The sequence below is a fragment of the Solanum lycopersicum genome, chromosome 2 (genome assembly GCF_036512215.1).
Source record: "Solanum lycopersicum chromosome 2, SLM_r2.1".
NCBI classification, from domain to species: Eukaryota; Viridiplantae; Streptophyta; class Magnoliopsida; order Solanales; family Solanaceae; genus Solanum; species Solanum lycopersicum.
The window spans coordinates 54,814,300-54,954,819 of NC_090801.1; the positions used below are offsets into that span (position 1 = coordinate 54,814,300).

The following is a 140,520-nucleotide window of genomic DNA, read 5'->3' on the forward strand; positions in this document are numbered from 1 at the left end:
AGATAGGGCGTTTTATTTACCGACAAACATAGAAAAATCTCATAAGATAATGCATACTGCCATCCTAAATCAGCAGTCATAGTATTAATGTACAATTCCTTATTATTTGAGAAATTTGAAATTTAATTTAAGGTTTTTAGCATTAAACTCATTTATATTAAAATTATAGATTCAATTCTAATATTTATTGAGATTTTTATAACCTTTTACATTTACATTTATATTTTGGATATAAAATCATAGCTAAAGGCTACATAAGTGTATTGCTATAATGAATGTCATTGTTGTTATAGATAGAATGTTACTGTAGAGAAGTAAAATATAAAAGTAAAATATAAAATGAGAAATTGATTCCAAAGAAAATTAGACATTACTAGTAAATATCATTACAATAAATGAGGTTTATGTATTTATTTTCAGTCACCGGAAGTAGTTGAACCCAAAATTTCTCTTTTTTATTGAGAGAACTAAAGAAGATAAATATTTTCTGAAATATTTGGGGTAGGGTATTTGAAAGTAAGCAGAAAATATTGTTCTAAAAATATTTAAATATAATTTAAACAAACACTATAGAGTGGACTCGAGAGTCAAATTTAGGGTGGATCAACATGGAATGCCAGTTATCATGCACTTCTTAAAACACTTATTTTGCTATAAGGAAAAAAATTCCGAACACATTTTGATCAACCAAACATGAAAAAAGTCCAAATGTTAAAATATTTTTAGACATCTTAATTTTACTAAACAGCCTTTATAGTTACTGTTACACCATGAAGAAACATGCAAAATCAAACTGAAAAACAAAAATGATAAAGAAGGGGAGGGTGTTTGGGGTGTAAAAAACTAAAAAGTTGAAATTTTGCTATAAGGAAAAAAATTCCGAACACATTTTGATCAACCAAACATGAAAAAAGTCCAAATGTTAAAATATTTTTAGACATCTTAATTTTACTAAACAGCCTTTATAGTTACTGTTACACCATGAAGAAACATGCAAAATCAAACTGAAAAACAAAAATGATAAAGAAGGGGAGGGTGTTTGGGGTGTAAAAAACTAAAAAGTTGAAATTTTGATATTAGCCCTATTCATGATATGGGATTCTAATTTCATATCCTTTCATATCAAACATACAACAACATGCAGCAGTTTAGTACTAATAGAAACTATTCATCTTTGCTTCAAGACATTTGGTATAATCGTATCTCACTGATCAAAATACTAATAGAAACCTGAAAATGACAATCCTCCGCCTGCAGGAACAAGTACTACTGAAACAAGATGACTGTGCTATTGGGATCAAAACAGTTCCTGTATGCTTGAGGATTAACTATATTTTCCTACCAAGAGTCGAGGCTAGAAAATGCTCGTGTCTGGAAGCAATTTTATCTGCAATGAGACAATCTCTAGTTTCAGCTGGACACAAGATTTTCAACTCTTCTAAATATCTCATCCAAGTCAAAGTGGCAAACCAGAACTTCCCTTGTAAGACAACATCATGAATTGAAACTTCCTTGTCTAGTGCTTCGACCAAGGTTTATCCTTCGAACTTTTAAGGAGTTATACCAGGAACATAAGGAACAAGGGGTTTGGGCTCCTTGGTTTTCTCTACCATTATTGCTTGAGTAGTTAGGACTATACCGGCAACGGAGACAGCATTCTGAAGGGCACATCGTGAAACACGGCAAGGATCAATAATACCAGAAGCAAGAAGGTCTTCATATCTTCCAGTCATGGCGTTATACCCCATTTTCCAGTCACAACCTCTAACTTTTTCCACAACTGTATCCCCATCCACTCCTGCATTTGCAGCTATTAACTTTGCTGGTGCAAGAAGTGCCTGAAAAGAATTGTAGACCATTGAATTCTGGAAGCTAGAAAAGTTGTTCATGAGTCCAGAAAGAGTCTTCAAAATTCACTTGTCTACACTGACTTAAGTTAGGTTCTTTTTTAAAGGGAAAACATATAGGAGAGAAAAGAAGCAAAATCTAGTAGTGGAGAGCAAATAAACCTGTACACAACAATAAACAAATGCATATGTTTCTTTTTCCAACTTGTCAAACGAGAAGCTACCAATATTCGATCCTTCCTTACCCTCTTCTCAATCAGAGAACTAGCCAACTAAATGTGCAAGTATGTTCAAATTGAGGAATGCAGTATGTCGTACCGTTCCTATTATGTCAGCACCGATCTGCTCATCTGGATCCTGAAAAGATTCTTTTATCAAGGGTATTTGTTCAGAAAGATGAATAAAAGTGGCACCACCACCAGGCACTATTCCTTCATCCATGGCAGCAAATGTGGCACTTTTTGCATCCTCAATTCTCAGCTTTCGGTCTTCCAGTTCTGTTTCAGTATGTGCTCCTACCTGAACTCATACAGGACCTTATCAGAGCAGATATTTTTCAAGAGATAAACAAATATATAAGTGCAAGGATACATACTTTTCATTCCTAGCAATTTGAACCATTTTAACAGCTTTAGAAGTCAATTATACATTTACAATTTATTCACTTTTGAAATTACAGCAATCTGGAAGTGAACTTGAATATAACAAATACAACCAGCAGGATAAGGTTTAAATATAGTATCAATGGTTGTATAGGGATGTTTGATCCAAAACACTACACCTTAATTAATACAGACCTTCAATATAGCCACACCACCAGAGAGTTTTGCTATTCTTTGTGAAAGCTTCTCTGATATAGATTTATTATCTGTTTCTGCAAGATCCTTCTTTATCTGCATTATTCTGGCTTGTATTTCAGCTTTTGTCGAGGGGTGAGCCACGATGGTTGTAGAGTTACTTGTTATTGTTATTTTCCGAGCAATACCAAGCTGATCGGAGGTTGCACTTTCAAGAGTCAGGCCTAAGTCTCCAGAAAGAAAATCAGCACCTAATTGCATTATAATGCCAGTTAGATGTCATGGTAAAGGAGATCTTCGCAGATAATTTTCGCTTGGGGCAACACTAGGTCTTGAGAATCCAATACAGCATACAAAAGTATTAGTAGTTAAGGGCAAACCCCTTTTGTGAGCATTGCTCGAGCAACGTACATTACAGAAATAACTGATTTGGCGAACTTAAAATCAATGTATTTGTACGTAAGCATTCCAGAAAACTGTGTACACATGCACTGTGGATATCACCTAGTTTCTAATCTATCCTCAAGATGAGTTTAAAGTTAAAACTACTGTTCACTCTCTCCATTTCGACACCCTTTTTTTGGGTTTGGGCACATGTATTAACCTCTTCAATAATTCAGAATAAAGTATTTGGCTCACCTGTCAACATGGCAATGTCTTGTAATACACCTTTCTTTCCATCTCGAAATCCTGGACATTGCACAACAGCAACATTGAGCATTCCTTGCATCTTGTTAATGACAAGTGTTTCTAGCACTTGGTTTGTAATGTCCTCAGCAAAAATCAGCAGTGGCACACTCAGTTGAGTGGCCTTCTCTAGCAAAGGAACAATTTCTTTGACACTACATATCTTTTGATCGGTTACCAGAACTTTGGCATTTTCAAACTCTACTATAGATTTTTCGGGATTGTTGATGAAATGAGGTGACATGTACCCCTTGTCAATCTGTAGGAAAAGAACGCCTGAATACAAATCAAGAAAATAATGAAAACAAATGGAAGAAAAAGAATTTTACATATGAAGTGGCGAAATTAGCTTTAAAATATAAATGGATAACTAGAGGTTAATTTTTTTAGTAGGCACTTTGTTTGAGCTTTCAGATTTGCTTCAAACCTGAAAGTCTTGGAAAAGTTCAGGTGGGATCATGTTTTACCAGATAGCTTATTTATCAGTACAGAAATTGAAGTCAAACACTAACACTTTGAAGAGCATATATTACCTTCATTCCTTCTTCAACCATGATCGAGGTTTCAGCTGATGAGGAAGACTCAATACATATCACTCCATCAGGACCAATCTTGTTAATTGCCTCAGCAATCAAACTGCCAATGAACTCGTCATTTCCAGCTGATATTGAAGCTACGGCTGCACATAGTAAGAAGAGAAAGAGATCAAATCATTAATTTTTTTCTTGAAGTGAATGAGAAATTTTCTGACTTCAATATAAAGATAAAGCAAGTTACCTTTTATATCATCATTTCCTCTAACAGGATGACTTTTCTTCTTCAAAGTATTGACCAGCTCTCTTACTGTCTGATCCATACCTTTCTTCATAGATACAGGGTTAGCGCCAAAATCAACAGCTAATAACCCAGCTTTGATCATCTCACGGGCCAAAACAATTGCAGTAGTTGTACCGTCACCAGCTAACCTGTTGGTCTTAGTTGCAACCTGCAATAGATAAAAAATATTTACAAGATTAAGAGTTTTTCAAACACTATTCAAAGACCCAAATCATGCTCAGTGTAGGCTCAACTAATAACCTCCTGGATAAGTGTCGCTCCAGCATTTTCAATTGTATCTGGAAGTTCTATGGCTTGAGCTATGGTAACACCATCATTAATTATTTTCAGCCCCCCAGCTTCAGAGAGAACTACGTTCCGGCCTGCATAATTTGTCACACAATCATCTAAATCTAAAACAAGCAGGCAGACAGCATATACACTATGTCTAAAAATAAGCTCCTCATACATATTTGATTGATAAGCAAAAGTTCAAGTGCATACCAACTAATTTCTTCCAATCATGTTTTATTTTATTTGGAGAAAGGTAACATATCAGTTGCACAAAGGATGTACACATGATAAAAGAGAACTCATGTCATAATCTAAGTAAATAATTTTCAAAAATCCATATACAGAATACAACTTTTTGAGGAAATCACTAAAAAGTTTTTTCCCCCACAATTTCATGGGGTAATCCAAACAAGCACTCCAATACAAGTATTAGAAAATCATGCCTTGCTGTAGACATAAGATTGAACAAATATAGTGTGCCTTAACCTGAAGAAAACCACCAACAAAATGTTGCAAATCCTACTCTTTGAAAGGTTTTGTTTCACAAATTAAATGTCCCACGATAAACTGTATTCTAGGAGGAAGTAATATGTTTCTGTGCTTATAACATTGAAAAGAATTCTTCTTTTCAGAAGATAAGAGAAGAAGTAATTCTTTAATTTCTGTTAACCATCACAACAAAATTAGTGGATCTTCTAATCTCTTTCTTATAGCTTGTTTGGCCAATTTTAGGAGGGCTATAAGTGCTTATTTTTACCAAAAATGTGTGCTCTTTAAAAAGTGAGGTGTTTGATCAAACTTTTGGGAGAAAATAAGTTCTTTTCAAAAACACTTAGAAACACTTTTAGGAAGCTTGGCCAAACGACAAAAGTGTTTTTAGATTTATGGCCAAACACAATCTATTTCTTAACAAAAGTACTTTTGTGATAAGCACATTCGAGCCGAGGAACTTCCAAAACCAGCTTCTCTATATCCACAAGGCAGGGCTAAGGTCTGTGTATGCTCTACACACTCCAGAGCACTTTGTGGGATTTCATGGGGGCATGTTGTTGTTGTACTTTTCTGAAAAACACTTTCGCAATTAAGCTGATTTTAGAAATCTGTCAGAACAAACTATTAACCTCTCCTAACTAGGTCGCCTAGAGCTCACTCGAGCACACAATTTTGACTCAGGATCAAAAATAAACCAACAACTTTGTTCCCATCATCTTCATTTTCCATTTCCTCTAATGTCTATATAACAAGTCTAATTTTTTTTCCAAAGAAGGAGGAAAACCCATTATACCTCTAGGTCCTAAAGTGACAGAAACAGCATCAGCAAGCTTATTGATACCAGAAAGTAAAGCTCTTCTGCATTCTTTATCAAAAGCTATTCTCTTTGGGCCAGCTCTCACCACCATCAATTTCTTCTTCCCTAAACTTTGCCTCAATCCCCAAGAATTACCCTTTCCTTTATCTTCCTGAAAAAACAAGTCAAGAACAAAATATATACAAAAAAAACAGCCAAAAACAACAACTTTAAACATTTTTACAAAGAATTGACTGTATTATGAGAGAGTTACCTTGAAAGAAAGCTTTAATGGAGAGTATAAAGGTGAACACATTGAGAGGGACATCTTGTAAGCAGAAGGGGTTGGGGTGGGGTGGGGTGGCGTGGGGGTGAGATGAGGTTTTGCAGGCTGTGGAGGTTTTAGGGGTGAAGAGGAAGAGGGGGGAGATGAAGAAGCTAAAACCTTCAACTCTGGCCAGGTTTGTGAAATGATGAAAATGGTACCTTATGTCTGGATAAATATAAAATGATCCTCTAAAGTATACTTCTTAATTAGTTTACATCCTTCAGATTTTTCCAAACATGATTCTTTTTTTTTAATTTCTTTTTAAAGAAATGATTCTTTAGTAGTTAGGTTTAACGAGGATTGTAGAAAAAAGTTGACTAAAAATATTAATACATTATACAAATACGAAGCATTGCTAGCGAATTATACAATTTGATGCTTTATAAGTCATAGCAAATATAACATTTATTATAGAGCAATTAAACAAACTATGATTATAACATATAAATATAATTTTTATATTTGCTATATGTGAAAATTGCTCAAAAGTTATATATTGTAATTTGTATAATATGTGCTTGTACAAAGCAAAAAAAAGAGAACCGGGCAGGAAAAAATCTATATTTTTACAAATATAAGTGTATAAGACGAAAATATATGTATTCCTATCTGTATATACAATTTTCTTTCGCTTTAAACAAACACATTTTATATATTTATGTTTGTACAAAAGCGAGAGAGGTGAACAAAAAACCTTGGGAGAGGCAAATGACAATAGTTTGTTACGAATTACAATTAAATCAAACTATGATTATAGCATTCAATTTAAATTAATAATTTATTATCGTATACAATTTTTCCTATTTTTTTATTTTTATACCAAATAAAAAATAGAATAAATAATACATAAATAACTAGAGTTCGCATAACTCTATCCAGCAGCCAAACAACGACTTGCTTAAAGGTTGACATTGTCAAAAGCACAAATCAACATTAATGCCATAATGAGGATTGAGCAATATTATTTTACCACATCAACTATGCCTTGTAAAAAAAATATTCTGAAGGGTGTTTAGGAATTTATAAATGCAATGCCAGAAGAGATGAAAAACTTGAATTTAACCTAGATGAAGTTCAACATCCAAAAACACTGAATTATTTGCAAAGAAAGAGAAGAACTGCAGGGGGTAAACAGTTGTTGTATCAAAGACCAAATAGCACTACTTAGTATCCAGCTTCCGGGGCTTAGGAATAAAGCCTCTTTATGCATTGTGAAAAAATCCTGCAGGGAATTGTGTTCTTGCTCAACTTTGGTGAGGTTTCAAATCAGTGCTTCGCGTCTTCCTCGTCACAAAACTTGGTATACTGGTCAGGGTCCATCAATGCTTTGACCTCGTCGGGTTTGTTCATCTCAACTTTCAAAATCCATCCTTGTTCATAGCAGTTTGCATTGATCTAAATTAAACAAATTGAACATTTGATCACATACCATACATGAACAAGTAAAGATGAAACGTGAAACAATATCATATAGCTGAACTAAAATAAAGAATGCTTGATGATTGAATTCAGCAAAAGGTCCAGATACTACTCTTGCGGATCTGTAGAGTAGCTTAATAATAGATTGTAAAGCTTAGACCTATTAGTAGACTCTGCAGGCTAGTAAATCTGCCCTTGAACTTTTATGGCAGTAGTACAAGTGTACAACAACTATCTACACCTCAATCTCAGATCAATTTGAGCGAGGTGAATCCTCGTTATCCTTATCAGTCATCTGGACCTTATACATTCCCAACTTACAACCAACAGAAAAATTTCTTGGAAAAGAACCAGAGGGGAAAAGGGGAAGATCATTTCGACCCAATATCAGTTTATAGGGCTAAGAAAGCTTGTGATGCACTATTGATGTACACACAAGTGCATCTTCTTCTCATACTAGACCAGCACTACATATATGAGGAGGAATGCATGATAGAGATGATCACACCAATGTAGACAACAAAAACATATACACATGTTTGCGATGGTTAGAGTCCCACCCAACCATTGTGGAATCGATGGGTAGTTTTACTTATATGTACTTGGGCGATTCTCCGTGAGCTAAATTTTGACTGAAGATAAAACCTACTTGGGCTCAGGTATAGAATAATGGAAAATATTCTACTTACTCTGACCTGAAGCAAGTACCACAGAACTAACACTAAAGATTCATTTAAATGTGACATTGCAATAACATCTACCAGAACGCTAGCTTCATCATTTTATTCTAACCTATATGGCTATACAATTGGATCACAGATCTATGATACTCACCAGAGCAGGACCGTTGTTCAGTTCCTCATTAAATTCCACTACCTTCCCTGAAACAGGAGAATTGATATCGCTGGAAGCCTTGACACTTTCAACAGCACCAAAACTGCCAAATTGTTCCACAGAAGACCCAACTTCAGGAAATTCAACGTAAACAACATCACCTAAATGTTTCTGAGCATGATCAGTGATGCCAATTGTTGCAGAATTACCGTCAACTTTAACCCATTCATGAGATTCTGTGTACTTCAAATCCTTGGGCACTGCAAAAATTTTTTAACACAAAACCATTGTCACATCAGGTCATATTCAGACAATGCTTCAAATTTTGTTAGTTACATTCCTTCTTTTAAAAAATAAATACATTGCTTTTGGGCCAAAATTACTTTTGTTTGTTGGTTTACTTCTTTTTACCTCAGAAAGGAGAGAGGGTGTTATTCATAATCATACGTAACTGAACATCCCCGTCATCCATAGGTTGTTGGCTACATTATGCAAGGGGAACTTTCGAGTTAAGTCTTTCTATGGTTTTGTCAAAACTTTACTCTTTATAATCAGTGGATTCAGACAAAACATAGAAAGTCAAACAAATCAATAGCAACACCATATGAAGCAAAAGCACTCTAAAATTTGCATATGCATAATTCAGGATATTGACAACATCTATGAACATAATTTGCACAAAGAAATAAACCTTTATAATTATTTAGATTGTATAAATATTTCGAGCACATGTTATCACAAAAAAATTATATCAACATTTTGTGTCCAACTTAATTGGAAAATGTCAACACGTAGCAATCGGAATAGGCTATCATTAAATTCATTTTCCTTGACGCCTTCTTATTTTTAAGGTTCAAGGTCTGAAGGATACTGTAGATTTTAAGCTAGGCTCCCCACAACTCATATCTGGAAGGATCAAACATGTCCGAATCAATATATATGAATCAAACTCAACACTTAACTTATAACAACAGAATTAGCTTGCCAACTCTATCCAGATCGTCCGCTAAGCTAACACACCTGAATAGGTATTTAGCATGTTCTCTACATATATTATGAACAAAACTCACACATACTACAAGATGCCTTAGTTTTGCAATGTAACTATAGAGGACAGAGAAATATACAAGGCGTGTGACTGGAGAATCTCACATGGTTACAGTCCACAAAAAATTGTTCAGCTATTCCTGTAAACCATGGAGAATCTGCAGTTCACAACCAGCTACTAGAGAGGTCGGCACTTGAAGGAACAGAATAACAATTATGATGGGACATGATTCAAATTATCTTCATAGATACCTGCTTTAGAACTTCTTTTATTCGAAATACATTAATGCAAACAAAACAAGTAGAAACATGGATGCAGTATACAGTGATGGAAGTGAAAACAATTACTCTGAATTTGTTGATGCAGTGTGACAATTTACTACCATTATCCAAAGTTAGTCAAATTATAAAACGTCCAAAAATTTAGTCATTAAAATTAAAAAGAGCTCTAGTCCTCATTGCGTTATCATCTTCAATCCTACATGACTGATGATATATCAGAAATAAGCATAAGCTCCGATTTGATTTAGCGGAGAGTCACTCAACCAATAGTTACTATCTTTGACTTTCTTTGTTGAAGAAAGTTGGAAACAAGGAGGAGATAATAACTATTCGTTGAGCACCGCCTAAGAAATTAACCCCCCAAGTCCACATCATAAAAAATACATATACATCTAAGAAGACAGATTCACAGAGCAAAAACAAAAAAAATCAGTCCTCAATCAACATCTGCAAAAAGATTGAAGAACACACAATACCCTACAGATTTCTCTAAACACACACACAAAAAAAAATACCCTACAACAACCTTGAAACACTTCAGACTACCAAAGGTGACATATTGCATAACCAAGAATAAAGAAGAAACCTCCAACACAATAACCCTTCCACTGATTATATAAAAGAAAAACAATGCACAAAGCAAGGGACAGCAATATATCCCAATCATCATCTCCATACAAAACAAACACCTTGCTAAAATCCTGGATACATCCCATAATATTAATAAAATAAAAAGGTGACAAGAGTACAAAATCAAAAACATGAAATACAAATCTATCAAAAACCCAACAAATCCTTCTGCTGATCCAAGAAATCACACAAACTCCACACCCCACTTCCAAAAATCGGATCTTTAATCAAGAAAATAACAGATCAAGCAAAATCTTGAACAAAAAAATTACTGACATAACCAAGATCCACATAACTCAAAGCATTCGAACAAAAGGGTAAGAGGGTAATTCCAGAAACAATAATACAACTCCATTACCAGTGGCAAAAGCCCTGTGAAATGCTGAGATCCTGAGATATGAAGCAGCCCTTGAAGCCCACAACTTTGTAGCCATTTTTTTCTTTTAGGAATCTGCTTTGGATGTAGAGCTGTGCCAACACTTGTATTGTATGTATTAGGGGAAAATGGAAAATAAAAAGTACAGTAGAGTTATAGAAGAAAGTGGAAGCAATAAAAATAGGGAAGACAATGGTGGCTGGTGGGTTGAGGTGTCAACAAAGTTGTTTAGCAAAGTTGGTGAGTGTCACTTGGAATTTTTTGTTGGTAGGTCATTCCATGAGGTGGGTCTCATGGAAGATATCCTGTTCCCTACCTTTTGTTTATACATTTTTTCTTTTGAGAAATATTAATTGGGAGTTCTTTTTTCTTTTTTTTCCCCCCTTTTAATAAGATATATAGAAAATGATTACAAATTATTTACTATTTAGTAAGATATACTTACTAATAATTGTAATTACTATAGTCATTTCATAAGATATATTCACTAATAATTGTAATTAGTTTAGTTACTTTTTAATGCAAATTCGAATTTAGTTAGGCTCTAATATATATATCGAATATTGAATTGGATGAAAAATAAAAAAGAAACTTTAGTGCACTTTAAATATATAACTTATTTGTAATATTTAGTTTATGAGAACTTGTCTTTTTTATTTGAGTTTTTTAATATATACTTTTCTTTTAAATTATTTAAATATATTTAGGTTGATGAAATTTCATTTAAGTATTTAACCTTTTTTTTCTTAGAAAATATATAATTTTTGAGAGATAATGTATCATTAGGTTGTAGTAGTGAAGTCGAGGAGTAAAGAGATAGGTGACATGTCAAAGAAGTATTAGAAAGAGGTGATTAGGCAAATATGACATATTTTCAACTTATGAATAATATGACCTTAAGATAATATGGTATGAAAGTCGCGTACGATGATAGAAGATTAGTAGATAGTGAAGAATAATTTTTTCTATTTGAGGGGTTAGACTTTTGATATATATCATTATTTGTTGTATAGTGTGTTGCTTATCGCACTATTTTTATTTTTATTTTGTTTTTTTAACATAGGTTTTGCATTGCTTCCTTTATTAGTTGCTACATTTTCTACTTTGTTTTATGTACTTAGATTTGTTGCTGTTGAGCTAAGAGCTTTTCTCAAAACAACCTTTTAATCTTAACGTGGTGGTGATAAAATTTGCACACAATCTACTATTTTTGCACCTTAAAATTGAGCATAAAATATCAAAAATTAAACTATTGAATCGAACCAAATTTTTTGGTGATTTGATATTCGATAACTCGAAATTTAATATGCTATCCGAGAGTAAAATTTTAGAATTATGATATTTGGGTTTGAATTTGGTATTAGACATTAAAATCATTTGATATTTGATATTTTCTTGATTATTTACTTAATGAAGTCACTATCAACATGTTTATTATTCATTAGGTAATTTGCCACGCTTTTGCACCGTCATAAATAATAATTGCATTGAACTTGCAAATAATTTTTAACTAATATCATAATTAAAAATAATGGAAAATAGGTTATTAAAAAAATATTAGCAATATTCCAACATGAATTTGATTATTTGTCATTATCACATAACTCAAGAACCTCTAATGAATACATTATTTACGAAATAATAAATCATTGGCTCTTTAATCAACATTTAAAAGAAAAATAAAGAAGAAAATAAGAATATATATACAAAGATGTTTCGTAGAAAAGGAAACAATTAAGTTGCATAGATTATACAATTGTGATATATGTCTGAGGAGAAAATTCAAAAAATTGTTAACATATTCAAAAAAAAAAATTAAGTTTGAACATGAAAACAATTATAACTTTTGAACTTGCATAATGAATTTCTTCAATTGATAAATCAGAAATTTCATATCCATGTAAAAATAAATAATATGTAAGCTTACATATAGCACTTTAAGTTATAGAATTTAATATAGAATATCAAAATATGAATTATTGGAACTGAGTACAATAATTATTTTCTACACAATGAATATATGTACTAAATGTGTATATGCTCAATATAATCGGATACAATAACTTTGCAGAAACATAAATAATAGAGTTTAAAACATGTATTAAAAACAACAATCTATATCATATGCATAAATTAATGAGTATAAAAAACATACCAGTATATGTAAAAATAGAATGAAATAAAAAGAAAAAAATCGAGTCCACTGAATGCATAATGTTCACTTATTCCCCTCCAATACCACAAGTTTAAAGAATTACATTATCTAAGAATGGAACGTTTTTTATTCACTAACTTATTGATACAAAATAATGGTGTTAGTAAGTCACTCAACAGGAGCAAAACACAATAATATTTAACTTTGCGGAAGTAGAAAAAGAAGATCAAATCTTTTGTTGTTTTAAAATGAGAGGAAATTCCTCCATTTATAGACAAAAAAGTGTAGTGTGAACCAATGTTTATTGTGTCTTATCGAAAATGTTACAATTATCTGAAAAAATTGCAACCCTTGAGAAAAATCAACCTTTCATAAAAGTCGCAGCTTTTCATAAAGTTGCAATTCTTCATTAAAGTCACAATTTTTGAAAGAAGTCGCAACTCTTCATTAAAGTCAGACTTTTCATAAAAGTCGCAACTCTTCAGTTAAGTTGCTACTTTTCATAAAAGTCAAATTCTTTTTTATAAAAGAGGAAGGCTAGTTTTGGAAATAAATAATTTTGAAAGGAAATTCTTACTTGTGGTGGCGCCACGTAGGCGGGCCTAGAGTTCTCTTTTATATAAATATATGATTAGTACAAGTTCAATGAGAAAGTAAAAGAATAAACATACAAGTCAAATACATATGTCTTTTAATTGAATCAAATTGCTTTTTTTGATGTCTTCTTGCTTGTTGATTTTCTATTATATCATGTCTCCAAATTAAAAAGAAAATTAATTGAAAAAATAGTATTAACTTCATAATACAATCAGCTACAACTTCAATACAGTATAACCGAGTATCGCACAAAATTAAAACTTAATTTGCCGATTATCAAATTACCAAATTGAATTTTAAAAATTTGAAATTTTGATATCTACTTTCAACTACCAATGATATTAACAAACTCAAAATTTGAAACCGAATATCGAATGCCAACCCCTATCAGAGACTCCACTAGTCGAAATTCACCACATATGTTGTTTTGTTGATTATAAAATATAAAATGTGGATTTGTAATTAAGCTATAGTATAGAGGTGTTTAAGTGTAATATAGGAAAAGTATTAGGCCTCGTCCCCTAAACAAGTCCAATTTTCTGGGAGAAGAGAGACCAAACCCTTATCGTCACTGCTCATTTGACTGCTAAACCCTAATCCTCCGACGGCGGCGGCAATGAAGGATAAGAAATTGATAGCCCTAGGGTTCGAGGGTTCCGCCAACAAAATTGGCGTCGGCGTAGTAGCAATCGACGGCACAATTCTTTCTAATCCACGACACACCTACATAACGCCACCAGGCCAAGGTTTTCTCCCCCGTGAAACCGCCCAGCATCACCACCAACACATCTTACCGTTAGTAAAATCCGCTCTAGAAACCGCCGGAGTAACTCCCGATGAAATTGACTGTATCTGCTACACAAAAGGCCCTGGGATGGGTGCTCCACTGCAGGTTTCGGCAGTGGTTGTACGTGTTCTATCTCAGCTATGGAAGAAACCTATTGTTGGGGTGAACCACTGTGTTGCGCACATTGAAATGGGTCGAATCGTAACCGGGGCGGTTGATCCGGTTGTGCTATACGTGAGTGGTGGAAATACTCAGGTTATTGCGTATAGTGAAGGACGGTATAGGATTTTTGGGGAGACGATTGATATTGCAGTGGGTAATTGTTTGGATAGGTTTGCTAGGGTTCTTACATTGTCTAATGATCCTAGCCCTGGGTACAACATTGAACAGCTTGCGAAAAAAGGTGAGAAGTTCATTGAACTTCCATATGTTGTGAAGGGAATGGACATTTCCTTCAGTGGAATACTGAGCTTCATTGAAGCCACAGCTGAGGAGAAGCTGAAAAATAACGAGTGCAGTCCGGCTGACCTTTGTTTCTCTTTACAGGAAACTCTGTTTGCAATGCTTGTAGAGATTACAGAACGAGCCATGGCGCATTGCGATAAGAAAGACGTGTTGATTGTTGGTGGTGTAGGATGTAATGAGCGCTTGCAAAAGATGATGCAAATTATGTGCTCTGAGAGGGGCGGAAAGTTGTTTGCAACTGACGATAGATACTGCGTTGACAATGGAGCAATGATTGCTTATACCGGTCTCCTAGAGTATGCGAATGGTGCATCAACTCCAATGGAGGAATCAACGTTTACTCAACGGTTTAGAACTGATGAGGTCCTCGCAACTTGGAGGGAGAAGGAAACAGCAATAGCATGAATAATCCCAGGGTGTTTTGTTAACACTGATGTATTGTACTATATTTATCTGCCCATAGTTGCTTATATTGAGTCGATTGTAAGGCGTAGGCGCACATGAACAGTTTCGTGTACTAATTATGCATTTCGAGAAGATTATTGTTACATGATTGGGAGATGTGGTTGAACAGTACATGGGGTTGTCTCGTTTCCAAGCGTTTAAGCTTGGTGATAGGTTGGTGCATTGCACTTGTTTTTCTGTTCAGTAGCATTTTTCCTGTAGTTGTCTGTCTTGTGATTTTTCTCACTTGTAATTTACTGTGCTTTTGAATGCTATATTATGGGTTCCCTTTTATTTGCCATGGCCATATTACTTATGTATTGCGTATTTGACGTGAGAGTCTTTCAGAAACAACCTCTGTACCTCTTTGCATGGAGGGTAGGAGTATGGTTTGCGTAGACTCTGTCCTTTCTACATCTTTGCTGGCAGGAGTGTTTGAGTACACTCTACCCTCGCTAGGTAGGAGTTAGGTTTGCGTATACTCTATTCTTTTTAGACCTCGCTTGTCGGACTATACTGGGTTTTTGGTTGTTGATTGTTGCATACGTTCTTAATACTGGAGCTGCCTTTAGGAAAAAAAACAGGAGGGAGGGGAGACACTCTTCTCTTTCTAACTTTGAAAGCGTTGTTTGATTCGATTTTTACCTAAGATTGAACATGGTGTTCAAGAGTACCGTTTGGGTCAATGTTCACCTAATATTGAACCAAATCAATCATCATGGCTTGCAAAATGTAAAAAACGAATCAAGCCAAGTACAGTTGGATTTTAAGTTGAAATTTTTACTTTCGATTTTGCCGGTATGTCCATGTTCTAACTTTCACATCAAATATGGGAATGTCATGAAAGCTGTACAAGCCATGTCAAACTAACTCTACTGTCTTCACATTCTTGTGCATTGATCTAATGACTGTTGTAACTTGTTCAATCTGATCTTCACTTGAACAAGACGAAAGGAGCACTTTGGCTGTTCCGCCATCTGGATAGCAACCTTCATCGATCATTTCCTCGAAGATTTCTAAGCATCTTTGGTACTGTTTCTTTTTGGAGTATGCTCCAAGACGGGAAGTCCATGTAACCACATCTGGCTGCAGGTTCTTAGAAGGAAGTGATTGGAAAACTTCTTCCATTTTTACGATAAATCCTGAACGTCCATATGCATTGATCAAGATATTGTAGGTGCTGATATCGGCTACGTATGGTCCAGCTTCTATGACAGTCAAGAGTTCTTCCATTTTAGCAAACTGGCCAAGACGACCATACAAGTTGAGCATGCTGTTAAGAAGAAAGGTATCTAGTTTCACTCCTGATTTCTGCATCTGATTCACGATTTCTTCACATTTTGACACGTTACTGTTTCTAGAGTAGGCTGATATGAGTAACATGTAGGATTTCATCGTAGGAGCTATCCCCAGCCGCGTCATCTCATCAAACACAGTTTGTGCATCTAGTATATATTGTTTAGATAAATGAAAAGATACAGTCAGAAAACTTTCATAAATGCATATGGATTGAACAAGACCGTGGACACTAAACTTGTTGTCGACAGAAATAGATCGCTTGAGACCGTTGAGAGCACTTTGTTTCTTGAACTTTTCATTTTCACTTGTCATCAGTTTCATATTGAAAACTTCCCTTATTTAGGTTGTTATATGAATATGCATTCAGAAGTTGCAATTATCATGCTGTCCAGATGAGCTTAAACTATTCTGTTCACTAAATGCAAGAGAAACACCTTTTTAACATTGAGAAAAAAAATACCTTCATGAAGACCAGCTCTTCCATAGGCATCCACCATGATATTGTATGAAGCTGTGTCTGGTTCACAGCCCATATGCTGCATGAGAGAAAAGATCTCTGCAGCACCCTGAGGGTAGCCTGCACGACTGTTAGACGATAACATCAATTCAGATCCTTTAGATAAGAAAATTTGTCAGAGAAAGAACTAGAGGAAGAGAAGCATAACCCTACAAAGACCTACAGAAGAATGTAAATGTTAAAGAGGGCTTGATGTACAGCTTATATAATGATCTAAAGCTTATACTGGAATGGAAGATGAGTTTGATGTGATTATCTTGACAATTATTATGGTTAAAGAGGAGTCCAACAGTGAAACATTAGTGGTGTTCACCTGTAAGCTTCCATCAAGGCATTATAGGTGTAAACATCAGGCTCAAACCCAGCTTCTTGTAGCTCTTCAAAGACTTCTTCAGCCTTTTCACATAGGCCACTTCTCGCAAATGCATTTACAAGAGCTGTGTAGGTACAGATATTAGGTTTACATTTCTGAGCTTTCATCTCATTGAACATCTTTAGCGCCATGTAGGACTTATTTTCCTGCATAATGAATAAGTTGTTCAATCAACTGAGACACAAGGACAGATAGATGGAGCAACATCATCATAGAAATCTTGAGTTAGCACATGAACTGTCTATAAATCAAATTTATCAGCTTGATTCCACCAGGAATTATTTTGAAGTACTAGCATATAAAGAGTCAAATTAACTACTTGTATTACCTTCCCATATAAGTTGATCAGCATTGTATAAGTATCAGTAGATGGTTGGCAGCTTTCACGCTTCATCCTATCAAAGATTGCCAATGCTTTTTGCGAATTTCTTCCCTTCATTAACCCATCAATATAAGCATTATATACAAGAGCACCTGCAGATGGCTGAAAGATCATATTCTGCTGAGTCTTGAAAAGTATATGGACTGCATAAAAGGTTGATCCAACTAACTTCTATTTATCATCTGTTTCCATCTGTGTGGGCAGAATAGTGAACCTTTCTTCAGTCACCTATGAGAACTGTTAAGGCAGCTAACAAGTCTAGCAAAACAGAATACCTACAGTCACCACTAAGTGATTGGGCAATATAAGTTTTCATATCGTTTAGCTTTTGGTGAAACTTTAAGAAATATAGTTTACGCATGGTTTAGACCCAATAGGTGCTGAGATTGAGCTTACATAGGCCCAAGAGAAAGTAGTTATAAGTTTCCACTAACATAGCATTGCGATTATTATGCCATTTGATTCTATAGTATGTATAACAGGAAATAGAAAACAAGAAAACATACTTGAAGGAAGGCCATTCTTCCGCATCTCAGAGAAGACAGCTTCAGCCTTTTCTATCATCCTACATTTCGAATAAGATTTCAGGAGAAGTGCATAAGTATCTTCAGTCGGGACACATCGAGCATCAACAAGTGCCAGGTAAGTAGATTCTGCCTTCTTAACAAGTGAACTCTGCCCATAAGCTTCTATGAGCAAATTGTAGCAAATCACATCTGCCTGAAAGGAACTCCTGCACAGTATCCATTCACACATCTGCAAAGAAGTATTACTTATTTAAGCGAGGCTTCATCTTGTACGCTGGAATGATTGGATAGTTAGTGACATAGCACACTTATCCTATTGACAATTGAGTAGTCATACAACCTTATCCTAAGACAATCTGAGAGATAAATATGTGGACACACAGACAATTGAACAATGACAGAATATGAATCAATGGCGCGATAGACACAAGATCTTTACCAGTATGATCAGATCCCATTGCTTGTTGAGTCGAAGTTGAACTGCTACATTGATTAGATCATCCCAAGTGTTATTGGTGGGACGTAGAGTATCCAAGGAAGACCAAATCCTCTCTGGATCTTTTTCCGTCTTTATAAAAGTTAGAATTTGCTGAGCAATTGGGCTTAGAACTGGGAATATACCATCAACAAAACCAGATCCATATTTCCATCCTCTGCCCCTTAAAGAACCACCTGCACAATAGTCATGAATTTGACATCAGGATGTAGAAACACATATATGTAACTATTGCCATTATACATCAACCTACATCTTTTCCGTGAAACTTTTTTGTGATCAAATTGTCTAAATCTGCCGCGTCTATCAATGAAAATGCTATCTTGCTTCCACTTCTCAACAGGAACTTCATTGGAGGCACTTGCTTTCCATCTGAATCCGCCTCTACTGATTCTTGGTTCAAAAAGGATATGATTCAGCGGACATTTAGAGACCAACCTACAATAGCAGCTCCGAAGATGAAAAATTGTTTAGTCCTATGCTCCAAAATGCGTCACAGGACGCATGAACAGACCTTAGAGACTGTTACAATTTGTCAGCCCAAGGTAACACATGCTTGATATCAGAAACAAGACAGCACATGACTGATTTTGTTGCTACATGATGCAATGTAATGGCTACACATCAAACATAAACTAATTCCTAGCAAGTTCCTATAAGGTTGTCAAAAATATTAAAAATTTGATAGCCTAAAGTGTTTATCACCTACCACCACCAACAGGTACCAAGTACCTCACCAGTATTCTTAGGCTGTGGAGAAGATACTCACATAAAGAAGGGGCTGTGATTCAGTAATCAGTCTAATTAACATTTCATGGTGTATTTCTGAGAAAATTGTTACTTAGTTGATGGAAATGTTGAAACTCAGGCAGTACATGAGGGTGAATGACAAAAGTGGTAACTACTATATAAGAGACAAACCATTCCAATTTTAATTTCAGTGACAACTACTCCATCTAAGTTCTCAGTCCAGCTAACAGAGTCCAAACACATAAAAAAATGTAAACTTTTTTCTGCTGCAGAGCTCAAGAAACTATGAATGAATGAAAAACAAAGAAAGTAGAGTTCAAAATTCAAGAAAACAGTAACTTGGGGTTTTGGTAAGTGCAAGATTGAACGAAATGCATCAAAAGAAAAGAGAAGAGAAGTTACATGAAGATAAGGCCAGGACCTCAACTTTGTGTTCTTCACTTCTTTTTTTTTTGGTGTACAAACATAAATGCGTACCTAGTAAAATATCTATTCTACTAACGCATGCAGACAAAACACACATCATCTTAAAATTCCTCATTCTCCTTCTTCCCTCTCACTCCCCCACACAGTCGGATTTAAAATTTATGAATTCTGAATTCTAACTTTGTTATATTTATTGTTACGCTAAAATTAGTAAATTATGTTTTATTAAATAGTTTTTTTGATTTTAAAAATAATTTTTTAATCATAAGTATCTTCTAGTCTTGCACTCCTAAAGAATACACATAGATAAGATACTCTTTAAGGAGATAATGGTTTTTTTTTTGTTCAAAATTCAAAATAAATTAATGATCATGCAGGATGTTGTTAAGAAAAAGGCGGTGTTACGTTGAATTTGAATGGATTAGTGTATATATTGAGACAATCAATAACAAATCTTATTTTATTATATCATGAGTGAGAAGCTTCGGGATATAAAGTTAAATTAATATTTTATCTTTATATCAAATAAAAATATTATATTCATATTTGATTATTTTATTTTTGAAAAATATTGAACAGTAAACTTTTTTTACTATTAATGAATTTGAGAATATTTGAACAGTTATGAAAATTAAATAATCTGAATGTTAAAGAAAATGAAGAGACAAATGTTAGTTAATGAGAGCAAATAAGTAGAGATTTAAATTGTACATTAACTAAAATATAGAAACAGTTATCTTTACATTGCTAGAATTTTAAATGTTGTACATTTCACTACAATGAATCCCATAGTTAATATATTAATATATGTTATTTTCGATGATAAATACATGAAAAGAAGCTAAATAGACTAATTAATCATTTAAAGTGAAAGTATTATATAAAGCCAAGAATAATTTTCATTTTCCTCAAGTCCCCTCTCCATTTTTATGGGCTCTAAAAAAGAGTATATCATTTCTCAAACAGTTTTCTCAATCAATGTCAAAGTTAAAGGCTATTAAAATATGCTATGAACGTTGTTAGATTTGTCCAAGAATTTCAGCTATGGATGTTATTGAGTTCGTCAAAAAAAATTCTTAATGAAGAATATACTCATGACATTTATTATTTAATTTCCTTTCTAGGACTTAATATGTGCAACACACAACATTAATTTATGGTAAAAGATTTCTGTATGTTATTGATTTTACACATATTTCATTAACGTAGCACATAACATTTCACTTATTCATTTAAATATTTAGTTGTATAATTTTTTGGATTTTGAATCTTAGAAACAAAAACACCATATAGGATACTTATCAATTTTAAAAGCATGTAATTTATATTTTCTATTTTATAACACATAATATAACTTAAAAATATTGTTAATATAAATCTTCACAAAAATATTTTTATTTATATGATCACACGGACGCGACACGTACGTGGAAAGAACCACTTTTGATGGGCTAAGTTAATTACTCATACAATTAAGTATTCGTGTCTAAAGTTTATTAAGTTTTTTCTTTTTTTCATCTCACATTAAAAAGTGTATGATATTAATAAAAAGAGTTGATTATGTAACAAAATAAACATTTTTGATTCCTTTTGTTTTAAACTACTAAAAATAATGAACTTCTTTCTTTTGTTTATTTTAAAAAAAGATTCTTTTTCTTTTTTGGGCAATATTCTTATTTTAATTTTTTACATGACATGTGTAAGATTACACGATTAAAGAATATTTTGATATAATTTTAATCTAGGGCCACATAATTAAATCATCTTATTTTTCTTAAAGTTTATGTCAATTCAAACTAGATCATTATTTTTGAGAGTATTAATTATGATAACTTATAGAAATCCCACTACATACTACATTGCAATACTACAAATCTTATCATGTTGTGGTAGGTTCAGATATATCCCGATTCATGTATCTCGAAATACATAAGACTTAAATTTAGGTGTAATTTTTTTTAGATACACGGTATCCAATTGAACTACCATATAATTGTGATAAATAAACAAATTTTGCTCGCCTCCGTCGCATATCTGGTATTTCAAATACATGTGTGATTTACATGTTTCTAGGATACATAGACAAACCTCGCTCGTCTCCTTCCTGTTATCGCTCGCCTCCCTCCTAATTTTTGTGTATCTGGTAGCAAAAAAACATGTATCGAGATGCATATACTGAAATTTGATATGAAATTGTTAACTAGTGAGATGAAATTATAATTATTTCAAATTATAAGAAAAATTAATCAAAAATATGATTAAAATGTTATAAGTAATTAGATAGTTCTTCCATTTATTAAACAACTTAATTAATATGCTAAATCTCCCTAATTAGATGGCAAGAGTTTTGGGTGAGCCAAATTAGGTCAAGATTTCTAACTTAGCCCAAATTCCAAAAAGTTTAACAACAAAATTGAAGTAACCCACCAATATTTTGCAGCCCAATTGGGCAAAACTCCTTAAACCTCAGGGCATTTGCTGGAAAAAAAACCCAGAGGAGCAGACTTCTCACTTCAGAGAGCAATTCGCCAAGTAAGTTCACAATTTTCGTTCATTTTTTCTGTTTAGTACTGCGAATCGATTCTTTTTTGTTTAATTTTTCATTTTGGAACATTTTCATAGCTCAATTGCATCTAGGGGATTATCTTGGACTGTGTGTATGCTTATGGTGAATAAACCTTATGTTTATGATTTTGGGTGTCTATAAAAATGGCTTTTTTAGGGTGTAATGGAATTGAAACCTCTGATTCGTTGATGGGTTCTTTGCTGAATCTGATTTTCAAGATTTTAGGTAGACAGATGAATAGATTTACAATAATAGAAGAAAAAGGATCAGTTTTTGGTTGATAAAAGTTGGGGAAGTGAGATAAAAGTTGAAAGAACCTAAGGTGCTGAGATAAGGAGATCAATACATTTGTAAGGTGTGGATGTTATTATTGGGGTATGTACTAGTGTGGTGACATTATGCTGTGAGCTTGATCCGCAATTCAGTCTCAGTGAACTAGAATGAATAAGAAGTGTGTGAGGTGGACGGAGAGGACTCCTAGATTGAGTGGCAGTGTTGGTTGAAAGTGAATCTCATTCAAACGAGCACTTAGCAGAGCTTGACGTTGTGCTAATGAGTATAGCAAACTGTTTCGCCAGGATTATGTTTACATCTCCGTTGAATAATATCAGTTATTTTATGCGGTAATAGAGGAATGGACATCTTTATATTTGTCTTCACTGTTTGAGGATGCAAGAAACTCGTATCTAGTGATAAGTGGCTAGACAAACTATTTGATCTTGAGAGAAATTTCTCCACACTTTCAAGAGGACCTTTAATTTCGTTTTCTCCCTTCTTTATTTTGGTGTATAAATGTGCCCCTGCCTGGGGTGGAGTTGGAGGATGAGTGACTGAAGCTTTTAAGGTAAAACTTCCTCAATCAGAAGTTTCATACATTTATTTTCTCGAAAGACCCTAATTCTTGTTGATTCTCAAGCTCTTTAATATTTTAATTCACTCAGCTTCAATAGAATGATTACGTATATGCTCATGTAGAGTAAAATGCGTAACTCTCTTACTGTTGACTATTCTCTTTGATTTACTGAGATACTTAGCATTTTTAACGTCACAGAAATGTCCCTGTAACTAATCTTGTCAAAGTAATACAAAGAGACCAGTGTAAAAGAATTTTGGGAAATATGAGAAATCACCAGTGATATTTCATGAAAAGCTAAAATTGGTATGTATAGCAGTGGCTGAGAGGGAAACTAATAGGAGAAATTTGTGTCTATAGTTGAGAAAATGATGTTTTCAATGACTTGTTCTTGAACATTTTTTCAGTTGTGTTCAAAACTGACTAAATTGACAGAGCTTTTATTATGTCTAAATAATTTTAAAAAAAAAACTTAAACAATTGCAGTGATATAATAAGTAAAATCTTAACGGTTTAAACTTGATGGTCCCCGTCATTGGTTCATATCACTGAAGGACTTAGTGGTGGTGCATTATGTTATGTTTTCATATACTGGTTATTATTGTAAAATGTGGGTTTCAAAGTCTAATATTCTAATTCAAGGGTCTCAGGGGTGCCTGTATAAAATCCAGTTTTACTTCTCTTAATGCAGGACTTGCAACATCTTTTTACAAAGTTGTCTAAGTTATTTGACTATTTTAGTTTAGTCTACAGGAAAGTCTTGATTTTGCTTGACTGCTACATGTTTAAGATCTACAACAGCTCTTTAAAACCATGAATGCACATTTCTTCTCATCTATTGCTGTAAGCATACCTCCTACTTCTATCCAGAGCACACAAAAACATTGGGTTCTCTTGTTTCTGTAGCTCTATTCTTTATTTGTTGTTCATTGTTCGGGAATGAGTAGTGTTTTGAGTTGTTCCAGTCTTTTCATAACAAGTGTGTTGAATCATTTTTATCAGCTATTGAAGAATGGATACTTTTTCTTTATCAAAATAATGGATACTCTATTGATTTGAATATGTCTGCAATATGTTCCCTTGCGTATGAACTTGACTTTTTTGTTGGGTGAAGTACGTTAAATAATTTTCGGTAGTGGTGAGACTTGATTCCAACATTTCTCTTGCCTGATGACATGTTGAATTGTATGAATTGACCCATCTTAAGGTTTAAGTTAGGGGACTCATCATTAGAATTTGTTTTCAGTCGTTGGGTGACCTCTTTGGGCTACTACTATATGGAAGTTCTTCTCAGAGGGCAGAATTTCAACTATGCAAATTGCATAATTCAATCTCAAACTTATGAAGTTATCCTGTGTTAATTGTGATGCAGTTTTCTCCCAGTACGGATAATTTTATTACTCTTGAGTGCCTCACTTTTTCTATTGTTGATTTTAAATTATGTACCTGTTTCTTTACTTGTTTAAATTTCATCCCTGCAAATGTAATTCATTCCAATTTCCAGATACCCTACTCTTTCTACTAAGATGCTTGTCACTTTTTCTTAGGAACTATCCTTGCAAATCTTACTCTTTTCGATTGAAATGCTTATTTTGAAGTAAAATTTTCTTTTCTTTTCTGCTTCAGAAAAGCAGAAGCGGTAAAGCAGGAAGATATGAGTGCTTACAACGCTTTTAAATCTTGTGCTCCAGTTGCATGGAGCCCTAATCTATACATAACCCTTGTAAGGGGTATACCAGGCACTAGGAGGCTCCATAGGCGTACCCTTGAGGCATTGCGTCTTGGCAAATGCAACCGGACTGTAATGCGATGGAACACACCTACTGTTAGGGGAATGATTCAGCAGGTTTTAATAGTGCTATGCTATCAATATGGACTAATTTAATGCGTTCTTGCCTTCATCTAGTCTGGTTTATACAACTCTTTTCGTTACCATGTGAAGATTAATATATTTTGTCACTCATTTTGATCTTAGGTGAAAAGATTGGTTGTCGTTGAGACAGAAGAGATGTACAATGCACGTAAGGAGAAATTAGCTAATCAGAAAGCTCTACGTCCTCCTTTGGTTGTAAATCATCACGCAGCCCCTGCAGGTGATCCAGTTCAGTAACTGTTGAAAACTCTTTTCTGGTCAGTTTTGTAATGGTCCAACAATGTAGTAGCCTATTCAGACCTTTTGCTTTAAGCATGTGGTATGAAATTGCATTGAACCTTTGTATTAAGGTGGTTGTTGTTATTGTTTTGGCTATAAACGATGCCTCTGGAACAATCTAGAGAGTTGATTAGGTCCTTACTGGAATAAGGAACTTGAAGAAAGCTGATATAAGCTCGTAAACTAAAAACTGGTTCTAGCCCGTTGATACGAGGCTACCAGGAATGATTCTGTGGTCATGCTTAAAGAAGTGCAATGAAGGATTGCTTTATGTTTATGTCATGTTAGGAACAACCTTTGATTTTTCGGGTTTTCTCTGTGAACTTTGGCTCGATTTTTACTGCTTTCTGTTTCCTTTCCTTAGCTTCTATCTTCTTACTTGTCTTCTCTATTCAACCTCGAGTCTGTACTGGTCTTTCTGTTAAAAAAAATATGTACTAATATCACAATAATCTTTGAATAAAAGGAAGAAATCAATGTTAGTTATTTTGTCTTAAAATATCTTTCTTTAGTCTGAAATGATGGTTGGCCTTGGTGCTTTGAGAAAGAAAAATGTGGTGAGTAGCTGATGGCTGAAGTTTTTAAATGATTTCATTTTAGTTGTTTATCTTTGATCTGCTACATAAAATAAAGTTATGATAATAGCAAATCAATTTTTTTTATTTTGGAGCGAGTTTGACCATGTTTTATTGTGAAATTTGCAAAAAAATGTTCATTATTTTCAAAGCAAAAAATGATACTTCTTCCGTATCAAATAGAATATCCCTATTTTCTTTTTAGTTTGTTTAAAAAAGAATGACCCTTTTCTTTTTTTGGCAACAATTTAAATTTAACTTTACACGTGGCATGTTTAAGACCACAAGATTAAAGGACACTTTGATACATTTAACATAACTTTAATTTAAAATCACAAGATTAAAAAGTTCTTTTTTTCTTTTCTTAAATTCCTTTGCAAGTCAAACTAGGTTATGCTTTTTTTTAAAAATTGGAATTGTGTTTGGTCATAAATACACATCATAAAATTTTAAAGTTTGACCAAATGCCTATTTGAGGAGGTTAAAAAATCACATCTTTACCAAATGTAATTCAAATAGTCAAGCTTCAATTAAAGTTTTTTTCACCCTTCCCTCGTATGGGTAATTCAAGAGCATTTAGCCTTGCAAACTGATCGTTGGATAATCAAGTGCAACTCGTGTTAGAGTGATAAAAGAAAGTTTTTTTTTTTTTTTAAAATGGACTAAAAATAAATTATTACAAAAAGAATAATATTTTAGAATAATTACAGAAATTCATCTTTTAATTTATTTATTATCATTATTCCTTATAATTTATAAATTTTACTTCTTCCATTTTAAAAAGAGTGTTCATATTTCCTTTTTAGTTTGTTTAAACAAGAATGATCTCTTTTCTTTTTTGGCAACAATTTAACTTATTTCCACGTGACATGTTTAAGACCACAAGATTAAAGGGTATTATGGTACATTTGACATAACTTTAATTTAGAACCACAAGATTAAAAAGTCTTATTCTTTTCTTAAACTCCGTTTCAAGTCAAAGTAGGTCATCTTTTTTTAAACGGAGGGAGTGCAAATCTTCAAAATCTCTCATTTTTCTCTTAAGGCAAAAATGTCATTAATTATCCGACCCTCTTTTTAATGTATCAACGCATGTACCCGATCCTCCATTTAATATATCAACACTTTGATTTTTTGGTCACTATTGTATCCGGACCCTCCATTAATTTATCCGACCCTTTTTTTAATGTATCAACACACCCATTTTTTAATGTATCATCTCTTTGATATTTTGGCCATTAATGTATCCGACATTCTTTTTAATGTATCAGTACTTATATTATTGTATCTGTTTGAGAGATTTCTGTAATTATAAACTTTTAAGGGATAAATTATAATTTTGCTTTAAAAGTATGTGATTTCTGTAATTTGCCCTAATATTTTTAATATCATATTGTACATATAAGGGACCTGATCCGGTTACTCGACATGACACGATAACAGTGAAGGGTTTGCATGAGTGACTTTGTCAAGGGCTTGGGTGCGAATTGAGTCAATCATGTATAATGTGGGCAAAATGTTATCATAGCTTAGTAATGCCAAATAATGTTGGTAAGGCAGTGTCATGACATGATATGGGCTTTGGCAAGGCAACATGCCATGACATGACATGGGCGTTGGCCGTCATCGATCGTGGGCAGGTTTGGCATGAGGAAAACACATGATCACTTAAGTGCAGGAAAATCAACCTGAGCTAAATTAAAGCATAGTCAAATATGAATAAAACACAACAAGAAAATAATGAATGACACGAGTGGATTAAAGTTAGCATGACCAAGGAAAAAACAGGCAAGGCAACGATAGGGCATTGACAAGTGCACAGGCATGAAAAATGGCAACTGGATTCGGGTGGACTTTCATGAAGCAATAACTGTACAATGTTTAGACATTGCATTTACGCCAAAAATATGGAGGGAAATGGCAGCAAAGGGTCGAAATCTAGTCAGCCAAAGTCACATGCCAAACAATGCGACAATTACCTTTTTGTAACTAACTTTGTCCACATTCATTGTAACTTGTATATGTTTTTGAATTCAAAATTTGAAATGCCTTATCAGTTGGAGATGTCAACTGAAGTTTAATTTAGTGGGATGAGATCTTGACAAGTGTAGGACATGTGTTACAACCCTATGCAATGTAAAACACAAGGCTGCCACAGGGTTTATACATGTGTAGCCTAGGTGTTGGACGAAATCAGTGGGAAAGAATAAACATTTATGTCTTGAATTTCACTAAGACACTTAAAAAAAACGTGAGGGTTTCAAAAGGGTGTCAATGGCATCGACTTATGATTGTGCCTTAAGTCGAAGTCGAAGTTGGGTTTGTTCGTATTTTATGTGTGTATTTCACTGTTAAGCATACAAAATTATTCTAAGGCAAAATAGAAAACTTTGTTGAACGTTAGACAAAATAGATTGCGAACAGGTTGAGTGAATTATTAAATTCGACTGTTGCATAATAAGCTAACTTCTTACACTGAATTTAGATGAAGTACTTTGCCTTTGTGACATTATCATCAGGGGTGGACTCACATGGTGTCTGCCGGGTGCTCGAGCACCCATTAACTTCGTTACGAAATATATATATCTATGTAGAAATCGATAGGTATTTGTATAAAATTAACATAGAGCACCCAATGAATAAATCATATAGTTGGCCCAATAGTTTTAGGATGGATATTTAAGACTCTTTTAGTGTTGTTGTACCAAGGTTCGAATCTCATTGTTAATACATATTTTTTACAATTTCACTTCAGAGCACCCACAACTTTAAAATTCTAGATTCACCACTGATTATCATACTAAGAAAAAAAAGAAATTTCACGAAATGAAAAACATAGAGCAAACGAATTAAAGATGACAAATGGGTTTTGTGGTTTGCACAAAGAAAAGAATCTTTCCTTGTGCTTGTGTGCCCATGAAGGCTTGATTTAAATTCATAATTTTAAAATTCAAAAAATTATAATTATTGTTCGACTAATTTTCTCTTATTATTGAAAGAAAGATTTTATGGAGAAGAATGATATTTTTTAATATTTAAAAATAATTAAAACTTTTAAACTTTTCATATTGTTTTATATATGACCATTTACTTATCCAATACGCCACTTCTCAATCTTCCATATAACTGCTTACCCCCGTGTTGTATTAATATAATATTAAAATATATAATTATATATAAAATTCTAGTGTATTATTATAATACTTATAAATATATTAGACACATGCGTCCGTGTTAGCATGAGTTTAATATTTGTTATTTTTTATTTCACGTTATGTGATACAGATGAAATTAAGAGTCAATTACATTTTAATATGGTTGTTAATTGCTCGTAGTATCTTTATAGCGTGGAAGCAGACATGTTGACGGCCTGTTTTGTCCTTAAGATGAATTAACTAAAATATGAATAAGAAATATATTTACGTATACGAAATTCAAATTAATAAGAAAGTTGAAATTAATTAAAGACCTCTACTCATTAAAACAAAAATTTTCAAGGTGAAAATCTCATAAATCAATTAGTAGATGTAGAGGTCTTTAATTATCAAAAATAATACTTCCTCCGTCATATTGATGTACAAAAAATTATAATATAGTTTTTGAGTATCTAAATTTTTTTAAGATATCAAACTAATGTAATTTACATGACAAATAAAAGAAAGAAAACAAAGAGAGTTATAATTTACGGGGAAAAAAGAAGCTGAAATTAAAACAGAAATAAAAAATAATTTTTGCAAGGTTTGAACCCCAACAAATGTGAAGCTTTAATCCAATAGGCCAAACAATTAGTTATTCGAATAAGCACATAGCTGAAGCATACATGTTAATCTTCAGCTTGGTGCTTATTGCGACCTATATTAAATAGTAAAAACAACAACATACTTTTCTCATAAAAATAATAAATATAACATCAAAATTAGAACAACTCTATATTAATTAAAATATTCTTGTATTAATGATAGACAAAGGAAATAGCTTATTTTTCCTTTAAATAATTTTACATATGATATTTTGGTATATACTATGATTAAAATATTTCTAAAAAAGTTATAAAATATCAAAATCAAATTTTAAAATAATTTAAATCATAAATTTGAAATTTGCCAAGTCCTATATATTAGTTTCTTTATATATTTCCCTAGTTGTACTCCTAGGCAGCAACCCCTCGGCTTTTTCCTGCCATTGGTAAATTTTCTGCTTCTCTCTAAAAATAAAATCTTCTAATTCTCTGTTTCTCTCTCTAGAATCTATCGATTCTGTTACTGATTTGTGGTTTTACGGTAAGGGGTTTGGAAAATCTCCAGTTTTTTTTTTTTTTTGATCAAGTATTTTTGTTATCTGATGATCTTGTTGAGTTTTGTTTAGTGTAATTGTTCTGTGTTAGAATCGACGGTATCTGTTGCAGTAATCAGTTGTGCCGACGGAGAATAGTTGGGGAGAACACCAGCAGTATATACAGGTTGATTGAGATTTCAAGTATTTCTGTTTAATGTTATGTATTTGAGTATCTGATTGAGAATTACTCAGTTTATTGATTTGAAGTGAGTGTTAAGTTGAACTTTATTGAAAATGCTCAATGTGTTTGTAGGAGGAATATCATTTTGAATTTGAATTTTGCATATTTGTTGAGAAAAATTGGGGGTTTCTCCCTTAACTTCTTTTTGGGTGTAATCCTAAACTTTGTTAGTTATTTTTAAAGTTAATAGAACATAAACTGAATGAAACAAAAAACACCAAGTGATTTTTTCATGTATCTTAGCCTTGTTGGATAGAGTGGAGAGAGGTATCTCAGTATAGGTATTATGTGGTATTAGTCTAGGATGAAACAATTTTTTGGTAGCTTCTTTTCTCTCTGCCTCTTGAAAATACATTTTTCTTTATAATTACACGTGTTTGCCGTGTGAAATATTGTGTTTTTGCATTATATGGTATTAGCTCTTTTATCTTTATGGCTGTGTGAGTTATTGTGCTTTTGTATTATATGGTAGTAGATATTTTATCTTTATGGTTGATTAGGGGTGTTTGTATTTGCCTTCTTTTTTGGATGTATTATGTGTTTAGGGTTGTGAAATACAAGGAACAATACATTGCATCTCTTACTCTGTTCAATTTGTTTGATCACGGATAGAATTTGTGTCGCTAGCAAATGTTCTTTTTCGTGCCCCTTCTTGTTTTTGAGTAGTCTGAAATGGACATAACTTCGTTGCAGATGTGCAGTAGCCAGTTTATTGAATGCTTTTTGTTAACCAGGGTCTCGTCTATAAGTTTTGTAATGTTAAGTCCAAATTTAGTATATTCTCACTACTCTCAAGCAGTGTTCAGGAAAGCAAAGCAATGCGAGCCTTCTACGCTTCAATGAGTATGTGAGCGCTTCATCGCATGCTTCATCGCTTAAAGCGTGAAGCAGGGCCTAATCGCTTTTTTCCGCTTCACGCTTCCCTGAACACTGCTCTCAAGTATCTAATGTATCTGATCTTCATGTTGTTCACTATAAAAAAATCCGTATCACAAGCATCAATAGGTTCTCCATAAAGATGGTTCTAATTTTGGTATGTATTTTATTTTGCCTATGTCTGATTTCTCCAAAGAATTTTTGATTAGATGAAAAGTAGTCTTAGACATCATGTTCATTTTGATCAATAATAATAGTCAATACATAACAGCTTTGAATGCTATTGTAATTTAATTCAATCTTAACATGCTTCTCCTGCTTGTTTTTTTCCTTATCTAGCCTCTTTAATTGCATGTTCACTTATTTGGGAAGTTGAAAATATATTTGGGCTCCATACTGGTTGATATATCACCAATTGTTGTTTTTACTATTATGTGCCTTTGAATGAAGTGACAGGATATAGTTTGTCAATGGAGTATGACAATGAAGAACATGGTTTTATTAGTGTTCCGGCTCCTGAGTTTGGTGCAATTTTTATGTCAAACATTGCAACAAAGAGAGAGTGCTTTAAGCATAGTGTCTTTGGCCTTCCATTGTCCATGGGTAATTTTGTGAAGGAGGTCAAAAAAGGAATGATCCTGTTCCTATTTGAATATGAAAGGAGACAGCTTTTTGGAGTGTATCGGGCTATCTCAGACGGCGGAATGAACATTGTACCCCATGCATTTAGTTCTTCTGGGAAGCAGTTCTCTGCACAGGTATCATATTGTCAAATAATGATTTCTTATAATTCAACAATTATTATCATTATCATTAGGTTGAATAATGCAAGGATATTTTTGGTTTCCTTTTCTTCTTTTTGCTTTCATGTTCTTTTCCCCAGGTCCAATTTGAGCTGATTTGGCGTTGTAGTCCACTATCTGAAGATGAGTTCTGTGATGCCATTAGGGAGAACTACTTTTCAGCAAGGAAGTTCCACTTTGGTCTGTCTGATGAGCAGGTGTGATGATTATACTCTATATTTGGGTTTTTAGTGATCATATGTTGTAGCTAGCTGCTTATTTCTGTTACTAATTGTTCCTTCTCAATATGCAGGTTCATAGGCTTCTTAGATTGTTTAGTTCAAGAAAGTTAAAGAATAAGTTACCCCCGAGAAAGCTCACAACTGGAGTGAGCAATGGAATTGATAAAGACCTTATAATGGTCAGTAACAAATCCTATACATTAAGCGGTGGCTCTAATATCAAACGTTCTAATGCTGATTTAAGGCCTTCACTGTCAAGAGGACATCCAAGGTCATTCCATGGAGTAAAAAGAGTCCCCGATGATATGTTTTCAATTGATCACAGAGAGAAGAATGAAGATATAGTTGATTCTGCTGAATATCTCTACTATAATGATAAGAAGAGAAGGATAGGTTATGATGAAGCATTTTCGAGGGATAATGCTGCAGAAGATAAGCTTCATGTTCACTCGCCCACTGAAGAATTAGGATTTCCTGGAGATGACGAGTGGTCTTTGAATGACAGGGTAAAGAGGAAGCATAAAATAAACACAAATTGTACTCCTGCCCCCTCCAACTACATGGAAGATTCTGACCTCAGAAGAACAGTTCATGATGCAAATTTAGTGGTAAGAGATCAGATAGTAAAGGAAAATAACATGGATAGTAATTTTGGTCCGGGCAGATCAAATGAGTCAGACAATGCTAGAACTAGACTTGGTGCTCATTATGCTGGTTTTTCAAGGAACAATCATGTGGATAGAGCACATAGCATGGATATTTCTCATGAGCCTTCCCTTTCTAGGAATAATAGAAGTGATCCCTTTTGGAATGTTGGAACTGCAAGTGATAATTGGCCGAAGACCTTGGATGATAGAGTAGGGGGGAAAAAGAGCCATTTGGACCCTGATATTAATTCTACAATTGTGTCTGAGCGCTTTGTGAACTCACCCTACAAGAAAAAAGGAATGCGTAAAGATGGTAGATTATTCAGAAGAGAGATAAGCGAAAATGAATCTAAGTTTCGTACAGGAATCATAAGAGAGTTTGATCATCAAGAGTCCACTGATGATGATGATGTATGCTTCCTTTCTATGCGTAAAGGAGCAAATGAAAAATGTGCTGACAGATTTCTTATCCCAACTGCTTCAAATGGGAACTCCGCCTATGCCGGAGATGTAGGTAGACAAATGGCTGAAGTTGGTAGTTATCCAATGAATGATTTTGATGGGTTGGTCCCTGGTACAGAGAACTTCAAGAGGCCTCTCTCCGGGGCTGATTGCACTGTGTACTCTCCAATGAAGAAAAGAACCCCAGGGTACTCCACCAAATTTCTTGCTGGAACAGAATTTCCTCAGTCAACAGAGGGACAAAATCTTGGTCAGTCTTGCTCTAAATTCCATGATGCAACAATTACAAGAGTCATGCCATATAAGGATGAGCTACCAAATTCTTGTTATGGACATACCGAGACATACGAAGTTGAACAGGGTTCAATCTTTGTGCGAGGGCCACCTTCTTCCAATGTGTATAGAGAGAATAACTTTGCATCTTCTAAAGGTATATCTTCTCCATATTCCCATCCTGAATTTACAAAGAGGGGCCTGGAATCAGCTTCTGAAGGTGGAAAAATGGTTCTGCTTTCGCAAGATGGGTTCAGCAATCCTCTTATAAATGTTGGAATTTCTGAGTCGGTGGAACCATATAGGTCTGGTTCTTTTGGTTATAGAACTGCTTTCATTTCAAGGGCATCTATTGTTCCACAGTTAACTAGGGATGATATTAATGAGGGTGAAACTTGGAGATTTTCATCTCAAGCTGCCCTTGGTTCAATTGCTAGAAATTCCTTTTCTGGTAATTATCAATGTGCTGATGAGCAGATAGCTGATGGGCATGTTATATGGCAAGGGAGTGATGCAACTCATGTTGGAAGAAGATGTCGCTCTCCTAACACTAGTTGGTTGCTCCAAGGAAATGTTTTGACAAATCTTGACTATGCCAACAGACCTGGAGCTGATGTCGTTAATGATGAATACGAGAACAACAGATTGACGAAAGTTCTTCATTCTGATACCAGAAATTCCAGAAGAAGTGTTTTTAGTCGCTTATCTTTGGCTCCTAAAGTACATAAGCCAAGAGAACAAGAATTTGATTATAGTATGAGCTTCGATGAACATTATTATATGGATACAACAGTTGATGAAATCATGGACTCGTTATACGAGGATCAGAAAATTGTACCAAAAAAGCCATTGAACCGTAAACCATTTATCCGAAAAGTTGGTTCTGGTGAAACTAATAGGTCAGGAAAACATGCTTCAGTTGTCAAGAATGATGCAGAGCAGACTGCTGATTCAATGATGAGAGTTCTCAAAGGAAGTGCAAATGAAGTTCTTGAAGAAACCATGAACCATATTCTGGCAGAGACCAGAATGGTGGATTTCAAGCGCAGGAGGGAGACGAATCGAACTTCAGAACAGAGTACTGTTAAATTAAACAAAGAAGAAGAGACAAATGCTAATGAACACACAGTCCTTCAGAATGCACAAGGAAACAGTTCTCAAACTGCAGTGGCTAAGGATTCAGCTGATAAGCCATTCAAGCGTAGGAAGCTTGTGCGTCCAGTATTTGATGAGAACAATTGTAGGAGTGATTTGAATCACCAACTTCCTTGTCAGACACTTGACACGGCTAAAACAGGTAACTCAGATTTGATCGAGGTTCAGCCCGCTCTCTAATAATTAAACTATCTAGGTGAACAACAAACTCGACAGTCATCAAGTTCTCCAACATGCTTACTCAAGAGGCGGTTTGCATACACCAAAGCTTTGTATATGATGATGACGAGGCTAAACATAGGCAGCGCCCATGATTGTATACTAAAATCATGTAATATACGACTGTTTTCAGATCTTATGTCGATCTGCAACTCAAGTTTTGTGGAAGTTGGATTTTGTTATGCAAATGAACAAATTCACCCCTTGTGTAAATTTGATATTTGCTTACTTCATTTTGCTCCGCATTATAACATTTTCTTATTTTCGATGATCTTGTCTTTTATCATATTAAATCCATTTTCGTCCAAAGGTGTTCACTCCTATATTTTAAGTTATACTGTTAATTTTTTTTCATTCATTCTTAATCATATATTATATTTTGGATGTGAGCTTTGAGTTTGCTTTTATTAAGAAAAAGTTTGGTTCAAAGGAGGTACCTTCCAGCTATCTTGTTGCTCTGCCTTGTGCCCTCCTATGCAGATAAGGTGATAACTTTGGGCATGTTGTGCTCTCACAGAGTGACGGGCGATCCCAGTGACCCATTGGATTGGATTTCTCCCTTGGGCGGACTCCATATGGGGATAACTTGTTACTTGTAAAGTCCATATGATATTCACCTTCATATCGATAAGTTGTAGCCTGGAATTCAAATGGAGCAGAGGTTAGCTCACCCTCGCGGAATCACAACTCAGTTGAGTTAAGGTGATGACTTGAGGCATGATGAGTTCTCATTGCGTGTATGAGGCAATTTAGTTGAGTTAAGGTGATGACTTGGGGCATGATGACATTGCGTGTATAAGGGTTGAGAATTAATTTTTTTATCATATGACTTGTCGATAATTATTATTTATTTCGTTTTTTCATACCATATATCATAGGTAATTAAGAATAGTTCACCCTCGTGGAATTAAAACTTAATTGGGTATTATTGGTCCTAATCAAATTTAACATGAATAAAGATTCGATTTTTTTTTGATTGTATGACTTTGTCAACAAATTACTATCTATTTCGACTTCATATTAGACAGAAATTAGTTGGGTACATGCCAATTTTATTTTTGATACTAAAATCACATCTTTTGTTTTTTACATAGTTCAAAATTTATTTTTTATATGTCATTTGAAATTCTAAATTAAACATATTTTCATATCTTATTTTATTTTATGACTTACTAGATATGAAAATTCAATTAAAAAAATGAATTGAAATTATAAAAAAGATGTTATTACCTTATTCATCTTTTGGTATCATAATTTTATTTTTTAGAATCAAATTATAAACACTTTGACTAACATTATCTAAAACATATTTTTATCAAAAAAAAATTAATATCATTTTAAAAAGTAATCAATTAACTTTCGAAATTAGAAAATACACAATAAAATATGGAAGAAGGTAACACACAAATTGATTTGTCATTTTACAGTTATAACCTTTCTAACAGAATCTCAGTCACCCCAACACCCTCCTCCGTCCCAAACCTTCGGTGACATCTGAAGTCGCCACCGCCTACCGCCCGCCGTACCACATGCTTCGGAACCTCCGAACGCGGCGGCGTCCGCTTTACGGCGCGCACATTTGCGCCTTAGCGGCAGCGATTCTCCTCCTCCTCTCTGTTTCACTCCTCTACAGTCGCCTCAACTTCTTCCTCCAACCTAACAATCCCCATCCGCATCCCCTCCAATACGACACCATTTCACTGAACAACCCTCTCGTCGACGATTTAGCTGACGCTGATTACCGCTCCTCAGATGACCGCATTGACGAGCTCGACGTTGCTGACAGTAACAACAATAACGATGATGAGTTCCTCTTATCCAATGAATCCGAAGAGGACGATGAAGAAATCATCAATCAATACCCTAGGGTTTCGTCGACATATTTCTACGATCAGAGGCACGGAGTTGTACGGAGAGCGTTTAACAAACGATCAATTGAGGAATGGGAAGATTACGTTAATTTTGAATCGAGGATGAAGTTAGGATTAGGGTTTAAGAGTGATGAATCTAAGGCCGCGTTTGGATCGGATGATCTTCCAGTGGATGTGCAAATGAGGATGAAGTTGAGCGAAATTGAGAGTGTTGAAGATGCTTTGTTACTAAAAGGATCACCTTTGAGGGAAGGGTGGGGTGAGTGGTTTGAAAAGAAGAGTGATTTTTTGAGGCGTGACAGAATGTTCAAGTCAAATCTGGAGGCGTTAAATCCAAATAATAATCCCATGTTGCAGGATCCTGATGGAGCAGGGACTACTGGATTGACTAAAGGGGATAAGATTGTGTTAAAAGGGTTGATGAATGAGTTTAAGAAAGTTCCATTTCTGGTGAAAAAACCACTTTCAGTGTCTGAATTGACAAAATCTGAGTTGGTTAATGATGCTTTGGAGTTACAGAAGATGGCGGGATTGGCCAAAAATGATGTTTTCGAGTCAAAGGAGTTGAAATTCAATAGTGATTTGGTGAAAACTAATGATGAGGATGTGAATAGAGGGAAGAGAGTGAAGCGTAGAACTTTAAACGATGATGCTAGAATTGGAAAAAGAGTTGTTCATGATAGTGGTGGAGATTCAGCTCCTAGGAGTAAGGAAGATATAAGGAATGGTAATATGAAAGTTGTGGAAGATGATTCCCGAGGTGAAGTTTCTGGGCTAGTCTTTGCTGATGGGAAGAGATGGGGTTACTTTCCGGGCTTGCACCCCCGGTTGTCTTTCACTAACTTTATGGACTCATTTTTCAGGAAAGCAAAATGTACTATGAGAGTTTTCATGGTCTGGAATTCTCCAGCATGGATGTTTACGGCTCGGTATCAGAGGGGACTTGAGAGTGTACTTAACCGTCACCGGGATGCTTGTGTGGTGGTTTTCTCTGAGACAATCGAACTTAATTTCTTTAGTGGTTTTGTGAAGGATGGGTAAATTACAGAATTTCTTTCTTCCATTAGTTTAGATTTGTTATCTTGTTGGCAGAGGCAGATGTAGAGTACAGGTACCCGGTGCCAAGCATATATTTATGAGTTAAAATCCACAAATATTGCAACAAACAGTAGATATGAACCGATAACTTTAAAAATACAATGAGTTCATTTGCTAAAAGTACCTGGATCTGCCTCTGCTTCTTGTTTGTTTGACTAATATTTTCATCTGAAGTTATCCATATTTGCCTCATGAAAATCATAATCAAAGTGCTTCCAACAAGTCTTAAGTTCTTACTTAAAACAACAGTTTTTTTTTTTGTAAAAGAAGATAATCTCAAGTTCTCTTTGTGTATATACGCATAAATGCATGTCTATGGTGTTTTATTTTTCCAGTTGCACTTTATTAGAGATGGATTTGATGATAGATTATTTTCCGCAGCTTCAAAGTGGCTGTTGTGATGCCTAATCTTGATGAGCTCCTACTAGGCACACCAACACATGTATTTGCTTCTTTCTGGTATGAATGGAAGCAGACAAGACATTATCCTTTCCATTACAGTGAACTAGTCAGGCTGGCAGCTCTATACAAGTAAGCAATTTGGAAAATATACACTTCCCAATGTATTTAAATTGTTATGTACTCTGAAGCTAATCGAGGTGTTATCTCTACGATGATGCATTGTAGTTTTAATTTTAAATGTATTACCTTCCACCTAGTTTGGCATAACAGAGTTAAAAAAATCTAGTGTTTCCTGTATATAACATTTGACTTGAGGTAAGGCAAATTAGATAAGGAGCCCACACTTAAGATCTCGACTATTTATTTCAATAGGTATTATTTGTATAATAGAAAAATGATTCCAATAATTTTTTCGAGATTAATCAGTTGACGGCAGAAACAGTTACCTTCTTTGATGCAATAGATTAACTTCAATTTGCTGAGTTTTTTTTTGTTTTGAGAATTCAATTTGCTGAAGTTTATCTCAATGTGATTGTAATATTTCTCTTTCGGTTTTTGTTTCCCATAGCTGATATTCTTAAACTTGGTCTAGTAAACCACAAGACAGGTTGTTCATGAAGTTAAGAAGTGGAATTGATGATGGTTAGAAACACTTTATAAAAAATAACGGTGAGAGGACTAGTGAAGAAGGATCTAAGTTTTTTCTGAGTCATACAAAAGATTTTGCTGTTACTATATGTCAGTGAATAACTCATTGTTGTGTCTGTGGCACATGGAAAGCTTCTTTTTAAGATCACATAATTCCAGAAATTTGCTGCCTCTAGTGAGTTTTTTTTTATAGCAGAATTACATGAGTTATCCTTAGAGAAAGTAGATTGTGGTGAGGCTGCACCAACATCTCTTGGCAAAGAACCTTATGAAACTAGGATCATGAAATGTGTTACATCTCAATCTTTTCCTTGATTCTCATTAAAGAATTTATTTACCTTATAAAAAAGATTGATTAAAGGAGCATATGAAAGCTGTGGTCTAATGTTCGTGATGAACTTTTGTCCTTTCTATTTCTGCAGGATTATTCTAACTTCAGTAATATGACGACTTAATTTCTTTTGGTGAAGTTTATAGTTGTTGCGTTGTTATAAATAAACTTTCATGTTCTCCTTTTCCTTTAATTGCAGATATGGTGGAATCTATCTTGACTCAGACATCATAGTGTTGAATTCATTGTCTTCACTTAGTAATACTGTTGCTTTTGAGGATGACCGACGTGGAAAAACTTTGAATGGTGCTGTAATGGCTTTTAGAAAGCACAGGTACTTGCAAAACAATCTTTGCCTCTTGAATAGTTCTGAAGTGCTCTGTTCTGGTTCTGGTGTGCTTGGACCTTGCAATAACCACCCTTTCTGTGGCATTTTAGTATGTCCCATGCCTAATATTTTGAGGCCCACTGAGGAAGAGACATGAATAAGGAAAATAGAGGGAATTAGGGAAGGGCTGCTTTATGTGGATAAAATTACACATTCATAAAATAAAGATTGATCGAGGTGCACACAAGCTGAGCAAGATACCACTGTTTCCAAAAATATGTTTGGGTTGTCCTTAGCAGCCTGAAAACGCTATCGAATGCAAGTTTTGAACAATAACCTCGTATTGCACCTGTTAATCTGTCAGAAATATTTGCTACAGTTTATTGCGGGAGAAGGATAGGAAAACAAGTATTCCTAGCAAAAACATATAAATGTAAATTATTTTTCTCTTCTATCTGCCCTATAACCAAGATTCACTTTCTTGTATGTCTTTTGCAGTCCTTTTGTAATGGAGTGTTTGAAGGAGTTTTATGCATCTTATGACGACACACAATTGAGATGGAATGGAGCTGATCTTTTGACAAGAGTTGCTAGTAACTTTTCCGTCAATGGTAATCTTTCCAGTAGAAAGAGGGAGATCAAATTTCAACCCTCGTTTGTTTTCTTCCCCATCGGTCATAACAATATTACCAGGTACCAAACTTAACATCCTTCTTAATCTTGAGGTCAAAAGTATTAAAAGGTGGTACTTAGAATTGTGAGTGCTTAAATTTTTTAGTGAAAGATTTATTATTTATTATTTTGAACGCTTGATTATTGTTCATACCGTTGAATGGGGAAGTGTGTAGGCGGGTTAAGAACTCACACGTCTAGAAGATGAAAGTAGCAGAAGTGTTGAGATGGATGTGTGGGATACTAGGAGAGATATGATCAACAATGAAGACATTTGGGACAAGGCGGGTGTGGCCTCCATGGTGGACCAGATGAGGGAAGTGAGGAAGTGAGGAAGTGATGGTTCGAGCATATGAAGAGGAGATGCACAAATGTCACGCAGAGGAGGTGTGAGAGGTTGACAATTGTGGTTTGAGGAGAGGTAGCGCTAGGCCGAAAAAGTATTAACGAGATGTGATTAGATAAAGCATGACACATTTGCAGCTTATTGAGGACATGTCCCTAGATAAAAAGGTCCAAGATTAAGGTAGAATGCTAGTAGGTAGTCGAGTATTATTAGTAATTTAGTACTACTCTCTTATTATTCTTCAATTTTATTATTGCATGTTGTTTTCTTTGCTTCAGTTATCGTATTTGTGTTGTTGAGATTATTTTCAGCATGGCTTCTTTACTATTGTATCCTCTTTTCAACCTTCTTGAAATGCTTTACTTGAGCTGAGAATCTTCCGTAAACAATCTCTCAACCTACCAAGGTAGGGGTAAAGTTTGCTTACACACCACCCTCCTCAAACCTCACTTGTGGGATTACAGTAGGTATGTTATTGTAGTTGTTGATTATAGCACACATGGCTTTTAGTTCAGAATATGGCTTTAAGAATCTTATCTCTATTTGAAAACTACAGTTGTATGGTTAACAGAACTTAAATATTGCAAATTTTGTCCCAGAACAGGTCACTTGTTCAAAACTTTGAAAACTCAGTCTAGTTAGAGCTTCCTGATTTTAGCAGAACCTTCAAAAAAAAAAAAATGAAATTAAGGAGTGAAATTCTATCTATCCCCCCTGTAAATAGAATTATCCCTCTTAGAGCCCAGCAATTTATCCCTGGATTTCATTAGCTCCCACAATATGGCTTAGAGACCATACATTTGCTTGTGGTTAACCCCCTGACTAAATTGGAGTTTCTGCAACATCTTACTTCATCAAAAATAATAAATTCATCTATCCAAGGACTTGTATTCTCTGAACTGTAAAGCCGGTTGGGAAACTAACCTTGAGTTTCAATGAAAACTGATTCTCGGTTTTTCCAACTTGAATACCTGGTATTATAATGGTCAGCTAATAATTCAACTTGATAATGCTTGAATCAACAAGAGATCTCCTTCTAGTAGAAAAGATGTTGGAAAAGATAAAGGTAAAAATTTGGAAACCCTTACCCCTAACAATCTGATGAATCTGGAGAGAAACACGATTTTTCTGAAAGCAAAAAAGAATATGCAATTAGTGTTATGTACGGATGCATTTCTTCATTGCTTTTTTGGTGTAACATGGCTGATGCAACAGATTTCAGAGCCACAGATAGATTTTTTGAGCTCATTACACAACTTATATATTGATGTTGTTCTTGTAAATATTTTAAACACACCCCATGTGACTAGCTGTGAGAGTAAAATATCTTTTTGAGACAAAAAACAGAATGGTCAGCTAATTCCCATCCAATCTTATTTGAAATCTTTGAACTCTCAAAAGGCGACCTTCTATATTTTGGGCTTCATTAGAGGTCATCTTTTTCACATGGTATTTAAGTGGACCACTGGCTCTTTTAAATGTCCTCTTTTAAAAAGTTTTTGAGTCCTTGATCCGTCTAAATATCTCATTCAGGGAGCTTTGGCAGAATCTGAACATGTCATGGTTTCTGTGATCTGTCATCATCATATCTGCTGGTTAAAGTTACATAATTTGCTTATCTCTTTCTTTTGACAGATACTTCTCGGCACCAGCAATGGAAACTGAGAAAACTAAACAAGATACGCTGTTCAAAACTATCCTCAAAGAAGCTGTCACATTTCACTTTTGGAATGGCTTAACTTCAGCTATGGTTCCAGAGGCTGGCAGCCTTGCACACCGGCTCATTAATTACAATTGCCTACGTTGCTCTGACACATTGTGAAACACCATTAAAGCAGATGGATGACCTTTTAAAGCATTTTTGTTTTCATGCCATTAGATATACCTCACAGCTTTTAAAGATATTCCGGTGGTGCTTCATCCATGAATAATATATAAATTTTTGTTGTACAAAATATGAATCTCCAGTTGGTTGGCTTTCTGGACCTTGTCTATATTAGTTGTTGTAGATTCCCTCGAGGGACGAATTAAGAGGTCCTGCTTTTTGTAGCTGAGTTCTTACTGTATATTTCCCCTTGTGAGTTTTGTAGAACTATTTGTAGTCATTGGCAACAGGACAATGATATATTTAAATGATGTTCTTGTATGATTGTTTTTATGTAACCCACGATGGTGTTTGCTGCGTCCAGTGATGATTAAAGTGGCCTTGAACGTCGATTGAGCGCTAACTTCAAATGAGTCAGACAATGCTAGAACTAGACTTGGTGCTCATTATGCTGTTTTTTCAAGGAACAATCATGTGGATAGAGCACATAGCATGGATAATTCTCATGAGCCTTCCCTTTCTAGGAAGAATAGAAGTGATCCCTTTCGGAATGTTGGAACTGCAAGGGGGGAAAAAGAGCCATTTGGACCCTGATATTAATCCTACAATTGTGTCTGAGCGCTTTGTGAACTCACCGTACAAGAAAAAAGGAATGCGTAAAGATGGTAGATTATTCAGAAGAGAGATAAGAGGAAATGAATCTAAGGAATCATAAGAGAGTTTGATCATCAAGAGTCCACTGATGATGATGATGTATGCTTCCTTTCTAGGCGTAAAGGAGCAAATGAAAAATGTGCTGACAGATTTCTTATCCCAACTGCTTCAAATGGGAACTCCGCCTATGCCGGAGATGTAGGTAGACAAATGGCTGAAGTTGGTAGTTATCCAATGAATGATTTTGATGGGTTGGTCCCTGGTACGAGAACAACAGATTGACGAAACTTGTTCATTCTGATTCCAGAAATTCCAGAAGAAGTGTTTTTAGTCGCTTATCTTTGGCTCCTAAAGTACATAAGCCAAGAGAACAAGAGTTTGATTATAGTATGAGCTTCGATGAACATTATATGGATACAACAGTTGATGAAATCATGGACTTGTTATACGAGGATCAGAAAATTGTACCAAAAAAGCCATTGAACCGTAAACCATTTATCCGAAAAGTTGGTTCTGGTCAGGAAAACATGCTTCAGTTGTCAAGAATGATGCAGAGCAGACTGCTGATTCAATGATGAGAGTTCTCAAAGGAAGTGCAAATGAAGTTCTTGAAGAAACCATGAACCATATTCTGGCAGAGACCAGAATGGTGGATTTCAAGCGCAGGAGGGAGACGAATCGAACTTCAGAACAGAGTACTGTTAAATTAAACAAAGAAGAAGAGACAAATGCTAATGAACACACAGTCCTTCAGAATGCACAAGGAAACAGTTCTCAAACTGCAGTGGCTAAGGATTCAGCTGATAAGCCATTCAAGCGTAGGAAGCTTGTGCGTCCAGTATTTGATGAGAACAATTGTAGGAGTGATTTGAATCACCAACTTCCTTGTCAGACACTTGACACGGCTAAAACAGGTAACTCAGATTTGATCGAGGTTCAGCCCGCTCTCTAATAATTAAACTATCTAGGTGAACAACAAACTCGACAGTCATCAAGTTCTCCAACATGCTTACTCAAGAGGCGGTTTGCATACACCAAAGCTTTGTATATGATGATGACGAGGCTAAACATAGGCAGCGCCCATGATTGTATACTAAAATCATGTAATATACGACTGTTTTCAGATCTTATGTCGATCTGCAACTCAAGTTTTGTGGAAGTTGGATTTTGTTATGCAAATGAACAAATTCACCCCTTGTGTAAATTTGATATTTGCTTACTTCATTTTGCTCCGCATTATAACATTTTCTTATTTTCGATGATCTTGTCTTTTATCATATTAAATCCATTTTCGTCCAAAGGTGTTCACTCCTATATTTTAAGTTATACTGTTAATATTTTTTTTTCATTCATTCTTAATCATATATTATATTTTGGATGTGAGCTTTGAGTTTGCTTTTGTTAAGAAAACTTTGGTTCAAAGGAGGTACCTTCCAGCTATCTTGTTGCTCTGCCTTGTGCCCTCCTATGCAGATAAGGTGATAACTTTGGGCATGGAGCTCTCACAGTGTGACGGGCGATGTGTACACCATATGATATTCACCTTCATATCGATAAGTTGTAGCCTGGAATTCAAATGGAGCAGAGGTTAGCTCACCCTCGCGGAATCACAACTTAGTTAAGGTGATGACTTGGGGCATGATGAGTTCTCATTGCGTGTATGAGGCAACTTAGTTGAGTTAAGGGGATGACTTGGGACATGATAACATTGCGTGTATGAGGGTTGAGAATGAATTTTTTTCATCACATGACTTGTCGATAATTATTATTTATTTTGTTTTCATACCATATATCATAGGTTATTAAGAATAGTTCACCCTTGTGGAATCAAAACTTAATTGGGTATTGTTGGTCCTAATCAAATTTAACATGAATAAAGATTCGATTTTTTTTTGATTGTATGACTTTGTCAACAATTACTATCTATTTCGACTTCATATTAGATAGTTTACCCTCACGGGAATAGAAATTAGTTGGGTATATGCCAATTTTATTTTTGATACTAAAATCACATCTTTTGTATTTACATAGTTCAAAAGTTATTTTTTATATGTCATTTGAAATTCTAAATTAAACATATTTTCATATCTTATTTTATTTTTATGATTCACAAGATTTGAAAATTCAATTAAAAAAATGAATTGAATTATAAAAAAAAATGTTATTATCATCGTTCATTTTTTGCTATCACAATTTCATTTTTTAAAGTTAAACTATAAATATTTTAATTTACATTATATGAAACATATTTTTATCAAAATAAAATTGAAAGAAGGGTAAAACAGAAATCGATTTGTCATTTTACAGTTATAACCTTTCTAACAGAATCTCAGTCACCCCAACACCCTCCTCCGCCCCAAACCTTCCGTGACATCTGAAGTCGCCACCGCCTACCGCCTTTTGTTTCAATCAAATATCTTATTAAATTAGTATTAATTAGTTAGATTGTATTTTCAAAAAAAAAATAAAAAAATAACGGCTCTTGCTATTAATCCTTTTCAATGTAAATTTAAATTCCAATTTGAGAAAGCACACTATAAATACATACTATCAGTTCCACCCATAACGGCTCTTCTCTTCTCTTCTCTTCTCTCATCGATACAACGGCTCTTGTTAAAGGTCTTTCTCTCTTCTTCTGCATAAGTTTGAATTCCATTTTCAATTTGGATTTTAAAAGAAATCAAGTTTTTTTTGGGTGTGTATGCTGCAGACAATGGTGAAGATCTTGGTGGCGAGGACAAAACAAGAAGGAGCTGGTTGTCAGGCAAATGATGAGAGACAGACATTGGTATGCTTCTTGAATCCCACTGCTCGATCGTATTCAGCTACTTTTTCCTATGGCTTAGGGTTTAGGGGCTTAGTTGATTGATTGATCAATTGAACCTCAAAATCAACTCGTAGAAATGTGTAATTTAGTAAATCATGCCTGGGATCATTTATCTTCAATTATTATTCCATCTATTTCAAGTTTGAAAATATTTCTTTGAAAATTCATTCACTAAAGTTTCAATTCAAACCCTTGTCTGCTTCTAACGTATATTCACATTTGAAAATCGAAATTGAAAGCTGGAGCGACCAAGAAACGACGGGAATTTTCTAATGTATCGAATCATCAACTGTCTCTGCTGATCTCTTATTCTTCCAACCTTGTGTGAGTGTTTCCTGTTTTTGGTCTCAAATTTTTTATGTGTATTTCTTTTTTACTGTAGGAAAGTATTTATCATATTTTTTTGTGTGTATTTTTCTTATTACTGGTTCAATGATTCATTTTCTGTATGTTGGAATCATCTTCTGTATGCCTAATGGGGTTTCTATAAATTTGTGCAAGTGAAATGTCGATGAGTTTTGTGATTTTTTTTTTGGGGTGGGTGGGGGTGGGTTTATTCTAAGATTTTAGACAAGTAAAATGATTGAAGGTTTTTGATATGAGGGTGAAATTAAAGTTCTGAAAATCAAGTGAAATGATATGAGGGTTTTTGATCCAAGGGGATTTACGGGATTTCAATTTTTTGGCCAAGATTGTGATATTTGGAAGTTGAATCTTTTCTAAAATTATGTCTGAGTTAAGTATTCTTTAATGGTTAAAAAGTATTATGAATCTTGCCACTTTGCATTTCGAACATTTGAAGAAAGTTCTAATGTTTATGTTATTAGGTTGAAGAAAAGTTTTCACACTAAGGTTTCTATTATTACTTTATAAGCTGATTTTCACTGAGAGTAGATTAAAATTTCCCTTTTACCTAGCATGATCAGTTGGCTCATCCATGATCAAAATTTCCCTGTTTGGTCATTTAAAATGTTTGTCTTGTCTTCTGCTCTAATTGTTCCTTTTCTCATCTCCTTTATCTTGATTAATTTGTGAAACTTCAGCATCACTTCTGTCATGTTAGTATAGTGATTTATACTCAAAACCATGTACATGCAGAGAAGATCAAGATTGATGGGATAAAACAAGACCCTTGGTTCAATCCTTTTCCCTTCATTGTGAAAGGTTAGAAAAACTTCATTGGGTAAGAAACACAATATTTGATGATTACTCAACCCAACTCATTTTTTTTATGTCTTCTTTTTGTTAAACTATATAAATTGAATTGTTTAAGTGCATTCTAACTTTGTTTTTTTTAGGTCGGGGGCGGCCTCGGGGCACGACGGTGCTTCGAGGCTGCTGGGGTGGCGGCCTCGGGGCACGACGGTGCCTCGAGGCTGCTGGGGTGGCGGCCTCGGGGCACGACGGTGCCTCGAGGCTGCTGGGGTGGCGGCCTCGGGGCACGACGGTGCCTCGAGGCTGGTGGGGGGGCGGCCTCGGGGCACGACGGTGCCTCGAGGCTGCTCGGGGGCGGCCTCGGGGCACGACGGTGCCTCGAGGCTGCTCGGGGGCGGCCTCGGGGCACGACGGTGCCTCGAGGCTGCTCGGGGGGGCGGCCTCGGGGCACGACGGTGCCTCGAGGCTGCTCGGGGGGGCGGCCTCGGGGCACGACGGTGCCGCGAGGCTGCTCGGGGGGGCGGCCTCGGGGCACGACGGTGCCGCGAGGCTGCTCGGGGGGCTGCCTCGGGGCACGACGGTGCCTCGAGGCTGCTCGGGGGTGGCCTCGGGGCACGACGGTGCCTCGAGGCTGCTCGGGGGGCGGCCTCGGGGCACGACGGTGCCTCGAGGCTGCTCGGGGGGCGGCCTCGGGGCACGACGGTGCCTCGAGGCTGCTCGGGGGGGGGGGCCTCGGGGCACGACGGTGCCTCGAGGCTGCTCGGGGCGGCGGCCTCGGGGCACGACGGTGCCTCGAGGCTGCTCGGGGGGCGGCGGCCTCGGGGCACGACGGCTGCTCGGGGCTGCTGGGGGGGGGGGGGGAGAGGGTGGCCTCTACTTTTTTCTTTCGAAGATTTCCTTTTTAAAATAATTTGGTGACTCCTTAGTTATTTTTTTTTCAAAATTTGTAAATTGGCAAGTTTGGAAAAGGTAGCAGAGCCTGAACTTGATGCTATCTTGCTCTAACTTATTTAGATGCTGATGCCATAATATGTGAGTAGTAAGACTTAGGGCAGGCACAATGATTTAAGACTTAGTTAGTTAGCACAGTCGTTTGCTAAACGATGAAAATGAAAAACATTTGTTTTTATATTTTCAACTAACTCCTTAATATTAATGTACCAAAATCAATTATTGTCTGTTTTTGGCTGTTTTAACTTATGACTATACATTTTGCAACAATGGTTGTGTGAGTGAGAAAATTACATGGTCTTAATCTCTTTCATATTCTCAATGTTGCTTTCGACATTACAACGGCTGGGATGTTAGGGATTCAATTTAAGAGCATTTATAAGGTTGACAGTCTAGTCTGAATTATATGGATGTTTTAGGTCCAATTATTGCAAAAGTCTTGGTTGGTTAAATTAGTACCATATGATGAAGCCTATACCTGTAGTCCATTGTTGAATACATAATTTCTTTTGTGAACGGCAAGCAGGTTGTTGCAGAAAATCCAATATCCCAAGCTAAAGCGGAATCTGAAACCTTCAGGTAATATAACTGAAGATATTACTGTCACTGTACTCTGATCAAACTAAAAGGTCACTGGTTTAGTGCTGTAGAGTTCTATTGGGTGGTGCTAATGCTTTCCATCTTTTGATGTGCACTGGTAGTGTTTTGTGATTAGTTCATTTGTCTTGGTTCTAATTCAATCATTTGTTTTTCTTCCTTATGCATTATTTGTTTTGTGATTAGTTCATTTGTCTTGGTTCTAATTCAATCATTTGTTCTAATTCAATAATTGCTCTTTGGGTATTTGAACAATCTGACCGTTTGTATTCAGGGACATTGTGGTTCTTGTTGGGCTTGTTGTGGTGCTGCTGAGTCGTTGTCTGATTGTTTCTGTATTCATTTTGGCTGGGTAAATTCATTCCTTCATGCAAAAACTTGCAAGTTTATTCTAGTTATGGTTGCTAATGATTCAATTTTATGTGTGAGGCAGAATATCTGTGTCAGCAAATGATATCGTAGCATGCTGTGGTGGTCACTGAAGAGGTCATACTGTTTTGTTTTATACACTTCTTGTACTTCTGAGGAAATACATCTTTTCTATATGCTCGACTAATAAATTTTTTCCTGTCAGTGTGATATGTGATTGCTGATTCTTCAAGTAAACACTAGTATCCGCAATCTTAATAAGTACTCTGTCAATCTTGACAAAGTCAAAACATTAGTATCATCTATCGTATACTACTTCTCCATTTCTGTTATATGTCACCAATTTGGATTTCATGTCCCTTAAAAAGAAACTAGGTAAATTTACCATTATACTACCCTTGTCAAGTTTTTCAATAAGGAAATATAAGTTAATTTGTTTTGATTAATTAAATTGGCCAACAAACATGTATAAATCATTTTAATTTAAAGGTTTTTCCCCCCATTTTCATATAGCTGCAAAAGCGGAACATCTAAACAGTGAAGAAGAAGATGATTTCCCATGTATTGAAAGTGTTGCTACTCCTCAGTCATCCCTCTACTTTTTGTTTTTGTGTGGAGATATGTTGGCTGCAATAATTGAACTTTATTTCTGTTGAACGCTGCATGTCCACCACCTGTAAGCCTACTTTTTGCATCAGGAGGCTTATGTAGTTTTCTTTACCTATCACCTTAATCTCCTGATCTATGTTATATGTCCTTCATTCGCCTTGATGTACCCATGCCAAACGGGTGCAACTTGGATATGGTTGGCCAAATCATATACACACTTAAATGAACTCATGTAATCTTCTAATATGTTCTTGTCATTGCAGATTGTCCGAGGAAGTTGTGGAAACATAACATGAGCTCAATGAATTGGATGAATGGAGCCGAACTGGTGGTGATGTCCAAGAAGCTAATGAATGACATGGAAGATGAAAACATGTTGTTTTTGGAGAATATTGATGTTCTTCCTTCTGGCTGAAAGAAGTCATCCTGAGCTGGAAATCTTCTTTGTATACAAGAAAAAAGATGCTCGAGAATGAGCTACTTGTTAATTCGTACAGATCTCGTCTTCAGAAAAGTATTGAGGCTTTCCTTCCCCTTTGTCCTTGTTATCCCGAGACTTATTCAGCCACATTGTCTCTACCATTTCTTTGACTACTACTGAATCTGGTTGGTGAATTATCCAGTGGGCAGAAAGGGAATTTGAATACTTTGTGCGGTTAGTTATATCCTGCTTTACATGCAGCATTTTTCAGCAAGTTCTCTGGTAGAACAGTCGGGGACGCCCCCCGCCCCCCCGCCCCCGAGGCGGCCTCGGGGCCCCTCCTACCCTGAGGCACGCGTGTGATAGGGATCTCAAATGCTTATTACTGTGAGTTAAAACCTCACATTAAATGATCGACTTGTGAGTAAATGCATTTCATATTGAAAAATTTCCACTTCATGTGAAGTCATTTCAACTTTTTAAATGTTCTCTTTTTCTATAAATGTACAGAATCAAGAGGACTAGATGTTTTGCTGAATGGAATTACCTGCAACTGTTCTGAACTATACGTAAATATAATATAATCAATCAAAAAGTTTCTTGTTTGGGTTAATTACATATCATTGTTTAAACCAATATATAGTAGGAAGAGAAGATTATGCTGCCATCATCTTAGGGTTGCTGCTTTCTTCACTGCATCTTTGTCATATCAGATGCAGTGGCACTATTCACCTCAATCGTTTCTCTCAGTAGTATTCAAGCCTGCAATGTTTCTAGAATCAATATAGAGGTGATAAATTATGCAACATCCCAATGACGAAGAAATGAAGATAGAGGATTAGTATTTACGGAACCTGTTTCAGAGAAGCATAATGAACTAGATTTTACAGGCTACAGGACACTATTGTATTTTGAGGCAATAAAACATTGGTCCTAAAAATGATGTTTCTTGAATGTCAGTATTTTGAGCCTTATTTGCGTACTAAGCAGATTCAACAATATTGCTTGGGGTATCGAAGTGGATGTCTTGTGCATTCCAACAAGTCTGCAACTCATGTTTATTTTCTTTTCGACTCTCCACACGTGTCAATGTAATCACTTCACTGAAATAGCCATACCTTGAGAGTTTTTTTTATCTTGACTCTGAACTGTTTTGACATAGTAATGATAATTTGGAGAATAAAAGACAGAAAACATGCCTATCATTGTTTGGATCAATTTCTTTTCCATATGATTGGTATCTTGAACTTGACCTTTCATTCCTACTGCTAAACCAAAATGGACTAAAAACAAAATATGATTTAGTGGCAGATAATCCTACTAAGTAACTCAAAAGATATTCGAAGAAAAATCTACGGCAATTTGAAGTTTCACGAAATGTGATTTTGAAGGGGTACTTGTGAAAATTTAAACTTCAAACGGACATAAAACACGCATCCGATGTAAGATCAAGCCAATTTTTTCCAACCTGATTATATTTTTGATATCTACGTGAAAAAATAGCACACACTTCCATAGGACATATAGTTCTACGTTTATCGTTTTTGACCATATATAGGGCAAAATAATAAGGAAAAAATAAAAGTCAAATCGGTCAAAGAGATTAGGTTTACCACATAGATCTCAAAAAAATAAGAAACTTTAAAAAAAGAATAGCCCCCAAAAGATGGTCGAGGTAAAATCTACGGCCATTTGAAGTTTCACGAAATGTGATTTTAAAGGGGTACTTGTGAAAAATTTGAACTTCAAACGGACATAAAACGCGAATCCGATGTCCGATCGAGCCAATTTTTTTCCAACCTTATTATTTTTTCGATATCTACGCTAAAAATATCACGCACTTCTATAAGACTTATAGTTTTACGTTTATAGGTTTTTAACAATATATATAGGAAAAAATTATAAGAAAAATGAAAATCAAATCGGTTAAAGGGATTGGGTCTACCACGTATATCTCAACAAAATAAGCAAGTTTAAAAAAAGAATCGCCCCCAAAAGATGCTCGAGGAAATAATTTATGGCCATTTAAAGTTTCACAAAATGTGACTTTAAAGGGTTTACTTGTGAAAATTTGAAATTGAAACGGACATAAAACGCGCATCCAATGTCCGATCGAGCCAATTTTTTCCTACGTGATTATTTTTTTTATATATACGTGAAAAACACAACGCACTGTCATAGGACTTATAGTTTTACTTTTATAGATTTTTGACCATATATAGGGCAAAAGTATAAGGAAAAAACCGAAGTCAAATCAGTCAAAGGGATTGGTTCTACTGCGTTTATCTCTAAAAAATAAGCAATTTTAAAATAATAATCGCCCACAAAAGATTCTCGAGGAAAAATCTACGGCCATTTGAAGTATCACGAAATATGATTTTAAAGGTGTACTTGTGAAAATTTTAACTTTAAACGGACATAAAACGCGCATTCGAAGTCCGATCGAGCCAAATTTTTTTCCAACCTGTTTATTTTTTTGATATCTACGCGAAAAATTACCACACACTACCATAGGACTTATAGTTTTACGTCTATCAGTTTTTGATCATTTATAGGGCAAAATTATAAAAAAAAAGAGTCAAATCGGCCAAAGAGATTGGGTCTACCGCATTTATCTCAAAAAAATAAGCAAGTTTAAAAGAGGAATCTCCGCCAAAATATGCTCGAGGAAAAATCTACGTTCATTTGAAGTTTCACGAAATGTGACTTTAAAGGGGTAATTGTTAAAATTTTAACTTCCAACGGACTTAAAATGTGAATACGATGTCCAATAGAGCCAAATTTTTTTCAAATTTGATTATTTTTTCGATATCTATGCGAAAAAATACCACACACTGCCATAGGAATTAGAGTTTTATGTTTATCGATTTTTAACCATATATAGGGCAAAATTATAAGGTAAAAAACAAAATCAAATTGGTCAAATGGATAGGGGATACCGCGTAGATATCAAAAAAATAAGCAAGTTTTAAAAAATAATCGCCCCCAAAATATGCTCGAGAAAAAATCTACGGCTTTTTGAAGTTTCACGAAATATGACTTTAAAGGGGTACTTGTGAAAATTTGAACTTCAAAAGGACATAAAACGTGCATCCGATGTCCGATCGAGCCACATTTTTTTCCAACCAAATTATTTCGATATCTACGCAAAAACATAGAATGCACTGCCATAGGACTTATATTTTTATGTTTATCGGTTTTTGACCATATATAGGGCAAAATTATAAGGAAAAAACAAAAGTCAAATCGGTCAAAGAGATTGGGTACCACGTATATCTCAACAAAATAAGCAAGTTTAAAAAAAGAATTGCCCCCAAAAGATGCTCGAGGAAAAAATCTATGGCCATTTAAAGTTTCACGAAATGTGATTTTAAAGGGTTACTTGTGAAAATTTGAAATTCAAACGGACATAAAGGCGCATTCGATGTCCGATCGAGCCAATTTTTTTTCCTACGTGATTATTTTTTTGATATATACGCGAAAAACACCACGCACTGTCATAAGACTTATAGTTTTACGTTTATCGGTTTTTGACCATATATAGGGAAAAGTATAAGGAAAAAACGAAAGCCAAATCGGTCAAAGAGATTGGTTCTACCGCGTTTATATCAAAAAAATAAGCAAGTTTAAAAAAGGAATCGCCTCCAAAAGATGCTCGAGGAAAAATCTAAGCCTATTTAAAGTTTCACGAAATGTGATTTTAAAGGGGTACTTGTGAAAATTTAACTTCAAACGGACTTAAAACGCGCATCCGATGCCGATAGAGCCAATTTTTTTATTCAACCTAATTATTTTTTTGATATTTATGCGAAAAAATACCACGCACTGCCATAGGACTTACAGTTTTATGTTATCGATTTTTGACCATATATAGGGCAACATTATAAGGAAAAAACGAAAGTCAAATTGGTCAAATGAATTGGGTCTACATCGTATATCTTGAAAAAATAAGCAAGTTTAAAAAAAGAATCGCCCCCAAAAGATGCTCGAGGAAAAATCTACGGCCATTTGAAGTTTCACGAAATATGACTTTGAAGAGGTACTTGTGAAAATTTAAACTTCAAACGGACTTAAAACGCGCATCCGATGTCCAATCGAGCTAATTTTTATTTCCAACCTGATTATTTTTTGATATATACGCGAAAAAATACTACGCACTGCCATAGGACTTATAGTTTTACGTTTATCAGTTTTTGACCATATATAGGGCAAAATGAAAAAGAAAAATGTAAGTCAAATCTGTAAGGAATTGGGTCTACCACATATATCTCAATAAAATAAGAAGGTTTGAAAAAAGAATCATCTCCAAAAGATGCTCGAGGAAAAATCTACGGCCATTTGAAGTTTCACGAAATATGATTTTAAAGAGATACTTGTGAAAAATTTGAACTTAAAACGCGCATCCGATGTTCGATTGAGCCACTTTTTTTTCAACCATATTATTTTTTTTGATATGTACGCGAAAGACAACATGCACTTCCATCGGACTTATATTTTTTACATTTATCGATTTTTGACCATATATAGCGCAAAATTATAAGGAAAAATGAAAGACAAATCAGTCAAAGAGATAGGGTCTACCGCGTATATCTCAACGAAATAAGCAAGTTTTAAAAAAAAATCGCCCCCAAAAGATGCTCGAGGAAAAAATCTATGGCCATTTAAAGTTTCACGAAATGTGACTTTAAAGGGTTACTTGTGAAAATTTGAAATTCAAACCGACATAAAATGGGCATCCTATGTTCGATCTAGTCAATTTTTTCCTACGTGATTATTTTTTTGATATATACGCGAAAAACACCACGCACTGCCATAAGACTTATAGTTTTACGTTTATCGGTTTTTGACCATATATAGGGAAAAGTAGGGAAAAGGGTCTGATATACCCCTCAACTTTGTCATTTAGAGCTGATATACCCCTCGTTATAAAAGTGGCACATATATGCCCTTACCGTTATACAAACGGCTCACATATACCCCTGCCGTTACAAAATGGTTCACATATACCCTTCATTTAACGGAAGTTAAAAAATTTGTTTCAAATTTATATTTGTTGCTTCTATTTTTAAAAAAAAATTATTTAGGGGTATATATGATTCTTCTATCAAAGTTCAAGGTATATTTTAATTTTTTTCATACATAAATTAATTTTTGACTTCTTTTATTATAATTATTTGAGTTTCTTATTCTTATTTTGTTTTTCTCTTTCATTCCTTAGTTTAAAGAAAAAAAATTTAAACTATTTTTTTTTGTGTATTGTTATTTAATTTCGTATTAGAATAAAAAATTTGGTCATCTACAATAAGTTTTACAAGAATATTAGTGAAACATAAATAAATTTGATTATCAAAATAATAATTATAAATTAGTCATTGAAACAAAAAAAAGTCAAAAAAATATGTTTGACGAGGATTAAATTTACTCATATGGGATTATATTTTTTAGAAAAAAATAATAAAAATTTAGATTAAAATTATTATTTTTTCATTTCCGTTAGAGGAAAAGGGTATATGTGAGCCATTTGTTTACAAGTAGGGGTATATATGGGCCACTTTTATAACGAGGGGTATATCAGCTCTAAATGACAAAGTTGAGGGGTATATCAGACCCTTTTCCCGGGAAAAGTACAAGGAAAAATGAAAGTCAAATCGGTCAAAGGGATTGGTTCTACCGCGTTTATCTCAAAAAAATAAGCAAGTTTGAAAAAGGAATCGCCCCCAAAAGATGCTCGAGGAAAAATCTACGCCCATTTAAAGTTTCACGAAATGTGACTTTAAAGGGGTACTTGTGAAAATTTAACTTCAAACGGACTTAAAACGCGCATCCGATGTCCGATAGAGCCAATTTTTTTTCCAACCTGATTATTTTTTGATATTTATGCGAAAAAATACCACGCACTGCCATAGGATTTACAGTTTTACGTTATCGGTTTTTGACCATATATAGGGCAACATTAAAAGGAAAAAACGAAAGTCAAATCGGTCAAATGAATTGAGTCTACATCGTATATCTAAAAAAAATAAACAAGTTTAAAAAAAGAATCACAATAAAAGATGCTCGAGGAAAAATCTATGGCATTTGAAGTTTCACGAAATTTGATTTTAAAGGGGTACTTGTGAAAATTTAAACTTCAAACGGACTTAAAACGCGCATCCGATGTCTGATCAAGCCAATATTTTTTTCCAACCTGATTATTTTTTTTATATCTACGCGAAAAAATACCACGCACTTCCATAAGACTTATAGTTTTTCGTTTATCGGTTTTTGACCATATATATGGCAAAATTATAACGAAAAAATGAAAATCAAATCAATCAAAGAGATTGTGTCGAACGAGTATATCTCGCAAAAATAAGCAAGTTTAAAAATACAATTTTCCTCAAGAGATGCTCGAGGAAAAATCTACGGCCATTTGAAGTTTCACGAAATGTAACTTTAAAGGGGTAATTCTGAAAATTTGAACTTCAAAGGGACATAAAACGCGCATCCGATGTCTGATCCAGCCATTTTTTCCAACGTAATTATTTTTTCGATATCTATGAGAAAAATTACCACGCACTACCATAGGACTTATAGTTTTACGTTTATCGGTTTTTGACCATATATAGAACAACATTATAAGAAAAAAATGAAAGTCAAATCGGTCAAATGGATTGGGTCTATCGCGTATAACTCAAAAAAATAATCAAGTTTTACAAAAAATAATCGCCCCAAAAGATGTTTGAGGTAAAATTTACAGCAATTTGAAGTTTCACGAAATGTGACTTTAAAAGAGGAGTTGTGAAAATTTGAACTTCAAACGGACATAAAATGCAATGCGCATCCGATGTCCGATTGAGCCAAATTTTTTTCCTACCTGATTATTTTTTTGATATCTCCACGAAATAAAACCACGCACTGCCATAGGACTTATAATTTTAGGTTTGTCGGTTTATGACCACATATAGGGCAAATTTATAAGGAAAAAAGGAATGTCAAGTTAGTCAAAGGGATTGGGGCTATCGCGTATATCTCAAAAAAATAATCAAGTTTAAGAAAAGAATCGCCCCCAAAAGATACTCGAGAAAAAATCTACGGCCATTTGAAGTTTCAAGAAATTTGACTTTAAAGAGGTACTTGTGAAAATTTGAACTTCAAACGGACTTAAAACGCGCATCCGATATCCGATCGAGCCAATTTTTTTTCAGCCTGATTATTTTTTCTATATCTACGCGAAAAAATACCATGCACTGTCATATGACTTATAGTTTTACGTTTATTGGTTTTTGACCATATATAGGGCAACATTATAAGGAAAAAATGAAAGTCAAATCGGTTAAATGTATTTGGTCTACCACTTATATCTCAAAAAAATAAGCAAGTTTAATAAAAGAATCGCCCCCAAAAGATGCTCGTGGAAAAATTTACGGTCATTTAAGTTTCATGAAATGTGACTTTAAAGGGGTACTTATGAAAATTTGAACTTCAAACGGACATAAAACGCGCATCCGATGTCTGATCAAGCCAATTTTTTTCCTAACTGATTATTTTTTCGATATCTATGCGAAAAAATACTACGCACTGCCATAGGACTTATAGTTTTACGTTTATCGATTTTTGACCATATATAGGATAAAAATATAAGGAAAAAACGAAAGCCAAATCGGTCAAAGGGATTGGGTCTACTTTGTATATCTCAAAAAAATAAGCAAGTTTAAAAAAGAATCGCCCCCAAAAGATGCTCGAGGAAAAATCTACGGCCACTTGAAGTTTCACGAAATGTGACTTTAAAGGAGTACTAGTGTGAAAATTTGAACTTCAAACGGACATAAAACGCGCATCTGATGTCCGATCGAGGCGATTTTTTTCCAACCTGATTTTTTTTTTGATATCTACGCGAAAAAATACCACGCATTTCCATAGGACTTATAATTTTACATTTATCAATTTTTGACCATATATAGGGCAAAATTATAAGAAAAAATGAAAGTCAAATCGGTCAAAGTTTATAGGGCACTAATTTCTCAGTCTGGAAATATTTGAGCTGTTTGTGCATGAATGTATTGCTTTCCTTGTGATGTTCTTCTCAAACATAAAATCAGAAGAGGAACAAACGAGTGTGGCAAGAAGAAGTGCTTTAGACAAAAACCTGAACTTGATGTCTGTGATATGTGATTCTTCAAGTAAACACTAATTAGGATTCAAGTTTCTGAAGATTTGTCTTGGTTCTAATTCAATCATTTGTTTTTCTTTCTTATGCTAATGTCTCTTTGGGTATTTGAACAATCTGACTGTTTGTATTCAGGGACATTGTGGTTCTTGTTGGGCTTTTGGTGCTGCTGAGTCGTTGTCTGATTGTTTCTGTGTTCATTTTGGCTGGTTAAATTCATTCCTTCATGCAAAAACTTGCAAGTTTATTCTAGTTATGGTAGCTAGTTATTCAATTTTTATGTGTGAGGTAGAATATCTGTGTCAGCAAATGATATCGTAGCGTGCTGTGGTCACTGAAGAGGTCATACTATTTTGTTTTATACACTTATTGTACTTTTGAGAAAATACATCTTTTTATATATTGTAGTATTTGAGATTTCTTTTACTGTTTACGATAAGAATGATTGAGGAAGAGAGTGAAGTTCTGATCCTGACTTTTTTGGTATTATATGATATGAATCCCAAGCAACAATTTCAGTCGAATGATCTGCTTTAATGCAGCTAGATGTCATTGTTTAAATGCACTGATTTCTCAGTCTGGAAATATTTGAGCCGTTTGTGCATGAATGTATTGCTTGCCTTATGATGTTCTTCTCAAACATAAAATCAGAAGAGGATCAAACCTGAACGTGGAACGTGGAACGTGGTTTGAAGAAGAAGTGGTTGCAGGAATGCCTTCAGCCAAAAACCTGAACGTGGAACTTGATGTCTGTGATGCTTTCCTCGACGCTTCAATGTGATTGCTGATTCTTCAAGTAAACACTAATTAGGATTCAAGTTTCTGAAGATTTGGGGAATAATAACATTTTAAAGCTTCATATTCTTCCCCTCCTAAGTTATCCGCCAATCTTAATAAGTACTCTGTCAATCTTGACAAAGTTAAAACATTAGTATCATATATCGTATACTACTTCTCCATTTCTGTATTGAAAGTGTTACTACTCCTCACTCCAATTCAATAAGAGTTCTTCCCTATTTATCTTTGATAGTGTATGGGCACTTCCTTACATCCCTTAACTTTTTGTTTTTGTGTGGAGATATGTTGGCTGCAATAATTGAACTTTATTCCTGTTGAACGCTGCATGTCCACCTGTAAGCCTACTTTTTGCATCAGGAGGCTTATGTAGTTTTCGGTACCTATCACCTTCAGTTTAAAATCCTGATCTATGTTATGTGTCCTTCATTCGCCTTGATGTACCCATGCCAAACGGGTGCAACTTGGATATGGGTCCTTTGTATAGTCATATAGTTCTTTCTGGAATTAAGATGAGATATGTGAGCATTCCAAAGTCACTTATGATAATACAGTGGATGAACTCAACTTTCTACTAAATGAGAGAGCTACTTACTAATTTCATTTGGATTATAAAAATGTTACTAACTAACAGTTGTATCCTGCACAAGTATTACAACTCCCTTGATAGTATTGGGAAAATATTATGCCTTCTTCCCACTCATTTTTCTAAGCTAAATTTTCTTCTCCTTCTTCCCAGAAACTTATTCACAAGTGCGCTTTCGTTATGTTGGGAAAGGAACATTAATTCTTCCATCTCTTTCTCTTAAACACACCGCACAATTAATTCTATTATTTTGGTGAACCTACCTACACATAATGAAATTATAATGTCTTTAGACTAAAGATTAGACTTGAACTACTCAATCAAAAAAAAAAAAACAAATGGTAGTATTCTTATTTTTTCTGTATCATAGAATTCAAGCCCTCCTGAGATCATAGCTGGAGCAATGGTGTCCTTATTAATTCTCATTTGTTGTTGCTTCGACTGGAAACAAGATACCAAAGGAAGAAGGTGATGCTACTTCATTCATTTATTATGTTCTCTGCGATTTCTTGAAAAATTTCCACTTCATGTGAAGTCATTTCAACTTTTTAACTGTTCTCTTTTTCTATAAATGTACAGAATCAAGAGGACTAGATGTTGTGCTGAACGGAATTACCTGCAAGAAGTGTACGAGTACAGGGAGAACAATAGCCTGGCTCATGTTTTATTTAGTAATTTACATGAGAAAGTAGATAATGGTGAGGCTGCACCAGCATCTCCAAGAACCTTATGAAAGATCGCGTTTGTATATATTACAGTTGATTAGACACATAACAGAGACACAGGTATTTATTTCACCTCTCTATTTCTAAACTATACACATTTCTTAGGGTTTCTGGAGCAGCACTTCAGATGCAAAGAGAGAATATTGTGGTTCAAGGTGAGAGCGACATCATCCTAGGAAGTGGAGAAACTTGTAACCCCTTCAGTCCGCAACAGGACAAACAAGGATGCATGGGAAAACCCCTAGAGAATTATTCAGGCAAGAGCACAAGTCATTACTGAAAGAAGGGGAAAGGTGGATAAAAGACACTTCAAATTCATGTATGATTGTTGCAACTTTGATTGTCACGACCGTGTTTGCTGCTGTCTTCACTGCATCTTTGTCATATCAGATGCAGTGGCACTATTCACCTCAATCGTTTCCATCAATGCTATTTGAGATTGGTAATAATTTACTTCAGTGTATAGTACCCTATGCTCTAAAACAAGTTTCTCTCTGCAGGGCAAAAGATCATAGTATGCAAGTGTAAGCCACTCACAAAATCTGGCATCATGACACTAATCCGTAAAATACAATTGTCTTCCGATCCATATATCCAGTGGTATTCAGCCTGCAATGTTTGTAGAATCAACATAGAGGTGATCTGCAACATCCTAGTGACGAAGAAATGAAGATAGAGGATTAGTATTTACAGAACCTGTTTCAGAGAAGCATAATGAATTAGGTTTTACAGGCTACAAGACTCTTTTGTCTGTGCCAAAAGTGTCAACTCGAAGTTTCTATTACTTCTGGGCCAGTTGTGGCGACGTTGCATTTAATTAATGACCATCATTTTTTTGTTCCATACATACAGTATGACATTAACAGCGATTTTCATAACATAGATGAAGAGCACTATTGTATTTTGAGGCAATAAAACATTGGTCCTAAAAATGATGTTTTTTGAACGTCAAAAATAACAAGACACAACATTGTACAAGTATTTTGAGCCTTATTTGCGTACTAAGCAGATTCAACAATATTGGTTGGGGTATCGAAGTGGATGTCTTGTGCATTCCAAAAAGACTGCAACTCATGTTCATTTTCTTTTCGACTCTCCACACTTGTTAATGTAATCACTTCACTGAAATAGCCATAAGTTTGAGAGTTTTTTTGATCTTGACTCTGAACTGTTTTGACCAACCCTAAAAAATATATATTAATTAACAAGATGAGATTATATCGCATTGACATATTGATGATAATTTGGAGAATAAAAGAAAGAAAACATGCCTATCATTGTTTGGATCAATTTCTTTTCCATATGATTGGTATCTTGAACTTGGACCTTTCATTCCTACTGCTAAACCAAAATGACTAAAACAAAATATTTACTTACATCTGAGAATTGATGTTTGAAAATATCTATTAAAAATAGTAATTGGAAAATATATATATATATATATATATATATATATATATATATATATATATATATATATATATATTTTTGAAGTAGAAAAAGGAAAATAAACCTTGTATTTTGTGGAAATTCATTATCCAAGGAACTCAAAATTCATTTTGCTGACCAACCATCAACTTAGACTTGATGGAGTGATTTTGTAATTTCTTACTAGTACTATTTTTGCATCCCATGAAATATATATAATATAATGAATAGTCATCAATGGTAATCGCATAAGTTATTTTCGAAGAATTCTTATCCATGTAACCCTTTGGAGCTTTATTACAAAATTATAATCAATGATGTATAAACACAAATATTGTAGTTCTTAATTTTATATGAAGTTTTCCATTATAGTGATTACTTGTCATTTTAATTTATGTACATTCCATATTTGGATGATTTTTTTTGTACTAAAATAGGAAAAATAACTAATAATTACTTAGTAGAACTTGACTGGATATGACAAAACTCCAACGAACACTTCTCTGTATGCAAAGTAACATTTTTTCTAAATAAGTGAGAATTCTAAATGATATTCTGTAAATATTAAACACCAAAATCACTTAGTAGGATTTGACTAGATATGACAAAAATTCAATCGATACCTATTTGTATTTCAAAATTATGTCGAGCAACTTCTTTTCTCGAATAAGTGATGATAGTAAAATTTGAGTATTTTTTAGAAATATAATTTTTAAATTATACAGATTTGGAAAAAAACTGAATACTATATTAAATTTATTATTTAAAATTTTATATAGCTCATGATAGAAATATCGATGTAACAAAGAAAAAATTATGAGCTCGAAAAAAATTGTGGCGTTAATGTGATTTTTCATGTCATGTGCATTGCCAAATTGATCTGATAACAATGTCATAGTTAACTCAGTTCTGTAATAAATGGATGTCAACGAGAAATATCTATTTTAACTTTTCACACTCAATAAAACATTCGAGAATAAGTAGCTTAGCTGGCTGATTACCTCAACTTTCACCTTAATTTTTCACACTCAATAAAACACAACGGACTAATTCTACCTAGCGGAGACTATTGAAAAACTGGAGTCTGATCTTTTTGAGTGTTGAAAGAGCATCTTCCATGCTAATTCTTGCATCAGGTGTCACTACAGTGCAACTCAAAGCTAATTTCATGATAGATGAAAAACACTGCATCTTTGCATCGATTTGTTCATTCCCTGGCCGTATCAAATTGGAATCCACCACCTTATGAATACCACTCGGAAAAGAATCATTAATCCAACATCGTATATTCATTTCTCCGGTAAATATTTCATCACTTGGTCGCCTTCTTGTGAACATCTCCATTATCACGATGCCAAAACTATAAACATCACAGCTGGTGGAGACTATTCCGTCTTGTCCATATTCTGCAATCGTGGCAAAAGATAATTACAAAAATACTTTCTGGTTACCGATGAACATGCTAAACTGAGTACTAATCTATAATTACGATACCTGGAGCAATATATCCAATGGTTGCTATTGTCCTTGTTTGAACAAAATCCTCCCCTGCACCTAACAATTTTGCAATGCCAAAGTCGCTAACATGACCAACCATTTCGTTATCTAGCAACACGTTGCTTGGCTTCAAGTCACAATGCACCACAGGTGTTGAATAGCCATTGTGGAGATAGTCTATTGCGGATGCAACATCTATCATTATACTTAATCTCTGCAACATGTCTAAGAAAAAGTTGTGATTGTATAGCCATTTGTCAAGTGTTCCATTCGGCATGTATTCTAATACCAAGGCTTTGAAGTCAGGGTTGGAGCAGCTGGTGATCACTTTTGTAAGATTTCGATGGCGGAGGTTGCGCAACATCTCACATTCTGTATCAAAGCTTTTGAATGCACCCTCCAATTGCACATTGAATACCTTTGCTGCTAAAAGAGTTCCATCCTTAAGTATCCCTTTGAAAACCTTGCTGAAACTCCCGCTACCAAGCAAGTTGCTTTCATCGAATCCTTCTGTTGCTTGTTCAAGTTCATAGTAAGAAATTCTTTCATGTTTCCCTTTTAGCAGAAAGACATCTGCTTGATCTACATTCTTCTTTATCTTTCTCCATCTTAAAAATACATATGTGAGGGCTAATGAGAGAAATAGCATACCCACTCCCAAAAGGATGTACAAAACCAAGATTATCTTTTTTCTCTTTGACCTCTTGGGAGATTTGATGACGCATGGTGAAACACGAAACTTAGAATCACCACAGAGTCCATAATTGGACAAGAAAGATTGACCTGTGGCGTTTGCAAAAGGACCACCAGTGGGAATCGCTCCACTGAGTTCATTAAATGAGAAGTTCAAGTATTTGACATACACGAGAGCTTCTAATGACTTTGGAATTTCACCACTAAGATTGTTATTGGTCAAATCCAAGAATTCTAAGGCCAGCATTTTGCCAAATGAATCTGGAATAGGCCCATCTAATTTATTATGTGCTAGAGAAAGACTAAGCATTCTATCCAGACCCCCTAGTGTGTTAGGAATCTTACCACTAAAATCATTTTTTGACAGATCAACGAGCGTCACAACTTTTAAATTTCCAATCTCCAAAGGAATTTCCCCACTTAATAAATTGGACGAAATATTGAATTCTATGAGATCTTGAAGACTCCACAAGCTTGAAGGTAAGGTCCAATTCAGTCTATTGTTAGATAGATAAAGATACCTCAAACTGGTAATGTTCCCTAAGCACGGCGGTATGGAACCAGAAGCTAGATTTTCTGACAAATCTAATGCTCCAAGATCATATAAATTGCACATAACATCTGGTATGGTTCCTTTTATCTTGTTGCCCCCTAAGCTAAGTTCTTGAAGTTTTTTCAAGCCTTGGATGGTTTTTGGAATATGTCCTATCAACTCATTTTGTGACAAATCCATCTTTATCATACCTGTAAGATTGCCAATTTCTCCAGGAATGAATCCTTTCAGTTTACAATACCATCCTTGGAAAATTTGCAGAGAATCAGACAAATTCCCAATGGAGGCAGGCAAAAAACCGTCCAAGGGATTCTCCGCAAAAGTGATTTCTTTCAGTTTCCTACAGTTTGTCAAAGATGTCAAGAAGCTCAATGCTAAATTGCTGACAAAATTATTCGCCCCCAAGTTCAAGACCTCAATGTTTTCTAAGTCACTAACTGATTCAGGAATTGGGCCTGTGAAACTGTTATATGAGAGTTCAAGAACTCTGAGTCTTGAAGCATTTGAGATAGAAGCAGGGAGCAAACCACTCAAAGTATTCTGATAACAATAGAATCCGTCTAGGTCAGGCATTCCACGACCTAAATCTGATGGTAGAGTACCTGAAAGCCTGTTTTCTGCAATTCCTAAGATCTGCAGTGCTGACATGTTAAAAATGCTTGCAGGGATAGAACCAGTCAACTCATTTGTGTCTAATGACAGAAACAGTAGTTTCTGAAGATAACCTAGTTCCATTGGTATCTCTCCTGTCAAGAGGGGGATATATATGAGTTGGCATGTCAGAACTTGAGAATGTAAAGATATGACACCTGAGCTTAGCTCAATCTTAAAAGCTAGCTCATTAGTGAGAACTGTCCGATTTCACATAAGCAGACCACCTATTAATTCCCAACAAATGTGGGCCTTTTAACCACTCTAACAACTGTTTCATTCCTAGGCCTAACTGGAGCGAAATCTAGGTCAGGCCGTCGCCCTATGGGCTACCGGTCAACGCTCCAGTTGAACCTGGTTGTGAAAGGGGTGTTAGAGTGGGTAAAAGTCCAACATTGTTTTTGAGGTTTAGTTAGGCTCACGTGTTATATAAAAACACTTCAGATGCTTAGTTGCACAACAATTACCTGAAAGCCTGTTTCTTGCAAATCCTAGGTTCTGCAGTTCTGACATGTTAGAAATGCTTGCTGGAATCTCTCCTATCAAGTGAGGAAAATACATGATTACTACCAATTTGGCGGAAGATAAAAATGAAAGAAATTTCAGATTTCGTGGATGTTAGTATCATAATACCTTCCAGATGCAGAGTTCCAAGGTATAAGCTTGTAAGTTCCGTTAAATTGCCTATCTCTGTTGGTACAGTTCCAGTGAGCTCATTTCTAGATAATGACAAGATTTGGAGCTTTCCGCATTTTCCTATGTTTGGTGGAATAACGCCATGTATGTAATTGGCTGAGAGGTGAAGCTCTTCCAAGTTTGGAAGATGGTCACATATAGTTGCTGGAAGCTTACCCGTAAGATTATTGTAGGTGAGACCAATCTTTTTCATTGTTGTAATGTTAAAGATTGATGGTGGTATAGAGCCAGTAAGCTGGTTATTTTCCAGATTGAACAAAGTCATGTGATGAAGATCACCGAGTTCTTGAGGGATCTCTCCTTTGAGAAAATTTTTGGACATATCCAACACTTGCAGCTGTGTTATGTTGGAAAGGGAAGATGGGATTTCCCCGAAAAATTGGTTGCTCGAAAGATGCACAATGCGAAGTTCTGGTAACAAACTTAGAAATGTTGGAATGGCACCAGTAAAGTTATTTCTTCTGACTGAGATCAGTTTCAACTCTTTTGGCAACTCTCCATGGAAAGTGTTGTTGTCGATTATAATGGAAACGAGAAATGAGAGGTTTCCAAGGTGTGGAGGAATGGTACCATGAAGTTGCATGCTAGAAATGTCTAAAGTTGTGACTCGATGATGGCGAGAGTTGCAAGTGATTCCAATCCAGGTGCAAACAGGACTGGAAGAAGACCAGTTGGTTGCTAAGATGTTGTTAGAACTAAAAGAAATGTGAGATTTCAAGGCAAGAAGAGCAGCTTCATCTGTACTAATATTTGGAACAGTAGACAAAGATGTATGGCCAAAAATTATCAGAACGAAAACTGCAAGAGCGAAGAGAAGATCACAACTTCTTCCCATAACTATATCTGAGAGGTTTCTCCTTTTCCTAAAACAAGAATTGGTGTGGCAACTCAATGTACACTAGTTAGTGTCTAGAGAGTTCAATGATTAAGACTTAAGTGTGTTAACTTTTAGTACTACAAGTTGACTTTGTGAGACTCGGTCAACGCTCATACAATAAAAGATATATCTAAAGGCAATAGATTGTCCTTTTAATGGAAAATTGAGTTAGTGTCATTGCATTCAGAGTGTTAAATATAGTGCACCCAGAGTGTTGGTTATACATATCATATTTATTATCATAGCTAAATATAACATAACTGTTAATTTATATTATTATTGTTAAATCTTTTATTTGTTGTAGTGTCACAGTATTTTCTATTTTCTAGTTTCTGTCACTTGCATCCCACCCACTACCCAATGAATAATTGTCAAGATAATTCTTTAAGAGCCCAAAAATTCAACAAGTGTAGACAGGAAGAAAATGTGAAAGTAAAATACACTTAAAATACTAGTACCAGATTTAATAGTAGAAGAAGAAGTCTAGAAAATTAGTTGCATTAAAATGATGGGAAATTCTTATATTTATAGACAACAAAAGGTAGTGTGAACAGAATGCACATAAGGTCACAACCCCTTTGAAAAGTTACAACCATTTTTTTATTGTTGATTTGGTTAAAATATATAGTTTTAACTAGTATATCATGCCAAAATGTCATAAAACTTGTTCTAGAAGAGATCGAGGAGACAATTAATTATGGATTAGAATTGTGAACTCCAGTAGCTAGAAAATCACCATTCCAGCTGGCACTGAAAGTGAAAGAGTACATAATATGAAGTAAATCCAAGAACAACTTGTGAGAGTACAGCCATTTATCAAGTGTCCCACTAGACATGTATTCTAACATTAAGGCTTTGATGACTTTGGTCAGATTTCACATTCTTCTGTATCAAAACTTTTGAATGCACCCTCCAATTGTACATTGTAGACCTTGCCATTACCAAGCAAGTTGCTTTTTTCGGTACTAAATCCTTCAGTTGCTTTTTTCGGTGGCGACTATTGACAAACTGGAGCCTGATATTTTGAAGTGTTGAAAGAGAATCTTCCATACTAATTCTTGCATCAGGTGTTGCTAAAGTACAGCTCAAAGCTAACTCTATAATAGACAACAGACACTGCATCTTTGCGTCAATTCGTTCATCCCCTAGGCTGTACCAAATTAGCATCCACCACCTTATGAATCTCATCTGGAAAAGAATCACTAACCCAACGTCGTATGCTCAACTCTCCAGTAAATCTTTCATCACCTGGTCTGATTCTTGTAAACGTCTCCATCAATCAGGATACCGAAACTATAAACATCGCAGCTTGTGGATACGATTCCATCTTGTCCATACTCTGCAATCATGGTTTAAAATGATCAAAAAAGCTTCCTATATCGGGGAAAAGAATTATGTTGTGGGTATTCTAAAAACACGAGGAAGCTGTAAAAGTTTCAACACCTGGAGCAATTATCCAATGGTTGCTATTGTCCTTGTTTGAACAAAACTCTCCCCTGCACCTAACAATTTTGCAATGCCAAAATCACTGACATGGCCAACCATGTCTTGATCAAGCAAGACACTTGGCTTCAAGTCACAATGCACCACTGGATTTGAACACCCATTGTGGAGATAGACCGTTGCATCAGTGTATATAAAATTTACTTTGATGAGCACGTGACTTCCAGAATTCCCAAAAGCTGGTTGAAACTTGACTATGTATGTATGATACCATTCAAATATTCTGTCAGTTAAAAACTTCTTACTTTGACACTACTGTCAGATTTTTAAATTTCTCCAAGTCGTAATCTATCAATCAGATTTTACCTTAAATAGCAGAATTGACCTAACGGCGATTATTGAAAAAAAATCAAATAGGAAGGGAAAACCGAGATAAATGCCAAACTTTCAGCTATGGATCACACATAAACTGAGAAAACAAACAAAATAGATGAAGGTGAGTGATAGCACATTCCAGCAGCTGGACACCCATACTGTTTATACTACTCAAACAGGACACCCGTATTTCACGGCGAGCTCGAAATTGTTAGCACAAAGAAATTGACATATCAATAGCGATTAAAGAAAGAAAACTGAGTCTTACCCTTAACTTAGTGATAAAGAAGATACATCCCTTAACTTAGTGATATAGAAGATGATACATAGCTATATATCCCCAATCATTTGGTTCATTGGACAATCTCAGCATACATAAAACAGAGATGCCAACTTACTTAATACTCAGAAGAGACTGAAAATGGACATGAATTCAAAACAAAGAAAAGAAAATACCAATATGCAGGCAGGCAGACAACAGTTCTTTCTTATATCTAAGCTTCGATGTTAACCTCCTTGATTCAACAGGGACAGAGCCATTTTTTAGAAATAAATTCATACATAAAAAAGGAGCATTTGAAAGCTTTCAGGAAGTTTATATGGAAAGTTATACAAAATCTACCATGCGTTTTAATCAACCAAAAAGCCAAATGCTTCACGAGAAAAACTTACTCTTATTAATGATGCACTAGTTCTCGACAAAGCACGTGAATATCACGAATATATATATTTCCCCTAACATCACTATTATGCATAAAACATTCAAATATTATCAAACTCATCATGTATAAATAGAAATTTTGTCAGTTAAATAACACTTGAAAGTTTAACACGAAAATAAAGAATTTTTCTTTTCATAACAATGCAAAATAATACATAATTACAAAATCTACCATGCGTTTTAATCACACAAAAAGCCAAATGAAAAACTTACTCTTATTAATACACTAGTTCTTCTAGACACGTGCCCCGAGGCCCCCCGCCCCCCTCGACCCTAAGGCAAGCGCGTGCCCCGAGGCCGCCCCCGCCCACCTCGACCCCGAGGCAAGAGCGTGCCCTAGGGCCGCCCCCCGCCCTCCAACGACCCCGAGGCACGCGCGTGCGCGGCCCCGTGGCACGCGCGTGCCCCTGGGCAACCCCCGGCCCCCCACGACCCCGAGGCACGCGCGTGCCCCGAGGCCGCCCCCACGACTCCGAGGCACGCGCGTGCCCCTGGGCAACCCCCGGCCCCCCACGACCCCGAGGCACGCGCGTGCCCCGGGGCCGCCCCCCACGACCCCGGGGCCGCCCCCCACGACCCACGACCCCGAGGTACGCGCGTGCTCCTAGGCCGCCCCCTGACCCCGAGGCACGCTAGTTCCCCGAGGCCCCCCCCCACGACCCCGAGGCACGCGCGTGCCCCGGGGCCGCCCCTCCACGACACCGATGCACGCGCGTGCCCCGTGCCCCCCCCACGACCCCGAGGCACGCTAGTGCCCCGGGGCCGCCCCCCTACGACCCCGAGGCACGCGCGTGCCCCGGGGCCGCCCCCCAACAACCCCGAGGCACGCGCGTGCCCTGGGGGCCCCCCACGACCCCGAGGCACACGCGTGCCCCGGGGTGTCCCCCCGCGACCCCGAGGCACGCGCGTGCCTCGGGGTGTCCCCCCGCGATCCCGAGGCACGCGCGTGCCCCGGGGCCGCCCCCCACGACCCGAAGGCAGGCCTTTGCCTCTTTGTACCCTGAGGCACTTGCATGCCTCGGGGCCGCCCCCTACCGTCGAGGCACGCGTGTTCCTCGGGTCCTCCCCCGCCCACACCTTGACCCCAAGACAGCCTCGGGTTCGCCCTACCCATGACCATGAGGCACGCGTGTTCCTCGGTGCCGCCCCCTGGCCCCCAACCCTGAGGCACATACAGTTCCTCGGCCCAACCCCCCGACCCTAAGGCATGCATGGTGCCTCTAGACCCCGACCCCAACCCTGTCCTCGCCCCGCCCTGACCCTACGTCCCGCCCACTCCCATTCCCCCTACCCCCATTCCCGTCGCCCGTCCCCCACCACGCCTACTTCTCGCCACCTGCCTCGATTTCTTGCCTGCCCTGCCCGAGGCCGAAATTGTTAATGATCACGACAGATTCGTAACAAAAAGAAGACCAGAACAAAAACTGAGTTGGGCAGTCAAACCTTTCACAATGAACCAAGGTCTTGTTTTATTCCTTTACTCTTGAAGATCCTTTGCATTTGGATTTGAGTAGCTTCACAAATTAATTAAGAAAAAGAAGATTAGAAAAGGTACACAAATCAAGGAACGAGCATAAGACTTCCCTAAGAAATTTCACACATTTAAAATGATCTGGGAAATTGGAAGGATTGTAATCTATGTTGAGCAATCAAACTCAAAAAAATCATCAAAAATCTTTGCTGATTGTGTTAGGTAAGGGATCAATGAATTAAAACAGAGCTAACCACCCCTATGCCTCTTTCAGATTCAAGCTTTGCAGATTAAAAAAATCTGATGCTATTAATGTGGACATCAAGAATGGGAAAAGTAGTACTCTCAGATAGCAATCTAAAGTATAATGATAAAAAGGTTTTGGGTGGATTGCAGGCCAATCAGCAATTGCATCAATGAGTTGTTGAAATTTTTTTGGGGAGGAAATTTTGAAGTAAAGCAAAATTCCAAATAGTAATAACAAGAGAGAGTTCACAATTTATTCAATCAAATTGATCAATCAACAAGGCCCCCACAACCCTAAGTCAGAGGTTATATGCACAAATTTTCAGACTGGGGAACAAGGAACAATAGTTAAAACATTAAGATACAAGAGATTTTCCATTCAGCGATCTCGGTGGTAAACACCCTTGCTGTGGCAGTGAGAAACTGCAATCTTGAAGTAAAACAAAATTCTCTATTTCAAGCTAAATGATTGACTCAACATGCAAGGCCAGATTTCTTTTTTTAATTCTTGTTTGCATACACTAAAGAGCAAAAGAGACCTAAACAAACCCCAAAATATCAACTTTACCTGAAAATCTAGCCAAACCATAGTTGTCTAAATATGTTGTACAGATGCATGTCTAGATTGATTTAGGTTATTTAGGAATTTCTGTTTTTACTGGAAATTACTCCCAAAAGAAGTTCTGCTTGTAGCGACATAATTTGAGCTGCTTGAGGCTGCTGGATTTTGTAACTACTGTATTCGGAATGAAATCGTACTTACTGATGGCAGAATATCTACTTTCACTGCTCTTCTTTTGTTCGGACATCTTGTATTTGGCTGTTCATATTCCGAAACAAGTTTTTGGAAGACCTTTTAGTTGTGTGTCTGCTTATATATCACTCATTCAATCAATCAATACATTCTAGCCAAACCATGCTAGAAATTAAGGTTTGACTGTGGCACTTCATCTCTTATGTTACAACAATAACATACGTAACTTCACAATTAGGATGTGGGAAACACAAACCTTATTCTACTACACATGGATTGTTTTGGAGGTCTTCAAAGCAGGGTTTCAAGAAACCATTATGACATAAAAATCAGATAATGTAACAAACAGATTGAAGAATAAAATTGCCTTTTATATGTGAGAATATCTACTAACTCTCTATTATGATTCTTGGCTTCATATCTTCTTATCTAAGCTTACATTAATCACTTGTCCGAAATTCTTTTTTAATCACTGTCAACCGTAACCTATACTTGCAGCTACTGTTCAAGTTTTTGATTCCCTACAAAAATTTCACTCCCTAATTAAGAGATCAAGATAGAAAATTATCTTCACAACAAACTTTTCTATCAGCCATATCGGTGGTAAACACCCTCTAGCAATTGCAAGTTATATGATCCATAAACTGATACAGCTAATTCCCAATTCTTACCAGTTGATTTCATGTAAATTATGCAAAGAACCCATCAATGAACTAAACCCCCAAACCCTAAGTCAGAGGAAAAAGTACCTGTGTCCTCCGGACGAAATTCAAGAAGCATACCAATGTATCTCCTCATTTTCCTCGATCACAACCACTTGTTTCGCAGCAATTTCACTCCTCACCACCTTCATCTTCGCCATTATTGTCTGCTGCATACACACACAAACACTTATTATTTTTTATCCAAAAAGAAGTAAAATTGAATGGGGAATTGGGAAATTCATTGAGAGGGGAATTGGGAACATCACCATTCTGATGGCGTTGTGGTGCACAAGAGAGAAATTCAGCCATGAAAACAGTTCACCCTTCAACTTTGTCATTTGTAACTGAAATACCCTCGTTATAAAAATGGCTCATATATGTCCTTATCGTTATACAAACGGCTCATATATACCCCTGCCATTACAAAATGTCTCACATATAACCTTCATTTAACCGAAGTTAAAAATTAGTTTTAAATTTATATTTATTACTTCTAATTTTTTTAAAAAAAATTATTTCGAAATATATATGATTTTCTATCAAAGTTCAAGGTATATTTTAACTTTTCATACATAAATTATTTTTTGACTTCTTTTATTATAATTATTCGAATTTCTTATTCTTGTTTTGTTTTTTTCTTTCATTCCTTAGTTTAAAGACTAAAAAATTAAACTATTTTTTTTGTGTATTGTAATTTAATTTCGTATTCGAAGAAAAAATTTGGCCATCTACAATAAGTTTTACAAGAATATTAGTGAAACATAAATAAATTTGATTACCAAAATAATAATTATAAATTAGTCATTGAAACAAAAAAAAGTCAAAAAAAAATATGTTTGACGAAGATTAAATTTAGTCATATGGGATTATATTTTTTAGAAAAAAATAATAAAAATTTAGATTAAAATTATTATTTTTTTTATTTCCGTTAGAGGAAAAGGGTATATGTGAGCTATTTGTTTTACAAGTAGGGGTATATATGATCCACTTTCATAACAAGGGGTATATCAGCTCTAAATGACAAAGTTGAGGGGTATATCAGACCCTTTTCCCTTTTTTCTTTCATTATAATATGTTTTTATTTCCCTCTACACGTTAATTTTTATTTTATTTTTTAAAAACTTTTCAGTTTTAATTATGGAATCTAATTTCTGTGACTACTTATTTTGAGATATTATCCTTTTAGAGCAAATTTAATAATACATTTTGTGTAAATTAATTAAGTTGAGTGAATTTGCTATTTTTTAAAAATTGACGGACATAAATTATACTTAAACGTATATTAAATTTAAATATTCTTTTAAAAAAATATTTGATCAAACATACATAACTCTAATTTTAACTTAAAATTTTTAAATAAAATAAATACCGTTCAATCTAAAATCTTATTTGTGTATTAATCGAGTGAAAGCTCTGAGCCACAAGTTCTAATAGATAGTGAAGAATGGAGCAGAATGAAAACCACAAGTGCAAAGAGAAGATTGCAATTTCTTCTCATAACTATAACAGATTGGTTTCTCTCTTTTTTTACTAAAACAAGAATTGATGAGGCAAATCAATAATCGTAGATGATTGATATCAAATTCATATACTGATATTATTAGTCTATGGAGTATATTTTGGTTTAGAGTGTCACTATCGAGTTCGACTTCTTCTAATGAATACTAGAAAATTAGCATTAGTGATCGATCCTATTTGAAAATGTCTTTTGTAATGATATGTGCAAGAAACTTCAACCTCAAATTAATTAAGTCTTGGTCTTTCTGATAAGTACTTGTGGCCTTGCATTTTGAGTACTGCCATTAATTTTTGGGTTAAGACTTAAAAAGTCTCGATAAGACTTTGATTACATAAACTCTTGGCACATTAGTCGACATGAAAAGTTTTGATAAAGAAATATGTTTTGTGTTTTGCCTAATCTTCTTCTTTTTTCCAAAGGAAATACATTGACTTTGTAGAAGGGGACGAATATATGAACGAAGAAATAATTTGTGAGGAAAAACTGAATTTGTTAGATAAGTTAATTGTGGCAATTAGTAAGAACAAGAAAATAGAATTCTAATGGATAAATATGTCCTTTAATATGGTTTCAGATTACGTATACACCCTCCAACTTTGGATCTACATAACTAGATACTTAAACTCGTATAAAATTGCACACATAATTAAACACAAATGTCCTACATGACATTCTACATGACATTTTGTGTCCTACGTGGTGTCTTACATGTATTATGTCACGTAGGACTCATGTGTCTACTTGTTAAATTTTATACAAGAGAAAGAGTGTTTTGTAATTGAAGAGCCTAACGATCAATTATTTTATTAGAATAATTTCAAAATGAATGACATGGCAGTATTTGATCTTTTTTTCTTTCTTTATAATATGTTTCAATTTCCCTCTTTACTTTTAAAAAAATCTTTTCAGTTTTAATCATGGAATTTAATCTATTACATTGTGTGACTATTTATTTTGAGATATTCTTCATTTAGAGCAGATTTAATAATATATTTTGTATAAATTAGTCAAGCAAAGTGAATTTGCTAGTTTTGTAAAAATTAATGGACATAATAAAATAAATTCAAATTTAAATATTTAATTAATTAAAAAATAGTCAAGCACAACTCTAATTTTAACTTAAACTTTTTAAATAAAATAAATAGTATCAAGAAATGTGTTCAAACTAAAAATAAATCTTATTATGTATTAATGTCATTGGGCCTAGAATATATTAAGTCAAGTCTCAAAGTCAACTGCTCTATTTTATGATCTTTAACTCTAAAATAATAGGGTTCTCAAATGCTGAGTCAAAATCTCACATTAATTGATGTGTGTTTATATAAAATTGTTCAATTTTTCTATCATGAGCTAATTTTTGTGATCGAGTTAGACTCAATTGTCATATTTTTATAATAGTAAATCACAAAACTAAATTTTGTGAATAAACTGTATATGTGTTAGAAAATATAAATGATGAGAAAGTCAAATTTATGATGTTGAAAATGACATCACGTCACCAAAATAAGTTAGATACATGGTTAAAATGAAGATATTCAAGAAAAGACGCATTTATCGCTAAATGCATTTCATATTGCATAATTTCAACTTTTTAAAATGTTCTCTTTTTCTATAAATGTACAGAATCAAGAGGACTAGATCCAATGACTGGTATATTTGACGCTGCAAATAAAATCGAGGAAGGTAATTTTGGGTCTATCTACAAGGTTCATCTCAATCTTACCTCTATCAAGATTTTATTAGGTTAATTAGCTACAACATCTGACATAGATAAATAAACATGGTACACTCTAGGACGGTGCAGTTATTGTTGTTGAGCAAGGGAAGCATTAGTTTGTAAATGAGGTAGGTATTATTTCTAAGTTTACAGCACCCAAATTTATATGGATGTCGAATAACTTCTTTTTTTGAATAAGTGATGATACTAAAATTTGAGTATTTTTAAAAAATATTATTTGAAACTTATACAAATATGGAAAAAAATCTGAATGCTATATTAAATTTATTATTTAATATTTTATATAGTTCGTGATAGAAATATCGATGTAACAAAGAAAAATTAATTGCTTGAAAAAAATTGCGGCGTATATGTGATTTTTCATCTCATGTGTATTGCCAAAATGATCTGATAATAACGTCATATTAACTCAATTCTGTAAAAGATGGATGTCAATGAGAAAGATCTGTTTAAACTTTTCATGCTCAATAAAACATTTGGGAATCTAAGTAGCTTAGTTGGCTGACTACCTCAACTTTCACCTTAATTTTTTACACTCAGTAAAACACAACAGTCTAATTCTACCTAGCAGAGACTATTTATTTTGAGATATAATTCATTTAGAGCAGATTTAGCGATATGCTTTGTGAAATTAAGTTTAGTGAAATTTGCTAGTTTTATAATATAAGTTAGTTTTATGGTCTGACATGTAAACTTTCTGATATGTCTCTCATAATCTCATTCATGTTTAAAGGAAACAAATATTAGTGATAGCCACAGTAGGGTTAATCCTATATGTCATAATATTCTTCAAAGACACCAAAACAAAAAAGAACACAAATTGAACATCTCTATGGGTCTACTCGACCTACAAAGCAGATGTCTTTTGAAGTTGTTGGCTTGTTGCATTAAAGATTGCTGCTGGGAAAAGCAATATGACATATAGCCTAATCCCTGATAAATGAGTAGCACGATTATTTCATCTAAAAGTTTCATTTTGTCTACAACATATGTGACATACCGAATATATGTGTCTTGCATTTTACCATGGAATTATGATGATTATCTTATGGTAGACCTGTCTGGAAACCTGTATGATCATCTTTAACTTTATGCCTTGCTTCTTACTCATTTCCTTTTTCTTCTCAGAAAGGTATTCACCAGTGCGATTTCGTTATGCTGGAAAAGGAACATTAATTCTGCCATCTCTTTAACACACCAAATTCTATTAATTTGGTGAACCTACCTACACATAATGAAATTATAATATTTGGATGAATTTTTAGAATTAACATATCTAATGGGATCGATGACTGAATTTTCTATACACTAAAATAGAAAATAACAAAAAATCACTTTATAGAACTTTCTTGGATATGATAAGAAAATTTTTTATTGTATTTCAAAATCACGCAAAGTAACCTCTTTTCTCAAAAAAGTGAGACTAAAATAGGAAATATAACTATTAATCATCTAATGTAAAGGATTTGACTTGATATAACAAAAACTAACTCTAAACTGAATGATCAAACATAAAAGGATTAATAATATTTATAGAATCCATTTTTTGTTCCAAAGACATATATACAGCTGCATGACTTAACAATCATTTTTATAACAGAGATGTCACTTCCAATCATGAAGAGCACTGGATACACATTGTAATTTGAGGGAACAAAACATTGTTCTAAAGTAAAAATGATGAAATCAAAATTACAAGACCTTATTTATGTACTAGGCTTTTAAAATAAATATCTCTCTCAAATTAGTGAAAAGGCCAGTTGGTTGTGTTATTGAAGTGACTGTCTTGTGTGTTCCAACCCTGAGTATATTCATTGGAATTTTGGTGGTCTCTTGACGATCAACTCTAAATTGTTTTGACCAATCCTGAAAAATATTGTTATCAAGACGAGACCAGTTAAATTGAGCATTACTAATTAATATTATTAATGATAATTTATGGAGAGTAAAAGAGAGAAATTAACGTGCCTATCTGATGATCCTTGATTGTTTTGATCAATTTCTTTTCAAAATGGTTGGTATCTTACAGTGTATATAAAAATAAAATCCTGTGTAAACAAGTTCATTAATTACAAGATTATAATTAATGATTTATAAACACAAATATATAAAATTAGTAACTATCTTTGAACAGAAAAGGAACTCAGACTTGTTATTCCGAAGGAGAAAGGGATGATTGTAGTTCTTAATTTTCTATGGAAAGACATATATAAATTTTTCCATTGTTGTCATACTTATATAGTGAACCACTTGTCATTTTAATTTATGTACATTTCATATTTGGATGATTTTTTTTATAGATATTATACACTAAAATAGGAAAAATAACTGACTGGATATGATAAAACTCTAACGGACACCTTTCTGTTTTTCAAAATTATGTAGAGTAACTTTTTTTCTAAATAAGTGAGAATTCTATATGATTTTCTGTAGATATTAAACACCAAAATCACTTAGTAGGATTTGACTTGATATGACAAAAATTCAATCGATACCTATCTGTATTTAAAAATTATGTCGTGTAACTTCTTTCCTCAAATAAGTGAAAGGATATACGTTTTGGTTTTAACTTACCTCCAACTTTTTTCCTTGAGATATTGGTCTTTGTTGTTCACTTTATTTTATGACAGGATCCTAATTCGAAGCACTACTGTATGGTTTTAGTAAAAAAAAATTCCCCTCTGGTATGCTTCAACTTCAATTTATTCAACACTGCTTTGTTTTGATCTGCTACGCACAATACCATCCTTCCAGATGCAGAGTTCCAGTGCCGTTAAATTGCCTATCTCTGTTGGTACAGTTCCAGTGAGCTCATTTCTAGAATAACGCCATATATGTATGTGAAGCACTTCCAAGTTTGGAAAAGAATTTCAGTAGGCAGGAAGAAAATGTACAAGTAAAACAAAGTCAAGATAATCCTAACGTATCTACTCTTTTATTCCCAAAGTGTAGTCCCGGGTCTGGGGATGATGAAGTGTACAGACACCTTACCTCTACCTAAATATTGGCACTCTAAACCAAAACACACTCTTGGTTAATCATAGTTTACAGAGGATTGTTTGTTATAACTCGATTAAAGTTAAGCTCGTACATTCTTGAGTAGAAAGCCCCATTTTTGAAAGTCGAATTATGAAAAAGAGATAAAGCACATAATAAATAAATAAACACAAAAATGATATATATGATTAAAGTTACTTTACCTGCACATTACATACAATCAGATTGTCTATTTACCTTGAAAGATGATTTAACTTCATTCTTAAAAGTTACTGGTCTTAATTGTAAATTCGAGAAGTGAAAAAACTGAATTCATCTTAAATATGTGATGCTTTGAAAGCGAAAGAGTAGATAATATGAAGTACAAAACTGATTTTATCTTAAATAGCAGAATTGACCTAGGTAATCAAGCATCAATCACTTGCGGATGGTCTAGTTCCATCTAGTGGCGACTATTGACAAACTGGAGCCTGATCTTTTCAAGTGTTGATAGAGAATCTTCCATACTAATTCTTGCATCAGGTGTCGCTAAAGTACAGCTCAAAGCTAACTCTATGACAGACAATAGACACTGCATCTTTGCGTCAATTCGTTCATCCCCTAGCTGTACCAAATTACCATCCACCACCTTCTGAATCTCATTTGGAAAAGAATCACTAACCCAACGTCGTATGCTCAAGTCTCCAGTGAATCTTTCATCACCTGGTCTGATTCTTGTAAACGTCTCCATCATCAGGATGCCGAAACTATAAACATCACAGCTCGTGGATACTATTCCATCTTGTCCATACTCTACAATCATGGTTGAAAATGATCAAAAAATATATGCTAAAACTGATCATATATATTGGGGGGAGGGGGAGGGGGAGGGGGAAGAGTTAATACAAGTTTCAATACCTGGAGCAATATATCCAATGGTTGCTATTGTCCTCGTTTGAACAAAAGTTTCCCCTGCGCCTAACAATTTTGCAATGCCAAAATCACTGACATGGCCAACCATGTCTTGATCTAGCAAGACATTGCTTGGCTTCAAGTCACAATGCACCACCGGATTCGAACACCCATTGTGGAGATAGACCATTGCAGATGCAACATCTATCATTATATCTAATCTTTGAAATAAATTCAAGAACAAGTTGTGAGAGTATAGCCATTTATCAAGTGTCCCATTGGACATGTATTCCAGCACTAAGGCTTTGAAATCAAGGTTGGAGCAACTGGTGATGACTTTGGTCAGATTTCGGTGGCGGAGGTTGCGCAACATCTCACATTCTGTATCAAAACTCTTGAATGCACCCTCCAATTGCACATTGAATACCTTTGCTGCTAAAAGAGTACCATCTTTAAGTATCCCTTTGTAGACCTTGCTGAAACTCCCGTTACCAAGCAAGTTGCTTTCACTGAATCCTTCAGTTGCTTGTTCAAGTTCATAATAGGAAATTCTTTCATGACATTTTATCAGAGACACATCAGCTTGACCTGCATTCTTTTTTTTCTTTCTCAATCTCAAAAATACATATGTGAAGGCTAATGCAAGAAATAGCATACCCACTCCCAAAACCAATATTGCCTTTTTTTTCTTTGACCTCTTGGGAGATTTGGTGACACATGGTGAAACATGAAACTTAGAATCACCACAGAGCCCATAATTGGACAAGAAAGATTGATCTGTGGCCTTTGCAAAAGGACCGCCCGTGGGAATTTCTCCACTGAGTTCATTAAATGAGAAGTTCAAGTATTTGAGATACACAAGAGCTTCTAATGACTTTGGGATTTCACCACTAAGACTGTTACTGGACAAATCCAAGTATTCCAAGGCCAGCATTTTGCCAAATGAATCTGGAATAGGCCCATCTAATTTATTATGTGCTAGAGAAAGTTTCATCAATCTATTCAGACCCTCTAGAGTTCTAGGAATCATACCAAGAAAATCATTTTTTGACAGATCAATAAGAGTTGCAGCCTTTAAATTTCCAATCTCAATAGGAATTTTGCCATGCAATAAATTGGATGAAAAATTGAACTCTATGAGATCAGTAAGGCTCCCCAAGCTTTCGGGTAAACTCGAATTAAGCATGTTATCTGCTATATAAAGATATCTCATACTGGTAACTTTTCCTAAGCAAGGTGGCACGCGACCAGAAAATTGATTACCTGACAAGTATAATGCTCCAAGTTTCTTTAAATTGCAGATAACATCTGGTATGATTCCTTCTATCTTGTTGCTCTCTAGGTAAAATTCTTGAAGGTTCAGCATGCCTTGGATAGTTTTTGGAATATGTCCAGTCAAATTATTTTGTGAAAAATTTATCCTTATCACCCCGGTAAGATTACCAATTTCTTGAGGAATGGAGCCTTTCAGTTTACAAGTCCATCCTTCGAAAATTTGCAGAGAATCAGAGAAATTTCGAACGGATGCAGGGAAAAAGCCTTCCAAGGGATTCTTAGCAAATTTGAGTTCTTTCAGTTTCCTACAGTGTGTCAAAGATGAGAGGAAGCTCAATGCTGAATCGCTGACAAAATTGTTCATCTGCAGGTTCAAAACCTCAAGGTTTTCTAAATTACCAAGTGATTGAGGAATTGGACCTGTGAAACTGTTGATTGAAAGATCAATCATACCGAGTCTTGAAGCATTTGAGATAGTAGCAGATATAAATCCACTCAGATGGTTGTTTGCACAAATCAATGTTTCTAGGCTGGGGATCCCACTGCCTAAATCTGCTGGTAGATTACCTGAAAACATGTTTTCGTCAAGTACGACTGCCCTCAGCGCTGACATGTTGAAAATGCTTGTGGGGATGGAACCAGTAAGCTTACATCCGGATAATGACAGAATCTGTAGTTTCTTAAGATTACCTAGCTCCACTGGTATCTCTCCTGTCAAGTGAAGAAATATATATATGAGTACTAAATTGAAAAAATTAAAATTTCTTGCTAGGAGATGTAATATACTACCTTTGAAGTGCAGCAATCCAAGGTATAATCCTGCAAGATTTGTTATGTTGCCTAACTCCCTCGGTATAGTTCCAGTGAACTTGTTTTCAGACAATGACAAGAATTTGAGCTTTTTGCATTTTTCAAAGTTTGGTGGAATGATGCCACCTAGGATGTTTTTTGAGAGGAAAAGCCCTTCCAAGTTTGGAAGATGGTCACATATAGTTGTTGGAAGCTCACCTGTAAGATTATTGTTGGAAAGAGCAATGATTCGCAGTGTTGTAATGTTATAAATTGATGGTGGTATAGAGCCAGTAAGATGGTTACTTTCCAGGTTTAAAGCAGTCATGTAATGAAGATCACCAAGTTCTCGAGGGATCTCTCCTTCGAGGAAATTTCCCGCTATTCTTAACACTTCCAGCTTTGTTAGATTGGAAAGGGAAGATGGGATTTTTCCTGAAAATTGATTGCTCCACAGGTGCAAAATACGAAGGTCTACTAGCAAACTTAAAAATGATGGAATGGCACCAGTAAAGTTATTGTTTGCGATATCAATCAATCTCAACCTCTGCAAATGAGCCAACTCTTGGGGCAAATTCCCATGAAATCTGTTTTTACCAATATTGAGAGAAACAAGAAATGAGAGGTTTCCAAGGTGTGGAGGAATGGTACCATGAAGCTGCATACTAGAAATGTCTAAAGCTGTGACTCGATGGTGTCGGGAGGTGCAAGTGATTCCAATCCAGGAGCAAACAGGGGTGGAAGAAGACCAGTTGGTTGCTAAGATGTTGTTAGGACTAAAAGAAATGTGAGATTTTAATTCAAGAAGAGCAGCTTCATCAGTACTAATATTAGGAACATTAGAGAGTGATATATCAAGCAGAATGAAAATCAAAAGAGCAAAGAGAGGATTGCAACTTCTTCCCATAACTATAACAGATTGGTTTCGAATTAATGGATGAGGGGGAAAAATGATCTTAGATTATGTGTATATACATCTTTCATTATTTTTAGTACTACAAGTTCATGCATTAGTGAGACTGAGTCAACAGTCCATTTCTTTGGCATTATCATATCCATGGAAATTCTCAAGTCATATTTCTTTGGCATATGTGGACTTCTCATATAGTCATATATTAGTCTATGGAGTATATTTTGGTTTAGAGTGTCAATTAACTTCAACCTCAAATTAAGTCTTGGTCTTTCTGCCATTAGTTTTTTTGGGTTAAGACTGTTTTGTAAGGAGGAAAAATGTTTTCCCAGAAAATATTTTCTTGGAAAACAATTGAATTTATAATTTATTTTCTCATGTTTGGTCGAGGAGTGAAAAATATTTTTTAATGTTTGGTTGGTGAATGAAAATTCACAAAATATCTTTTATTTTTGGCTTGAGACAGTAAGACTAAAAGATACTCTTTAGGAAAATAATGTATGATCCGAAAATTAAACCCGATAATTGATCTAGGACCCGATCCTGACACCCAAACTAGGACAAGACCCTGATAACCATCCAAAATCCCACCATGAGATTTGACCCAGGAAATTTTTTTTCAAAAAAAAGATTTGACGGGGTCGCACAGGCTTGCGGATAGGGATGGCATAAAAATGATTTTTTTTTAAAATTTGAAATATATTCAAAAATAATTTTTAAAATGAAAGAAATTCTTTTTTATGAGGTGGCTTACCGGAGTAGGGGGAGTCGGCATAAAAATGATTATTTTAAAAAAACAAATTGAAATATTTTCCAAAATAGTTGTTTCTTAGAAAAAATAAAAATTGACCGGACTGGCCTTTGGGGGGGGGGAGGTGGTAAGTGGGGTGTAAAAAGTGGAAAAATTTAAATTTGAAATATTTTCAAAAATTAGTTTATTTTCCTAAAGAAATGACGGGGTGGTCGGGGAATTGGGGGTGGGGTGGGGGGTGGACCCGTTTGGGATGGGGGGGAGGGGAGAGGGGGGAGTGGCTTGAAAATTAAATTTGAAATATTTTTCAAAAGAATTTTTTTTGGGCGAGTAGGGAGTAGGGTTGGTAGGTAGGCAGGGGGGAGCTACCTTTGTACAACGGGTTCGTTCAACGGAAAATTATAATATTTTATGTATATATAGTAGATGTCGAATTTCCTTCAGCTACTCTTGTGTCTATTTCTACGAATTTTGAACCCCTTATTGAAAATACTAGCTCCACCACTGTTGATAGATGTTAGGTGAGGTAAAAAAAATTAAAATTTGAAACATTTTCTAAAATAATTTTTATTTTTTATTTTGTTTGAGGGTGGGGAGGGTGTGTGGTTTGATGGTAGAGATAAAAAATATATTTGAAATTTAAAAAGTAAGAAAATTTAAATATATTATTTTATTTTATTTTTGAATGGGGTGGGTCGGGTAAGAGATATGCTTAGGGTAAGAAAAAACAATTAAAGGATGAAGTAGAGTTTTGAAAAATGTATTCCTTAATTTTTGTATGGAAGTCATTTTCCTATGATCTAAAAAAATATTTTCCAAAATTTTTAACCCAATCAAACATAAAAAAAAATTGATATATTGCTTTATTTAATTTTTTTTTCATTTTGCATGCATACGATGACATATATATTTTATCCCCTTTTAATGGCTTGATCTATATAAATTTTATGCAATAACATAGGCAGTGACTGAGCTAGGATTTTTAATAAGAGGGTTTAAAATCTGAAGAAAAAAAATAGACACATGAAGTAGTTGAAGGGGTTTGACATCGACTATATATACCTAAAATATTAATTTAATTATATATAAATAATATATATTTTTGCCGAACCCCTAAACCTAAGGTGGCTCCGTCTTTGAACCAGACATGTTCCCAAAATGTTAAGAGTAGCTTACAATTTATGCATACAGACAGCTCTGGTGTCTCTATCATTAGTGGAAGAAATTCATTTCCACTTAACTGGTTGTGAGTTGTGTCTCTATCTTGAGTAGAAGAAATTCAATTCCACTTATTGACTAAAAGCTTTTGAAAACGTCAACCTGGAGATTGGAAATCCTATTCTTTGATGAAGCAAGTTCATTTCCCAAATTAAAATTAACAAACAAAAAGTTACCCCTATTTTTGAGAACATGTAACCTTTTAAAGACTTTTAAGTTCACTATGTAAAATGCTTTATGGATAAGAATTAGACTACTTGTAAACTCTAATTGTTAGAAAATCACCATTATTCTAGCTACCATATGTCTGTGATGTTTTGAAGTACAAAACTGAATTCATCTTAAATAGCGGAACTGACCTAGGTAGTCAAGCGGATGGTATCTAGTGGCGACTATGGAGCCTGATATTTTGAAGTGTTGAAAGAGAATCTTCCATACTAATTCTTGCATCTGGTGTTGCTAAAGTACAACTCAAAGCTAACTTTATAATAGACAACAGACGCTGCATCTTGATCTAGCAAGACATTGCTTGGCTTCAAGTCACAATGCACCACCGGATTTGAACACCCATTGTGGAGATAGACCGTTGCATCAGTGTATATAAAATTTACTTTGAAACTGAATTTATCTTAAATAGCAGAATTGACCTAATAGGAAGGGAGGATTGTAGTTCTTAATTTTCTATGGAAAGACATTTATAAAGTTTTCCATTGTTGTCTTACTTATATAGTGAATCACTTGTCATTTTAATTTTTGGATGACTTTTTTATAGATATGACAAAACTCCAACGGACACATCTCTGTATTTCAAAATTATGCAGAGTAACTTTTTTTCTAAATAAGTGAGAATTCTTTATGATTTTCTGTAGATATTAAACACCAAAATCACTTAGTAGGATTTGACAAAATTATTTCAAAATGTTTTCGTGTAACTTCTTTTCTCAAATAAGTGATGATACTAAAATTTGAGTTTTTTTTTAAATATTATTTGAAATTTATATAGACTTGGAAAAATTCTGAATGCTATATTAAATTTATTATTTAAAATTTTATATAGATCGTGATGGAAATATCCATGTAACAAATTAAAGAAAAATTATGCGCTTGAAAAAGATTGCGGCGTAAATATGATTTTTCATGTCATGTGTATTGCCAAGTTGATATGTTAATAACGTCCTATTTAACTTAATTCTGTAATAAATGGATGTCAACGAGAAACATTTGTTTTAACTTTTCACACTCAGTAAAGCATCGGGAATCTAAGTAGTTTAGTTGGCTGACTACCTCTAACTTTCACTTTAATTTTTCACACTTAGTAAAACGCAACAGTCTTTTTGATCTTTTTGAGTGTTGAAAGAGCATCTTCCATGCTAATTCTTGCATCAGGTGTCACTACAATGCAACTCAAAGCTAATTTCATGATAGATGACAAACACTGCATATTTGCATCGATGTTCTTGGTAATTAGGCCTTTGAATATAGTATGTAGCCTTTCTTTTCTTTTGGCTATGTTGGTGACTCCTGATCCACAGTGATTTCACTATTTTCATGCCATTTGAATTTTAACATCTCTACTGAGGTACTAAATGAATAGCATGTTTTTCTTGATAGATAAAGAAAACGAGAATCATGATTTTCATTTTATTTGACTTGACGAAGGAAAATTATGAAATAAACATATGAAAGAAATGGAAGTTATGTAATGGACATCCATAGACTATAAAATAAAAATTAAAAAACAGTTAGCCTTCACTGAAAGTGGAACTTGGTGCTCGAGGAAAAATCTACGGCCGTTTGAAGTTTCACGAAATGTGACTTTAAAGGGGTATTCGTGAAAATTTGAACTTCAAGCGGACATAAAACGCGCATCCGATGTCAGATTGAGCCAAAAAAAATTCCAACCTGATTATTTTTTCGATATCGACGCGAAAAAACACCACGCGCTGCCGTAGGACTTATAGTTTTACATTTATCGGTTTTTGACCATATAAGGCAGAATTATAAGAAAAAAATGAAAGTCAAATCGATCAAAGAGATTGAGTCTACCGCGTAGATCTCAAAAAAATAAGATAGTTTAAAAAAAGAATTGCACCCAAAAGATGCTCGAGGAAAAATCTACGGCCATTTGAAATTCACGAAATATGACTTTAAATGGGGGTACTTGTGAAAATTTGAACTTCAAACGGACATAAAACGCGCATCCGATGTCCGATCGAGCCAATTTTTTTTCAACAAGATTATTTTTTTTGATATCTACGCGAAAAAATACCATGCACTGCCATTGGACTTATAGATGTACGTTTATCGGTTTTTGACCATATATAGGGCAAATTATAAGGAAGAAATGAAAGTCAAATCGGTAAAATGGATTGGGTCTATCACGTAGATCTAAAAAAATAAGCAAGTTTTAAAAAAGAATCACCCCCAAAAGATGCTCGAGGAAAAATCTACGATCATTTGAAGTTTCACAAAATATAACTTTAAAGGGGTACTTGCGAAAATTTGAACTTTAAACGGACATAAAACGCACATCCGATGTCTGATCGAGCTAATTTTTTTACCAACCTGATTTTTTTTATATGTACGCGATAAAACACCACGCACTGCCATAGGACTTATAGTTTTACGTTTATCGATTTTTGACATTATATAGGGTAAAATTATAAGGAAAAAACAAAAGTCAAATCGGTCAAAGGAATTGGGTCTACCGCGTAGATCTCAAAAAAATAAGCAGGTTTAAAAAAAGAATTGCCCCCAAAAGAAGCTCGAGGAAAAATCTACGGCAATTTGAAGTTTCACGAAATGTGAATTTAAAGAGTGAAAATTTGAACTTCAAACAGATATAAAACGCGCATCCGATGCCCGATCGAGCCAAATTTTTTTCAACCTGTTTTTATATATATATATATATATATATATATATATATATATATATATATATATATATATATATATATGCAAAAAAACACCATGCACTGCGATAGGACTTATAGTTTTACGTTTATCGGGTTTTGATCATATATGAAGCAAAATTATAAGGAAAAAAAAGTCAAATCGGTCAAAAGCATTGGGTCTACCGTGTATATCTCAAAAAAAATAAGAAATTTTAAAAAAAAGAATCGCCTCCAAAAGATGCTCGAGGAAAAATCTTTGGCCATTTGAAGTTTCACGAAATGTGACTTTAAAGGGGTACTTGTGAAAATTTGAACTTCAAACGAACATAAAACGCGCATTCGATGTCCTATCGAGCCGATTTTATTTTCAAACCTAATTATTTTTTCGATATCTACGCGAAAAACACCACACACTGTCATATGACTTATAGTTTTACGGTTATCGGTTTTTGGCCATATATAGAATAAAATTATAAGAAAAAAACAAAAGTTAAATCGGTTAAATGAATTAGATCTACCGCGTAGATCTCAAAAAAATATGCAAGTTTAAAAAAGAATCGCCCCGAAAAGATGCTCGATGAAAGTCACAACTCTTAAGAAAAATCACAGTTGTCATTCGAAGGCCAAACTTGAAGTCCGAAGTTGGGAGCCTAGCCTCCTGCAGATAAAACAATGGATGGAAACCTAATAATATCCCATACAAGAATTTGACAAATGACCATAAAATTTTTCATTGTGGTCTTGCTTATATGTTGAGACACTTGTCATTTTAATTATGTAGATTTCATATTTGGATGAAATTTTAAAATTAACATATCTAATGGGATCGATGACCGAAATTTCTATAGATATTATACACTAAATAGAAAAATTATTAATAATCACCTAATATATAGGATTTGACTTGATATAACAAAAACTAACTCTAAACTGAATGATCAAACATAAAAGGATAAATATTTATAGAAGCCACCTTATTTTGGTGATTCCATATTTTTGTTCCAAAGACATATATACAGCATGACCTATATCAATCATTTTTATAACAGAGATGTCACTGAAGAGCACTGATACACATTGTATTTTGAGGCAACAAAACATTGATCTAAATTTAAAAATAAAGAAATCAAAATTACAAGGCCTTATTTATGTACTAGGCATTTAAAATAAATACACACATAGAAATCTCTCTCAAATTAGTGAAAAGGACCCAAAGGCCAGTTGGTTGTGTTATTGAAGTGACTGTCTTGTGTGTTCCAACCCTGCATATATTCATTGGAATTTTGTGGTCTCTTGAAGATCGACTCTGAATTGTTTTGACCAATCCTGAAAAATATCATTAACAAGATGAGAGAAGTTATATATATTGAGCATTACTAATTAATATATTAATGAAATTAACATGCCTATATGATGATCCTTGATTGTTTTGATCAATTTCTTTCCCAAATGGTTGGTATCTTGCACTTTCCCTATTAGGTGACCTTCTTATAGGACCTACATTGCTACTGCTAGTTCCATTTTCTTGACCAACCATCAACTTGGACTTGATCAAATGACTTTTTAGTTTCTCCAGAGTTAGAATATGTGACATGTCATTTGTCTTATTCTTTTCTTGCTCTTTACAAGAATCAGTTGAAGTTCTCATAGGATGATTAGTCGTGAACTTTGATTTCAAGGACGACTCTCTTTCCAATCTCTCCATAATTGGGATTTTTGGTAGAGGTTGTTGGAGGATCATGTCATTTGTAGTTTGATCACCTTGTTTCTCCATAACAATAGGTATAGGGATAAAATTTTTAGGATTTTCTTCATTTTTCAATCTCATGGAATATATGTACGATATTGAATAGTCATCATCGTCATCAAGGGTAATAGGACTTATTCTCGAAGAATTCTTATCCATTGATGAATGACTAGAGATGTTGGTGGTATTCGTAGGAACAACATTAGGTAATTCTGAGGTGTTTGCATGATGCTCTTGAGGCATATCAAGTATTTTTGACAACTCTACTTCTTCGCCATAATCAAATTCATTGGCCCATGGTATAGTAGAGGAATAAAGATTATCACTATCCATGTAACTCTTTGAAGCTTTATCCATGTTTATCAGTGTATATAAAAATAAAATCCTGTGTAAACAAGTTCATTAATCACAAGATCATAATTAATGATGTATAAACACAAATATATAGAATTAGTAAACTATCTATGAACAGAAAAGGAACTCACACTTTTTATTCTGAAGGAGAAAGGGATGATTGTAGTTCTTAATTTTCTATGGAAAGACATATAAATTTTTCCATTGTTGTCATACTTATATAGTGAACCACTTGTCATTTTAATTTATGTACATTTCATATTTGGATGATTTTTTTTATAGATATTATACACTAAAATAGGAAAAATAACTAATATAATTACTTAGTAGGACTTGACTGGATAAGATAAAATTCCAACGGACACCTCTCTGTATTTCAAAATTATGCAGAGTAACTTTTTTTCTAAATAAGTGAGAATTCTATATGATTTTCTGTAGATATTAAACACCAAAATCACTTAGTAGGATCTGACTGGATATGACAAAAATTCAATCCATACGTATACGTATTTCAAAATTATGTCGTGTAACTTCTTTTCTCAAATAAGTGATGATACTAAAATTTGATTATTTTTCTAAATATTATTTGAAATTTATACAGATTTGAAAAAATTCTGAATGCTATATTAAATTTATTATTTAAAATTTTATATAGATCGTGATGGAAAATATCGATGTAACAAAGAAAAATTATGTGCTTGAAAAAGATTGCGGCGTAAATGTGATTTTTCATGTCATGTGTATTGCCAAGTTGATATGTTAATAGCGTCATATTTAACTTAATTCTGTAATAAATGGATGTCAACGAGAAACATTTGATTTCACACTCAGTAAAACATCGGAAATCTAAGTAGCTTAGTTGGCTGACTACCACAACTTTCACTTTAATTTTTCACACTTAGTAAAACACAACAGTCTAATTCTACTAGCGGAGACTATTGACAAACTGGAGTCTGATCTTTCTGAGCGTTAAAAGAGCATCTTCCATTGCAACAGGTGTCACTACAGTGCAACTCAAAGCTAATTTTTATGATAGATGACAAACACTGCATCGATTTGCCTTGGATGGTTTTTGGAATATGTCAACCTTGAGATCCTAATTCGAAGCACTACTGTTTGGGATGCATCTATGGTTTTAATAAAATATCTGGTAAGGTTTTAAGTCCCTTCTGGTATGCTTCAACTTCAATTTATTCAACACTGCTTTGTTTTGATCTGCTACGCACAAAAGTAGTGAGTTTCTATTTCTCCAGATAATCCATTAAGAGCCAAAATTTCAGTAAGTGTAGGTAGGCAGGAAGAAAATGTAGAAGTGAAACAAAGTCAAGATAATCCTAACGTATCCAGTAGTCTCGTAGAGTGGGGTCTTGAGATAATAAAGTGTACAGAGACCTTACCTCTAAACCAAAAAACACTCTTGGTTTAAATCATAGTTTACAGAGGATTGTTTGTTATTACTCTATTTAAGATTAAAGTTAAGCTCGTGCATTCTTGAGTAGAAAGCCCCATTTTTGAATCATAGTTTACAGACACTCTATCTTTGCGTCAATTTGTTCATCCCCTAGCTGTACCAAATTAGCATCCACCACCTTCTGAATCTCATTTGGAAAAGAATCACTAACCCAACGTCGTATGCTCAAGTCTCCAGTGAATCTTTCATCACCTGGTCTGATTCTTGTAAACGTCTCCATCATCAGGATGCCGGAACTATAAACATCACAGCTCGTGGATACTATTTCTTGTCCATACTCTACAATCATGGTAACTTTTCCTAAGCAAGGTGGCACGCGACCAGAAAATTGATTACCTGACAAGTATAATGCTCCAAGTTTCTTTAAATTGCAGATAACATCTGGTATGATTCCTTCTATCTTGTTGCTCTCTAGGTAAAATTCTTGAAGGTTCAGCATGCCTTGGATAGTTTTTGGAATATGTCCAGTCAAATTATTTTGTGAAAAATTTATCCTTATCACCCCGGTAAGATTACCAATTTCCAATGGATGCAGGGAAAAAGCCTTCCAAGGGATTCTTACCAAAGTTGAGTACTGTTTCCTACAGTGTGTCAAAGATGAGAGGTAGCTCAATGCTGAATCGCTGACAAAATTGTTCATCTGCAGGTTCAAAACCTCAAGGTTTTCTAAGTTACCAGGTGATTGAGGAATTGGACCTGTGAACTGTTGTTGATTGAAAGATCAATCATACCGAGTCTTGAAGCATTTGAGATAGTAGCAGATATAAATCCACTCAGATTGTTGTTTGCACAAATCAATGTTTCTAGGCTGGAGATCCCACTGCCTAAATCTGCTGGTAGATTACCTGAAAACATGTTTTCGTCAAGTATGACTACCCTCAGCGCTTGACATGTTGAAAATGCTTGTGGGGATGACAGAATCTGTAGTTTCTTAAGATTACCTAGATCCACTTGTAGTATCTCTCCTGTCAAGTGGAGAAATATATAATATATATATATAATATATATATGAGTACTAAATTGAAAAAATTAAAATTTCTTGCTAGGAGAGGTAATATACTACCTTTGAAGTGCAGCAATCCAATGTATAAATTATAAATAATCCTGCAAGATTTGTTATGTTGCCTACCTCCCTCGGTATAGTTCCAGTGAACTTGTTTTCAGACAATGACAAGAATTTGAGCTTTTTGCATTTTTCAAAGTTTGGTGGAATGATGCCACCTAGGATGTTTTCTGAGAGGTAAAGCCCTTCCAAGTTTGACAGATGGTCACATATAGTTGTTGGAAGCTCACCTGTAATATTGATGGTGGTATAGAGCCAGTATGGTTACTTTCCAGGTTTAAAGCAGTCATGTAATGAAGATTACCAAGTTCTCGAGGGATCTCTCCTTCGAGGAAATTTCTCGCTATTGTCAACACTTCCAGCTTTGTTAGACTGGAAAGGGAAGATGGGATTTTTCCTGAAAATTGATTGCTCCACAGGTGCAAAATGCGAAGGTCTATTAGCAAACTTAAAAATGATGGAATGGCACCAGTGAAGTTATTGTTTGCGATATCAATCAATCTCAACCTCTGCAAATGAGCCAACTCTTGGGGCAAATTCCCATGAAATCTGTTTACAAGGAGTGGAGGAATGGTACCATGAAGTTGCATACTAGAAATGTCTAAAGCTGTGACTCGATGGTGTCGGGAGGTGAAAGTGTTAGCAAACAGGGGTGGAAGAAGACCAGTTGGTTGCTAAGATGTTAGGACTAAAAGAAATGTGAGATTTTAATTCAAGAAAAGCAGCTTCATCAGTACTAATATTAGGAACATTAGATTATGTGTATATATATCTTTCATTATTTTTAGTACTACAAGTTCATGTATTAGTGAGACTGAGTCAACAGTCCATTCATTTCTTTGGCATATTTGCATCAATTCGTTCATCCCCTAGCTGGTTGAAACTTGACTATGTTATGTATGATACCAATCAAATATTCTGTCAGTTAAAAACTTCTTTCTTTGACACTACTATCACATTTTTAAATTTCTCCAAGTCGTCCCCCGCCCCCCACGACGCCCACGACCCCGGGGCACGCGCGTGCCCCGTACCCCACGACCCCGGGGCACGCGCGCGCCCCGGGGTCGCACCCGCCCCCCACAACCCCGGGGCACGCGCGCGCCCTGGGGTTGCCGCCCCGCCCCCATGAACCTTGAGCACGCGCGCGCGTGCCCCGAGGTCGCACCCTGCCCCCCACGACACCGGGGCACGCGTGTGCTCCCCGCCCCCCACGACCCCTGGGCACGCGCTTGCGTGCCCCGGGGTCGCCGCCCCGCCCCCACGACCCCAGAGCACGCACGCGCGTGCCCCGAGGTCGCCCCCGCCCCCGACGACCCCGCGGCACGCGCGTGCCCCGGGGTCGCCACCCGCCCCCCACGACCCCGGGGCACGCGCGTGCCCTAGGGTCGCACCCGCTCCCCACGACCCTGGAGCACGCGCGTGCCCCGGGGTCGCCCCCGCCACCCACGACCCCTTGGCCCCCACGACCCCAGGACACGCGCGCGCGTGCCCCGGGGTCGCTCCCTGCCCCCCCCCCCACGACCCCGGGGCACGCGCGTGCCCCCAGGTCGCCCCCGCCCCCACGACCCTGGGGCACGCGCGTGCCCCCAGGTCGCCCCTGCCCCCCACGACCCTGGGGCACGGACCCGCCCTCCACGACCCCGGGGCACGCGCGTGCCCCGGGGTCGCCCCCGCCCCCCACGACCCCGGGGCACGCGCGTGCCCCGGGGTCGCCTCCGCCCCCCACGACCCCTCGGCACGCGCGTGCCCGGGGGTCACCCACGACCCCTCGGCACGCGCGCGCGTGCCCCGGGGTCGCCGCCCCGCCCCCACAACCCCTAGGCACGCGCGCGCGTGCCCCTGGGTCGCACCCCCCCACGACCTCGAGGCACGCGCGTGCCATGGGGTCGCCCCCACCCCCACGACCCCGGGGTCGCCCCCACCCCCCACGACCCAGGGGTCGCTCCCCGCCCCCACGACTCCGGGGCACGCGCGTGCCCCGGGGTCGCCCCTCGCCTTCAACGACCCGCCCCCCACGACCCCGGGGCACGCCTGTGCCCTGGGGTCGCCCCCGCCCCCACGACCCCGGGGCACGTGCGTGCCCTGGGGTGGCCCCCCCGCACCCCACGACCAGGGGTCTCCCTCCGCCCCCCACGACCCCTCGGCACACGCGCGCGTGCTCTGGTTTCGCCCCCCCCCCCCCCCGCCTCCCGCGACCCCCACTACCCTTACCCCACGACCCCAGGGTCGCCCCCTCGCCCCCCACGTGCCCCTGTGTCGCCCCTACCCCCCACGACCCCGGGGCACGCGCGTGCCCTTTTGTCGCCCCCACCCCCCACGACCCCGGGGCACGCGCTTGCCTTGGGGTCGCCCTTCGCCCCCCACGACCCCGGGGCGACAGATTTGTATCAAAAATAAGACAAGAACAAAAACTGAGTTGGGCAGTCAAACCTTTCACAATGAACCAAGGTCTTGTTTTATCCCATTAATCTTGAAGATCCTTTGCATTTGGATTTGAGTAGCTTCACAAATTAATTAAGAAAAAGAAGATTAGAAAAGGAACAGAAATCAAGGAACGAGCATAAGACTTCCCTAAGGAATTTCTCACATTTAAAATGATCTGGGAAATTGGAAGGATTGTAATCTATGTTGAGCAATCAAACTCAAAAAATCATCAAAAATCTTTGCTGATTGTGTTGGGTAAGGGATCAATGAATAAAAACAGAGCTAACCACCCCTCTGCCTCTTTCAGATTCAAGCGTTGCAGATAAAAAAAATCTGATGCTATTAATGCGGACATCAGGAATGGGAAAAGTAGTACTCTTAGATAGCAATCTAAAGTATAAATGATAAAAAGGTTTTGGGTGGATTGCAGGCCAATCAGCAATTGCATCAATGAGTTGTTGAAATTTTTTTGGGGAGGAGATGTTTAGGCTATGTTTGAAGTAAAGCAAAATTCCAAATAGTAATAACAAGAGAGAGTTCACAATTTATTCAATCAAATTGATCAATCAACTAAGCCACCACAACCCTAAGTCAGAGGTTATATGCACAAATTTTCAGACTGGTGAACAAGGAACAATAGTTAAAACATTAAGATAGATGATAATCTTCACAAGAGATTTTCCATTCATCGATCCCGGTGTTTGAGGCAGTGAAGTAAAACAAAATTCTCTGTTTCAAGCTAAATGATTGACTCAACATGCAAGGCCAGATTTCTTTTTTTAATTCTTGTGTGCATACACTAAAGAGCAAAAGAGACCTAAACAAGCCCCAAAATATCAACTTTACCTGAAAATCTAGCCAAACCATAGTTGTCTAAATGTGTTTTACAGATGCATGTCTAGACTGATTTAGGTCGAAGAATCACAAACCAAAGGGAAAAATGAAAAAGAACAATCTCATATGTTGCATCAATCATGAGAATTACTATTGGTAGTTGTTGGTGTATACTATTGCATTGCAATATGCACAATTATCTAATTATCTATGATAAAAATCAATGTTTGACTGTGGCACTTCATCCCTTATGTAGTCATTTGTCCCATTGTTTCTTCACTGACGTCATCATGTGCCTTGATTATTATTTTACAACAACAACATACATAATCTCCCAAATTGGAACTGGGAAACACAAACCTTACTCTACATATGGATTGTTTTAGGTCTTCAAAACAGGGTTAATGAAGCCTGTTTATCCTGGTCTTTTATCTTTGTTTCAAATGTATTCAGTATGTGTCTTGTCTGTCAAAGTAACATGTCTGGGTTGCACCACATCAAGTTCCATGGTGTATGATCTTTTTGTTTTCTCTCCCCAAGCAGTATGGAGCAGATATTTGTTTGATTAGGAGTTGATGCAGGTAAGTTTATTATGAGCAGTCTTATTGCTCATGAGCGCCTAATGTAGCTTGTCACATCACATTGATCTACCGTTAAGAATTTAAAAGACCCTTAGGTCATGTTTTTACATAGGGGTGCCAAATTTAGCCTGTGAAATTATAAGCCAGTCTGACTTAGTGGGTTGTTTTGAGGTAAATATTTGTGAGAGGGTCATCTCTATCTTATAGATTTTACAATCCCAGCACAACAAATAAATTACAAAAGAAGAAATAAAATGATTGCTTTTGAGTTAAGTGGGTTAGAGTTATGGTCAATTGTTTATTCTACATATATCAACTCATTTTGACCAAACAATATGTAGACTATTGATTTGGCCAGTCTAATACACCTATATGATGCTCCTATTTGTATGTTTGGGAACACTCCCTCTGATCATGCGTCGATATTAGAAGTGCTTGTTAAATTCGCTTATTGTATCTTGTATTAGTAAGATATCAGTGATTGTTAAATCGATCAAAATTTAGTTTCCAACTCAAGTTGTGAGTTTTTACTTTGCTTCTCTACTATACAAAATTTGGATCTCTCTTAACATTGCTATACTTGCAGCTACTGTTCAAATTTCCAAATCATCTAACTTAATTTCCTACATAATTTCAGGTTGGAACAATAGTTACGAGATTAAGGTAGATAATCTTGAAGAAAAGCGCTACATGATCCATAAACTGATAAACCTAATTACCAATTCCTACCAGTTTATTTCAAACAATTCATCAATCAACTAAACCCCCAAACCCTCTTGAGCCATCTCGGTGGTAAACTGTAAACAATATTGAGCTATAATCTTGAAGCAAAGCGCTAAATGATCCATCAACTGATAAACCTACTTCCCTATTCCTACCAGTTGATTTCATGTAAATTATTCAAAGAATCCATCAATCAACTAAACCCCCAAACCCTAAGTCAGAGGAAAAAGTACCTGTGTCCTCCGGACGAAATTCAAGAAGCATACCAATGTATCTCCTCATTTTCCTCGATCACAACCACTTGTTTCGCAGCAATTTCACTCCTCACCACCTTCATCTTCGCCGTTATTGTCTGCTGCATACACACACACAAACAGTTGTTTATTTTTTATCCAAAAAGAAGTAAAATTGAATGGGGAATTGGGATATTTACTGAGAGGGGAATTGGAAAATTCACCATTCTTATGGCGTTGTGGTGCAGAAGAGAGAAATTCAGCCATGAAAAGAGCCTCTGTCTGTGTTTGTGATTTGTGAAGAAAAGAGAAGAGAAGAGAGTTTTGTATGAAAAGAGGTAACGGTCAATTATTATAATAATTTCAAAAATGAATGATATAACACTATCTTTTTTTCTTTCATTGTAATATGTTTTTACTTCCCTCTACACGTTAATTTTTATTTTTTTTAAAAAAAATCTTTTCAGTTTTAATTATGGAATCTAATCTATGACATTGTGTGACTAATTATATTATTCTTTTTGAGCAGATTAATAATACGTTTTGTGTAAATTAATTAAGTTTAGTGAATTTGCTATTTTTATACAAAGTAACATGATAAGCGGGACTATACCGGATGAAATTTGTCATTTACAAAATTTGAGGAATCTTTATATATCTTCCAACAGATTGAACTCCAGTTTACCTGAGAGCCTTCAAGATCTATTGATACTTTTTGTTTGCTACATCAAATTCAAATTCTGGTGTTCTATCCCCTCAAATTGGAAATCTGAAGGCTGTCACTTACATTGATTTGTCATGCAATAACTTTTCGGGCATGATCCCTAGCAGTATGGGAAGTCTACAGAAATTGATCGATCACACAACAGACTAGATGGTCCCATTCCTGAGTCTTTTCGGAAGTTGTTGATCTTGGAATTCTTGGTTTTGAGTCATAACAACTTGTCAGGAGACATACCAAAGTCCATAGAAGCTCTTGAATACCTTAATGTTTCCTTCAATAAACTCACCAATCAGTTATTTCTGTCCAATAATGCATTATGTGGCATATTAAGGTTCCAAGTGCCTCCTTGCCAAGGCAAATCTCATCGGAGGACCGGGAGAAAAAGAGTACTTTACTTTGTTCTGTATAGTCTTTTGGGAATAACATCAGTAATTGTTGCTTCAGCTGTTGGATTTCTGATTTTAAGAAGAAGAAAAAGAAATGAACTACTGGGATCAACTGAGGTATCATCCATGAGAGCCCATGAAAGAGTTCCCTATTATGAACTTCAACAAGCAACCAATGGATTCAACGAGGACAATTTGCTCGGTACTGGCAGTTCTAGCAAGGTGTACAAAGGGGTAAAGGATGAGGCAATATTCGCAGTAAAGGTATTCAAACTGGAACTTGAAGGTGCATTCAAGAGCTTTGACACAGAATGTGAGATCTTACACAACCTTCGCCATTGGAACCTGTCAAAAGTCATAACTTCTTGTTCCATCCCTAACTTCAAGGCCTTAATATTGGAGTACATGCCAAATGGCACCGTTGACAAATGGTTACACTCTCATGACTTATTCTTAGACATGCAGAGGTTGGACATAATGATCGATGTAGCATCTGCTTTAGACTATCTCCATAAAGGCTATTCGGAGCCAGTGGTGCATTGTGATTTGAAGCCTAGCAACATTTTGCTAGATCAAAAAACATGGTTGGCCATTTAATTGATTTTGGGATAGCAAAACTGTTAGGTGTAGAAGATAGTTTTAGACTAACTAAGACTATTGGAACCATTGGATACATCGCGCCAGATACATTAAACTTCTTCTCTTGCCTTTATCTTTCTTGCATAATGATTCATCTGTCAATCTAGTATGAAATACTTTGAACTGATGATTTCTCACATGTCATAGTAGAGTATGGACAAGATGGACTTGTATCAACGAGTTGTGACGTGTACAGCTTTGGTATTGTGATGATGGAAGCATTCACAAGGAGGAGGCCTAATGATGAAATGTTTACAGGGGATTTGATCCTAAAACATTGGGTAAACGACTCACTTCCTACCCGAGTTGCACAAATTGTTGATGCAGATTTGATAAGCCAAAAAGAAGAACCTCTACATGCAAAGATGCAATGCTTTATTTCTGTCATGGAACTGGCTTTAAGCTGCACTTCAGTGTCACGAGATGCTAGAGTCAACGTGAAAGAAGCTCTTTTGGGACTCAAGAAGGTACGACTTCAATTGGTCACAAGCTAAACATTGAAGTGTGGATTTTAAGCCAGAAACTTCACTTTTTGTTATGTCTAATAGGCCTGTTTTGTTTATTTGTTAACTAGTCGCCTTTATACTTCCATCACAGTCAAATTGTTTTCCTAGACTTGTTTTGCCTCTATTGAACAAGTTTGTTATCTCCAAAAGCAGGACTCGAGAAATGTTATGATGAACGAAGCATGCAGTATACAGATTGTAAAATGGTAATCTATTAGCAGAACATTTCACAGGTAATTACTCATAATTTTCATTGAAAAATAAAGCAGTTGTTTTTCAAAAGCATTGCATCATGTCATCTTCAAGTTATCATTGCTAGCCTTTCTGTAATATTGATACTTTTCTTGTCACTGTTGATATACACTGCAGCCTTGAATATCTAAAAGCATATCCAGCAACAGAAACTTACTTTAAGGTACACCAAATTATTCTTTCCTGCTAATTAATGCATAGGCCAGAATGACAATAACAATAACGCGATTATTTTCTGAAGCATACATTATGGGAAACAAAAGAAATTACATAACGCGATATACTAAAAAGGCATAATTAAAGTTGAAAACAACTCTGTACAAGACAAACATCCTTCTACTTGCCTAATCCATGGCATTAGGACCAAAGCATCTTCTCCTGAGTGGATTCCAGACCCATTGAACAAGAAACTTTCTCCCTTTCACACCATGTAAATTGAAACCATTCCCCCGAAAATCCTTATAAACTTGTCCAACATATCCACCACCAGCACCAGTACCATAAACTCCCAAACACAAATCAGCAATCTCAGTAGGTGACATAGGATTATCCCCAGCATACCAAGCATTCACAAGAGGGTTACTAGAGACCTCAGCTAGCTCATGAGCTATCACACTGATCATCCCATCGACTCCCGGATCACCATTTGGCGCCCCCATTAAGTTGTTTCCTCCATTTCTTGTGTTTGGTGGTGGCTTCCCTGAATTCTTAGGCCAAGCAAAAGGATAAGCACAGAAACCAGGACATTGTTTCCCACTATAACCAATCCAAGCATAAGGGACTGTCACTCCAAGAATTGATGGAAATGTAAAGTAATGGAAACCACATACAGCCCTACAAAATTCTTGAACTTGAACATCATAAGATGTTAACACTAAGTAAACTCCATTCTTATAATTTAACGGTATAGATTCACGGTATGATCTTACTGCATTCTTGATCACATATTGCATTGATAATCTGCTAAGGTACTTCCCTTGTGAGTACTTATAGTCAAAGAATTCACCAGAAAGTGAAATAGTTGAGATGTTTTGGCCAGTTTGATCTGTGTAAAGACGAACGGTTCGCCACCAATCAGCTACAGAAGGATGAGGTGCATAAGAAGATGAAAAGGAGTTAAGAAAGTCTCTAATTGTGGCTTGATGAGAAGGGTTCCAATGGCCATACCATATCACATAAAGTTTAATAGGAGAAGAAAGAACAGGTCCCATATGGTATTCAAGATTAACAAGATCAGAGGAGCCTTCATAGTTCTTGTTTTCATTATATGGAATCCAAGAGAAGGCAACAAGTGAAAAGCAAGATGAAGATAGAAGCAAGAAGAAATGGAGATAATGAAAAAAATGAAACTTATTGTCCATTTCTCTTGGTTTTTTGTCAGTATAGAGATAAAGGGGGTGCTCTTTTTTATAAGGAGATTTTATATAGAGGGAATTAGAAGATAGGTTGGATTCTTCAAATTACTTTTATATTCTTTCTTTGGATTGAGACAATGAAAACATTGAAAAGCATGTTGACATAATTCATTTCTCCAAGCATATACATAGACATGCCCTTTTAACTTGGTCTGAGCTAACATTTATGTCCTCCAACATTATGCATGTAGGACGTTCTATGTAGGATATCAAGTAGAACGCGTATATCTACTTGTTCAATTTTATATATATAAGTTTAAGTGTACGTCTACTTGTGTACACTCAAAGTTGGAGGACATAAATATCTGATGAGGTCAAATTAAAAGACACGTTTATGTATTATCATTGATTACTTTATTTAAATGATGGTCATGCATGTTACTACCTCTTTTTCTTTATTCCATCTATAATGACTAAAGAAATGTTAGTTGGACCCTGTCTGTTAAATTAACCAACCTTCTAATGTATTTTGTGCCAGTATTTATACCAATTCTGATAAAACATTGGGATCTGTTAAAGAACATTTACAATTTACTCAAAAGTGGTCTACCACATGACTCCCTTAGCCATCCCTGTATTTAAAATTCACTTGTTCGATTAATCTATATTAGTGTTACATAGAGTTTATTAAAGAAAAAAGCATTTCCTACAAAAGATTTTTTCATTATCAAGTCCGAATTTTCGATATCTTAATTGCTTAAAACTCTACATATCCATTGATTGTATACAAATTTCACACGGATTTATAGGGGTTCTAGTCTAGTACTCCACGTACTATCTTAATATCTCGACTGAATTAAATCCTTATATTTTTTTCATATAGTATCATGATTAAATTTAAGCTCGTTTTAACAATCGTTCTTTTTTATCTATTCTATGCTCCCATATATCTCTCTTTCAACTCAACACGTGGAATCACTAATCTTTGGAACTGACTTCTTAAATAGTCACTCATCTATAGTTATTATTTAAAAAAGTCACATTTCTTCCTAATTTCAGTTTTCTTTAATGAAAAAATAATTTTTTGAGATAATAACTATTAATTAAATAATTATCTGAAAAATGAACTCTAAATCTTTCTTTTTCAATCAATAAAAGGGTTACTCCATATTTTCTACTAAAACATAAACAAAAATTGAGTTTAAAAAAATGATGAATGTCACTGTGTTAAAGCAAGCATGTGATACCCTTTTTCTTTTTCATTTTGCCTAATTTATATATACACTCATTATTTCTTTGTCAACATCTTTGAAAATTTGATTCCCCCATCCTAGGAGAAATGCCATCTTCACACTTGAATCATGGGGTAACATGCATTAATTAATTATATTGCTCATATATTTCTATTTTCTACTGAGGCAATTGTCAATTAATATTAAAGATTAAATCACCATTTTCACTTAATCTTTCCCTAATTTTGACCATCTATCACTAATCCAAAAAAGTTGAACTTTTCACTTTGGAGAACGATTATTATAACCTTCACTTGTTTAATGCATAAAAGCTCTTCAACTAGCGTGAAGCGCGGGGGTTAAATAAAAGCAATGTTTGTATAGTAAATGTTAAATTATTTTTGACTTTTTATGTGTTTATTTTTTATTTCTTAAATCTTTTAATAAAAGTTCTGACTCTGTTATTATTTTCGTCCTCTAAGAGATCATTATTACAAAGAATATTATAGGTATTCAAACTAAATCAAGTGATCACTTTTGTGTATACTTTTTTGACGATCTTTTAATTTATTTATTTGTGCCAATAAAAGATAACTTTTGTAACTACTTTTTACTTTCTATGATGACTTTAGACATCAAAAAGAGTTTCTTTTTCGTATAATGAGTGAAAAGATGATCATTTAAGGAATGAATTTACAAAACGGAGTATGATATATTGATTATATCTTACAACTAGCAATCCTCTCTTTTTTTAAAAAAATTTATTATGTGTCATGTTCTTATTGGATGAAATAAAAATTCATCTTTATTAAAAAAAATTATAATTTTTTCATATCAAACGATATATTTTTTCGAGATCCAAAAAACATATTTTTTAAATTTAGTAATTTCTATTTTCTATAGCTTTTTTCTAAAAAAATTGCTTTAGATAATTAATTTTTTTTAAAAAAACATTAGTCATGCCACGATTACCGGGACATAATATATTAATCTAAATCCTAAAATTGACTTATATTTTTTTTAAAAATTTAATTATCTAAACCAATTTTTTTTGGAAAAAAAGAAATTGCTAGATTTAAAAAATATATTTTTTTAGATCTTGAAAAGATATATTGTTTTGATTTGAATAAATTATGGAAAAAAATTAATAAAGTTGAATTTTTATTTCATTCAATAAGAAAATGACACAAAATAGAGATTGATGAATAGAAGGATATTTTTAGACAAAAAAATGAACGAAGAGTATTTTAGACCTATTCTTATAGTTCAATGATATTTTTGATCATTTTCCGTATTGATAATAGAGATTGATTTAGACTTCATTCTTTATACACCCCAAAATATTGTGTATAATTTCACACACATGAATACACTTTTATGTACATTCTTTCTCTTATTATGTTCAAGTTGAAGAAGTGCAACGTCTACGTTGGCATGTCTACTTCATATCAAATAATGATATTTTCACAATTTTTTGGTTCTATTTTAATTTATAAGTAATGTACAATTTTTGTTTTAGTTATAGCTTTATTATTTGAATATTAGCAAAAAGCCAATGATCAATAATAAAAAATATTTTAATAATAGATATTGATGGACCTCTACATGTAAAAAGATAAAGATGATTTACTATGTACACCACACAGATATATATATTTATTTCAAAGTAAAAATTTAAAATTATTAAATCAAAATACATATTAATAATATTTATCAATTATTTATTTTACCGTTAATAAGACGATTTCATATGATTTACTATTACCATTTAAACAATAAATTTGCAAACAAAAATTAAATCCCTACACCACACACGTTTTTGTAAGTAGTATAAAGTAATGACGTGCCATAAATATATAATTCTGTCATTATTAAGTCAATTGTAATTACTTGTGACTACCTTTTAAGTTAATTACATTGATGGCATAAATAATCTTTATAATACCAGCACATAAAATTTAAGGTCGTAAAATATTTATAAATAGAAGGAAAATACTACTAACTTGATGGTTAAACCATTTTTTTGTTTTCTTCTATTGGGATATAATCATAATTAACTTCTAAGAATGTGATGCAATTAACTTCATGAATAAAATAAGAACAATTAATATTAGAGTGCGGAGTTAAAAAGGTAAAAAAAAATTATCAAAAATTTCAAAAGGGCATATCAATTTTTTTAAAAACCAAAACGGTAAAATTGCTCACGATGTAGCGACTTTGACCGTCTGAAAAAGCAAAATCGCTGCAATAGCAGCGATTTCTTAAATTTGCTTTTTTTTAAATAAAAAATTGAACAAATTGCTCCAAATGGAGCGATTTTCAAAATAAAAAAAATAATATTTTTTAATTTTATTTTTATTTTTTGATTTATTTTTTAAAAAAAAAGTTGAATAATTTTTTTTTAATTTTTTAAAATCATTGGCAGTGATTTTTAATTAGTTTTTTTTAAAAAAGAAAAATCAAATCGCTGTAAAGGCAGCGATTTACACTTTATTTATTTATTTATTTTTTTTGAAAATTTAATTAAATCGCTGCAAAAAAAAAATTAGCCAATTAAATTAAGTTTCCAAAAAAAATTAAGTGTAAAAATCGCTGCAATTTTAAAAAAATAATAAAAAATAATTAATTAAAAATGATTGCCTTAGCGATTTTGCCAAGATTTGATTTTAATTTTTTAAAAATAAAGCAAAAAATTTTTTTTAATGTAAGTCGCTGCTACTTATTAAAAAATTGTATTTCTTTTAATTTGGAAATCATTCCACTTGGAGGGACTTGTTTAATTATTTTCTTTTAAAAAAAAAAGGAAATTTAAGAAATCGCTTCTACAGGAGCGATTTTACTTTTTTCGACGTATGAACTCGCTACATCGTGAGCGATTTTGCCGTTTTGGTAAAAAAAATTAATATACCATTTTAAAATTTTTAACAATTTTTTACCCTTTTGACTTCGAACTCATTAATATTATATGCGTACAACAATAGTTCTAGCTAGGTATCTAATAAAATATTCCATCATTTATATGTCACAAAATCCTAAAATTATAAGAATGTGAAGCAATTAATTAACATCGTGAATAAAATTAGAACAAATAATACTACACATATGTAGATAGGATATTTTCGAAAGACTATTGATTGTGCATCAAAATCAAGAAAAAAAGAGGAAAACAATGAAAAAAGCACAACTATTAATAAGAAAAGTGGTCTACAAAAATATACAATAACAAACAATAAAATAATGTGATTATCAAAAACACAATAACAACAAATAAGAAGAACTACAAAAATACGACTAATATTATATCAGACACTAACAAACCTAAATCTTCACAGGACCAGATATTTGTCCACCCCTCCTAAAAATTAAAATATTCTATAATTGTCACAAATCACAATCAGAAAAAAAGATGTTACTTTTATATAGCTTTTTGGCTAAATTATTTACCAACTCTTCTATCCAAAAAAAAATAAAATGAAATTAATAAGAATCTTAGGTGGTGTGGATAAGATGGCCAATTAGTAAATATTAATCTAAGGAATCAATGTATTATTTATTCACAAATCAATACCTAATAAATTGGGTGACTTAATAATAACTCCTACTATTTTAACTCATACAATGTATATAATCGAACATAAAATTTTCAAAATTCACGTGCAAAGTTTTGATATATATTATGATTAATATAACAAAATTTTGTAAGTTGTTGACTAACTTATTACTACTATAATACAAAGACAAACTTAACTTTACATATTTATGTCAAAAGTGTGTAGGACTAAAGTTTAGGTATTTAATTTTTGAGAAAAGAAATAAAGACACTATCGAAGTTGTCTCATATTTGCATAAAGACACCTAAACATTTGAAGTGTCCTATCACCCCACTAAATAACTATATATCGTTGTAAATTGACCATTTTTACCCATTAGCTCATATGGGTTGTTTACACGCACGTTAGGCGCGTCATGGGCCATTTTTTTCTTTTTATTTACCAGTTTAAAATAGTCATATATCATTTTCATTCTTTAATATTAATTATTTAATCAATTTTTGTATCTTCCCCAATTTAAACTCAAAAATAGCCGTTGGTAGCCCTAAAATTTTGATTTCCATGGCAAGAACAATATTGGTGCTCTCTTTTTGACGACTTCATCATCTTTCTCAAGAAAATAAGGTAGGAATTCGTCTTTTCTCTTTTAATTTCCAGTAGAAACGTTAATTTGAAGTTTTTTTATGGTTGAATTTCTTCTCAATTTTGTGGTTAGTTTTTGATTGAAAATGTCAAATGCAATGTTGAATCATATTTGTAACAATGGCAACTGTAGGAGGTCGATTCTAACACTTCTACACTATAATAATCCATAAAATCAGAATAATCGAAAAAAAAAGTGAAGTGTTAGAACCCTAACAAGTTAGACCTTCAATCTCCAAGAATCTTCACAAATACACATCAACAACGATCAACAATGATCAACAACGAGATTGTCAACAACAACACTATCGTCAACAGCAACACTGTGTATTTCGTTTGGTTTTTTAGGGAAGAGTTGAGAAATGAAATGAAAAGGAGTTCACGAATTTTCTTCAAAAAAAAAAAAAGGATCGGATCGGGTTACCTAGAGAGTGAGCAACACGCGCATTACATAGACGATGGAATGAGTAAAAATGATCAATTTACAATGATATATAGTTGTTTAGTAGTGTGATAGAAACACTTTAAAAGTTTAGGTGTCTTTTTGCAAATATGGGACAACTTCGATGGTGTCTTTATGTCTTTTCTCTTAATTTTCCTATGTTTATAATTTTATAATTTTATGCAAAAATATTGAAATTTCTTGTTATTAAACTTCATACACAAATTTTCGAAATTTCAATTATGAATGCTTGAAATCGATTTAGAAGCGATCATATTTGTAAGATTACATATATTGCGCTTTGTCCAGCCCAACCCAAAAGAATATCACACATCTAAGAAGCTAAAAGTTAGATATGATTTGATTTTGGGATATGAAAAATTACATCTAAACTATTTTGATATTAATAATTACATATCTAAATTATATGATAGTCTTTATCACTCGAGTTATTTCATGTCCCTCTATATATTAGATACAAAATAACATTTTAAATTAAAAGTCAAAAAATCATATTTCATTAAAGTACATTCTATAGATAATCAAATAGAAATTTAACCACACATAATTAAAGAGATTATATTGAGGTTTGATGTGAGATCATGAGGTCCAGTTGTCTAAATTGTAAAAGAAATAAAAAAAAGTCTCGACCCTCTAGAAATAAGTGTTAGTATTAGTTTTTTTTCTCCAAATGCGTAAAGAAAAATTATAAGCAAAAAATGTTTTTAATAAAAAAGTAAATCAATTAATCCGAAAATTATGTGATAGTCAAGAGAATAATTTCTTTTCTAACCAAAATAAGTATTACCTAGTCAAAATCATGCATGTCAAATCAGTATTATTAAATAGACAGAGTATAAGGATATAGTAACAAAAATATAATACTAATTTTGTGTTGAATTTATAATGTGACACTTATTATCATGCATGTTTTGATTATTAGTATATTGTGTCGGTTAAATTTATCGTTAGATAACAATAGAATGTTTCATCATTATATAATAAAAATGATATAATCTATTCAAATGTTATATTCATTAAAATAATATTGGCGGACATATACTTGGTCAAGGGATGTTGAGCGACACCCCTTTGTCGAAAAATTACATTGTATATAGTGGTATAATCTTAGTTTAATAAATATAAATACATAAATTGACAACTTTTGAAACAAATTCAATGTTTTGTCTATTGGTGTGTTCAAGGTCACCCCTTAATGAAAATCTTGCCACTGCATATTATACCTACAATACAATTCAACCAATGCATGTATATCTATAATATATTATAAAACAATACATAACAATCATCCAAACAACCATCATTTTTACTATAAGCATTGACATTCTTTAATGAAAATTATGCGTTCGTTACTTTATGTTATACCTACAGTACAATACAACACAACATAGTATGAAACATTACGTAAAAATCATCCAAACAGCCATCAAGAGATATGATAAAGCGGTAAATACTCATTCATTAGTGTTTTACCTTCAATATGAAACTTTTCATCACGAATTCATATTTAATCAAGCTCCAATGTGGGTATTAAACAATCGTAAAAATGAAGTATTGGCCAAAAACATCCTTAAACTATACCCTTAACTTAAACTACATCCTTAAATTATTTTTCTTAGTTAACAAAAAAGACATTCCTCAATTATTCAAAATTTGGCAACTTTTATCCTTTTGTTAAAATTTAATAAGTTCTTCACAATATCATGTATGGTTCACACTACTCTCCACAAATTAAACACTCTAAATCACCCCAAACAAATAAATTTTGTTTATTCTACCTGCATCTAAAATAATATTATAATTTTTTTAGTAACAACATTTTGCATTGTCTTTCTTTAATAAGCAATTTTATTTTTTTTTTACTTTTCATTTAATTTGATATCAAATAATTATCAATGAAAATGTTTTGTTTTTCATTGCAACAAGCGGTGTCATTCGAAGATTTTCACTTTTAATAATGAAAAACGAAGTTTGAGTACTATAGATCAAAAATTATTTGAATATTGATCACCTCAATTATCAATTTTCCCCCAAAAAGTTATTGTTCTAACTACATTTTCACTTAGCAAAGTGAAGATTGTATGAAATTAAGCTCCAACTCCATTTAGTTGGTAAATTAAAGGAGAAGAGCAGATCATGTCTCCTCGTAGGCTTACCACTGTCTTAACATTGTTTCTTTTAACAACAATCGGAAGTCTCATTTTTTTAATGATTTGGATGATTTTTTCAACCGGTAATAAGATTATATATTTTTTATGAGCATAATATGAATTGCATATATTTTGTGTGAATTTGCTAATTTTTTTGGACAAATTTTAATAAAGGGATGAAAGTTATTAAGTTTTAAATATTTGGAGGACTAGTCTTTTTTTTTGTTGTTGTTTAAAAGGTATAATTTAATGATGCAATTTAAATTTTACACATAATTTAAGAATGTTTTTAAGTCAAAAACTCGAAAAAAAAAAAGTTATAAATCCAAACAGTGGTTATGTATCGTGCCCTGTTGTGTCCTCGATTTTGGGCGCATGCTCAGCGCGAAGTGAACCTTGCAACATCTAATTTGTGCTATTGAAATTTGAAAGCAAAGCATTTTTCATGATTTCCTTTGCATTTCATCGTCTCTACAGACTTCACCATTTTACAGCTTCTACTACACTCCTCAATGGCCTCCTTTTCTCCTATCCTCACCATTTCTTCAACTTTAATAGCAACCCCTTTTGGCGCTATACCCAATTTCATTCTTTTACAACAAACCCATTGTCTTCTGATTTTGATTCAGTTGTCAGAAGGGTCTGTTCTTTAGTATCTGAATCATACTGTAAAGTTCAAGAAAATACCCATTTCAAATCTAGACATCCCAAGTTGAAATTGCCGATTGATTCTGAGTGTTTGACTCAAGAACAGGCTATAACTGTTGTTGCTTCTCTTGCAGATGAGGGAGGGTCCATGCTGGCATTGAGTTTTTTTTATTGGGCAATTGGGTATGTGAAATTCAGGCATTTTATGAGGCTTTATATTGTTTTAGCTATTTATTTGATTAAAAATGGCAACTTTGAGAGAACCCATGAAGTGATGCATTGTATGTTGAGGAATTTTTGTGAAGTTGGTATGTTAAAGGAGGCTGTAGATATGGTTTTTGAGATGCAAAATCAAGGTTTGGTTTTGAATGCTGGGAGTTTGAATTCTGTTGTTAGTGTTGTTACTGAGATGGGACATGTTGAGATGGCAGAGAAGGTGTTTGGTGAAATGTGTGACAGAGGGGTCTGTCCTGATTCATTTTGTTTCGAGTCTATGGTTGTTGCTTATTGTAGAATGGGAAGAGTTGTAGAGGCTGATAGGTGGCTGAGTGCAATGCTCGAAAGGGGGTTTCTTGTTGATAATGCGACTTGCACTTTAATATTGAGTGTTTTCTGTGAAAAGGGGTCTATTAATAGAGTGTTGTGGATTTTTAATAAACTGATTGAATTGGGGTTGGCTCCAAATGTTATCAATTATACGTGTTTGATAAATGGATTGTGTAAGAAAGGCATTATTAAGCATGCATTCGAGTTGTTAGAGGAAATGGTTAGAAAAGGTTTGAAACCAAATGTTTTCACTCATACTGCATTGATTGATGGTCTTTGTAAGAAAGGCTGGATGGATAAGGCTTTTAGACTTTTCCTAAAACTTGTGAAGAGTGACAATTACAAGCCTAATGTGCATACATATACAGCCATGATAGCTGGATACTGCAAACAGGAAAAATTGAATCGTGCAGAAATGCTACTGAGCAGAATGCAAGAACAAGAGTTGGTCCCTAATGCCAACACCTACACTGCTCTCATTGATGGGTACTGTAAAGTTGGAAACTTTGATGTTGCTTATAAATTATTGCGTGTGATGGATGAAAAAGGCTTGGCACCAAGCATTTTTACGTATAACGCAGTCATTGATGGCCTGTGTAAAAAGGGTAGGGTTCAGGAGGCTTATCAGATGCTGAAGAAAGGTATGCAAATTGGAATTTCGCCAGATTTAGTGACTTACACCATTCTAATGTCTCAGAGCTGCAAACTAGGAGATAATGGACAAGCCTTTGCTCTTTTCAGTAAGATGGTTAAAGCTGGTATTGGCCCTGATATGCATACATACACCACATTAATTGCTGCCTTGTGTAGGCAAAAGAAAATGAAAGACAGTGAAAAGCTCTTTGATGATGCTGTAATTTTAGGTTTGATACCTACCAAAGAGACTTGTACTTCCATGATATGTGGATATTGTAGAGATAAAAATGTGGCCATGGCCAAGAAGTACTTCCAGAGGATGGGAGAATATGGTTGTGTACCTGATAGCCTCACTTATGGTGCTTTGATTAGTGGGCTTTGTAAGGAGTCAAAGTTGGATGAGGCTAGAGATCTTTACAATTCAATGGTTGATAAAGGGATTCCCCCATGTGAAGTTACACGGCTGACTGTAGCTTATGAGTATTGCAAGAACAATGAACCAACCATCACAATGGGCCTCTTAGATAAATTAGAAAAAAAACTTTGGGTTCGAACCGTATCTACCTTAGTCAGGAAGCTTTGCAGTGAAAAGAATGTGAATGTAGCTGCTCTGTTTTTCCATAAACTGCTAGACAAACAGCAGAGTGTGGATCGAGTAACTCTTGCAGCGTTTATGTCGGCGTGCTATGAAAGCAATAAATATGACCTTGTCTCCAGTATGAACGAGAGGATAACAAAAGATTTTGGTAAGACCCGTATGCTTTTATTTCACTTGTTTTGCTGTCCATATTCTTGGGCTGCCTTGCTTTATGCGGGTGCCAAATTACTTGCTCTCTTTTCGTTGGTATTGCAATTGTTTTGGCCCTTTTTCATGCTAAAACTTTTATTTTGAATTGGTTTTGTTTACATTCAGCATGTTAATTTTGATTTTCACTTACCCAGGAGAATCTACGGCAGAGTGACCTTGTGATTTACTGAACAACAAACCAAAAGGCTATTTGGCAGGTGTGCAAGTAGCAAGTTAAAATGATTGCTTTATTCTCTTTAAGGTTAGAATCTCTCTGTAATTCCCATAAATGAGGATCAATTTTCTGCACTAATCCATATCAGATTAGATTTAATCAACACAACAGCAAGAATTTAGAAAAGCCTATAATGAAAAGATCCTTCCACCATCCATCATGTGGTATTATTTTAGTTCCTTGATTCTTCTAGTTACCATTTCTATCTTTTAAATTGGGTTACTTGAATAATTATTCTCCTAAGCTATTGTGATAGAAAAGATACTGGTAGGTTTCTTTTGCTAATTGTTGATAAAGCTTCAAATGCTTTTGTTTCTTATGGGAATTTCAGAACACTACTTAGTGGGATCATCTTCCCAATGGAAACTTAAAAGAAAACTAAAATTATGCTCTACTCATCTATTGTCCAATTTGATAATCTAACTTCATTGTCACTATGTTTTGGAGAAATAGATTTTTTTAACATATTGCTATTTTTCAGTTGCGTGAATATATGTACTAGTGATTAGAGTTCACCTGTATAAACATGTAGTTTTCTGGGAAAATGTCAAATGAAAATTCGAACCAATATAGTAAAAGTAGTTTTTTATTTCTTTATACAATATGAGTTCTTCTATTATCTAAATGAGTGTGATTTTATAGCTATATAAACTTATAGTTCATTTAGGTTTTCCATATGCTATCTTTAGTTCGTAAAAATGGAAAATTCATTTGAATATTTGGCGGTTGACTCTCCTATTTCATGTCACGTTATTCATTCAGGACAGAGGGATATTAGTCTATATCAGCTCGACTTTGTGGAGATTTGGTGTTTGAGTCATTGACAGAATGATGTCAAGTAATTTGGGACTAACTGATTTAGAAAGGATGCCAAGTCATTTTGGTGGAGGGACTAAAAGAAGTCTGATTTTTGAGCAAGCTTGTGCTGTTCTGTGTTCACTCTAATTGAGCATGCTTTATGAAAAGAAATACAGGAGAAAACATTTTCACCTTTTTAATATGACATTGGGATTTAACCTTTCCTATCTTCACTTTTACTTTGGCATTTTAAACACTTTAGTTTTTTTATCTTCAGTACATGTAGCTCAGCCATTCTGATATTTGCAGATTGAGCATTAAAGCTGTCCCCTCACACTACTTCTTGATTTGGGTAATGCCAAAAGTAAGAAGCAAGCACTGGGTTAATTTCCTGGTTTGAACAGAAGCGCGTAGCTTTCTCAGAAGTCTATATTGTTGGACTATGTGGAAACTAGCTGCCTGTGGTATGGTGACCTCTGCTCTTCCTTCTTATGCATTGTCATGTTAATAATTTTGTTACTCTAATGTAGATTGTAGAGGACCCTCTTCTGCAGTGTACACTGTTGGATCTGGTGTTGTTTCCCTTAAGTCGATTTGATATTCCTGAAATCGTGTTTTTGTTTTTTTCAAGATAAGCCATAGTTAGTTAGGTTAAACTATGTTTTTCTCTTATCAGTAGTAACATTTCATTAAAATGAGGGAAGCACTAAGATGGTGCTGAATATTTACTGCTACATATTAAAACAGTTCCTTGGAAAAACTGAAAACACCAAGACAGTGTGAGCAGTATGATAAGATGTGAGAACACTGGATCAGATCTGAAAGTAATATGTGGAACTATCTTCGCCAAGTTTTACACTCGGTTTTTCATTTAGAGTGTTGGTGCCGGGACGTTTACCATTTTGTTTCTCCTTTGCCTAGTTTGAACTTGACAGACGTACAATTGAAATGGCTTCATGCAGTGTCTGCTAAATTTTTAGGTCAATTTGAAGAGAATGAAGAGTAAAATCAGTTGATAAAAAATAAGTTAGTCTTAATACTGAATACTCCAACTTGTATAGTAAACAATAAAATGTAGAGAAGTGGGACATACCATGCTGCTGCAATTTTGGCCCAACTGGAATGTGCTAAAAGAAATGAAACCCAGCTCCAACAGTCTTAATCTAATTTGTCGTGTGTATTTCTTTTTATCTTGTAGATCTTGTGTTGACGCAGATGGCCTAGCTGAGGAAGATTCTTTTCCAGGCAAGTTGTTGAATGTAATTCTTTACAGCAATGACGTGCTTGAAAGAGAAGCTCTTATAAACCTCCCCTGATATTAAAAGGAAGTTGACAATTACAGAAATGTTCACAGTAGGAAAATCAGGTATCTTTCTTTTCCTTTGATATTCACAATCATTGTTCAGACAAGATTGAGAGATGTGGACAAAAGTTGTCAAAAAGCTATTATACTGCAGGAGAGATTGAGAGGGAGCAGTTATTTGACAGTAAACAGCAATCACCTTAGTTTTTCCCTTCTTTTTAACGTACGAAGATGTTGGCTAGCTCACTATGGAGCTGTCAAGCCATATGTAATGGAAGGAGATCCAGGACAGTTTAGCTGCTTGTACAGATTGTGGTTTTGGTTTCTCGTTCATTTAAATTTTGATGTATAAACCTCTTCCGCGAGATCATGGTTAGAGAAAGTCCTCTGGTGTTGTCATTGCAGGTTCTTGAGATTGGACATTACCAAGGATTTCCACATTCCAACCATAAGTTCTTTCTCCGTCTCTCACCGAGTTTGTGAACAAGCATTTTTACCAAGACTGGTGACCATCAATTTGTATGTAGTAAATGAAAAAAATCAAAACTAGTTGAGCCTCTCAATCGTTATACTGGGAAAATTGTTAGCCAAGGGTACTTGAAGTGTATATAAAAGGTATCATTACATTGCCTTATGAATGTTGCTGTATTCGTTTTGTTCTTTATTCATTTCATTCTTCCTTTTTGGTACTGTTAAGAACACCATGTATCACTTTTTCGACGTGAGGAGGCTTGATCTTTGACCTTCACTCTGGCGAATATTGTTAGGATCGAAATAACAAGGCGTTATGTGGAAGCTACCAAAATATTTTTAGGATGGTAATCAAACAAAGCATGTGGTCACTAATGATGTAATAAGTGTCATATAAAGCAAAAATAGAACTTTGGTATTTTATAACTTTTGTCTAGACTTAATACATATTCCATTATGTCATCATTCATTTGCCACACATCATTATTTTTTTATTTATCACCAACTAAATTTGCCATCAAATTTGACCAAACTCAATAAACAAAGAAATATATTTATGATTTCCAAGTTTACTAAGAAATCAATTATCTTTTACTAAAAGTACTCCTAATAAAACCTTCTAGTCAAGTCTACTCATTCTTGAAAATTAGTCAAAGATGATTAAATTACTTCCCAAAATAATACCCTTCAAGAGAGATTATAGATTTGAGCCCTTAAATAGGAAGTCATATTTATTACAAAACATTTTACGATCGACGTGAGATTTTTTGATACAAATTTAAATTTAATCAGATTCTCATACACACTAAATGAGAAATCAAGTAGAAAATTTTCTAAGACAAAATTTTAAAATCTGATCAAAATTTTATGACCAAGCATATATTTATAGATGATATTTTAAATTTTGATCCACAATCTACCATCACGTAACACTTTTTGTATTTCGAAATTCAAATAAGTAAATTTTAATCATAATTTTTTCTTAAATTTTCTTTTAATATTTTGAATTATTACTTATTGTGACTTATAATACTCTTTACATAATTTACAAAATTTCATTTCAAAAAATTTGAAAAATCCATACTTAAATATCCGATCAAAATTAAATTATTTGACTCTTAGAAAATGAAAAAATGTCCCATAAAATAAAAGTACTACAACTTATGTCACCAACCAAGAGAAAAAGGACAAACCAACATAAAATTTTCCCACTTACTCTCTATGAATGTATAGGGACAAGATCATGACTAAAGGTGCCAGTTTTCAAGATTCATAGTATCAACAATAATTAGCAATAAAATAGACTAACAGGTACCACTTTGCAATTTTTATTTGATCATTTTTCATCTATATATAAGTATGAATTTTCCTTTTGTAAACAGAACAATCCAACTACAAACACTGAGGCACACTTCTGTATTTCAACAGCCTTCTTTCAAGGTAAACAACTTTAATTTCAGTTCTTAATCATTTTTCCAGGTACCCCATATGGGGTAGATGTGTTTATATGCACTTCTATATGTTGATTGGAGTTATGGGGGAAGCGGGTGTTTCTGCTTTTCTTCTCTGTGTTTGAGGGTTTTGTGATTTTTGAAACTTTTTATACAAGATGGCTAATTTATGATCTTAAAGGAATTCTTGAGTTTGTGGTTTACTAGTCTAAGATATGTTTGTATGGTGATCAAGAAAATGGAAAAAAGAAGTGATTTTTATGTTCTTTTGTATAACTTGTGATTGTGTTACTTTGAAAAAAAATGTGTGTAGGGGAAGGAGAAATGGGGAGTCGAACTCTCGAGGAGGAAGTTGAGGTAGTCAATCAACTGAGCTACTAAGATTTCCCATTTTGGTTCAGAGCTTTAGCTGATTGTTTATTTTGTTAAGAGTCTGAAAGGGTTTACTGTTTTTGAGTTTCTTAGGTTGATTGCTTAGATGGTCACTCAATTACTAATAGTTATAGTTATTATCTAAGAAAGTGACTTTCTGCGATAACAATTATTAGTTGAGTGACCATTTGAGAAATCAATTCGAATTTCTTGGTGCCCCTTTTCAGCAATTTGAGCAGCGTCTCATAAAGAGAAAAGGATAAGAAAGGGGATGGGATTCTGAATTTATTGTGTTTTGCGAGATTGTAAGTTCATGTGATGAACTATGAATTGTGTCTGTGCAAGAATGAGAAGGAATTTCACTAAACGGAAAAGATAAATACAACAAGCAATGCTGTAACTAATGTACCGAAGCGGAGACTGTATTGTCTATTTTCTGCAGAGTAGGTATATTTCTCTGTACAAACAGGAACATGGAGCATATGTTAGTGTTATTCAATTGGATATATTGACTGCGTCATTTACATTTTATCTGAATATTTTAGTGAACGTATCATGTGCTTTGTTGAAAAAATGTCATCTTCTTTAGATGCAGTATCATGTTCATTTAGGCTTCTGGTAAAAGAGGATGAAAGGTTATACTAACATTCTGCACTTACTGGTTGTTTCCAGCAAAGTATACGAATGGCTCGTTCCGCTCTGGATGAGATGTCAGCAACAGGTGCTTTTGAGAGAACTGCTTCAACCTTCCGTAATATAGTCTCAAGGGAACCCGGCTCAGTTTTTCCAGTCGAATCTGGGAGGTACCACCTCTACATATCATATGCTTGCCCATGGGCATCAAGGTGCCTGGCTTACTTGAAGATTAAAGGCCTTGATCAAGCCATTGATTTCACAGTAAGAAGTTGAATGAACTACTTGTATCTTGGACTCAAGTTTGGACTCCTAACAATCTGTTTCCGTTGTGTTGGCTTGCAGTCTGTTAAACCTGTTTGGGAGAGGACGAAGGACAGCGATGAGCACACGGGATGGGTTTTTGCTTCATCAAGCACCGAGGAAGCAGGAGCTGATCTTGATCCTCTTAATGGAGCCAAAAGCATACGGGAGCTGTATGAGCTTGCAAGTACAAACTATTCTGGGAAATACACTGTTCCGGTATTGTTTATCAATAAATAGAATCTCTAATAACATTTATTTGCTTGGTCTGTTCATATTTTTATTGATTGATGGTCTGGTTTTTGTTATAGGTTCTTTGGGATAAGAAACTGAAGACAATCGTGAACAACGAGAGTGCAGAAATAATACGCATGTTTAATAGTGAATTTAATGATATAGCTGAGAATGCAGCTTTGGACCTTTATCCTCCTCATTTGCAATCCCTAATCAATGAAGCAAATGAATGGATATATGATGGAATAAACAACGGAGTGTATCAATGTGGTTTTGCAAAGAAGCAAGAGCCTTATGATGAGGTAATCAGAAATAGACAACAGAACTCGAAGCCGTTTGCTAAACATCTTAAACCTTATAGAACTTCAATCAGTTCTATCTGAGGAAAAGTGATTACCTTTTTGTCCTTGCAGGCTGTGCAAAAAGTATACAAAGCTTTGGACAAATGTGAGGAGATACTGAGCAAGCAGAGATACATATGTGGAGATCAAGTGACTGAAGCAGATATTCGCTTGTTTGTCACCCTGATTAGGTTTGATGAGGTTAGTGAATGTTCCCTTATGGCCAAAACTAAATTATTGTCTTAGAAATATTATCAAAGTAGGCACCCAAGGGTGTGGGTTGAATGTAGTGGGTTGAAAATCATGAGGTCATAAGTTCAAATCACTGAGGGGGCAAAACTGCTTGGTGATTTCTTCTTATTTGTCCGGGCTTTGGTGGACATAGTTTACTCGGTACCTATGGTGGGAGATAGCAGGTAATCTTTGGAATTAAAAAACAACAATTATACCAAAAGGGAAAATTCTGAGGGGATATTTAGGAAGGAGATTTGTGTCTGGTATTATCACTACATTGTCATTGGTGATCAATTGGCTTGAGCTATGTAGCTTAATCCGATATGTTAGAAGAGACAGCAACACTACAGAAAGATGGAGTAATAATCATTCCAAATATAACCTTGAGTTGTCTGAAAATGTTAAAGCTTCATATACTTCTTTTCCTACAACTTCAAAATTTATTGATGTGGCAGTCTTTCCCTTATGGTGTGATACTTCAGTACTTACCCTCCGTGAAGTGCATTGATAATTAATCACTAAAACCAGTAATCTTCTCATCACTGCAACTTATAATCTGTGAAAGAGTAGCCAGATGTTTGTCAAGTAGTCACGCTAGGTGTTCGAAAACAGGCCTTCAAATAGTATCGTCCTTTTGTCTGAAAATGTACCGCCATTTCCTAAGAATTGTGTCTTTCATTCACTTGGAGAGTACCCAAGATTTACAAAGATGACTCTGTCACCACTTTAATTACCTAGTTAGTGGGAGGGTGATTCTTACGTCAAGAAAAGAATTAGTAGCTGTAATGTAATTATTAATCTTCAATAGAACAATTCTTTCCACCAAAAAGGAAACACAGAATAAAAGATTGCAATTTATTAGTCCTCTGAATTTATTTATGCTCATGGACTGTGAATGCTAAAGCTTTGGATTCCTCCTTTCTACTGCAACTTCCAAATTTGTTAGTGTGGAAGTCATCCCCTGCATAGTGAGAAAATCACATCTGTACATACTGTTAAATTGACAATTACTTGCTACTGGTCAATTAGAAGGTGGAACTTAGTAGTACCAGGCTGTAAGCGAGAACATATGCACTGCAAGCATAGGCTCTATAATAATGATGAGAGTGAAGTGAAATTAGACGGAATTGTTGTGTCTATATGCTGAGAATTCAGAGATCTAGGCTCGGTGTTTTAAAAGAATAGCATGCTATAGGGAGATTGAAATAGAAATTGATACAAGAGTGTTTTGTATGATCGGAAAATATCTAACACAGTGAAAGACAAGTTTTACAAAATGGTGCTGAGACAATGAGACTAGCTTTATTTTTATGTTTTAGTTATTTCCTGATGAGTTACATTAGAATGAATATTAGACCCTTAAGAGCTAACATATTCACAAGATCATCCAATGGTTATGGGTAAAATATAATTATGGATATTGTCTTGATAATTAGCTCTCTCCATGTTAGCGAAAACTAAAAATCAAGAAAGCTATTGAATTACAAATTAAATAAACTTAATAGGAAAAAAAAACTCAAAGTATGAAATTACTTTTCATTGATAAATGCTTGGAGAAACCTTGAGGCATTTGGGAGATTATAAAGGAAAACATTTCAGGTGTGGAAGTGGGGAAAACGTGAAGAGGTATTTCATTTCCGTGGGTATAATTAATGATGAAATAGCTCCTTGCCACGTGACTTAAGAAGGGACTTTGGAAATTGATCCAAAAGTACAACTTAGCTAGAGTCTAAATAAGAAATAACCGATCAGAAAGGATTTAGGATTGGAATTGATAGATGCGTGTTTAGGATTTAGAATTTAGGGATTAGATAGAGGAAGAGATAAGAAAGTGTATAGGCTCGTCAAGTAAAATAGAAGAGGATCTGAGATCTAAACTTAGTGAAGTATATTAAAGACAAGAAAATCATGGAATTGATGGAAAAGACATGTATGCATAAAAGAGAGCTAAATCTAAGATTAGAAACATATACAACTTATCAATATTTATAATTATAAATACAACAAAATAATGATAAAATGATATATTTTTTATATAATCATCATCAACTACGAATAACATTTTTGTATATTAAAGACAAGAAAATCATGGAATTGATGGAAAAGACGTGTATGCATAAAAGAGAGCTAAATCTAAGATTAGAAACATATACAACTTATCAATTTTTATATTATAAATACAACAAAATAATGATAAAATGATATATTTTTTATATTATCATCATCAACTACTAATATAATTTTTGTTAATTCAAATATTTGAGCTTTTTGGAATACACAATTAAATTCATATGTTGGGATATGAAAAGAATAGGGTAGATATTATTGAAAAATGATTGTGAGTAGATACATGAGCCCATATCATTTGCGACATACATGACACATACATGTAAGACTCAGCAAATACTTATCAATTTACAGAGAACATAATAAAACAGCTCTCTTTTCTAAAATATGTTTAAAAAGAACATTCAGAATAGGCGTTGAGAAGTTTGTCAGAGAATTATAAGTTTATGATTGTATGAGCATGTGACAAATACTTTACTGTGGACAAATTAACTGATGTAGGGCTTTCATCCCTTCCGTTCCACCTTCGTGTGTTGATCGAACTTGTGTTTGATAATTACAGGTGTATGCTGTCTACTTCAAGTGCAATAAGAAGCTACTTCGTGAATATCCAAATCTGTTTAATTACACCAAAGATATTTTCCAAATACCCGGCATGAGCAGTACGGTCAACATGGAACACATCAAAAAGCATTACTATAGGAGCCATCCTAGCATCAATCCTTTCGGAATCATTCCCCAGGGTCCAAATATCGACTATTCCTCTCCACATGATCGAGAGAAGTTCTCTAAGTAGGATTGGTACATAATCTGAGCATGCATTTCAAACTCCGGTCATCCTTTTCACTCCTTAAGGTTCAAGGAGTATGTGGAGTTGCTACAAGTACTGATGCTGCCTCAATCTTCGGCTTTTTATAGCGTAAATTATCTTATAAGAGATGTAAGTTGTGCTAGTTTTTTTTTTTGTAAAGTAAGGAGTTGAAACAAGAGCTTCTGCTATATTTACCGTTTGTTCATCCTAAAAGTGTTTCTGTAGAGTTGCTACAACTTGTAGTTTCTCATGAATCTCAGTTTTATGCAGTGTTGAATTATCTCCTAAATAAGAGATGTAAGTTGTGCTAGTTTTTTTGTAAAAGCAAGGAGGTAATGAATGCGTTACGTGTTTGCTGCTACGTTTACAGTTGATCATGCTGCTCCTTAACGTAGAGATAAGGTCTACGTACTCATCTATTCTCATCAGACCCATCTTGTCGGATTAGACTTGGTTTGGTTTGTTTGTCCTTGTTGCATTTAAAGGAAATCAATCTTGAATTTGAAGATTAAGGGGAAATTAACAAACTCAAGTCTTGAAAAGAAACAAATTGTTATAACATGATCAATCTGATAACATGTTTGAAATCAAGTTACTTAGTTTTTGGGTCACAGTTGGGAATTCACATGGTATCTGAGGGTTTGATGTAGCATTTGACAAACAAATTCATGTGGGCGTAGGTCCAAAGTAGACAAATACGTGTCATGGACTTGGGTTGTGTGACATATATGATATGAGAGTCCATACTCTCCGGTCAAGTTTTTAGGGATGATCAGGTGCACGTGATATCTTAGGCGCACGTGATATCTTAGGCGAATTGCATGTCGGAACGGTGAGTGGTTGGAAATCCCAAAATGTATTTATCATGAGTTGTCCTACTAGATCCTATCATACATTACTATTTTATGTAACTTTTACAAGTTTGACAGGTTCAAATTTGTTTATTATAAATAATGGCTAGATCCAAAGTTTTGATAGGACATCTTCTGCAAGAAAATTACACTTCCAATTATTATTTCAATAGTTCCTCCAACTTGCTATTTATGTACAACAAATTTAAAAATAGATATATTTAGGTTCACATAAAAGTTGGATGGACAGGAATCATTGACTTGTCTAGAAAGCACAATGTTTTAGAAGAAATATCAAAATCTTACTATCAATGATTATTTTACACATTTGATATATACCTAAAGTACAATTTGAAATCCTAAAACTTCTTAGTATATCCCTTTACCGAAATAAACATTATCTCAGTACCGAGGTAGAGTTAAAATTCTAATTACAGATTTGATAAAATTCAATAATTTAGTTGAAACTTAGTATTTCTATTAAAAGAAATCACTTGTGTATGATAATTTACCTAGAACTAGTGAGTTATCCTTTTAGAATACTAAATTCATTAACTTAAAAATTTTGAATTTTTCTTTATCTTGTCCGCTTTTAATTAAGGAAATTATATAATTAGCTAGTGAGATCATATAACGTAAAATCAATCTTCTTTCTCTATGTTTCAACAAAGAAAACTATTTTATTTTTCTCTGTTCGTAATCAAACAGTAATCCACCCCCATATCGAGTAGTCATAATAAATCATGAACTATTCTCATTATTTAGTTAGAAAAATATATAGTCGTGAAAAAAGAATTAAGTGGAATTAGTGGTGGCAAATGCGGTTTGAATTGGCTTAGAGTAGATTAAAAATGAATCGAGCTTAAATGGATTGGATTGCAATCCACATATTTATGGATTACAAAAATGGATTAGGTAAGATATGAATTGAGTTTATTGGATCCAATCCACAAAATAATAATAATAATAATCTTTAATAGATTCGAATCTTTAATTGAGTTATTTGAAATCGGGTATAACAATAAAAAAAATTATCTAAGAGTGTTTGGTATGGAATAAAATCTTTTTCTAATTTTCTTACATTTGATTAACTTAAATATGTTAAGAAAATAATTTTCAAATACACCTAATTTCTGGAAAAAATGACTTGCCTATCTAAAGTGAGAAAAATATTTTCGAAAAATCTCTTTCAACCTCACCTAATCTATTCAAACCCCGATTTGAGATTTGACCCCGACACCGTTAAGGGATCCGAATCCTAACTCGAGACCCCACCTAAGACCCCAACTCAGGATTTGATATGACCCCAACTCCTCACTAAGACCTAACCTGACCTCGATCCAAGACCATACCTAACCCTTGACTCGAGATCAAACTCTTCTCCTTCACCATACCTAACCCTCGACTCGAGATCAAACTCTTCTCCTTGAAGTCAACTTAGAACCCTACTCTCAAACTCTGACCCTATACTCATCCGCGACTCGAGGTGGGGTGGGGTAGGGTAGGGTAGGTGGGAGTTAGAGGGGTGGGGTGGGGTGGGTTTAGCAAGGGAGGTGGGAGGTAAGAGTTAGAGGGGTGGGGTGGGGTAAGGTAGGTAGGAGGTGGGAGTTTAATGTGGGGTTAGATGGAAGTAGGGGTGGGATGGGGAATGCATTGGTGTGTTTTTATTGATTCAGAAAATGTTTCTCCTAAGAAAAAAAATCTCCCCCTATTTATTAAAGAGTGAGTGTTACACTACACATTCATATTTTATCCATATTTGTCTATATTTTTATAAGATAAAAATAAACCAAAATCTATATACATCCAACTAAGTATAAGTGATTCAATTTATTAAATACGAATTAAATAGATTGATTTTATAAATATGGAGTAAAATTTTATTTAGAATAAATTGACTAGGTGGTAATTTGTGTCCTTATAGACAAAAAAAAATTATTGTAAATTCCAAGGAAGTTATTGCTAACATTTTATAATGGCCAGTCAATCATTGATTTTTATCTGAAAACAAAATAATTAGAGGGTCTTTGTCTTTTTTTAATTGAATCCTATTAGTAGATGTTTTCGATTTTGGCATAAAACTCGTACGAGGAAATGATCTTTTTTTAATTTCTGTTAATTACAAGTAAATATAATTATAATACTAGAAATAAATTCTAAGGGAAGGACTAAGATTAGTTTTGTCTAGTTTATTACAATTTCTTTTTAACGAGAAATTATATAAGAGATCTGAAAATAACATCTTCTTTCCGTTGATTTCTATGATGTCCTCTAATAATTATTATTGTACATACTCTATTGTTTTTTTTCTCAATGTTTGTATTCTTATCACTTTGCTATTAATCTTAAACTTACATTAATATATAGTTCCCTCTATTATAACTTCTTTCTCAAGTCAAAATTACTCATGGAAAAAATAGAAAAAATTAATTCAACTACTTCATGTGTTGATAATTCAAAGGATGAAGAATTATTACTTGAGAAATTGACACAAACAAATAATTGGGAATGGGTGTTTGCTCTACACAAATACAAAGGATTGTGGTGTCCAACAAGATTGGTTCTACCTTTAGTTTCCATTGAAAAAATAAATTTATCATTCCAATCCAATTATGAAAATATTAATGACTTCATAATCTTAGCAACTTTGCCAAAATCAGGTACTACTTGGTTAAAAAGCTCTAATTTTTAGCATCATTAACCATCATGATCATAATCAATTTTCAATCAACAAAAACCTATTACTTACTTCTAATCCTCATGAATTAATTCGTTTCGATTTTGATATCATGTACAAAGTAAATCCTCATCAAATTAAAGTTCATTTTTTCCCAAAAATATTTGCAACTCACACACACATATGTTAGGCTATTGGCATGCAAGTTTAAAGGATCCTAAAAAGGTGTTATTTTTTAAATATGAAGATTTAAAAGAGGACACATTGTTGAATGTTAAGAAAATTAGTGAGTTTTTGGGATGTAGTTTTACTAATGAGGAAGAAGAAATTGTAAGGATTTGTAGTTTTGAATGTGTAAAGAATTTGGAAGTTAACAAGGATCCAATGGTGAATTTATGAATGTGAAATATAGTTCATTTTTTTAGGAAAGGTTAAGTGGGTGATTGGGCTAATTATGTTAGTATTTCTTTGGCCAAGAGTTTTTGATGAGTTATTGAAAGAGAAGTTGATGATGATGATCAAGTGATACTATGATATTTTTGTTATATATGTGTGTTATAGCTAATGTGTATTTACTTCTTTTTGTTTTAGTTTTGTAAAGCTTGTGAAAACAAATCTGAATTGAATTGAGATAAAATAGTCATGACACATCTGAAATTGAGATAAAATAGTCAAGACACATCTGAAGTATTATGTTTTGTTAGTTTCTTAACTCAACTATCAGTTAATCAGTTGTTGTTTTTTTCTACCCAAGTAATAAAGTGATATTTCAAGTAGAAAAAAAAACAATTGATAGTTTGAGTATGTTTTTTTTACAATAGTTGAGGAAAATGTACGTACACTTGATAGTTAGATCGAAAATTCATAAAACGTGTCATTGATTCTTGAAAAAGAGTTTGAAATATATCCAAACTTTGACGGAAATTATTGTAACAATCCCAAATTTTTGACAGGACCTATTATCCACTTACGCAATTTAATAATGTATTTTAAAGATTTAGTGTCCAACTGGACAAATTACTATTCAGTTCAAAATTTTAATGTCAAGAGCAATTAGGATCTAATAGATAAAAGAGCTAAGATTTTATATCATTTTTACTCGGTTCATTTCATATTACTTAACATTTGTTAACCTGACACATCTATTATTTCATAATTAAAGATGTAATTTTATCAAACTTAACATTATTAGTAATACTTCTTCATCCTAATACTATAAGAAAAATAATAAAACTTTCCTAATTTGCTAAAATAAACAAGTAAAATAAAATATTTTATTTAAATAAAATCGAGGAAATAATATATAACGGATATCTTTGATCATTTTTCCGTATTTAATTTACTATGCCTATCAAATTGATAATTGATGCTTCATTAGTTTATCAACATGAGTTGTGGTGCACTAGTGGAAGCACTTCACCCTTAACCAGAAATTTCGAGTTTAAACCCTGAATATGAAGAAAATTCAGTTGGCAGAGTCACTCCAAATGATCCATGCAATGCACAATTCCAAATTTTCGAAGCTCTAATATGAAGGACTCTAAGACATTTAAAAAGAAAAACTGATAACTGATAAATGTGTATCAAAATGACAAAGAAGGAATAGTATAATTATATAGCTACTCAACTATGGAAAATTGTGTAGTAAAGAAATGCAAGTGAAAATGAAACTTTAAATTATTTAAATATAATATTCCTTATTTTATTTACTTTTATATCCTACGTAAAAAAGTAAAAAAAAAAATTGTAAAAAGAGACCCCAGGTTGCGTGGTCAAAAAACCATATCACAATAAATTTATTCTTCTTTCATTTCGTTAATCATTGGTTTATTAAAGGGAAGACGACTTCTATATATCTTTAGTATAAATATAATACATAAAAATTAAAAGTCATCACTTTCATTTTTTTTTTCCAGACAATGAGACAAATGATAAACAAACAAACAAAGAATAATAAAATAAAATAATACGGTCCTTGGATTACCTTAGGTGGACGACCATATAAAAAATTTATGAAATGTACTTTCTCCGTTTTAAAAAGAATAATCTAGTTTGATTTAGAATGGAGTTTAAGGAAAAAAAGACTTTTTACTCTTGTGATTTTAAATTAAATTTATATCAAATGTATCAAAATACCTTTTAATCTTATGAATATGTCCATGTGGAAAGTTAAAATTAAAATATTATTAAAAAAGAAAAATAATTATTCTTTTTGAAACAAATTAAAAAAAAATAAGGACATTTTTTTTTTAAAAAAAGAGGGTATTGAATGTTAAAAAAAGATTAAAATACTTATATAAATAAAACAAAAAGGATAGCATAAGTAACAAATTTAAATTAACTAATTCAACAACAGAATACTTTCAAATACAATATACACCGATTTTATTACGATCTTGTAATAATTATTATACTAAAAATAAGTTTTAGCCGGCGTGAAATATATATTTAACAATAATTGCTATTAAATACACTCTCTCAGTTTGATATTGTTTGTCATGATTTTTATTTTTAGAGTCAAAATATGAAAATTTTGACTAACATTTTAAGATGTATTTTTTCATCATATTAATATGCAAAATATTGTAATTTATAGTACTTTTTATATAGTTTTAGAATATCTAATTTTTTTGCTTAAAATATCGAGTTAATGTAATCTATTTTACCTTTAAAAATTAATCAAACTGACTTTCAAAAAGAGTAACATACAAAATTCCGGGTGGAAGGAGTATCTTTTTGATAGCAATTATTAGTCAGAATTACATTTTAGCACTTTTATAAATGTCATTAAAATCTATAATAATATTAAATCTACGATAATAAATTAATTTCAATAAAGAAATTAGCACCTTTTTGCTAATATGGATATTTATTATTATTCAAAAATTATATTTATTATAATAAAAATGAAAACGCTATTTTTGAAATATCTGAGATTAATAAATTCAATTTGTGGAAATATTGCTTTTGATATTTTTCTTGTGCCACTGTTGCGAACTTGCAATATGAAAAGTTGCAACCATACATAGTTTAACCATATAAAAAAATAATAAAATCTTTGAAAAACTTAGGAAAAAGGCTCAAATATGTCATCGAATTTTTAGAAAAGACTTATTTATGTAATCAGTTAAAAGTTTGACTCATTTATGCTATTACTGTTAAAGAAAAAAATTCATTCATGCCATTATATTTTAACAGTGATTTTGCAAACTATTTTTTGACACGTGATCAATTATAATTTGGTCATGTCATCAATTTTTTTTAATTAAAAAAATCATAATTTTGAGAAAAAAATTATTTTTTTTCATTTTTTTATTGAATAAATTGATGACATTGGCCGAATTATAATTGATCACGTGTTATAAATGGTTTTGCAAAACTATTGTTAAAAAAATAATGACACGAATGAGTCTTTTCTTTAAATAATGACATAAATAAGTCTTTTCTAAAAGTTTAATAATATATTTGATCTTTTGCTATTATTATTATTATTATTATTATTATTATTATTATTATTATTATTATTATTATTATTACAGTAGGAGTATTATATAATTTTGGAGGAATAGAGAGTGATCAATGATTTGATAATTGAAAGATACATAAAGAAATGAAAATGATAAAAGTTGATCAGATAATGAAAAGATAGTGACAGCTGCTTGACAGGGAGTTAGAGAGAGAAAGTGTGATTTAGAGAGAGAATTTTATTAAGTTAACACACTCTCCCTCTTATATTAGATATATAAATATTTTTTGTTTTACGCGATAATTAATAAATTATTATTCTTTTTATTTCTAATTATTTGTATATATTTTTTTCTTTTTTAATTGTCTCTAATTATTCGTTCATTTTGACAAATTAAGAAAATGAATATTTTTTTACCTATTATACTCTCAATTAATTACTTTCAAAAAATTAGAATTTTTTTAAAATCTTAAGCTTTTAATTCATCACATACATAATTAATAGATAAAGTTGTAAACTCACTATGTCAATAATTATTTTCTTAATAGGCATATCAATTTAAAAGTAGACAAGTAATTAGAGTAACAGATTGACTAACTTTACTTTTTTGCCCTTCATATTAGACTCTTTAAAAAAAAAAAATTGATCTTCAACATTTGCTTAATTTTTTAAAGATCTAGAACAAAAATTAATTTTTTTATTAATTTTATTTTGATTTACTAAATAATCAAATTATATCAAATATAAATTATTTATCTAATATTAGACTTAGAGAGTATAAAACTTCTAGAAATTGGAAATACATTTTGTCAAAAAAGGTAGGTCTAGTAGCAACAATTGGTGATAGGCTTTGTAAAGGGTTATAATGGATGTAGCATATCAATGGAGAGAGAATAGAGGGTGAAAAAAGTAAAAGTGCTTTTTGTATTTCCACCAATTAAAAGTTAATAATTGTTGTGTTTGATATTTATTTTGAGATTCAATTAATTTGAAATTGCACATAAATAATATAAAGGTAAAATAGATTTTGCATTTAGTTTCAATTTGGGATTTTTGATAAGTACGAAGGATATTATAATATTTAAATAAAAAAATGTTATACATAAAACTTACGAATTTCTCATTAGTAAAATTAAATTTGTGAATTTTTATTTAGTGAAGGCGAATTTGCATGACTTAGAGTTAATTGATAATCAAATAGAGTTTCTTGATTTTCAAAGGTTAGATATTATCCGCTCAAAGAATTTTTGTCATAAATCTTAATCGTTGAGTTGTCATTTAAAGAATTAGAAAAAAAATTATAAATAAATTAAAAAATGTGATATGACATTCTATTAGGAGAGAGACAATATATTTTTTTATCTCAAATATATTTTTTTAAAAATAGGATATTATAATTCTAAAATAAACATAAATAATATTCCTAAATAATTTTTCAAATATAAATAACTATCTAGTTAAATTACTCGCTATTGTCTGACTTTTCCAAACACCTATAATGGTCTGTACATATGACATAATTAATAAGGGTTTTTGGAGGAGGACTAGTTAAATGTACTAATTAACACTTTTTATTGATATACTTAATTCAATAAAATAAATTTCATTGGTATTTATTTTATCACAATCTTTACTTGTGAGTCTTATGATCATTTGATTTAGAATCATCATGTATTAATAAAAAATCGTCTTTATTAGAAAATATTTATTCTTAATAATAAATATTTTATTACGTGAATTTAAAATTTATTGGACAATAATATGAGTATAGACATGGGATGAATAACCAAAAATATGTTATTTTCTTATTTCCTTTTAATTCTTCCAAATTCAAATATTCAATCTTAATTCTTGAATACAAATGATCAATTTATTCATATAAGGAAATTCTCATTATTGAAATGGAGGAGTTACTTTAATATATTATTTTAATATTGAAATGGTTTCTAGTTTTTGTTATAATATGTTATCTCTAGTTCAAAAAATCAATTGGTAAGGTGAAATAATAAAATATTTAAATTTGAGAGATAGTGTGCCACACTTGTGGATCCTCAGACAAAATGTCTTGCCCTTTTTTCATGAAAAGACAAAAAAAAATAAAAAAAAAAATAAAGAATCACAAAATGAGTAAATCATATAAACATAAATATATCTTGTCACTAAATATGAGAAGCAAAAAAGAATCACACTACAATATACTTATGTAAAATATATAGTGAGTATTTTTATTTATTTATTTTTCCTCTTGATGATAGAATGGAAAAGAAAAGTACAAAATTAAACAAGACCCCCACACCATTCCTCTCTTATTGATATAAGTTGGGAAATTGAATTATTAGATGAGTGAGTGTGCAACTTTTGGGGAGCAAATAAGGATGGGGCCCTAATTTCATAACAAAAAAAATAATATAAATTAAAAAATTTCCAATGGTATCCAAGAAATCATAACTTCATTATGTTCTTGTCAAGAAGAATATAATTTTAAACTTTTGATAGTAATAAAACTGGTAATCATTTGAGAATAAATTGTTCGGACAGTAAGTAAGTAACCTTTACTTTTAATTTTAAGATATCAAATTTAAATTATCAAAAGAATGAAAAAAGTGATAACTCCTCAAAGAACGGGTAAAAAAAATGTAACAAAAACCTATGATAAGAAAACTTGAAACGTGAGATATGAATCTTTCAATACGCTTAGAACATTAAAATTATCTTTGAAACTTAAAATCTGACGCTAATAGCAAAAGTATATGCATAAAAATAGAATTTAACCTAGTGTTAGAAGAAATAGAAATATTTTCCAATCAAGAAGAATAAAATTTTAACTTTTGATAGTAATTTATGGAATGAAACCTTTATCCAATATATACACTCATCAAAATAATACATATTCAAAACATATTCTCTTTTCTTAATATATTAATGTATAGTTTATATAAAATATACACACCTTACATAATAATATACATTTAAGTAGTAAAATATAATTCTTTTTTGATCAACAGATTAAATATGTAACTTGCTTAATTTAATTTGCTGCTATTTTGTGAAGCTAGTAGCATTTTTTAACGATAATTAGTCTCGTGTGATTCATATGTTATTATTTTGAATAATAAGATTAATTACTATTTTTTTTAAAATGATATAATTTTCTTTTTAATCACTTTAAATTATTATTATTTCTTTACACTCAAAACAAATAATAAAGGAGGGTTTTAGATTACTAGTATTAAAATCATTTTATAAATTATATATCAAGTTAAAAAATGCACATAAATTAAAATAAAAGTTATAATTGTGTGAGGATATTATTTATATTTTATCTAATACAATTTTCTTTTCCATAAATAGTAGTTTAAGATATTTCGTGCACTAAATTGACTTTTAATAACTATAAGAAAAGTGTTGTTTAGTGATTATTCAAATGATGAGTGGCAACAAAAAATATGAAAAAAAGGGTAGAAAGGAAAAGAAAAGAGAGAATGACAGTGACAGCAAAAAGTGAAGAAGGAAATAGAAAAAAGGGTTTTGGGAAAAAAATAAAAATCTCATTAATAAATGGTACTTTTTGCATCAATACATACTACTTATTGGATACACTTGCTAAAAATAGAAAAATAAAAATAATAATACTTACTCTACATAATCTATGTTTTTACTTTACTAATATGTAAAAAGATAACCTATGTTTTCTTTATTATTAGATTTTCCTTTACCTTTAACTCATTAACAAATACTTGTTTCTTTATGCTAATCGTTTGTCATAATTTACGTGATATAGTTAAGATTTAAATTTTTAAATTTTAATTATAAAAATATATATAAAAGCTTTATAATTGTTTAAATAATTTATAAAATTACTAGAACTTATAAGTAATTACTAACTTCAATATTTTTTATTAACTAATAAAATTTGATTGTGCAACATAAATAATATATCATATCAAAGTCTGATTATATTTCAATTCTTATAATAATGCTTACAACAAGAATTTTTTCCATATTCATAACTTGAATATTTCAAAATAATGCTTTTAACAGGTTCTTATTTTTATGCTCACAACTTAATGTTTTTAATAAGATTTTTTTCATACTCATAACTCAAATACGGGTATATCTTTTTAATGCTAAAATATATGTATTTTTTTCATTTTCTCAAAATAATCTCTATTTGTTTTTTTGGACTTTTTCCGGTTTTCTTCCTTTTCTTTTCTGACACTCCCCCCCCCCCTCCCTCTATCCCTCTCTCTCCTCACACACACACACAGTGATAGACTCTGATAGGCACGCGCGCACAAGCACAGACAAATAGAGCATTGGATTGTGATTCTACTGCAGATTTAGGATAATGGGGTTATTCAATTGAGTGAAGAAAGTTTCTTGGATTAATTTGGTAGATAAGTGTGGAGAGGGGCCTTCTTTTTGAAGTCTTTACTAGGGCAATTTTTTCTGGGGATTTTTCAGGGACTTCATTGTTGCTGACAGGTGAGGTGAGGTGAGGTTTCTTTTGAATTTGATTGTAAAGATTCAATCTTTATAGGTTTTCTTGACATGGGGTTTGCTTAGAACAATTCTTGAATTAACTTGACCTTCTCCTGCTCTATGTTGACTTGTTTCTTGGTGCTAAAGAGTTTTTACAGTTCAGTTGTTTTATCTTTCATGTGTGTTAAGATATTCTCTTTGTTTATGAATTTATTTTTCTGTATTTATTAGCTTAGTTGTGGTGGTACATACTGAGGTGAGAACAAAATAAAGGGTGCATTTATTTCTATATATAATATGACATATTGCTTACAAAGCTGCTTGTTGGTTTCTGATTGTTATCTTTGCTTTCTATGGAAATGCACAAGTTGCTTTCTTTCAGTAGGTTTTGGGATATTTTGAGTTTTCTTTATTGTACTTGCTAATGCTACTTCATGTTAATGTAAATTCCAGGTGCAGCTTATCGATTACTTTGGTCTGTACAGTGTTATAAGGTGCCTTGGTATGGATATGGTAAGGTTAATTATGTTGTTGTCAAACTAAAATGCTTTTTTATTCGTATTTTTTTTTTTTTTGGTTATTTGAATCAATGGAATTAGTACTTCATATAGAACATTTCCTTTCAAGGTTGAATTAGGGGGGGCTTTTGCAGCTAAGCAGATGTTTTAATGAATGACCAGACAGAAAAGCTCAAAATATGGAAAGACTGGATTTAGGATTCAATCACTCTGGATCTGTGCAATCAGAGGAGTCAGCCCTGGATTTGGAGAGAAATTATTTTAACCAACTTCCTTTGTCAAGTCCACCACCACTGCAAGCCTTTGCATCAGGTTGTCAGGTCGCTGAGAGCAATGCTGCCTACTTCTCATGGCCTTGTCGCTTAGATGCTGCTGAGGATCGGGCCAATTACTTTGGTAACCTTCAGAAGGGGGTTTTACCTGAAACCCTGGGAGGACATCCCACGGGACAGCAAGCTACAACATTGCTTGAAGTTATGACCATTAGAGCATTTCATAGCAAAAACTTGCGTCGCTTTAGTCTTGGTACAGCAATCGGATTTCGTATCCGGCGAGGTGCTTTGACAGAGATACCAGCTATTCTTGTCTTTGTTGCCAGAAAAGTTCACAGGCAATGGCTCAACCTTGTCCAATGTCTACCGGCTTTTCTTGAGGTTTAATCTTGTTGGAACCCCTGTACTTGCATTTAGCATAAACAGTTTTAGTGTAATGATTTTATTGCTTAGGTGGCACTTATGACTTCAGGCTTTTCTATCAATTTTTTCCTTTGTCTTTATGTGTTTATTCTGCTAACAGTCCTTGTTCTTCATGGAACATGGTTAACTAGTAAAAGTCTTTCACCAAACGGCAAAAATTCCCATGTCTTAATTGATATAGGATCTATTGCATTAACATGCACTAAAGTTGAGTAGATTCACTAACTTCTTTTTGTTTCTTTTTATAACGGTGGTGGCCGGGCCAGCTATGGTTCATTGACTTTTCTGGAGTCTTAACTGTTCTGCCAATACTATTGGGCTTGAGAATCTTTTGTAATTGGGCAGGGACCAGGTGGTGTTTGGTGTGATGTTGATGTTGTGGAGTTCTCATACTTTGGGGCACCGGCAGCAACTCCAAAGGAACAGCTATATACTGAACTTGTTGATGGTTTACGGGGAAGTGATCCATGCATTGGTTCTGGTTCCCAGGTAATTGTCTCTTCTTGATCAGAATGTCCTTTCATTACTATGCATCAAGATAGTGTAAAAAAATTACAAGTATTTAGCACTAAGCTTCTAGAAATTCTGTCAACTACTGTAGGAACGGTTCCTTTACACCAAAGTGAAAGTGAAACATTAAACTCTTAATTCTCTTATGTCTATTTCTCAATTCCATCAGATATTCTTTTGTTCCTTTTCCCCTCGTCCGAAAATGCATGTGCAGGCTAGTTGCGCAAACTACGCCATCATCTTCTTTTTGATAGTAATAAGGTATTGTATTAAAAGTGAACAAGAACTACATAAGTGCTTCAAACATAGTAGAAGTTGTGCAATTCCCCAATCTTATCTAACTGGGCATATGTATCCTGTACAAAGCTAGTTTGCACCAAAAAAAGCTAGCAACATAATGGCTCTAAACTTGAGACTAAGAGTGTTTGTTCTTTTGCCTTCAAAAATTCTGTTTTTTCCTTCTAACTAGACAGTCAACCAGACAACTTGGGATATAGTATTCCAAAATTTGAGGCTTTTTTATGTGATCTGATTTGGTCCTTGGCTCCCAGGCCCCAGCACATTAGATATTATTGAGTAGAGACAGGCATAGTCTGACAAATGCCAAGTAAAGTAAAAATTGAATTCCACGGCTGTGATGTGGTCTTGCAATGGAGAAAAAGGTGATTGGCTGCTGGTCAGAAATAAGAACACAAGGAATACACTGATCTCTATAGCACTACTGCTAATTCGCTACAAAGGATTTGATGATTCATGTCCTCCCTGTTCCTTTTGGACATGCAACACCTATTCAACTTTAGAAAGCCTATTCTCTTCAAGTTGTGTGCTGTTGGAGTAGTATACCGTACGGCACTCTTACGGTCTTACCAAGAAAGCTACTTTTGGGAGCCTTATTCCTCAAATACACTCCCACAATGCTTCCTACCTTGTTGTGTGATAGATATCCCGGAAAGCATTCTACCAACAGTTTTCTCTACATCATCCTGTCATTGTACTTTACAATGTCAACGTTGTTATCATTCTGTAGAAGATCTCCATCTCATCCCATTCCCAATCTTGGATAGGTTTCCTAAGGATATGTCCATGGTCTATCCTTATGACATCCATTCAGTGTTGCCTGTCGGTTAGGGTGCTTTTAACTTTTATGTAGTTCTTTATCTTAGTGTGGTGAATTTGATTCATTTGGATGTTTGTTATGCAGAAATTAATGAACTTATAGATTTCATGATCTATGTAAATGGTTGGTCTAAAGAAATAATCAGTTGTTTTATTAAAAAACTGAACTCTTGTTTGATTAAGACATCAGCTGTAAGAATCTTTTTGCTAATGTTGGGTGAACTTAGGATTTATGATCCCTGATAAGAGAATTTCAGGATCATGAAATCCTTTTCTATCACATGGGAAGTGTAGTAGCACATTTTTTTTTCTCCAAGTAATTACAAATTCTGTATTTATCAGCATGAAGAAACTAATGGAGGGGACTAATCTATTCTGAAAATGGTGAAATCCGGAAATGAAATTTAAGTGAGCCTGAAATTGTAAATATCGTATTAAGGGCATCAATTGCAGGATTTTTTCTCTATATATTTCCAGAGTATACAGTTTTTATCGACAATCTGGTATCGTTAATTTACCAATATTACAAAAGCATCAGTTTTCTATCTCCATATATGAATCTTCCAGAACCTTCATGAACTGTGAGTACCAAACGCTGCAACACCAAAGGTTGATTTGTTGAATCAAATCTATCTGATTATTACTCTCTTTCTTCAGTTACTACCTACACAGAATTGCCAACTACCATCAATTTCAATGTTACTCTACAGCCTATTCAGTACCCATCTCACCTTACTTTTTGAAACGTCAATCACCTCCGCAAGGTCATCTCTCCTTTTTTCAGGTGGCACAGTTTCATCACCAGTGGTTTAATAGCCAAAAAGTGGTTTCCTAGTGAGTAATTTACAAATATTTTACATAATAAAGAGATTGTTCTAATGTGTTTTATCAAATTGAAACAGTAAGATGTAAACTAGGAAAATATTATTTATTCTGGTGCAAGCTTTGAGGAAGTATTGTTCAAGTTTTCCATGTCTGTCAGCAAGAGAACCCCATTTTCCCACCTTTTGTTTGTTTCTTTGTTTGTACTTTTCTTATCTTTATTGAAAACATATTAGAATATTGTTGTGGTTACCTTGTATCAAGGGATGATACTGTTACTAGATAGAGGATTTTCTAGTTCATGAATCCTGACATTCATGTGTAGTTGGTTATTGGCTAAATGTTCTGACATTCCTTCTATCTTCATTAATAAGGGTCATATCTTTGACGAATCAAATACTCCCTTTGTTTCAAAAGAATGACCTCATTTCCTTTTTAGTCTATTTCAAAAAGAATGACCTCTTTCTTTTTTTGGTAAACATTTTAATTTCATCTTGCCATGTGGCATGTTTAAAGCCACAAGATTAAAGGGTAATTTAGTACATTTGACATAACTTTAATTTAGAACCACAAGATTCAAAAGTCTTCTTTATTTTCTACAACTTTGTGCCAAGTCAAACCAGGTCACTCTTATTGAAACATAGGGAGTATTATTTTATTTCAGTTCCTGACTCAACAAGAAATAAAGGCGCATATCTATTCTAGAAAGAATCTCCTCCTCCTTTCTATAATGCCGGCTAGACATACCAAATTAAATCTTTTCAAATGAATAGAGGTGTAGATCATGAAATTGTACATTTACGTAGCACCTAGGCTGTCCCCATGCTAGATGTTATCTGCGCTGGAGCAACACCAACAACATACCAGTGTGATCTCATTAGTGAGGTCCGGGAGATAGAATGCACACAAACCTTACCCCTACCTCATATAGATAGAGAGACTACCGAATAGTGGAAGAGTGGAGAAGAGAAAGGAATTCCTCAAAACTTGTTTGGTGCGACATTTCAACTGCCAAATTAGCAAAGGTTGAAGCGAGTGCTTGGTTATGAGAGTTTTTTGTAGTGGTGGTAGGTGCCCTACTTCGGCAAAGCTCTGTGGCAGTTTGTTGCCGTCAAAGGAAGCTAATCCTGTCACGGATATGTCACCAGTGGATAGGTAACACCTTCTTAATGCTTAACCAATGGTCATTTAAAGCTGGTTGCTGCATTGTGAGAAGAAAAAATAATGTATTGGTGGTGAGTCTGGTGGGTTTGCCAATCCATCAGTGATGTCTGAATATGTTTTGACAAATTGGTGATGCTACAGAGGCTATTTGGATATTGATCTTAACATGCCAAGGTCAAAGTCTGGTCGAAGACAGGTGAAACACGCCGAATTGGCGAATTCTCTACTATACTGATCAAAGATGGATATTATTCTTACTAGGTTTTACTGGAAAAGAGAACTGTACTCATAACAAATCCTAGCAAGGCAATCATAGAGATGGAACACAAAAACAAATAGAAAGTTGGGCGTCACAAACACAAAAATATGCAATTGATAGAGAACACACCAAAGATAACGTTGGCTTTAACTCTCTGTTTCTTAAGAGACACAGAGTTACTGCTCTTAGAAGCTAGACTTATGATTGTTAACTATCAAGAGAGACTTTTATGGATTGGCACTCTCGTTGTGGATTTGATCTTCATTAGTTGCTATATTCCATTTTATGTGTGACTTTCCTTTGTAGTATGCCCCTAAAAGTATGACGTCCTCTTTTTTTGGAAGTATCTTATTTTAGCATCCTCTTTTTACCCTTAATGACTAAATGACATTACTTGTTGAGATCCACTAATTATTAAAGTTCATTATAAAAGAATGGACCTAAAATTTATTACCTAGAGATAAAATTGCGAGTAATTGTTAACCGAGGTACTATTATTGATTGGAGATTTTATAAGCTTAACAGTAGGACAAAAGTAACTTCTGAAGTTAGTTATGATGTTTAAAAGGTAATTCATTGTTAAGCAAAAAAAATTCCTCTTTAAGAATGTTGACACGAAGCCCATGTTGAGAGAGAAGTGATTACTTTTCTTGATCCTGCAGAATGATTGACTTAATTGATTTGGCTTCGCATAACATTGTATTCTGAAGTAACCTTTTCTCTTTCATCTGTCCTAGGTTGCTAGTCAGGAAACATATGGAACCTTGGGTGCGATTGTTAAAAGTCGGACAGGTATCAGGCAGGTCGGTTTCCTTACCAATCGTCATGTAGCTGTTGACTTGGATTATCCAAGCCAGAAAATGTTTCATCCTCTGCCACCTAGCCTGGGGCCTGGGGTGTATTTAGGTGCTGTAGAGAGGGCTACATCCTTCATAACAGATGATCTTTGGTATGGCATATTTGCTGGTACAAATCCAGGTAATTTAAACAGTGTTTATTGTATCATTTTTGCCCCATTGAACAATAGTAGTATTTCAAATTGGATCCTGACACCCATGTACTCTGTTTGTGATGTCGTAATCTTGCAGAAACGTTTGTTCGAGCTGATGGAGCATTTATTCCATTTGCAGAAGATTTCAACATGTTGAATGTAACGACGTCTGTGAAAGGAATAGGAGACATAGGTGATGTCAATAAAATAGACTTACAGTCTCCTGTCGGTAGTGTCATTGGTAGGCAAGTGGTGAAAGTTGGAAGGAGCTCTGGTCTTACGACTGGAAACATTATGGCCTATGCCCTGGAGTATAATGATGAAAAAGGAATTTGTTTCTTTACAGATTTTCTAGTTGTTGGTGAGAACCAACAGACATTTGATCTTGAAGGTGACAGTGGTAGCCTCATTCTCTTGACTAGCCCTGAGGGGGAGAAGCCACGACCTATAGGAATAATTTGGGGGGGAACTGCCAATCGAGGTCGTTTAAAATTGAGAGTTGGCCAACCTCCTGAGAATTGGACTAGTGGGGTTGACTTGGGGCGTCTCCTTGATCTTCTTGAACTTGATCTCATTACATCCAACGAGAGTCTCCAAGGTTGGTATCTCTCAGCATCTAATTCTCCTTATTCTTTGAAATTTTAAATATCGTCATGAAATTCTGGATTTTGACATTATATGACATGAAATGCAACCCCTAACCTTACAACGAAAAGGGTTATACGTGGAGTGTGGTTCTTGGAGGGGAAGGACTCACCAATATGTGGTTACTTTTTGCATGGTCATGTTAAATACCAGCTTAAATTATAAATGCCTTGGTTAGTATAAGATTATTAGCTCTCTAAAAGGTGTCCCCAATATGGATATAGCAGTTTGGTCTTTGAGGAAATATTTGTGAAATGTGGCGGAACAAAAAGATTGTAGATATAAGCCCAAAAACTTAGTATTCAGTCTAATAAAAACTTTGATTTCTAATTTTTGCCTTCAAATTTTCTTGATCTCTATCATTTACTATTTCATATCTGTAGTCCCTACTTCTGTATTCACTTCCTCTAAATCAGTTGCATTGCAAGATCAAATTATTGCATCAGCTGCGGGTATTGGTTCGGCTGTTGGAGGGTCATCACCAGCCGAGCGGATTCAACTGAAAGCTGAAGTAAACTTTGAGCCCATCAATTTAAACGTCCGACAAGATCCCATCGATGATGAATCTGACGAAGGGGTAGTTCCACCACTTGAGCATAAACACTTCCACATTCAGGATGGAAATAAAGCAACTCCTTGCGTCGAGCATCAGTTTATCCCAAGTGTCTCTGGGATTCAACATGGAAATGGGGAACTAAAAAGACTCTCTGTGGTGGGAGGATCAGATGATGAGATGTATGTTTCTTTGCAGTTAGGGGAGCAGCGCGAACCAAAGAGAAGGAAACAATGATGAGTCGTCTCCGTTTGCCAAAATAAAAAAAAGAGTGAATTGCTTCATTTTATCTGCTTCATTTGTCTTTGGAAGGCTCAGTCATGCATTGAGCTGGGAGGAGTTGGAGTATTATTTAAGCCTCCCACCAGTATGAGTATTATTATTGTTATTATTATTCTTTCACTTTTAATTCATGAAGCTACATATAGAGGTTAGATATTAAGTTGTACAATATGTAAGAAATGTGTTTAGAAGAGAATTGTATCTATTTGTTGTATCATTTCTGTGAAGCTATCATACAAAATTTATGAAGTGGAGGAAGCCCCCAAAACTGTTGCTATGATCAGGAACTGTCTCTTTCACTCAAGAAGACCAGAAACTGTGCAACTTTTTATGTAATACCATAACAATATTTTGAGTAACTGCATGTATTTAGCAGAAACTGTATATGCACCTTAGCTTCTACATAAAAATGAGGGGAGGTAGTTTTAATTAAAAAAATAATGTTTTTATCAAAATTTTCAAAATAGAACTGTTCCAAATTCAAATACCAATCACTTTCTGATTGGTGCAACAACACTAGTTTAATTGATTTAAAACACTACTTTAGAATCTTTGCAACCTTTTCAGAGAGTTGCAAACAAGTCTTTGGTAGTGGTAGTCTTCATTGAAGGCTCCATTTCGCGCCTTACAGCAATGTGTTTGCTCGTTTCACCTGGCT

General features: G+C 34.3%; 13 protein-coding genes and 6 long non-coding RNA genes across 66 annotated transcripts; 10 read left to right on the forward strand and 9 right to left on the reverse strand.

Moving 5' to 3' along the window:
* Nucleotides 1-1,038: 1,038 nt before the first annotated feature.
* On the reverse strand, nt 1,039-6,188 carry LOC101259113 (chaperonin 60 subunit alpha 2, chloroplastic). Of its 2 annotated transcripts, none has more exons than XM_069293491.1 (9): nt 6,004-6,188; nt 5,727-5,897; nt 4,409-4,530; nt 4,109-4,316; nt 3,865-4,010; nt 3,284-3,590; nt 2,645-2,895; nt 2,166-2,366; nt 1,039-1,838 (listed from the first exon to the last, which is right to left on the reverse strand). In XM_069293491.1, the coding sequence occupies exons 2-9, from the start codon at nt 5,839-5,841 to the stop codon at nt 1,551-1,553; spliced, it is 1,638 nt and encodes a 545-aa protein (XP_069149592.1). In that variant the 5' UTR covers nt 5,842-5,897; nt 6,004-6,188; the 3' UTR covers nt 1,039-1,550. The 2 variants fall into 2 exon arrangements, with proteins under 2 accessions (XP_069149592.1, XP_004233243.1); XM_004233195.5 differs by having other exon boundaries at nt 5,727-5,901.
* Nucleotides 6,189-6,951: 763 nt separating this feature from the next.
* Nucleotides 6,952-10,952, reverse strand: LOC101258615 (glycine cleavage system H protein 2, mitochondrial). Its single transcript, XM_004233193.5, has 3 exons — nt 10,628-10,952; nt 8,311-8,570; nt 6,952-7,452 (listed from the first exon to the last, which is right to left on the reverse strand). The coding sequence occupies exons 1-3, from the start codon at nt 10,701-10,703 to the stop codon at nt 7,324-7,326; spliced, it is 465 nt and encodes a 154-aa protein (XP_004233241.1). The 5' UTR covers nt 10,704-10,952; the 3' UTR covers nt 6,952-7,323.
* Nucleotides 10,953-11,683: 731 nt separating this feature from the next.
* LOC101258327 (uncharacterized) lies at nt 11,684-15,387 on the forward strand. The gene has a single exon (XM_004233192.5). The coding sequence runs from the start codon at nt 14,014-14,016 to the stop codon at nt 15,052-15,054; it is 1,041 nt and encodes a 346-aa protein (XP_004233240.1). The 5' UTR covers nt 11,684-14,013; the 3' UTR covers nt 15,055-15,387.
* Nucleotides 15,388-15,852: 465 nt separating this feature from the next.
* LOC101258029 (pentatricopeptide repeat-containing protein At2g35130) lies at nt 15,853-19,941 on the reverse strand. Its single transcript, XM_004233191.4, has 8 exons — nt 19,840-19,941; nt 18,941-19,125; nt 18,631-18,863; nt 18,171-18,420; nt 17,611-17,756; nt 17,223-17,428; nt 16,853-16,977; nt 15,853-16,538 (listed from the first exon to the last, which is right to left on the reverse strand). Coding segments are annotated over exons 1-8 (1,731 nt in total). The 5' UTR covers nt 19,842-19,941; the 3' UTR covers nt 15,853-15,954.
* Nucleotides 19,942-22,212: 2,271 nt separating this feature from the next.
* LOC101257728 (uncharacterized) lies at nt 22,213-25,933 on the forward strand. 3 transcript variants are annotated; one of them, XM_010318733.4, is made up of 3 exons: nt 22,213-22,395; nt 24,909-25,128; nt 25,258-25,933. In XM_010318733.4, exons 2-3 carry the CDS (start codon nt 24,937-24,939, stop codon nt 25,390-25,392), a joined length of 327 nt encoding a protein of 108 aa, XP_010317035.1. In that variant the 5' UTR covers nt 22,213-22,395; nt 24,909-24,936; the 3' UTR covers nt 25,393-25,933. The 3 variants fall into 3 exon arrangements, with proteins under 3 accessions (XP_010317035.1, XP_069149595.1, XP_069149594.1); XM_069293494.1 differs by lacking the exon at nt 22,213-22,395 and adding an exon at nt 22,413-23,273; XM_069293493.1 differs by lacking the exon at nt 22,213-22,395 and adding an exon at nt 24,534-24,664.
* Nucleotides 25,934-30,123: 4,190 nt separating this feature from the next.
* On the forward strand, nt 30,124-35,490 carry LOC101246402 (uncharacterized). Of its 6 annotated transcripts, none has more exons than XM_069293497.1 (5): nt 30,154-30,289; nt 30,394-30,468; nt 31,858-32,159; nt 32,285-32,401; nt 32,497-35,490. In XM_069293497.1, exons 3-5 carry the CDS (start codon nt 31,872-31,874, stop codon nt 35,140-35,142), a joined length of 3,051 nt encoding a protein of 1,016 aa, XP_069149598.1. In that variant the 5' UTR covers nt 30,154-30,289; nt 30,394-30,468; nt 31,858-31,871; the 3' UTR covers nt 35,143-35,490. The 6 variants fall into 6 exon arrangements, with proteins under 6 accessions (XP_004233905.1, XP_010317029.1, XP_069149598.1 ...); XM_069293496.1 differs by having other exon boundaries at nt 30,154-30,194; nt 31,852-32,159; XM_069293498.1 differs by having other exon boundaries at nt 30,154-30,194.
* A 739-nt stretch (nt 35,491-36,229) lies between these two features.
* On the forward strand, nt 36,230-43,023 carry LOC101257431 (uncharacterized protein At4g19900). 2 transcript variants are annotated; one of them, XM_069293500.1, is made up of 5 exons: nt 36,230-38,089; nt 38,532-38,681; nt 39,731-39,865; nt 40,358-40,552; nt 42,513-43,023. In XM_069293500.1, exons 1-5 carry the CDS (start codon nt 36,711-36,713, stop codon nt 42,697-42,699), a joined length of 2,046 nt encoding a protein of 681 aa, XP_069149601.1. In that variant the 5' UTR covers nt 36,230-36,710; the 3' UTR covers nt 42,700-43,023. The 2 variants fall into 2 exon arrangements, with proteins under 2 accessions (XP_069149601.1, XP_025885077.1); XM_026029292.2 differs by lacking the exons at nt 39,731-39,865; nt 40,358-40,552; nt 42,513-43,023 and having other exon boundaries at nt 36,407-38,089; nt 38,532-38,685.
* A 2,813-nt stretch (nt 43,024-45,836) lies between these two features.
* LOC104645918 (uncharacterized) lies at nt 45,837-50,527 on the forward strand. 2 transcript variants are annotated; one of them, XR_011214704.1, is made up of 8 exons: nt 45,837-45,975; nt 46,067-46,144; nt 46,423-46,507; nt 47,282-47,366; nt 48,816-48,868; nt 49,161-49,238; nt 49,320-49,372; nt 50,128-50,527. It is a non-coding gene; the product is annotated as an uncharacterized lncRNA (long non-coding RNA). The 2 variants fall into 2 exon arrangements; XR_011214703.1 differs by having other exon boundaries at nt 47,282-47,347.
* Nucleotides 50,528-50,576: 49 nt separating this feature from the next.
* On the forward strand, nt 50,577-50,898 carry LOC138341767 (uncharacterized). The gene is made up of 2 exons (XR_011214705.1): nt 50,577-50,705; nt 50,796-50,898. It is a non-coding gene; the product is annotated as an uncharacterized lncRNA (long non-coding RNA).
* An 11,965-nt stretch (nt 50,899-62,863) lies between these two features.
* LOC101246110 (probable LRR receptor-like serine/threonine-protein kinase At3g47570) lies at nt 62,864-67,061 on the reverse strand. Its single transcript, XM_004233856.5, has 4 exons — nt 65,996-67,061; nt 65,830-65,901; nt 63,463-65,457; nt 62,864-63,374 (listed from the first exon to the last, which is right to left on the reverse strand). The coding sequence occupies exons 1-4, from the start codon at nt 66,891-66,893 to the stop codon at nt 63,025-63,027; spliced, it is 3,315 nt and encodes a 1,104-aa protein (XP_004233904.1). The 5' UTR covers nt 66,894-67,061; the 3' UTR covers nt 62,864-63,024.
* Nucleotides 67,062-67,614: 553 nt separating this feature from the next.
* On the reverse strand, nt 67,615-73,049 carry LOC101257233 (uncharacterized). Of its 4 annotated transcripts, none has more exons than XR_011214702.1 (5): nt 72,916-73,049; nt 72,695-72,816; nt 70,918-70,988; nt 68,379-68,632; nt 67,615-68,274 (listed from the first exon to the last, which is right to left on the reverse strand). It is a non-coding gene; the product is annotated as an uncharacterized lncRNA (long non-coding RNA). The 4 variants fall into 4 exon arrangements; XR_003245248.2 differs by having other exon boundaries at nt 68,379-68,661; XR_011214701.1 differs by having other exon boundaries at nt 72,695-72,813; nt 72,916-73,033.
* A 6,010-nt stretch (nt 73,050-79,059) lies between these two features.
* LOC138337080 (probable LRR receptor-like serine/threonine-protein kinase At3g47570) lies at nt 79,060-82,957 on the reverse strand. The gene is made up of 3 exons (XM_069293499.1): nt 81,859-82,957; nt 79,801-81,780; nt 79,060-79,695 (listed from the first exon to the last, which is right to left on the reverse strand). The coding sequence occupies exons 1-3, from the start codon at nt 82,763-82,765 to the stop codon at nt 79,346-79,348; spliced, it is 3,237 nt and encodes a 1,078-aa protein (XP_069149600.1). The 5' UTR covers nt 82,766-82,957; the 3' UTR covers nt 79,060-79,345.
* A 9,089-nt stretch (nt 82,958-92,046) lies between these two features.
* Nucleotides 92,047-97,416, reverse strand: LOC104645921 (uncharacterized). 3 transcript variants are annotated; one of them, XR_011214707.1, is made up of 4 exons: nt 97,286-97,416; nt 97,062-97,183; nt 94,697-94,767; nt 92,047-92,168 (listed from the first exon to the last, which is right to left on the reverse strand). It is a non-coding gene; the product is annotated as an uncharacterized lncRNA (long non-coding RNA). The 3 variants fall into 3 exon arrangements; XR_011214706.1 differs by lacking the exon at nt 92,047-92,168 and adding an exon at nt 92,678-92,815; XR_011214708.1 differs by lacking the exon at nt 92,047-92,168 and having other exon boundaries at nt 94,698-94,767; nt 97,062-97,180; nt 97,286-97,415.
* LOC101245228 (uncharacterized) lies at nt 96,743-99,735 on the forward strand. Its single transcript, XR_011214709.1, has 4 exons — nt 96,743-97,399; nt 97,730-99,277; nt 99,470-99,549; nt 99,686-99,735. It is a non-coding gene; the product is annotated as an uncharacterized lncRNA (long non-coding RNA).
* Nucleotides 99,736-99,776: 41 nt separating this feature from the next.
* Nucleotides 99,777-101,198, reverse strand: LOC101256643 (protein EXORDIUM-like 7). Its single transcript, XM_004233188.5, has one exon. It carries the CDS (start codon nt 100,927-100,929, stop codon nt 99,913-99,915), a length of 1,017 nt encoding a protein of 338 aa, XP_004233236.1. The 5' UTR covers nt 100,930-101,198; the 3' UTR covers nt 99,777-99,912.
* Nucleotides 101,199-108,663: 7,465 nt separating this feature from the next.
* LOC101244928 (pentatricopeptide repeat-containing protein) lies at nt 108,664-114,552 on the forward strand. Of its 9 annotated transcripts, none has more exons than XR_011214716.1 (5): nt 108,664-111,537; nt 111,734-111,840; nt 112,576-113,075; nt 113,810-113,977; nt 114,320-114,552. XR_011214716.1 is itself a non-coding variant. In XM_004233852.5 (3 exons), exons 1-2 carry the CDS (start codon nt 109,407-109,409, stop codon nt 111,751-111,753), a joined length of 2,151 nt encoding a protein of 716 aa, XP_004233900.1. In that variant the 5' UTR covers nt 108,664-109,406; the 3' UTR covers nt 111,754-111,796; nt 112,576-112,993. The 9 variants fall into 9 exon arrangements, 1 of the variants encoding a protein (XP_004233900.1); XR_011214711.1 differs by having other exon boundaries at nt 112,921-113,075; nt 114,069-114,552; XR_011214712.1 differs by having other exon boundaries at nt 112,921-113,075.
* On the reverse strand, nt 113,273-113,841 carry LOC138341768 (uncharacterized). Its single transcript, XR_011214718.1, has 2 exons — nt 113,705-113,841; nt 113,273-113,576 (listed from the first exon to the last, which is right to left on the reverse strand). It is a non-coding gene; the product is annotated as an uncharacterized lncRNA (long non-coding RNA).
* A 986-nt stretch (nt 114,553-115,538) lies between the features above and the next one.
* On the forward strand, nt 115,539-121,192 carry LOC101256346 (uncharacterized). 3 transcript variants are annotated; one of them, XM_010318721.4, is made up of 8 exons: nt 115,557-115,696; nt 115,768-115,825; nt 116,150-116,193; nt 116,881-117,105; nt 117,187-117,363; nt 117,456-117,680; nt 117,792-117,920; nt 120,583-121,192. In XM_010318721.4, exons 3-8 carry the CDS (start codon nt 116,161-116,163, stop codon nt 120,814-120,816), a joined length of 1,023 nt encoding a protein of 340 aa, XP_010317023.1. In that variant the 5' UTR covers nt 115,557-115,696; nt 115,768-115,825; nt 116,150-116,160; the 3' UTR covers nt 120,817-121,192. The 3 variants fall into 3 exon arrangements, with proteins under 3 accessions (XP_004233235.1, XP_010317023.1, XP_010317022.2); XM_004233187.5 differs by lacking the exon at nt 116,150-116,193 and having other exon boundaries at nt 115,539-115,696; XM_010318720.4 differs by lacking the exon at nt 116,150-116,193 and having other exon boundaries at nt 115,744-115,825.
* Nucleotides 121,193-131,827: 10,635 nt separating this feature from the next.
* Nucleotides 131,828-140,145, forward strand: LOC101256056 (protein NARROW LEAF 1). 23 transcript variants are annotated; one of them, XM_010318714.4, is made up of 7 exons: nt 131,828-132,310; nt 132,761-132,820; nt 132,935-133,478; nt 133,866-134,009; nt 138,129-138,369; nt 138,480-138,980; nt 139,444-140,145. In XM_010318714.4, the coding sequence occupies exons 3-7, from the start codon at nt 133,005-133,007 to the stop codon at nt 139,815-139,817; spliced, it is 1,734 nt and encodes a 577-aa protein (XP_010317016.1). In that variant the 5' UTR covers nt 131,828-132,310; nt 132,761-132,820; nt 132,935-133,004; the 3' UTR covers nt 139,818-140,145. The 23 variants fall into 23 exon arrangements, with proteins under 23 accessions (XP_010317016.1, XP_025885090.1, XP_069149611.1 ...); XM_026029305.2 differs by having other exon boundaries at nt 131,929-132,320; nt 139,411-140,145; XM_069293510.1 differs by having other exon boundaries at nt 131,975-132,310; nt 139,474-140,145.
* The last annotated feature ends 375 nt before the right edge of the window (nt 140,146-140,520 follow it).

What these genes read in the sequence shown, in the direction of transcription:
- LOC101259113 (XM_004233195.5), bottom strand. Translation starts at nt 6,057, where the DNA reads ATGTCCCTCTCAATGTGTTCACCTTTATACTCTCCATTAAAGCTTTCT. An exon ending in TGTCACTTTAGGACCTAGAG is followed by an intron (nt 4,531 to 5,726) that starts GTATAATGGGTT and finishes CAAATTATGCAG; the next exon opens with GCCGGAACGTAGTTCTCTCT. An exon ending in GTGGTGTGGCTATATTGAAG is followed by an intron (nt 2,367 to 2,644) that starts GTCTGTATTAAT and finishes GTATGAGTTCAG; the next exon opens with GTAGGAGCACATACTGAAAC.
- LOC101258615 (XM_004233193.5), bottom strand. Translation starts at nt 10,703, where the DNA reads ATGGCTACAAAGTTGTGGGCTTCAAGGGCTGCTTCATATCTCAGGATC. An exon ending in TCACAGGGCTTTTGCCACTG is followed by an intron (nt 8,571 to 10,627) that starts GTAATGGAGTTG and finishes AAATTTTTGCAG; the next exon opens with TGCCCAAGGATTTGAAGTAC. An exon ending in TGAACAACGGTCCTGCTCTG is followed by an intron (nt 7,453 to 8,310) that starts GTGAGTATCATA and finishes TGTTTAATTTAG; the next exon opens with ATCAATGCAAACTGCTATGA.
- LOC101258327 (XM_004233192.5), top strand. Translation starts at nt 14,014, where the DNA reads ATGAAGGATAAGAAATTGATAGCCCTAGGGTTCGAGGGTTCCGCCAAC.
- LOC101258029 (XM_004233191.4), bottom strand. An exon ending in AAAAGTTTCACGGAAAAGAT is followed by an intron (nt 18,864 to 18,940) that starts GTAGGTTGATGT and finishes ACTATTGTGCAG; the next exon opens with GTGGTTCTTTAAGGGGCAGA. An exon ending in AAGAGCTGGTCTTCATGAAG is followed by an intron (nt 16,539 to 16,852) that starts GTATTTTTTTTC and finishes AATATATACTAG; the next exon opens with ATGCACAAACTGTGTTTGAT.
- LOC101257728 (XM_069293493.1), top strand. Translation starts at nt 24,624, where the DNA reads ATGAAGTTATCCTGTGTTAATTGTGATGCAGTTTTCTCCCA. An exon ending in TGTGATGCAGTTTTCTCCCA is followed by an intron (nt 24,665 to 24,908) that starts GTACGGATAATT and finishes TTTCTGCTTCAG; the next exon opens with AAAAGCAGAAGCGGTAAAGC. An exon ending in TTAGGGGAATGATTCAGCAG is followed by an intron (nt 25,129 to 25,257) that starts GTTTTAATAGTG and finishes TTTTGATCTTAG; the next exon opens with GTGAAAAGATTGGTTGTCGT.
- LOC101246402 (XM_004233857.5), top strand. Translation starts at nt 31,872, where the DNA reads ATGGAGTATGACAATGAAGAACATGGTTTTATTAGTGTTCCGGCTCCT. An exon ending in GGAAGCAGTTCTCTGCACAG is followed by an intron (nt 32,160 to 32,284) that starts GTATCATATTGT and finishes TCTTTTCCCCAG; the next exon opens with GTCCAATTTGAGCTGATTTG. An exon ending in TTGGTCTGTCTGATGAGCAG is followed by an intron (nt 32,402 to 32,496) that starts GTGTGATGATTA and finishes CTCAATATGCAG; the next exon opens with GTTCATAGGCTTCTTAGATT.
- LOC101257431 (XM_069293500.1), top strand. Translation starts at nt 36,711, where the DNA reads ATGCTTCGGAACCTCCGAACGCGGCGGCGTCCGCTTTACGGCGCGCAC. An exon ending in AGTGGTTTTGTGAAGGATGG is followed by an intron (nt 38,090 to 38,531) that starts GTAAATTACAGA and finishes TATTTTCCGCAG; the next exon opens with CTTCAAAGTGGCTGTTGTGA. An exon ending in ATGGCTTTTAGAAAGCACAG is followed by an intron (nt 39,866 to 40,357) that starts GTACTTGCAAAA and finishes TGTCTTTTGCAG; the next exon opens with TCCTTTTGTAATGGAGTGTT.
- LOC101246110 (XM_004233856.5), bottom strand. Translation starts at nt 66,893, where the DNA reads ATGGGAAGAAGTTGTGATCTTCTCTTCGCTCTTGCAGTTTTCGTTCTG. An exon ending in TGGAACTCTGCATCTGGAAG is followed by an intron (nt 65,902 to 65,995) that starts GTATTATGATAC and finishes CTCACTTGATAG; the next exon opens with GAGAGATTCCAGCAAGCATT. An exon ending in CATTGGATATATTGCTCCAG is followed by an intron (nt 63,375 to 63,462) that starts GTATCGTAATTA and finishes CCACGATTGCAG; the next exon opens with AATATGGACAAGACGGAATA.
- LOC138337080 (XM_069293499.1), bottom strand. Translation starts at nt 82,765, where the DNA reads ATGGGAAGAAGTTGCAATCCTCTCTTTGCTCTTTTGATTTTCATTCTG. An exon ending in TGGATTGCTGCACTTCAAAG is followed by an intron (nt 81,781 to 81,858) that starts GTAGTATATTAC and finishes TTCACTTGACAG; the next exon opens with GAGAGATACCAGTGGAGCTA. An exon ending in CATTGGATATATTGCTCCAG is followed by an intron (nt 79,696 to 79,800) that starts GTATTGAAACTT and finishes CCATGATTGTAG; the next exon opens with AGTATGGACAAGATGGAATA.
- LOC101256643 (XM_004233188.5), bottom strand. Translation starts at nt 100,929, where the DNA reads ATGGACAATAAGTTTCATTTTTTTCATTATCTCCATTTCTTCTTGCTT.
- LOC101244928 (XM_004233852.5), top strand. Translation starts at nt 109,407, where the DNA reads ATGATTTCCTTTGCATTTCATCGTCTCTACAGACTTCACCATTTTACA. An exon ending in GAGGATAACAAAAGATTTTG is followed by an intron (nt 111,538 to 111,733) that starts GTAAGACCCGTA and finishes TCACTTACCCAG; the next exon opens with GAGAATCTACGGCAGAGTGA.
- LOC101256346 (XM_010318720.4), top strand. Translation starts at nt 115,745, where the DNA reads ATGAATTTTCCTTTTGTAAACAGAACAATCCAACTACAAACACTGAGG. An exon ending in ATCAAGCCATTGATTTCACA is followed by an intron (nt 117,106 to 117,186) that starts GTAAGAAGTTGA and finishes GTTGGCTTGCAG; the next exon opens with TCTGTTAAACCTGTTTGGGA. An exon ending in CCCTGATTAGGTTTGATGAG is followed by an intron (nt 117,921 to 120,582) that starts GTTAGTGAATGT and finishes TGATAATTACAG; the next exon opens with GTGTATGCTGTCTACTTCAA.
- LOC101256056 (XM_026029305.2), top strand. Translation starts at nt 133,005, where the DNA reads ATGGAAAGACTGGATTTAGGATTCAATCACTCTGGATCTGTGCAATCA. An exon ending in GTCTACCGGCTTTTCTTGAG is followed by an intron (nt 133,479 to 133,865) that starts GTTTAATCTTGT and finishes GTAATTGGGCAG; the next exon opens with GGACCAGGTGGTGTTTGGTG. An exon ending in GCATTGGTTCTGGTTCCCAG is followed by an intron (nt 134,010 to 138,128) that starts GTAATTGTCTCT and finishes CATCTGTCCTAG; the next exon opens with GTTGCTAGTCAGGAAACATA.